The sequence below is a fragment of the Chenopodium quinoa genome, unplaced genomic scaffold (genome assembly GCF_001683475.1).
Source record: "Chenopodium quinoa cultivar QQ74 unplaced genomic scaffold, ASM168347v1, whole genome shotgun sequence".
Classification (NCBI taxonomy): domain Eukaryota; kingdom Viridiplantae; phylum Streptophyta; class Magnoliopsida; order Caryophyllales; family Amaranthaceae; genus Chenopodium; species Chenopodium quinoa.
Genome location: NW_018742318.1, coordinates 152,092 through 296,270, shown reverse-complemented (window position 1 = coordinate 296,270; position 144,179 = coordinate 152,092). Strand labels below are relative to the sequence as shown.

The 144,179-nt window shown below is 39.7% G+C and overlaps 2 protein-coding genes and 1 pseudogene across 2 annotated transcripts; all 3 read left to right on the top strand.

Moving 5' to 3' along the window:
* Positions 1-45,695: 45,695 nt before the first annotated feature.
* On the top strand, positions 45,696-50,440 carry LOC110688924. The gene is made up of 3 exons (XM_021865677.1): positions 45,696-46,035; positions 47,910-49,597; positions 49,706-50,440. Exons 1-3 carry the CDS (start codon positions 45,696-45,698, stop codon positions 50,438-50,440), a joined length of 2,763 nt encoding a protein of 920 aa, XP_021721369.1.
* Positions 50,441-67,347: 16,907 nt separating this feature from the next.
* On the top strand, positions 67,348-129,434 carry LOC110688908 (annotated as a pseudogene).
* On the top strand, positions 80,592-97,672 carry LOC110688980. The gene is made up of 5 exons (XM_021865725.1): positions 80,592-80,719; positions 80,989-82,102; positions 88,581-88,958; positions 97,030-97,141; positions 97,261-97,672. Coding segments are annotated over exons 2-4 (1,425 nt in total). The 5' UTR covers positions 80,592-80,719; positions 80,989-81,057; the 3' UTR covers positions 97,032-97,141; positions 97,261-97,672.
* Positions 129,435-144,179: the final 14,745 nt, after the last annotated feature.

Sequence of the window (144,179 nt, the reverse complement as noted above, 5' to 3'; positions counted from 1 at the left end):
TTTTCCAAAGCGTCAACAAAATATTTTGCGACGCTTTTAAACGTCGATAAAATAGCAAAAAAGCGTCTCAAAATCACGGGATTTATAGTAGTGTGTGTTCCATAATCAACAAACAAATTCGTTAAAACACGGAAAGAATCACATTCAAGGTAAGGATCAATAGTTGCAAATATATTTGAATGGCATGGTTGTCTAAACCATGAGTCAAGATTTCTTGATTATAAACAAACATTTCCCTAACATAAAAACTCACAAAGTTCAAATCATAGGCATGATTTGTGTTCCAGACATCTTTAGCAATGTCATATTAACAAGAACGTACTCAAGGTTATATAGGCTCTTAACAGTTGATCGATTCGGAATCATTCTAAGACAAGTAAGTCTTACTTGTTAAAAACCGAAAGTAAAGAGCTATTGTTCATGGTATAGACAATTGACTCCGAACGCTAAAGATGATTCAATTACTTCAACGCCTCAAGAAGAATTTGAAAGAATATGAATATATTCATCAAATGTGAACAAACTTGACCTTGAATAGTTCAAGAGTTCAATGAAATAAAGAATCAACTTGGCAAGATATCAAAACATCTAGATTAGATCGAGCGATGTTTTCTTGAGCCAAGCGTGACCATCACAAAGTTATGAAATTGAAATTTTCATAAATAACTCCAAGAAGAACATAGTGTGTCTTCACGGAGACCTCGATGCCATTTAAAAATGACTCGAACACTAATGGATCACACCCCTTCCTATAAAGTTCTTAAAGATTTGCACAAAGGACTAATGTTACACTAAAAAAATGTCAGATCTAAGAAAATACACCACATTCAGTTATGGATAGAATTAACTTCTAAATGTCTTTTCAAGTATATGTTTAAAAACACTTAGACAGTGGGAGTTTACTGGCTCAGTGGGAGCTAAGTGATTCAGTTGGAACTCACTGGCTTAGCAAGAGCTAGGTGGTTTAGTGGGAGCTTACTGGCTCATTAAAGGCTAAGATAGCTCAAGTGGGAGCTAATTTCACAACGAACTTTTACCCAAAGACAATATACATGTCTCTTTGAAAGCTTTCAAGTGAGACTACGGGCACTACCTCCACAACCTAAATGAGAACATAATGTTTGTTGTCTAAGTGGTGTCTTTTTAGAAAGTAACACATTTCCAAAACGACAAGTGGGAGGAAAATGAACTCGATGACCATCGAGATTAGAAACAAACTAGAACTGAGAATCTCAAAAGACCTTAAAAGGGCTTTGTAAGAATACTTGATCAATAATACTCAAAAGGACTTTACAAGTGCCTTAAAATAGAATTCATTACTCACAAAGCTTTTGAAAAGTTGGAGTAAGATCAAGATAATCAAAGGGCTTTGGAATAGCCTTGAAATTGATTGTTTGATTCAATAACCCTGTATAGGTATAGAATTCACCAAAGGCTTGGATTGAATCCTGTAAATTTTCTATTAAGTTAGAAATAAACCTAAGACTTACAAGTATGCTATTTACTATTAGATAGTAAGGGAATAATGTCTTGTAAGATAGCTATGACAAATCCAAATTCCAAATAATAATTAGAGGCCATAACATCCAAAATAGACTCCATGTTTGAAAATCAAGTTTAAAACTTGATTAATTTGCATGAAGAGTGAAAGACCCATCGATCGCAAATAACTTTTCAAGGAGAAAACTAAAAAATGTGGAAATGTATATGCATACATAGCTAGATTGGTTGAAAAGGATATAACTAAATTCACGGAGTTGATTTGAATAAAAACCTATTCACCAATCAGAATGCTTAAGTCTTTTCATGGTTATTCTAGAAAAATTGCACATATGAAATATGGAAAAATAGATACCAAAACCGCCTTCCTAAAATAGGATTTTGGAAGCGACTATGAAAATAGTCTAAGGGTTTTGAAAATCTAAATAATGTTAGATTTGAAAGCAAGCTCAAGAAATCCATTATGGGATTGAAGGAAGCATTGCATAAAGGAATTGAAACGTGTTTTATCGTAAATTTAATAAAAGGATTGACATATGAAAACACATAGAAAAATTCTTATGAATAAGAAGTTTAGTGGGAGCAAGAGTTAATCTCGTCAGGTCTAACAAGAAGTTTACGAACTCTGTTGTAAATTAACTGTCAAATGCTTAATGCTTAGATTTGAAAGTATTTTCGACAATTGACCAAGCAAAAGAGGATACTTAGTACATATTGGGTATTAAGATCTATTGTATAGACTTAATAAAATGTTTGAAAGTGTAAAGGAATTTACTGTGTTAAACATGAGTTGAAGGACTTTGAAAGACTTTCAACCCGTATGTGAAAACTAAGTAAATGTTTGAACTAAGTGTGAGCTAGGCTAAATACTAAGTCAAAAAAGAAAGACTCTAATAGAGACTTTCAACCATATCACATAGCAAACTGTTTAGCAAGACCTAGTGAAACTGAATGAGCTAAAATGCAACGTGGGTGGAAAAAGATTGAGAATCATTCTACAATTAAATCCATCATATACGCTACGATATGGAATCGTCACATGACTTACTTGCTTAGAGCATGTGAAGTATTTATATAGTACCAATCAACCTGAATCTATGTAATAGATCGTTAGATTATGGCAAAGAACATCCAAAGTACTTGGATAAGTAACAGGAGGAGTTCTAGGCATGTGGAAACAAATACAATTTGAGAATTGATGTTGCAAGCACAAATCTTAACAAGGATCAGATCCTTAACAAGGAATTCGTTTATAAGCACGAGCTAACAATGAGTCGTGGCTTGAGAATGGTAACATAGATGTGCATCCATGAGTAATGTGCAGGGATTTAAAGTAAATTTCCATGATCACACATGATTAGGGTATTGTAGACACCTAAAAATGTCTCCCCGAAACCAAACCCGATGATGAACAATCTTTCACTTCCATTATTGGTAGGGTTCAGTATTTAATCCCGAGAGTGTTTAAAAAATCGTATTTTGTTAAATTCAGTTTTAATAGTCCATGGATCAGTCTTGATGTTTAGTCAAAGCATAGTTTATTTTTAATTTTAGCCCAAACCTTATATAATTTATTTATTATTTTCGCCCAAACCTTTTTTATTTATTGTATTTATTAATTTGGCCCAAACCTTTTTACTTATTTTATTTAGCCCAATTAATAAATAATAAATCATAAATGGCCCGAAATTATCAATCGGCACTTTAAAAGGCTGAACAAAATTAGGGCAAAATGTATTTAAACGGAAAAATGGACGCAGATTTTCCCGCGTCACGGCAAAAAGCATCGCATCACGGGGCTCAATGCCGCGGCACGGTGTGCATTCCCGTGATACGGTGCTAGTGCTGTGACACGGGACATCTCTGTGTCCTTTCCGCGTGAACCCTTCACGCATTTTATCTCCCTGTAGGGAATATTTCAAGCATTACCCCAAACTAACCCCACTGTGATCATACAAGTATGGTGGCGTCCAAAGGGAAGGAAGCTAGAGCAAAAGAGTCGCCAATAAGTTTTAGGAACTTGTAAACCGTTCACAGGGTGAAGGTTACACCCCTTAACGATCCATGAGATCGTCAACTCCAGTAGGTCTGGAACCAAGACAGGAAGTTCGGGGATGAAGGTACAAATCCAATCTAAAAGAGAAAGAACCTGCTCTAATAATAGGCCTCTACTTTATTCTCCTCGTATTCATGTGCTCTTTCTAACTAACATGAAATCAATAGATTAACCCTAAACCTGTTTATCTATGTTGGTTGAATATTATGCACAAATAAAACTATTGGCGATCACTTGAATTATAATCAAATTAACCCTACACAAGATTATTACTTATCTTATTAAGCGTGATTACAAGTACCAATTCCCTTTAAACATGCCTAAAAGGTGTGATCAAGCAATAACAATAATAAGCATCAAGCAACATAATTATATTCATAATAAATAATCAAAATAATTATAATCATGTTAATAATAAAGCATAATAATAGCAAGATCCTAGGCATGATACTAACATGTTAAATAACAAATCCTACCATGTCACTAAACATCAAAAATTAAAGCTTTAACCCTAACATGATACTAACATGATATTAGGAAAGAAAATAAGAAGCATCATAGAAATCATAATTGACATTATATTCTTTACCTTAAACATGATACTAGGAAGGAATAAAAACATCCTAAACATGATACTAGGAATAACAATCTAAGCATGATTTCTATATCAAAATATCAATTAAACAAGTAAAGTACTTACTTAGATGCCTCGTTTCTCTTTCTAATAACAAAATACACACGTTAGTAACTTCAAGGAAAATAATAAAAAAAACAATTAAATTAAAATAATTGAAGTAAATGATTGGGACCAAACCCTCAGAAATATCAAACCTTTCACATCTAGGGCAAAGGAAACTTCGAATTTGGCTAGATGTGTCTAGATATTGTGAATGCGGAATTTTGTTTGTGAAAAGTTGGTTTTGAATAAGAGAGAGAAAGTATCAAGATTTTCTTGATGAGAGTTGGTGATTAAAAACGAAGGTCTAAGGACGCTATTTATAATAAAAATAGACAGGAATATGATAAAAAAAGAATCGGAGTTTTAAGAGGAATAAAACACGACGATGGTGCCGCAACTGCCTCTGTCGCCGCGTGACAGGCCTGTTGCTAGGCGATAGCCCGGCGACTGACGCTGCAGGCAATTTTCCACACGTTATCTATTTTTCTGATAAAATTAAGCGTAAAAGTCAGTACGAGGGATAAAATCGTAATTTCATTCAAAACACTTCTTTTATTCCAAATAAAACTCATAAAACTCAATTATCAATCCTAATCACATTAGGATTCAAAAGAACCTTTTAGAAGATTCTAGAAAACTATAATCAATCCTAATTGCATTAGGAATGATAATTCATAATCGGCCCTCCTCTAGATCATTGGGCCGCATATAAAGATCAAACCGGGCTAAGTTTAGTAATTTGGCCATAACTTCCTCATTATTCATCGGAATTGGGCTTATAATATATCGTTGGAAAGCACTTTTTGAGCCTCATCCAACTACATTATTATTGGACCCTTGTCATAGAACAAACTAAACTGGATTGACTATTTTTCGTAAAATAGGTTTTCAAAAACAGAGAGAAAGAAGAGAATTTAAATAAAAACTAACCACAACACTAGAATTTCCACACTTTAACTTTATTCGATCATGATTTGACATGAAAAGTATTCATCATCGGGTTTGGTTTTTGGGAGACACAAATGGGTGTCTACAGAAGCCCCCACTTTGACTGAGTTTGGAGAAAAGCAAGTTTCGAAAACAAAAGTTAAAGTATCGTTAGGGACGGCGAATAATTCAGAACGTTCTGCAATCCTAAATCATTCTTGTAATGCTGATACCTATAACTAGCATTAGTTTAAAATAGATAAGAGAGTTAAGAAACCCGTATCTTGCATCGTCAAGCACACCTCTCTAAAGTAACCGATTTGTCGTGTTTGCTGTTGTGACAACCTTCCACAAGCTAGGGAACGCCATCCTGCTGCTTTGATGTTCACTCGTCTCTGAAAAAAGAGCTTTAACGATCTTCCTCAAGCTAGGGGATACCGCCTGAAGACTGCTACGCCTGTAACTGTCTCTAATTTTTGTTGTGATAGTCTTCTGCAAGCCAAAGAATCCTATCGAAGATTGCTTCGCTTAAAACGATCTTCATTTGCCTTGTGACCATCTTCGAGAAGCCAGGGAACATGATCGAAGATTGCTTCGCCTGAAGCCATCCTCATTTGTTGCGATAATATTCCGAAGAATATCACCGAAGACCTACGCCTGTCGATCCTTTAAAGTTCGTTTGAACTTTGCTTTTGCTATGCCAGTGCGTCGGCGTTTTTGCTGCTAGTGAACCAGTAAGTTGGTGCTTCTGTTGTTTATGAACCATTATGTCGGTGCCTTTGCGATGAGCCAATGTTTAGGCGCTTTTAAGCTAAGTGAGACGATCATTTATCAGGTCAATCACTTAATGTGATTTTAACTGAACCGATTACTAAATCATGTCAAGTTTCTTAGAGGGGCTGAATAGCATACCAAGGAACCCAAACTGTCGTACGAGATCCAAATAATCATCTTGAGAGGCCTCAAATTCTGTCTCCACTGCAGCGGCTGCCAGAAACTGTTGTCGCCGCGATTTCTTCTTGTCGCCCGGTGACAGCCTCTATCGCGCAGCAATAATTTGTCACGCGGCGCTGCACTCGGGTTTTCCGAATAAAACCCCTCTCTTCCTCATTTCGCTGCTACTGTTGTTTTCGTTCGAAGTTTTACCATGAAACTTCAAATCATCCGTTTTCGCTCGTTTCTAAACCAAATTCGCTCAAACTTGTTGCAAATCGAAGCTTACTTCATCTAGTTTGCTGATCTATGTAAGTTTTCTCCGAACTCACTCAATTTTTGATGAATTTTGCACATGTTTATTCACAAATTTTCAGAAAATTTGAAACTTAGATTGCTTAATTTGCTTTGTTTGTCAAATTTTATGCCATGAAATTGCTTGATTATGCTTTTATATTGCCTTGGGATTATTTTGAGACTTTTTTGACTTAATTTGGTGAAGAAATGAGCGATTCACCATTGTTGAACCTCTTAAGGTCGTGAGAACAATGTGGCTTGTTCTTCATGTTTTTGCTAGCAATTCTTGTCCAATTTGTCACGATAATTATCATAATATTACAAGAAATTGTTTGGTTGCTTGAAAAATGCCATATATGCTTGGGTTGAAATCGTGCTCTGTTTTAGTACTACGTACTCTGTTTCTTGCGAACATAGTATCATGCGGCTAGGTGAACCTTAGATACTATAGAGCCTTAATTTTTGTCAATTTTGCATAATGTAGTATGGCTAAACAGCGAGGTTCTGGTTCTCGGTCCCGAGACACGGGACGGGAGCACGAGCCCATACAGGAGGACGCAGATCCGTCCACTTCTCTAGGTCCTATCCTTGAGTAGGATGAACGGACACTATTTTTTGCCCTTGAGCACCATATTTCTGAGAGGGTGCGTCGTGGGATCATTAGCGGTAGGACGCGTAGCCATGGTTCGGGCAACGAGTCCATCGGCCAACTGTACGACAAGTATTTTCGCGGCGATGTGGGGCTGCGACGACTTTGGGAGTCCTGTGGGCTTATTGTCCAGTTCCGGGATACTCGGGCCATGTATTCATTTGACGCGGGCCATCACATGGTTCGTGCTTTGGTGGAGTTCTTTTGGGACACCACCAACACTTTTCACTTTCCTAGGGGTGAGATGAATGTCACCTTAGCCGACTTTAGTCTCATCTCGGGACTGGAGTTTTACTCGACTGGGCTGCCATTTGACAGCACTATTAGTGCTTTCTCTTCTATAGTGGAGGAGCTGTTGGGTCGAATCGATGTTCGAGCCCGTGCCGAGGTGGAGCCAACACGACTTAGCTCGGGTCGAATCGCTGTTCGAGCCCGTGCCGAGGTGGAGCCAACACGACTTAGCTCTCAGTGCATTCGCCGGTCGACTCTAGCGATGGCTTTTGAGGACGATGCAACCACCAGAGAGCAGAGGGTGCGCATCTTTGTGCTTTTTTTTGCTGTTAGGGACCTTTTCCCCTGACAAGGGTATTTGACTGCTGCTCTGCTACCTTCTTGCTCTTTGCGATCTTCAGCTGATCGAGACTTATGATTGGGCCAGCTTGGCCTATGCTGACTTTTTGCGAGGATTGCAAGACTCCTGTCACCATAGAGCCTCCACAAGAAACATCGCTCTCTAGCTTCTGGAGAGTCGTAGAGGTATAGTGTATCTGTTTTAAAAATTAGCTCTAGACTCTTATTAGCACTTGCTAACATTAATTTGTCCTTGTAGATCTGGTTCCATGAGTACTTTCCATTGCTTGCGCCGGCGAAACCATCTCCTCGCGAGCTCCTAGTTGGCGCCTGTTGGGGAGGTTGCATCAGTGATCAGGCGACCACTACCCATGTTCGAGAGCTGATCCTCTTGGTATGTTCTTTGCGAACAGTTGTCATCTTTGCCTTTTGATTGAACTTTTATCTTACATACGTATTTTGCAGGAGCCCGACATAGTATACCGGCCATGGGACGGTCTATTTATTCCTGCGCTGGCTGCGTAGTACTCCACTGAGCGTTGCTACTTTCAGGGGACGTATGAGGCAACGGTGTACCTTGGTGAGAGAGTTGCTATTCAGCACTCTTCGTAGATCTTCGTTGTCCCTTCTCCTCTGCCTCGCTACATGTTCCATGACGCGATGTTGAACAACTTGGCGGAGAGGTCGCCTGCTGGTACCCCTTGGCGATCTTGATGTGAATTATTGATCCGAAAATCAACAAAACACAAGGGATATGTTTAAGTCTAATTCTATACAGGAAATCCACCAAGAATTAAACAAAAACTAAGATTAATCAATTAAGAATCCACCTAATTAATCAATCCAAACGAATGATTTAACTAAAACAAGCAAAACAGCAATTGATCACAATCAACAAAACTTAAGTGTGAAAACTTAAGAAATAAATCTGAATATTAATCTCTATAGTTCGTGTGTTTTATAGCCCTATTTGTAGACTTAGTTTACCTAGGAAGATTAGGACAAGTTCCTAATTCAATCCTAATTAAACTAGAATTCTAACTTGCTTGAAGAGCAAGCACCTTGGAGCAAAGGCATACGCCAATCTCCTTGGAGAACAAGCACACGCCTAAACTGATTTATTTTGCTAACTAACTGATTTTAAAGAAACTAAATAAAGATTAAGGATCCTAATGCTTGAACCAAGAAAAACCCTTTCAAGTGAAAGGTAAAAACTTGTAAGCAAAATCTAAGTAAAGAAAATTCAAGAAAGTTCAAGAAAGTGAACTAGACTACAAGAAAAGCCACTAAGCAAACCGTGGCTTTGCTTTGATATCCAAGAAAGTGTCCATGCAATGCTTGGCTTGAATCAATGTTTAGGGATAAACTATCTTGATGCATGATAAGCAAATCTTCGAAGTTCTCCATGCTTAGACTTGCATCAGATCTCATGTTAGCTCAAGGCGATGCTACGAGGAGGATCCCTTTGGCTCCTAAGGATTAACGCTTCGTGGAGTGATCCATCCCTCGTCACCAAACTCGGGTGAGTTATTTGCTTATAGCTTATTTGTTTATACTTGTCTTGTATTGTTACTGACCTTGTTTCTTGACAGTTCTCGCACGAGGTGGTGACAGCGATGGCGAGGTGCATAGACGCCGCCTTCCGGAGCCAGCTGGTGCTGATGAGGAACGTGGCTTCCTGTCGTTGCGAAGATACTGCTTAGGAGGTATTCCTTTTTCCTCTTTATTTTGCATTGTTTATTTTTCTATTTCATCTGACTTGATTTAATTTTGCAGGGACAACCTATTCCCTTCACGCACTCGGACGAGACCCGAGGCTAGGAGGGAGCCTGCTAGGTCTGGCTCGAGGCGTCGCCGCACTGCTTCTGGTGGCCGAGGTGGTCGATCTGATGCTGCTCGGACCGAGGCAGTGAAAGGCTCGGGTTCTTCATCTGAGGGTGCACGGACTGGGCCGGTGGGCCAAGGAGAGACTACATCGGCTCCAGTAGGTGGTGGGAGATACGAGGTCAACTCTTCATCACAGCAGCCTCAGCCTTTGCTGATTCATCATCAGGGTGACCCTAGGTGGACTGGTCGTGAGTTGAGATTTCCAACTCTTGGCGAGTCCGGGGCTGGTGAGGAGCATACTCCTCGGTGTGCGATGTTCTTCGACATGATGAACATCCCTCATCATCTGCGCCCTCCAGCACCGTAGTTGTACCTGTATTTATTTTATTTTGACTTTTGTAGGAATTTGCCGACAGACTTAATTATTAGATATATTTGTATATACAAACTATTATCTATTATGACTATTTTATCTTTGCATTTTATTTTTCATTTTATGTGCATATGTGTGAGTGCAAAAAAAAATTTGTGATTAATTTTGCGCAAAAATTTTCGTCACTTTTATTACTAATGGAGGGTATCCGACTTTCTCCCTCAAAAAGAAAAAATGAAAAATAAATCGGACTTAAAACAAACCTAAATTTAATTAAGCTTGAAAAAATCCAAAAAGAAAAAAGAAAGAAAATATAATAAATTAACATGTATGAGGATAATTGAACAAAGGGCAAAATTGTAAAGTCATTGTACGAATTTGAATCATAGCAAGAAAAACGCGGTTTGCATAGCATGCCGAGGGAGCGTTACAGCGCCACTTGTCGCCACGTGCTTTGTGTGCCGCCGAGCGTTGCTGCTATTTCCAGGCGATAGGCTCTTTCGCAAGGCGACAAGCTTGTCGTTTGTCGCTATAGTGCGCTGCCTTCGAATCCTTTTTGGAGTCAAACTGCATCAATGTTGTAAATAAATAGCCCCCTGATCTGCCGATTTTCTGTATAATTTGACCAGATTAATTATAACATTAGCTTCTCAACAAATAATCATGTCTTTAGTCACTAAGAGTTTTAGCAATTTTACTCGTGAATGGTGTCGGTCTTTAACTGCTAAAGAGAGAAAAGAACTCGACTTTTTTCACATGGGAGGTATTTATGGTATTAAGGGGGTAGATCTTGACATAGATTTTATTCATACTGCCTTAGAATATTAAGACACATATACACATTGCTTTAGACTTGGGTATGATGAAATTGGCCCTTTACCAGAAGAATTTGGTGTCATCCTAGGCTTCCCTTCTTTAGATCTTGCGGTAATCACTAGAGTGAATGAGTATTATTATAAAGATTTTGAGCGCTTCTTTAATTTAAAAGTCAAAGATCTAACAAATATTGTAGATGGTGGTGTAATTAATCTAAAAGAATTTGCACGCCACTACTTTGATAGACCTTATTCTGAGTCTTTTCATGTTTATAGAAGAAGGGATTTTCTCTTTTGCATGTTTAACCAATATCTTCTCACTAGTGGTAGAACTAATGAGGGTCAAGCAATTAGATTAATTGTCTTGGAGCAAATTAAATCTGGAAGGAATCCAATGCCATTAATTGTTGGAGAGAATATGCTTAGTCTCGATGAATTAAAGAAGAATCCAAAAGCACCTTTTCGGGGCTCTTCAATTTTATTACAGGTATAAAAATAATATTTTTAATTACAGAAATCAAAAATATATTTTTGTATAGTAATATTAATTATTTGCATTGAATTTTTTTGCAGATATGGCTAATGGAGAGACTATAATTAATTAGTCCTCCTGACAACATTGAAAAATACACTCCAAATTTCTTTGTGAGGCGAAAGAAGCGTTTCTCTAAGATGGGTCGCCATGAGTGGAATAAAGTTTTTTCCTCTTGCAACTTTGCTATCAAGTGGGTCGTCCCATGGTGGAAAATTGAGAAGATGGTTAGTGTTAACAAGCAACCTTTCTGCCTTCTTCCAAGATTAACCAAGATGACTTATTATTATTCCTGCAGGGTAAAAAGGCAGTACGGTCTACTTCAAATAATTCCTTCTGGGGATCTCAGTCGTCACTATGAATTCCATGTTTCACAAGAAGTAGAGAAATTTGACACATATTGGAGTGTTAGGCCTTTATGGGAGGTGATTACCCAAAAGGTTCCTCCTTCCTTGCCCAATGATGTGAAGAAATGACTTCTTAATAAGCCTACAAAGGACATGAAGAAAAATCAAAGTAGAACCAATGTGAAAAATCGTCTAGGTGACAAAATGATTCCTGTTAAGGAATGCTTGGGTGAAAAATTTGAATTTAAAACACCTGTGATGCCTAAAAAGAAAGACACTACAAATGATAAAGGGAAAAGAAAAGCTGACACTTCAGAAAAGAAGGTTTGGGTAGAAAAGAAGCATGGAGTCCTAGCTAAGGGAGAAACCATTTAATCTAAAATTGAATGTAGGTCCTCTAAAGGATGCCTACTAGCTAAAGTCATGGATGATGAAGAGGATGCAAATAAAAATTGGAAGAGGGCAAAGAAAGAGAAGAAAGAGTGAAGCATTGCTTAACTTCCAATTTATTAGACTAGTTTAAATTTTTAGTAAATTTATTTTATTAAGCTTTTATTTAAATTCCATCAATAATGTAATTTTTACTTTATTTTATTAATGCAATTTTAGCTTTTTTAATTAAATCAACTTTTAATTTATTAAAGCAATGGAAATAACTTTAATTATTTTCTAGAAATTTTCTCGAGTACGGAAGTCAAAAATTTTCCAAAATACACCGAAATTTGCCCAGATATTCGCAGAAAGTTGATGTCGTTGTTTTGCGTCTGTCACCAGACGTTGCTGTTTGTCACCGGGCAATAGGCTCTGTCGCCTTGCGCTGCAGTCTGACATCTGGTGACAGACTTCTTTCTGTGGCGCTGCTATTGCGTCAAATTATTATTGCTTCTAGGCTGCGATGTTTGCGAATATTAAAGTGGCCGCACCCTTTAAAGGGTTGCCTACGTATCCTTTCCTATTGAATCAGGCTAAATGTAGCTCTCTTGAGTGTCCTACTCAAGTAATTATGGGTAGTACTTTTTAAGTTGGTCAAGGTTCGTCATGTTTGAGAACTCATTGCCATCCATATTAGTTAGTTTTTTCGCACCTCCTGATAGAATGGTTTTAACGATATATGGTCCGGACCAATTAGGCCTAAATTTGCCTCTTGGATTCAAAACATTTTTCCTTAAAGCTTTTAACACCAAGTCTCCTACTTTGATGTTTCTTGTCTTGAAATTCTTATTAAAGTTCCTAGCCATACGGGTTTGATAGCATTGGGTATCATATAGAGCATCTAGTCGCTTTTCGTCGAGTAGAATTAGCTCTTCATATCCTTCTCTAGTCCATTCAACTTCATTGAGTTTACTTTCTAATGCAATGTGTAGAGACGGTATCTCTAGCTCTACAGGTTGTACGACATCCATTCCAAAAACAAAGGAGAATGGCGTATTTTCTGTTGATTTGCAAATTGACGTGCGATAAACCCAAAGTAGAAAAATGGAGTTTGTCAGGCCAATCCTTGTAATTTTCTGTCATTTTCTCGATTATAGTTTTTAGATTTTTGTTAGCTGCCTCAACTGCTCCATTTGCGTGAGGTCTATAAGGGGAAGAGTGATGGTGTTGAATACCATATTTTTGTAACAATTCTTCACATTCTGCTTGAAAGTGAGTTCCATTGTCACTTATCATCTCATGTGGGACTCCATATCGACAAATAATATTCCTTTCGATAAAGAGTGCTACATGTTTTGCAGTGAGTTTAGCATATGACTGTGCTTCAACCCACTTTGTGAAGTAGTCAATGGCTACTAGGATGTATTCGTGCCCTCCCGTCCCATGAGGGGTAATTTTACCGATAATATCAATTCCCCATGTAGAGAATGGCCATGGTGAAGTGTAGGTATAGAGTAGAGACGGAGGAACATGTTGCAAATTAGCGTAAATTTGGCACTTAGGGCATCTTTTTACATATTGATGACAATCCCTATTCATGGTAGTCCAATAATACCCTTCTTGCATTATCTTTTGGACTAGCATTTTGCCATTAACATGGGTTCCAAAAATTCCTTCATGGACTATCCTCATAGCTCTTATGGCTTCTTTTTCCCTACACATAGGAGAATTCGGCCTAAGAAACCTCTAGGGAATATTTCAAGCATTACCCCTAGCTTGAACCCCACTGTGATCATACAATAAAGTACGGTTGTGTCCAAAGGGAAAGAAGATAGAGCAAAAGAGTCGCCAACAAGTTTTAGGAACTTGTAAACCATTCACAGGGTGAAGGTTACACCCCTTAACGATCCAGGAGATCGTCAACTCCAATAGGTCTGGAACCATGACTGGTAGTTCGGGGATGAAGGTACAAATCCAACCTAAAAGAGATTGAACCTGCCCTAATAATAGGCATCTACTTTATTTTTATCGTATTCTTGTGTGCTTTCTAACTAACATGCAATCAATAGGATTAACCCAAAACTTGTTTATCTATTTTGGTTGAATATTAATGCACAAATAAAACTATTATTGGCGTTCACTTGAATTATAATCAAATTAACCCTAAACAAGATTATTAATTATCTTATTAAGCATGATTACAAGTATAAATTCCCTTTAAACATGCATAAAAGGCGTGATCAAGCAATAACAATAAATATCAAGCAACATAATAATAATCAAAATAATCAAAAATCATCATAATAATCATGATAATAATTATAATCAATAATCATAATGTTAAAGTATAATAATAATAGCAAGGTCCTAGGCATGATACTAACAAGATTAATAACAAACCATAGCATGTCACTAAGCATTAAAAACCAAATATATAGCCCTAACATGATACTATTAGGAAAGACAATAAAAGGCATCATAGAAATCATAATTGACATTATATTCTTTACCCTAAACATGATACTAGGAACTTATTGTTGTCACCCTAAACATCAAATTGAGAAAAACATCCTAACATGATACCAGGAATCACAATAACAACCTAGACATGATTTTTGTATCATAATATCAATTAAACAATTAAAGCACTTACTTGGATGTCTCGTACCTCTTTCTAATAACAAAATACACACGTTAGTAACTTCAAGGAAAATAATAAACAAACAATTATTAAATTAAATAATTGAAAGAGAGATTTGGGACCAAACCCTCAGAAATTAAAACCTTTCACGTCTAGGGCGAAGGCAACTTCGAATAATGCTAGGTGTGTCTAGATCTTATAAATGCGAAATTTTGTATGCAAAAGGGTTGGTTTAGAAAAGAGAGAAAAAGAAAGCTTTAGCTTAGAGAGAAAAGAGAATTAGAGAGTTGATGATTGTAGATTGTAGATTGTAGATGATTCAAAACGGAGTTTTTAGGAGGCTATTTATAGAGAAAATCAGCCAAAAAGATAGAAAAACAAACCAGAATTCTGACGTGAAAAAACGAAGTTAGCGCCAGACGCTGACATTAGCACTAGACACTAACGCTAGCGCCAGGCGCTAATCAAAATTTTTACACGTTTTCTAAATTCAGATAAAATATAACCGTGTAGGAGGATAAAAATGTATTTTCCTCAAAAACACTCTTTTATTCTGATTAATATTCTAAAAAGCTAACAAAAGTCAATTTATTAATGCTTATTGAATTAGGAATGAAAAGAACCTTCTAGAAGAATCTAGAAGATTAAAACCATTCCTATTTACATTAGGAATGATAAATCCGTACTAGGCCCTCCTCTAGATCATTAGGCCGCACAGAAAGCTCAAACTGGGCCCAGTTTAGTATCTTAGCCATAACTTCCTCATTATTCATCGGAATTGAGCTTATAATATATCGTTGGAAAGCTCTTTTCAAGCCCCATCCAACTATACTCTTATTGGACCCATATTATGGACCAATAAAACTTGATTGGTTGTTTTCTTAAAATAGGTTTTCAAAAATAGAAAGAAAAGAAAAGAAATTAAAACTATCCGCAACACTAGACTTTCCACACTTTCACTTCATTCGATTATGATTCGACGTGAAAGGTACTCATCACCAGGTTTGGTTTTGGGGAGACACAAATGGGTGTCTACAGAAGCCCCCACTTTGACTGAGTTTGGAGAAACGCAAGTTTCGAAAACAAAAGTCAATATATCGATAGGGACGGAGAATGATTCAGAACGTTCTGCGATCCTAAATCATTCTTGTAACACCGATACCTGCAAATTAGCGTTATTTAAATAGATGAAAGAGTTAAGAAACGCGTATCTTGCACCATCGAGCACACGTCTCTAAAGATAACCGATTTGTTGTGACGATCTTCTGTAAGCTAGAGAATACCGCCTGAAAACTGCTACGCCTGTAACTGCCTCTAATTTCCGCTGTGATAGACTTCTGCAAGATAGAGAACCTCATCGAAGATTTCTTTGCTTGAAACAACCTTCTAGAACTTTGTGATCATCTTCCGCAAGCCAGGGAACACGATCGAAGACAAGTTCGCTTGAAATCACCTGTAGTTGTTTGTGACAACTCTCCGCAAGCTAGGGAATGCTGCTGAAGATATCCTCGCTTGAAGCTATCCTCATTTGTTACGATAATATTCCAAGGAAAATTACTGAAGACCCACGCTTGTCGATCTTTAAAAGCTCGCTTTGAAATTTGCTTCCGTTATGCCAGTACGTCGGCGCTTCTACTGCTTTTAAACCTGTATGTCGGTGCCTTTCGCTGAATGAACCAGTATGTCAGTGCCTTGCTACATGAACCAATATGTCTGTGCTTTACTGAATGAACCATTATGTCGGTGCTTTGCAATGAGCCAATGCTTAGGCGCTTTAAGCTAAGTGAGCTGATCATTCATCAGGTCGATCACTTTATGTAATTGTAATCAAGTCGATTACTAAAATCAGGTCAAATTGCTTAGAGGCGCTAACTGGCGTACCAAGGAACCCAAAATATATTGCAAGAGGTTGGAATAACCGCATTGAGTGGCTAGACAGTCTGGCGCCACTGAAATATTTCTAGCGCCGCATATTTAGCTGTAGCGCCAGACGCTGGCACTAGCGCCAGGCGCTAAGCCTTATCGACTGGTGCTAAATCCTGTTGCTTGGTGCTAGAGTCAGGTTTTCCATAAATACCCTTCTCTTCTTTATTTCCGCTGCTACTGCTCGTCATTTGCTCGAGAATTCGCTCAGAACTTCAATTCACTCGTTCTTGCTCGTTTCTCGACCGAATTCGCTCAAATTTGTTGCAAATCGAAGCTTATTCCATCCATTTTCCCAATATATGTATGTTTTTTTCAATTTCACCTCGGTTTTAATGAATTTTGCACATGTTTGTTCACGAATTTCTTGAAAATTCAAAACTTAAATTGCTTAATTCTCTTTGTTTGTCAAATTTTATGCCATGAAATTGCTTGATTATGTTTATATATTGTCTTGGGATTAATTTAAGACTTGTTTGACTCAATTGGTGAAGAAACGAACAAATCACCATTGTTGGACCTCTTGAGATCGGGAAGACAATGTGGCTTGTTCTTGACGTTTTTGCTAGCAATTCTTGTCCAATTTGTAACAATAATTACTATAATATTGTAAGAAATTGTTTGAATGCTTTAAAAATGCCATATATGCTCAATTTCAATTTGTGCTCTGTTTTAGTACTACATACTCTGTTTTTTTTTTTTTTTTTTTTTTTTTTTTTTTTTTTGCGAACGTAGTATCATGCGGCTAGGCAAACCTTAGATACTATAGAACCTTAATTTATGATAATTTTGCACAATATAACATGGTTAGACAACAAGGTTTGGGTTCACGGTCCCGAGACGTTCGACGGGAGCACAAGCCCGTAGAGGACGATGTCGACCCGTCCACTTCACTCGGCCGACTCCCTTAGTGGGACGAGCAGACTCTGTACTTCTCTCCTGTTCACCACATTTCTTAGAGGGTGCGACAAGGTATCACTGTTGGTAGGACGCGCTGCCATGGTTCATGTTGCGATATCTTGAGCGACCTGTACAAGATGAACATCGGCAATGACGAAGAGGCGAGACTTCTATGGGAGTCTTGCGGACTGGCTGCGCTTTACGAGACCTCAGAGGCCATAATTTCCTTTAGCGGGGGTCACCATGTGGTTTGTGCCCTGGTGGAGTTCTTTTGGGACACCACTAACACTTTCCACTTTCCTTGGGGTGAGATGATGGTCACCCCGACCGACTTCAGTCTCATTGCGGGACTGGAGTTTAGCTTTGTTGCACTGCTATTTGACAATGAGATCATCCTCTTTTCTCCTGAGGTCGAGGAGCTGTTGGGTCCGATTGCTGTTCGGGCTCGTGCCGAGGTAGAGTCGACTCAGTTCAGTGCGAAGGGAATTCGCTGTTCGACTGTTGCAGCGGCCTTTGATGACGATGCGACCACCCGAGAGTAGCGGGTGCGCATCTTCGTACTTATATTGCTGTCAGGGATGTTCTCCCCTGACAAGGGTAGTAGAGTGCTGCTTTACTACCTGCCTACAGTCCGTGATCTACACATGATCGGGACTTATGATTGGGCCAGCTTGACCTATGCTGACTTCATCCGAGTGTTACGAGACTCGTGTCGACACCGGTCCTTCTCGGGGAACGTCGCTCTATCCGGCTTTTAGAGGGTCGTAAAGGTATACTTTATCTCCCATAAAGTTTAGCTCTAAGCTTTGATTAACACTTGCTGATAATTTTTGCCTTTTGTAGATCTGGTTCTACGAGTACTTTCCCTCGGTTGCGCCGGCGAGACCATCGCCGCGCAGGTTTCCAGTGAGTGCTTCCTGGGGAAGCCGCCATGATGGGATGTCCACTACTTACGTCCGAGATTGGATCATCTCGGTATGGTTCTTTGTATATTTGGATACTTTGCATTACCTTCGATAGATTCTTATCTAATATGCGTTCTTTGTAGGAGACTGACGTGTTGTACCAGCCGTGGGTCGGCTTGGTTGTCCCTGGGCTAACCGCGCAGTATACTGCTGAGCGTCGCTATTTCTTAGGGACATATGGAGTGATCGCGTATCTTGGAGAGAGGGTTGCTATTCAGCATTCCTCGGACACCTTTGTCGTTCCTGCTCCTCCACCACGTCACATGTTCAACGCCGCGAGGTTGGTGAGCATGTCAGAGAGAGTTGGTACCCCTTGGCGATCTTATACGATCCCTAGGCGGTGCTATGAGGAGGAGCTATTGTCGTTGTTAGCTCTAGTCCCTGTACTGGCTGAGGAGGTGGCGGTATGATGTTCAACTTTTACTTTTCGTCAAGTAGCCCCCAAGTAATGCTTTACTGAATTTGATTTGCTTTTGTCAGGCTGAACCTACTGAGTTCGTGCCACCTCGTATGTCTATTCATTATCAGGGGACATACGGGCCGATAGAGGAGATGATTCCTCCAGCTCCTGAGGGTGAGCGCTTCGTGGAGCGGTCGATCCCTTGCCATCAGTCTCATGCTGAGGGTACGCATGCTGCGCCGGTAGACCAGGGAGAGGCTACCTCGGCTCTTAGAGGTTGTGGGATGTACGAGGTTGGCTCGTCATCGCAGCAGCCTCCGCAGCCTCAGCCTCAGTTTGATCTTGGGTGGACGGGTCCTGTGCTGAGTTTTCCACCTCCCGAGGAGACCGGGGCTGGAGCTGGAGCTGGAGCTGGAGCCGGAGCTACTGGAGAGGTTACTCCTCGTACGGCGCAGTTTTATGAGATGATGGGTGTACGTCCCCCGACGTCGTAGTTTGTTCCTCTGCTTTTCATTTTATTTTGACTTTGTATAGAACTTTGCCTTTATTTAGACTCATTATTTAGACATGCTTGTATATACATATTACTTATGAGTTTATTCAGTATTTATTTATTATTTATTATTTTCATTTTTTAATGTGCATGTTTGCGTGTGCAAAGAATTGTGAAAATTATTTTTGCGCAAAAATTCCGTCATTTTTATTATTGATGGAGGGTATCCTACTTTCTCCCCCAAAAAGAAAAAATGAAAAAATAAAAGTCAAAAAAAATATTGGATTTATAAAAACTTGGAAGTGAAGTCAAAATAAAATCCGAAAAATGATATAATTAATGTAATTGTTATATTAATTAAGAAGAAGAATGAAATTTAGAAAAAGGTATAAAAAAAGAATTAAAAAAACCGTAAAGTCATTGGTTAGACTCGAATCAGGCCAAAAAACGCGGTTTTTGGAAAGCTCGTACAATAAGAAACGTTAGCGCCACATGGCACCACGCGTTTTGGTGTAGCGCCAGGCACTACGCGTAACGTTTGGCGCCAGGCTCTGGCGTCAGGCGCCAATGTTTGGCGTCTGGCACTGATGAGCACTGACTCCGAATCCTTCCCGGATTAAAACTGCGCCGATTTTGTGTATAAATAGCCCCCTGCACAGCCGATTTTCTTCATAATTTCAGCAGATTAAATATATTCTTAGCTTTTGAAAAAAATAATAATCATGTCTCTAGTCTCTAAAAGTTTTACCAACTTCACTCATGAATGGTGTCGGTCTCTTAATGCCAAGAGAGAAAGGAGTTAGATGTGTTTCACATGGGGGGTATTTATGGTGTCAAAGGGGTAGATCTTGATTTAGATTTTATTCATACCGCTCTAGAATATTGGGATATGGATACTCATTGTTTTAGACTAGAGTATAATGAAATCAGCCCTTTGCCGAAAGAGTTCGGTGCTATTTTAGGCTTCCCTACATTAGATCTTGTAGTAATCCCTAGAATAAACAAATACTATTATAAGGATTTTGAACGCTTCTTCAATTTAAAAGAAAAAGATCTAACAAAAATAGTAGATGGTAGCATAGTTAATTTGAAAGAATTTGCTCGCCATTATTTTGATAGACCTTATTCTAAGTCTTTTCATGTTTATAGAAGAATGGCTTTTCTTTTTTGCATGCTTAATCAATATCTTCTCACTAGTGGTAAAACTAATGAGGGTCAAGCAATCATATCAACTGTTTTGGAGCAGATAGAATATGGGAGAAATCCAATGCCATTAATAGTTGGAGAGACTATGCTTAGTCTTGATGAATTACAGAAGAATCCGAAAGCGCCTTTTCGAGGCTCTCCAATTTTATTACAGATAGAAAAATAATATATTTAATTACATAAATCAAAAACATATTTTTGTATAGTAATAATAATTTATTTGCATTGATTTTTTTTTTTACAGATGTGGGTAATGGAAAGACTAGAATTAATTAGTCCTCCAAACAATATCTAGAAGTACACTCCAAACTGCTTTGTGAGAAGGAAGAAACGCTTCTCTAAGATGGGGCGTCATGAATGGAAGAAGGTCTTCAGGTCTTGCAATTTTGCCATCAAGTGGGTCATCCCTTGGTGGAAAATAGAAAAGATGATTGGTGTCAACAAGCAACCTTTCTGCCGTCTTCCAAGCTTGTCCCGAATGACTTTTTATTACCCCTGCAGGGTAAAACGACAGTACAGCCTACTTCAAACAATTCCTTCCGGGGATCTTCGTCGTCCCTATGAGTTCCCTGTCTCTCAAGAAGTAGACAAATTTGATACTTATTGGAGCGCTAGACCTTTATGGGAAGTGATTACCCAAAAGGTTCCTCCTTCCTTGCCCAATGATGTGAAAAGGTGGCTTCTGAAGAAACCTTCAAAGGACATGAAGAAAAATCAGAGTAAAACTAATGTGAAGAGTCGTCCAGGTGATAAAGTGATTCCTGTTAAGAAACGTTTGGGTGAAAGAGTTGAGTTCAAAACACCTACAATGCCTAAAAAGAAAAGCTATGCGAAGGATAAAGGAAAAAGGAAAGCTGACACTACAGAGAAGAAGGCTTGGGTAGAAAAGAAACATGGGGTCCTAGCTAAAGGAGAAAACTATTTACTCCAAAATTGAATGTAGGTCCTCTAAAGGGTGCCTACTAGCCAAAGTTATGGATGAGGAAGAAGACGCGGATAAGAATTGAAAGAGGGCAAAGAAAGAGAAAAAAGATTGAAAGCGTTACTTAGCTTTCAATTATTAGACTTAGTATTAAATTCGAAGTTAATTTATTTAAGCTTTATTTAAATTTCATCAATAATGTAATTTATTTTATTAATGAGATTCCAGCTTTTTAATTAAATTATCTCCTTTAAATTTAATTTATTAAAGCAATGAAAACCGAAAATTTAATTTTCCAGAAATTTTTCCGAGTACGGAAGTCGAAAATTTTCCGAAAAACACCGAAATATTCCTAGATACTTTACAGTAAATTGGCGCCACAATTTTACGACTGGCGGCAGTTTGGCGACAGAGGCTGTCGTCTGGCGCTAAGGTTTATCGGCTGCGCCAAAAAATTTGCTGTGATGCCGATGTTTCGTCGATCTTCTGTTGAATTTTTTATTAAGTCTGAGATGCGAGGTTTAAAAAAAACATATAAAGTGGCCGCACCCGTAAAGGGTTGCCTACGTACCATTTCTTAAGGAATCAGGCAAAACGTAGCTCTCTTGAGTGTCCTACTCAAGTGGTTATGGGTAGTATTTTTTAAGTTGGTTAAGATTTGTCATGTTCGAGAACTCATTGCCATCCATGTCAGTTAATTTTGCTACACCTCCTGACAGGATCATTTTGACAATGTAGGGTCCAGACCAATTAGGTCTGAATTTTCCCCTTGGATCTAAAACATTTTTCCTTAATGCTTTTAACACCAAATCTCCTACTTTGATGTTTCTTGTCTTGACCTTCTTATTAAAATGCCTAGCCATGCGAGTTTGATAGCATTGAGTGTGATGTAGAGCTTCTAGTCGTTTCTCATCAAGTAGAATTAGCTCCTCATATCTTGCCCTAGTCCATTCAACTTCATCGAGTTTTCTTTCTAATGCGATGCGTAGAGATGGAATCTCTAGCTCTACAGGTTGTACGGAATCCATTCCATAAACCAAGGAAAATGGCGTATTTCCTGTTGACGTGCGAATTGACGTGCAATAACCCCACAATGCGAAGTGAAGTTTGTCAGGCCAATCCTTGTAATTTTCCGTCATTTTCTCGATGATAGTCTTTAAATTTTTATTAACTGCTTCGACTGCTCCATTTGCCTGATGTCTATAAGGAGAAGAATGATGATGTTGAATACCATATTTTTGAAGCAATTCTTCACACTCGGCTTGAAAGTGAGTTCCATTGTCACTTATCATTTCATGTGGGACTCCATATCGACAAATAATATTTCTTTCGATAAAGAGTGCTACATGTTTTGCAGTGAGTTTGGCGTATGATTGTGCTTCGACCCACTTTGTGAAGTTATCAATTGCCACTAAGTTATATATTCATGAGCTCCTGTTCCTGGGAAGTATTTTGCTGATGATATCAATTCCCCATGTAGAAAATGGCCATGGCGACGTGTAGGTGTAGAATAAAGATGGAGGAACATGTTGTAAATTAGCGTAGATTTGGCACTTAGGGCATCTTTTTACGTATTGATGGCAATCCCTATTCATTGTAGTCCAATAGTATCCTTCTCGCATTATCTTTTGGACTAACATTTTGCCATTTACGTGAGTTCCACAAATTCCTTCGTGGACTATCCTCATTGCTCTTTGAGCATCCTATTTCCTACACATAATAGAGCTCGACCGTTAGGTACCCTTTTGTGTAGCTCGTTGTTTATGAGTGCGTATTGGGAAGCCACTTAATGCTCGTTTTGCTCTTTTATCAGCATGGGGAGGGTATTCTCCTTTGGTTACATAGTTGAGTATATCCGTATACCATGGTTCTTCTTCTTCTTCTTCTTCTTCTTCTTCTTCTTCTTCTTCTTCTTCTTCTTCTTCTTCTTCTTCTTCTTCTTCTTCTTCTTCTTCTTCTTCTTCTTCTTCTTCTTCTTCTTCTTCTTCTTCTTCTTCTTCTTCTTCTTCTTCTTCTTCTTCTTCTTCTTCTTCTTCTTCTTCTTCTTCTTCTTCTTCTTCTTCTTCTTCTTCTTCTTCTTCTTCTTCTTCTTCTTCTTCTTCTTCTTCTTCTTCTTCTTCTTCTTCTTCTTCTTCTTCTTCTTCTTCTTCTTCTTCTTCTTCTTCTTTCTTCTTCTTCTTCTTCTTCTTCTTCATGGGTCACCTCATCATCTTCTATAGCTTGAATGTAAGCCGGTTTATGCCTTTTTTCTATAGCTAGAGGCATTTGCTCGATTTCTGTAGGAATCCTAACCATTGAGGCTAGTCTTGCCAAGGCATCGGCAAATTTGATTTTCTTCTCTAGGTAGATATGTCTATTCCACCTTCTCTAACTGATTAGTGAGAGTTTCTAAATAATTTTGGTAAGGGGCTAGGCTTTCGCTCCTTACTTTCCATCTTTTGGAGATTTGATTGATGATCAACGAAGAATCTCCGAATATCCGTAACTTTCTCACTCCCAATGCGAAAGCTGTTTTAAGGCCTACCACACATGCTTCGTATTCAGCAGCGTTGTTGGTAACGTCAAAATCAAGCTTTGTAGAGATTGGGACATGCTCTTCTTTGGGTGATACTAGTAATACTCCAACGCCACATCCCTTTTGGTTTGAGGCTCTATCGAAGTACAAGGTCCAAGTATCATCTTCAGTGACCATCAAGTCTTCGTCTGGAAATTCATTGTCGTGTATTGGCATCGAGTCTTCTATTGGAAAGTCCGCTAGAAAATCCGAAACCACAGATCCTTTGATAGCTTTTTGTGGCATGAACCTTACATCGAACTAGGCTAAGTTGACTATCCATCTTGATATGCGCCCTGTGCCCATTGAGTGTAGATTTCTAGAATAAATAGTTGAGTGGATCTAATCGGGAAACTACAATGACTGTATGCATGAGCATGTAATGTCTTAACTTGGTTGTGGCCCACACCAATGCGAGGCACAATTTCTCAAGTGGTGTATAGCGTGCTTCATACTCGAGCATCTTTTTGCTTAGATAGTAGATCGCATTTTCTTTGCCTTCTACTTCTTACGCTAGCATGGCTCCCATTGCCTTTTTGGTGACTGTTAAGTACAATCTAAGAGGTATCCCCAGAAGTGCTGGTGCTAATACGGGAGGATTTGCGAGATAGGCTTTGATCTTTTCAAAGGATTTTTGACACTCGTCATCCCATATCACTGGTACATTCTTTTTAAGCTTTTTGAAGATTAGTTCACATATTGTTGTCAACTTTGATATGAACCTGCTTATGTATTGCAACCGGCCAATAAATCCTCGGATTTTCTTCTCGGTTTTGGGCGGTGGCATTGACATGATTGCCTTGATCTTGGTTGGGTCTATCTCTATTCCTCTAGAGCTTATGACATAACCCAAAAGTTTTTCTTGAGGTGACTCCAAAAGAACACTTAGATGGATTTAGCCTCATGCTGTATTTTCTCAGCCTTTCGAAGAATTTTCTCAAGGCTATTTGATGTCCTGGGCGATCTTTTGATTTTACAATCATATCGTCCACATATACTTCGACTTCTTTATGCATCATGTCATGGAGCAAGACAATTGTTACTCGTTGGTAAGTAGCACCAGCGTTTTTCAACCCGAATGGCATTACCGTGTAGCAGTAAGTACCCCATGGTGTTATGAAGGTTGTTTTCTTTATGTCTTCTTCCGCCATTAGAATCTGATTATAGCCTGTGTATCCATCCATGAACGAGAGAAGTGCATGATTTGTGATGCTATCTACCAGAATATCGATGTGTGGTAAAGGGAAGTCGTCCTTTGGACTTTCCTTATTTAGATCTCGATAGTCGACACACTTTCTTACCCTTCCATCCTTTTTTTCGGAACTCGGACGATGTTGGCGACCTATTCGAGGTATTTGGATACTTTGATAAAACCTGCAGTTATTTGTTTTTGAACTTCTTTTATTTTAAGAGCTACGTCGGGTTTCATTCGACGTAACTTTTGTTTTACATGTTTCATTCCTGGAATTAATGGTATGGTGTGTTGAGCTATCTCTCTATTAATGCCTGGCGTATCTTCATATGACCAAGCGAATACATCAATGAATTCTTTAAGAAAGTTAATTAAATTGGTTCTTTCTTGTTCATTAAGTATTAATCCGAGTTTAACTTCTATTTTATTGGTTGAATCATTTGAGATATCAACCGTCTCAGTTTCCTCAATTATCGGTGTTTTCGTTTTCATTGTTAGTTAAGCAATGCTCATCATCTTCGGTTAAAGAAGAACACAAAGAGTAAGGAGAAGAAGACATATCATTAAATTCTGAGATCATTACATCAAAGAGAGATATGTCCTTAGGGACTTGATCACTAACTATCCTAGGGGAAGAGATAGCAGGAGGGGGTGCTACAACTAAAGACTTAGATGACTCTATAGGGAGAGACTCTGACTCTAACTCTGACTCAGACGACTCTTTGAACATCGGTCCTTGCCCCGTTGTGATGGAGATTTTCCTTCCGCTTAGAGAAGTCACCTTGAAGGTCTTGCGCCACCCTTGTAGTGATCCTTCCACTGGAGTGATGAGCTTTGAGGGATCAAAGCTTTCGCTTTGTAGGACTGTTTGGATGAGCGAGGAGTTATCCTCTTTGTATGTTGGCTCATCTTTTTCTAGCCCGAATAGTAGTCCCATGACATTAAAGTCAAAGCATGGGGATGCTTTCTCCTTGTGGACAGGAGTTGGGATTTCGTCTACGAAGTAGCAATCTAAGAAAATCTCCAATCCCGGTTGCCTTATGCCATTTACGGCAAACGGTTCATGAAATTCGTAACATGGATAGTCCTCTCCTTCTTTTATAAATTGTCCATTAAGGGTAAGAGGATATTGATCCATTTGGATTGCTTTCTATTGGATGCGAGCGTCCCTACGTGCCTTTGACTTTCCCTAGGCTCGCTTGAGATCTTCCCGAGTCAGTTCGAAACCAAGTCCGAAAGTCTCTAATTTAGGGAGGCCAGGTGATTCCAGCGGTTTTTCTATTCCTTTCTTCTTTCCTAGGGTCATCCCAAGAAAATGTCCTTGGTTCTTTAGAATAGCGTTCATGATTGTATTGGAGTGGGGGTCGTGGAAGAGAGGGGTCCTTTCATCCTCCTTGATTAAGGAGACCTCTTCATTAAAGCCCCACAAATCTTCATCGTCTTCATCGTGATCCACATTAATTATTGGATTCTCTATAGCTTTATTCCTCATGGGTGAAGCATCGATTGTAATGGGAATTCCTCCAACTATGGCTTTTACCTGTTGGTGGAGTGATGAAGGGACTACCTTTAGGTCATGAAGCCAAGGGCGTCCCAACAATAGATTGAATGAAGCCTTAATATCTACTACTTGGAACGTAGTAGCGTGTTCTATTGCTCCCGCCGTTATATTCATAGTAATTTTATCAAGAGCTTGACGACGAGTGTTATCGTAAGCTCTTATTCCTTGCGTTGACGGGGTTAGGTCTTCATCCCTTATGCCTAGCATTCTCGCAGTTCTAAGTGGAAAGACATTAATGGCCGATCCATTGTCTACAAGAGTCATAGGGACGTTCATTCTCTTGGAAACCACTGTGAGGTTTAACGCCTTGTAATGCTTGTCACCTTCCAGAGCTAAATCCTTGTCGGAAAAGGTGATCAACTTGATAGGACTAGGGAGATCACTCGTAAGGAAGTTAGCCAACCCCTCAGAAGTGGTGTCAGAATCTATCCCTATCTTATCCAAGGCATTCATTACAGTCAACCTATGCTCTCGATATGTTGCCAGAAGCTTCCATACGTTCATTTCAACTTTGGTTTTCTTGAACTGTTTGACAATGTCATTGTCTTCTTTGATAGGTATGGGAACTTGTTGTGTGTTTGGCATAGGTTATGTCGAAACAGGAGGTTGCATTCTCCTGGATCTTGTGAGGACATCTATGGATGAATCTTCTTCTACCTAGAAGTCATCCATGGAATATGACACCGAAGGTGGAGGTCCTACCATGTCTTTCAAGCAAACTTCTTCTTCATCACTGTCCCAAACTCCATTAATATTTACGTCTTCTTCTTGTGGAACTCGGACTACCTCTTATCATCAATCGTTTTCTGAATTAAATCCTTAAATTTAAAATAGTTTTCAATAGTGTGACACCCTGATTGATGATATTGACAATAAAATCTATCTGTTCTTTTTAACGATTCAAATGGTCTCGGTTCGAGAGGTTTGATCTCGCCACTCTCGGAGAGCATTTTGAACATTTGAGCATATGGAATCCCAATTGGAGTGTAGAGTCTATTTCTCTTCTTGGGTTTATCGATTAATTGCAAAGGAAAGTGTTTCGCATCATAGGCCATTCCCATGGGTGTGAACTCTTTCCTAGGTTTATTTTTTGAGGGTGGAACCTCGTCATACTTTTTCTGAAGTATCTTCACAACTTTGAGGGCTTCACGTAGCAAGTTTGATCCTTCCAACATGGACATTGTAAGCAATTGTATGTCCTCTTTACTTGCTAATTCTGTAAGGTTATCCATGGCATCGAAAAAGATCTCCTCCTCTTCTTCGATAGCATGGATTGCTTCGACAGGTTTGATGAGAGATGAGGGATCAACCTCGTTTTCCTCATCAGAGATGGCCAAGGAGTGAGCGAGAGGTGCATTATAAATACTTGGCTTCTTACTGGCAGGAGGCAATGGTAGCTTGTTATTGTCGATTAAGTCTTGGATAGCTTCTTTAACCTTCCAACAGTTCTCGGTAAGATGTCCCCTACCTTGGTGATACTTGCAATGTGCATTGGGGTTCCAATTAGCCGTCCTCTTCTCGACTGGTGGGTCCCCAAATGGTCCAATAGGAGTTATAAGACCTTTTGCATTTAATCGATCAATTGCGGTGTCATAACTCATACCAATAGGAGTAAAGTTCCTCCTAAATGGTTTCTTTTGTCCTTGATTATTCATAGCAAGGACTTCACTTAAGTTAAAGGTACCAACATTATTTGAGTGAGTGGTTTTGGAAGAAGAAGGATTGTCGTTCTTCTTGCCTTTCCAGCCACTGTTGGAGTTATTGTTAGCAGCTTTTAACTTAGCCAGGTCGTCTTCAATATTAATTCCAATGTCCTAGACGGCCTTGAAGGTGTGGAGATTATTCTGGTATTTGAGATGCTTGGAGTACTTCTCTTGAAGGTTTTTGATGAATAGCCTTACGGACTCTTTTTCACTTGGGACCTCAATCATCTTTGCTGAGGTTTCTCTCCATTTGTTAAAGAAAGAGGTGAAACCTTCATTCTCTTTCTGCTTGAGGATTTCAAGTTCCCTATAGTCAGTCTCAACTTGAATATTGCATTTGTATCTATCAATGAAAGCTTTTACTATGGACTCCCAAGTAGAGGTTCTTTCTTTCTCAAGAGAAGAACTATTGTTGGCAAACGGTTTCGAGAGATAGTGAGAACAAAGAGGGAAATACCTTCTTGTCGATACCCTTAATACTCATTATTGTTTCGAAGGCTCTTAAATGAAAGTAAGGGTTGTCAGTTGCTTTGAATTTCGGGATGTCGTTGACATTGAACTTCTGCGGAAGAAGATCCTTGTCCACCGAGACCCCTTATGAGCTGATCCCTTGAAACTTGTAGTCACTAGATAGTTTGCTCAAACTCTCTTGCATGAGGTCCATCTGTTGTTGTTTCACATGATCATCAATCTTGAGGGTTAGAACCTTTAACGCCTCAGTCACAGTAATCAGTTGGTTCCTGAGCACATTGACTTCCTCTTGAGTTGCCATTAATGTCTTAGCTTTCCTCTTACGAGCGATGGGTTTGTCGAAAAGTCGGACTTGGATAAAAAGATTGTCTTTGATCAAACACCCTTCCTTTCTTGACCACGCGCTGTAAATTAAACCATTTTTGTTTTAATTATTTGACTCAAATTGACCTTGACTTTACGGTTTGAAAGAGAAAAGGCAAAAAATAGGTGCATATTTTTGGCAAAAATAAGGTATATATTTTTGGGAGTTAAGTATGGGGTTTAAACAAGTTGATTTATTTGGAGGATTAATATCCGACTTACCCCCCAAAAAAATGAAAGAAAATATGCACATAAAGACTCCCTTAGACATGGTCAAAATGTACATTAGTGTGTGCTTTATATGGTGAGTGTAAGTGACATGCTTTGACTCTTGTGTAAGACCATGGGACTTAGTGCTTAGACTCGATTAATGACTTGACAAGGTATAATTACCGGTAAAAATTAACTGAATCGACTAGAAAAATGCTCAATTCGACATAAAGTGATGACTCGAGTGATAAACCGAACTGTCGCCAAAACGACAAGACTGGCGCCTCTCTTTGTAGTGTAGCGCCAGACGACAGGACTGTCGCCAGGCGCTACACTCCACAGAGTGGCGCTACAGTTCAAATTTTGGCGCCATTGCTGGAGCATCGATCTGAAACTGTTTTCGGTATTATTACTCTACAAGGTATGCCTAAAGTCGTACTAAGTCAACTCTGATTAAATATTAAACTTTATTTACTCAAATTAATTAATTAATTAATTAATTAGTTAGGCAAAGTTCTTTTTAGTCATAAATCAATTTATTTAATCTTAGCACAAGTCAAACAAACGGTAGGAAAAACACATAGAGTATGCACAACCAATAATGCACAATTAGTCGAGTAAGCACAACATGATACAATGAGTTTGCAACCTAACCATGGATGTAGTTCTCTAATGTTCGGGATATGGGTTAGTCAATAGAGGGTCCATGGTTAATTGTCCGGATGCACCATGCGGAAGCATAACCATGAAGGGTTGGCACAAGTGGATGGGACACCTCGAGTTTAGAAAAACTCGCTTCCATGGTTTGGTGAATTCAACATTCTCGGATGTACCCTTTGTTGCTTAGAGCGTTCAATCAGGCAGATGGAGCCTGAATTCCCAGAGGGTTATGTCCATATGTAGAACACATATGGGTTTCAGAAAAGTGAGAAAAACTCAATTAGGAAGTAGGATCGAGCAAACAATGCTAAAAACTGGTCAAAATTAGAACGCATATTTCTGGCTCGGTATTGGAAGAACTTGGCGCCAGCAAACAGAGTCCAGCGCCACTTTTTGGCTTTAGCGCCTGGCGACAGAAGCTGTCGCCTGGCGCTAACGTCAAAAAGTTGGCGCTAGTCTTTGTTCGTTGACGCTAGTTCCTACATGCCTCAACAGCTTTCTGTGCTCGATAAAATTTTCCAGTTTCGCGTAGCATTATTTCGATCCTAGTTGTGAAAGATATTCCTCAAATTTCCTACGTGTAAAAATTTGTTGTTTTAACTCATTACGGATGGTCTTTCTAATGAGATCTTTTTTATGCATATGACAATTATGTTAATCAAAATTACGCACATGAAATACTTATAACTTTTCGAGTCTCATCAACTCATTCTAAATCATTGCCGAAATAAATTTCAGGAATTAAAATAGAAATCGTCTCCAGTGGAGTCGCCAAAAACTGTAGGGAATATTTCAAGCATTACCCCTAGCTTGAACCCCAATGTGATCATACACTAAAGTACGGTGGTGTCCAAAGGGAAAGAAGATAGAGCAAAAGAGTCACCAACAAGTTTTAGGAACTTGTAAACCGTTCACAGGAAGAAGGTTACAACCCTTAACGATCTAGGAGATCGTCAACTCCAATAGGTCTGGAACCATGACTAGTAGTTCGGGGATGAAGGTACAAATCCAACCTAAAAGAGATTGAACCTGCCCTAATAATAGGCCTCTACTTTATTTTGATAGTATTCTTGTGCGCTTTCTGACTAACATGCAATCAATAGGATTAACCCAAAACCTGTTTATCTATTTTGGTTGAATATTAATGCACAAATAAAACTATTATTGGCGATCACTTGAATTATAATCAAATTAACCCTAAACAAGATTATTAATTATCTTATTAAGCATGATTACAAGTATAAATTCCCTTTAAACATGCATAAAAGGCGTGATCAAGCAATAACAATAAATATCAAGCAACATAATAATAATCAAAATAATAAAAAATTATCATAATAATCATGATAATAATTATAATCAATAATCATCATGTTAAAGCATAATAATAATAGCAAGATCTTAGGCATGATACTAACAAGATTAATAACAAACCCTAGCATGTCACTAAGCATTAAAAATCAAATATATATAGCCCTAACATGATACTATTAGGAAAGAAAATAAAAGGCATCATAGCAATCATAATTGACATTATATTCTTTACCTTAAACATGATACTAGGAACTTATTGTTGTCACCCTAAACATCAAATTGAGAAAAACATCCTAACATGATACCAGGAATCACAATAACAACCTAGACATGATTTCTATATCATAATATAAATTAAACAATTAAAGCACTTACATGGATGCCTCGTACCTCTTTCTAATAACAAAATACACACGTTAGTAACTTCAAGGAAAATAATAAACAAACAATTATTAAATTAAATAATTGAAAGAGAGATTTGGGACCAAACCCTCAGACTTTAAAACCTTTCACGTCTAGGGTGAAGGCAACTTCGGATAATGCTAGGTGTGTCTAGATCATGTGAATGCGGAATTTTGTATGCAAAAGGGTTGGTTTAGAAAAGAGAGAAAAAGAAAGCTTTAGCTTAGAGAGAAAAGAGAATTAGAGTTGATGATTGTAGATTATAGATGATTCAAAACGGAATTTTTAGGAGGCTATTTATAGAGAAAATCAGCCAAAAAGATAGAAAAACAAACCAGAATTCTGACGTGAAAAAACGAAGTTAGCGCCAGACGCTGACATTAGCGCCAGACGCTAACGCTAGCACCAGACGCTAATCAAAATTTTTACGCGTTTTCTAATTCAGATAAAATTTAACCGTACAAGAGGATAAAATCGTATTTTCCTCAAAAACACTCTTTTATTCTGATTAATATTCTAAAAAGTCAACAAAAGTAAATGTATCAATGCTAATTGAATTAGGAATGAAAAGAACTTTCTAGAAGAATCTAGAAGACTAAAACCATTCCTAATTACATTAGGAATGATAAATCCATACTAGGCCCTCCTCTAGATCATTGGGCCGCATATAAAGCTCAAACCGGACCCAGTTTAGTAACTTGGCCATAACTTCCTCATTATTCATCGGAATTGGGCTTAGAATATATCGTTGGAAAGCTCTTTTCAAGCCACTCTTATTAGACCCATATTATGGACCAATCAAACTGGATTGGCTGTTTTCTTAAAATAGGTTTTCAAAAACAGAGAGAAAAGAAAAGAAATCAAAATTATCCGCAACACTAGACTTTCCACACTTTCACTTCATTCGATTATGATTAGACGTGAAAGGTACTCATCACTGGGTTTAGTTTTGGGGAGACACAAATGGGTGTCTACAGTACCCTTATGTGTAACTCGTTGTCTGTGAGTACATATTGGGAAGCCTAGAGTCTTAGTGCTCGTTTTGCTCTTTTGTCAGCATGAGGAGGATATTCTCCTTTGGTGATGTAATTGAGTATATCCGTATACCATGGTTCTTCTTCTTCTTCTTCTTCTTCTTCTTCTTCTTCTTCTTCTTCTTCTTCTTCTTCTTCTTCTTCTTCATCTTGGACCACTTCATCATCTTCTATAGCTTGAATGTAAGCCGGCTTATGCCTTTTCTCTATGGTTAAAGGTATTTGCTCGATTTCCGTAGGAATCCTAACCATTGAGGCTAGTCTTTCCAAGGCATCAGCAAATTGGTTCTCCTCTCTAGGTAGATAGGTGTATTCTACCTTTTTTAACTGGTTGGTAAGGGTCTCTAGATAGGTTTGGTAAGAGTTTAAACTTTCACTCCTTACTTTCCATCTTTTGGAAATTTGGTTGATGATCAAAGAAGAGTCTCCGATGTCCGAATATTCGTAATTTCTTTACTTCCCAATGTCAAAGCTATTTCGAGGCCTACCACGCATGCTTCGCATTCAGAAGCGTTGTTGGTAACGTCAAAATCTAGCTTTATAGAGATTGGAACATGCTCTTCTTTAGGTGATACTAATAGTACTTCAACGCCACATCCCTTTTGGTTTGAGGCTCCATCGAATTATAAAGTCCAAGTATCATCTTCTGTGACCATCAAGTCTTCATTTGGAAACTCGTTGTCATGTATTGGCGTCGAATCTTCTATTGGAAAATCCGCTAGGAAGTCCGAGACCACAGATCCTTTGATAGCCTTTTGAGGCATGAATCTTACATTGAATTGGGATAAGTTGACTATCTAGCTTGATATGCGCCCATTGAGTGTAGACTTTTCGAAGAGATATTTAAGTGGATCCATTCGAGAAACTATAAAGACCATATGCATGAGCACGTAATGTCTTAACTTGGTTGTGGCCCACACTAATGCGAGGCACAATTTCTCAAGCGGTGTGTAGCGTACTTCATACCTGAGCATTTTCGTGCTTAGATAGTAGATTGTGTTTTCTTTTCCTTCTACTTCTTGTGCAAGCATATCCCCCATTATCTCCTTGGTGACTGTTAAGTACAACCTAAGTGGGATTCCTGGATGCGTTGGTGCTAATACGGGAGGATTTGCGAGATAAGCTTTGACCTTTTCAAAGGCTTTTTGACACTCATTGTCCCATATTACCGGCACATTCTTTTTTAGTTTCTTGAATATTGGTTCATATATCGTTGTTAGCTTTGATATGAACCTACTTATATATTGCAACCGACCAATAAATCCTCGAATTTGTTTCTTGGTTTTGGGTGGTGGCATTGACATGATTGCCTTGATCTTGGTTGGGTCTATCTCTATTCCTCTAGAGCTTATGACATATCCCAAGGGGCTTGCCTGAGGTGACTCCAAAAGCACACTTGGATGAATTCAACCTCATATTGTATTTTCTTAGCCTTTTGAAGAATTTTCTTAAGGCTACTTGATGTCCTGGGCGATTCTTTGATTTCACAATCATATCGTCCACATATACTTCGACCTCTTTGTGCATCATATCGTGGAGTAGGGCAGTTGTTGCTCGTTAGTAAGTAGCACCCGCGTTTTTCAACCCGAAAGGCATTACCGTGTAACATTAAGTACCCCAAGGTGTTATGAATGTTGTTTTCTCCATGTCTTCTTCCGCCATGAGAATCTGGTTGTACCCCGCGTATCCATCCATAAACAAGAGAAGCGTATGATTTTTTGTATTATCTACTAAAATATCGATGTGTGGTAAAGGGAAGTCGTCCTTTGGACTTGCCTTATTTAAATCTCGATAGTCGACACATATTCTTATCCTTCCATCCTTCTTCGGAACTGGGACCACATTTGCTACCCATTTGGGTATTTGGATACCCTGATAAAACCTGCAGTTATTTGCTTTTGAACTTCTTCTTTTATTTTAAGAGCTACGTCGGGTTTCATTCGATGTAGCTTTTTTTGTATTGGTTTCATTCCCAAAATTAGTGGTATGGTGTATTGAGCTATTTCTCTATTAATGCATGGCATATCTTCATATGACCAAACAAATACATCGATAAATTCTTTAAGTAGATTAATTAAATCGATTTTTTCTTCTTTATTAAGTGTTAGTCCGATTTTATCTTCTCTTTTAATGGTTGATCATTTGAGATATCAACCGTTTCTGTATCCTCAATTACCGGTGTTTTCTTTTCAAGTGTTTCCATTGCTTTAATAATTTCTTCGTGATTTTCATTATTAGTTAAGCAATACTCATCATCTTGGGTTAATGAATAACACGAGGAGTAAGAGGAAGAAGACATGTTATTAAATTCGAAAACCATTACATCGAATAAAGAAATTTCCTCAGGGACTTGATTGCTTCTTCTTCTCCTTGTTCTTTTTTAGCATCTACCTCCGGAAGGTGACAAGCATTACAAGGATTTAAACCTCACAGTAGTATGCAAGAGGATGAATGTCCTAATGACTCTTTTAGATAATAGATCGGCAATTAATGTCTGTCCACTTAGAACTGCGAGAATGTTAGGAATAAGGGATGAAGACTTAACCCCGTCAACACAAGGAATAAGAGCCTACGGCAACACTCGTCGCCAAGCTCTTGGAAAAATAACTATGAATGTAGCGGCGAGAGCAATAGAACATGCCACTACCTTCCAAGTGGTAGATATTAAAGCTTCATTCAATTTATTATTGGGACGTCCATGGCTTCATGACCTTAAGGCCGTCCCTTCGTCCCTTCATTAGCAAGTAAAGGCTATAGTTGGAGGGATCCCTATTATAATCGATGATTCACCTATGAGGATTAAATCAGTCGAAAATCCGATTATTAATGTGGAGCACGATGAGAACAATGAAGACTTGTGGGGCTTTAATGAAGAGGTCTCCTTAATCGAGGAGGATGAAAGGACCCCTCTTTGCCATGATCCCCACTCTATTATGACGGTAAATGTTATTCTCAAGAAATAGGGACACTTTCCCGGAATGACTCTAGGAAAGAAAAAGGAGATAACAAAGCAAATGAAATTACCTGGCCTCCCTAAGTTAGATACTTTCGGACTTGGTTTCGAACCGACTCTGGAAGATCTTAAGCGAGCCCAGGAAAATTCTAAAGCACGTAGGAACGCTCGCACCCAAAAGAAAGCAATCATAACGGACCAATACCCTCTTACTCTCAATGGAAAGTATATAAGAGATGGAAAGGACTATCTATGCTACGAATTTCCTAAACTTTTTGTTGTAAATGGCATAAGGCAACCTGGGTTCGAAATCTTTCTATATTGTTAATTTCTAAATGAGATCCCAACTCCTATTCACAAGGAGAAAGCACCCCCATGCTTTGACTTTAACATCATGGGACTCCTCTTTGGGCGCGATAAGGATGGGCCAAAGTATATAGAGGATAACTCCTCGCTCATTCAAACGGTCCTACAAAGCGAGAATTTTGACCGTTCGCAGCTCATCACTCCAGCAGAGGGTTTTGTGCAAGGATGGCGCAAGACAGTCAAGGTGACTACTCCGAGTGGAAGAAAAATATCAATAACAATAAGGCAAGGACCTATGTTTGAAGAGTAGTCAGAGTCAGAGTCTTTTCCTGTAGCTTGTCAGAAAAAGTGATTAGATTGGGACCGGGGAGGTCACTCGTAAGGAAGTTAGCCAACCCCTCAGAGTGGTTTCGGAGTCTATCCCTATATTATCCAAGGCGTTCATTATCGCCAACCTATGTTCTCGAGATGTAGCTAGAAGTTTCAATACATTCATTTTGACCTTGGTCTTCTTGCATTGCTTGAAAACATCGTTGTCCTCTATAATTGGTATGGGAACTTGTTGCACGGTAGGAATAGGTTGTGTAGAGATGGGAGGTTGCATTCTCCTAGATCTTGTGAGGACGTCTATGGGCGAATCTTCTTCATCCCAAAAATTGCTTATTGGATATATGACTGAAAGTGGAGGTTCTTCCATATCCTTAAGATAGACGTCTTCATCATCGCTATCCCAAACCCCATTGATGATAATATCTTGTTCTTATGGAATTTGGACTAGCTTCTTGTTATCAATCATCTTCTGAATTAAATCTTTGAATTTAAAACAGCTCTCAATGGTATATCCCAATAATTGATGATATTGACAGTAGAACCTATATGTCTTCTTTAATTAATCAAATGGTCTCGGTTCGAGAGGTTTGAGTTTACCACTCTCGAAGAGCATTTTGAACATATTAGCATAGGAAGTCCCAATTAGAGTGTAGGGCTTGCTACTCTTCTTGGGTGTGTCAATTACTTGGAGAGAAAATGACTTCTTCTCCATAGGTGGGACTTTAATATGCTTGCTTTGAACCACATGTTCTTGCTTCTTAGCGAATTCAATAGCTTTGCGTAACAAGTCTATTCCCTCCCACATCGATCGTATGAGAATCCATACTTCTTCCTTAGTTGCAAATTCTTGTCCGGAAGGGAAATCACTCATGGCATCGAAAAAGGTTTCCTCCTCTTCTTCGATACCATGAATTTCTTCAACAGGTTTTATGAGGGATGAAGGATCAACTTGGTTTTCCTCATCAGAGATAGCCAAAGAATCAGAGAGGGGTGCGTTGTTGATGCTTGGTTTCTTGCTTGCAGGGGGCAACGAAAGCTTATTGTTGTCAATCAAGTCTTGGATAGCTTCCTTAGGCTTCCAACAATTCTCATTGAGATGGGCCCTACCTTGGTGATACTTGGAATGTGCGTTGGGATTTCAATTAGCCGTACTCTTTTCAACAGGTGGATCCCCGAATGGTCCAATAGGAGTTATAAGACCTTTTGCACTCAGTCGGTCGAATGCGGTGCCATAACTCATACCAATAGGAGTAAATTTCCTCCTAAATGGTTTCTTTTGTCCTTGGTTGTTCATAGCAAGGACTTCACTCAAATTAAAGGTGCTAACATTATTTGAGTGGGTGGTTTTGGAAGAAGAAGGATTTTCGTTCTTCTTACCTTTCCAGCCACTGTTAGAGTTGTTTTTAGCAGCTTTTTGTTTAGCAAGGTCATCTTCAATGTTAATTCCAATATCATAAGCGGCCTTGAAAGTATGTAAATGTGTCATCCTCACAGATTTCTTTTCACTTGGTACTTTGATCATCCTAGCAGAGGTTTCTCTCCATTTATTGAAGAAAGAAGTGAAACCTTCACTCTCTTTTTGTTTAAGTATTTCAAGTTCCCTATGATCAGTTTTAACTTAAATATTGCATTTATACCTATCAATGAAAGTGTTTACAATTGATTCCCAAGTAAAGGTTTTTTTCTTTATCAAGGGAAAAGAACCATTATTGGCAAACGATTTCAAGAGATAGAGAAAATAAAGAATGAAATACTTTTCTATCAATCCCCTTGATATTCATTATAGTTTAAAAGGCTCTTAAATGAAAATAGGGGTTATCAGTTGCCTTGAACTTTGGGATGTCGTTGGCATTGAACTTCTGCGGAAGAAGCTCCTTGTCCACCGAGACCCCTTGCGAGATAATGCCTTGGAATCTATAGTCATTAGATATCTTGCTCAAGCTCACTTGCATGACTCCATTTGTTGTTGCTTCACAGGGTCATTGATTTGAAGGGTTAAGGTCTTTAGCAACTCGGTAACACCAGCCATTTGCTTCTTGAACTCATTAACTTCTTATTGAACTGCCATTATAATCTTAGCTTTTCTTTTCCGACCCACTGGTTTATCAAAAAGTTGTACTTGATCGAAAAGGATGTCTTTGATCAAACGCCCTTCCTTTCTCGACCACGCGCTGTAAATTAAACCATTTTTTTAATGACTTGACTCGATTTGACTTTGACTTTACGGGTTTATAAAGAAAAAGAAAAAAACAAAAATAGGGTGCATATTTTTGGGAATCAAGATATGGGTTCAAACAAGTGGTTTAATTGGAGGATTAATATCCGACTTACCCCCCTACAAAAAATAATGGAAAACATGCGCATACAAGACTCCCTAGACATGGTCAAAGTGTACATACATATTAGTGTGTGCTTTATTTGTGAGTGCAAGTGACATGCTTTGACTCTTGTGTAAGATCATGGGACTAAGTGATTAGACTCAATTAAGGACTAAATAAGGTTACTGCCATTAACAAAGTAACCAACTGATTAATAAACTATTTAATTAGACTCGTCGTGATGACTCGAGCAAAATTCTAAACTATCGCCAAAGCAACAGGACTGTCACCGCACACTGCAGTGCAGCGCCAGACGACAGAGTTGTCGCACGGCATTGCACAGCAACGTTTGGCGCTGCAGCCCAAATTTTTGCACCATTACTGGAATATTAATCTAGGACTGCTTTCAGTATTTTTACTCTACGAGACAGGCCTAAAGTCGTACTAAGTCAGTTCTGATTAATTTATTAAACTTTAATTATTCAAATTAATTAATTAATTTATTAGTTTAAGTATTTTTAGTCATTAATTAGTTTATTTACGCTTAAACACAAGTCCAACAAACGGTTTGGAAAAACACATAGAGTATGCACAACAAATAATGCACAAATAGTCAAGTATGCACAATATGATGCAATGAGTTTGCAACCTAACCATGGGACTAGTTCTCTAAAGTTCAGGATATGGGTTAGTCAAAGAGGATCCATGGTTATGAGTCCGAATGCACCACGCGGAAGCCTTACCTTTGGAAGGGTTGGTGCAAGTGGATGGGACCCCGCGAGTTAAACTCGCTTCCATGGTTTGGTGAATTCAACATTCTCGGATGTACCCTTTGTTGCTCATAGCGTTTAATCAGGTAGATGGAGCATGAATTCCTAGAGGGTTATTTCCATATGTAGAACACATATGGGTTTCAGAAAAGTAAAAAAAAAAAAACTCAATCAGGAAGTAGAATCGAGCTAACAGTGCTAGAACCGGTCGAAATAAGAACGCATATTTCTGGCTCGGTATTGGAAGAACGCAACGCCAGCCAACAGGGACTGTCGCCGAGATATGAGCCATGTCTCCTAGCGATAGAATTGTCGCTCGGCGACAGAGCCATGTCTTCAGCGTCAGGCTCTGTTTTTTAGACGCCAGTTCCTAAATGCCTCAGCAGCTGACTGTGTTCTTAAATTTTCCAGTTTTTCGCAGCATTATTTTGATTCTATTTGTGAAAGATATTCCTCAAATTTCCTACGTGTAAAAATCCTATGTTTTTTACTCATTACGGATGGTCTTTCCAATAAGAACTTTTTTTATGCATATAACAATAATGTTAATCAAAATTACGCACATGAAATACTTAAAACTTTTCAGTCTCATCCACTCATTCTAAATCATTGCCAAAATAAATTTCAGGAATTAAAATAGAAATCCTCCCTAGTGGAGTCGCCAAAAACTGTACAGAATATTTCAAGCATTACCCCAAACTTGAACCCCACTGTGATCATACACTAAAATATGGTGGCGTCCAAAGGGAAGGAAGCTAGAGCAAAAGAGTCGCCAACAAGTTTTAGGAACTTGTAAACCTTTCACAAGGTGAAGATAACACCCCTTAACGATCCATGAGATCGTCAACTCCGATAGGTCTGGAACCAAGACTAGGAGTTCGGGGATGAAGGTACAAATCCAATCTAAAAGAGAAAGAACTTGCCCTAATAATAGGCCTTTACTTTATTCTTCTCTTATTCATGTGTGCTTTCTGACTAAAATGCAATCAATAGATTAACCCTAAACCTATTTATCTATGTTGGTTGAATATTAATGCACAAATAAAACTATTATTGGCGATCACTTGAATTATAATCAAATTAACCCTAAATAAGATTATTAATTATCTTATTAAACGTGATTACAAGTACCAATTCCCTTTAAACATGCATAAAATGCGTGATCAAGCAATAACAATAATAAGCATCAAGCAACATAATAATATTCATAATAAATAATCAAAATAATTATAATCATGCTAAAAATAAAACATAATAATATCAAGATCTTAGGCATGATACTAACATGATTAATAACAAACCCTAGCATGTCACTAAACATCAAAAATTAAAGCTTTAACCCTAACATGATACTAACATGATATTAAGAAAGACAATAGGAAGCATCAAAGAAATCATAATTGACATTATATTCTTAACCCTAAACATAATACTAGGAAGCAATTAAAAACATCCTAAACATGATACTAGGAATAACAATCTAAGCATGATTTCCATATCAAAATATAAATTAAACAATTAAAGTACTTACTTGGATGCCTCGTATCTCTTTCTAATAACAAAATACACACGTTTGTAACTTCAAGGAAAATAATAAAAAAAATCAATTAAATTAAAATAATTGAAATAAAGAATTGGGACCAAACCCTCAGAAATATCAAACCTTTCACATCTAGGGCGAAGACAACTTCGAATTTGGCTAGATGTGTCTAGATCTTGTGAATGCGGAATTTTGTTTGTGAAAAGTTGGTTTTGAATAAGAGAGAGAGAGAGTATCAAGATTTTCTTGATGAGATTTGGTGAATAAAAACGGAGGTCTAAGGACGCTATTTATAATAAAAAATAGTACGAAATTTGATAAAAAATAATCGGAGTTTTTAGAGGAATAAAACACGACGCTAGCGCCGCAACTGCCTCTGTCGCCGCGCGACAAGGCCTGGCGTTCGGCGCTACAGGCAATTTTTCACACGTTTTGTATTTTTCTGATAAAATTAAGCGTAAAAGTCCGTACATGGGATAAAATCGTAATTTCATTCAAAACACTTCTTTTATTCCAAATAAAACTCATAAAACTCAATTATCAACCCTAATCAAATTAGGATTTAAAAGAGCCTTCTAGAAGATTCTAGAAAACTATAATCAATCCTAATTGCATTGGGAATGATACTTCATAATAGGCCCTCCTCTAGATCATTGGGCCGCATATAAAGTTCAAACCGGGCCTAGTTTAGTAATTTGGCCATAACTTCCTCATTATTCATTGGAATTGGGCTTATAATATATTGTTGGAAAGCTCTTTTCGAGCCCCATCCAAATACACCATTATTGGACCCTTGTCATGGACCAAACTAAACTGGATTGGCTATTTTACTAAAATAGGTTTTCGAAAACAGAGAGAAAGAAGAGAATTTAAATAAAAACTAACCACAACACTAGACTTTCCACACTTTCACTTCATTCAATCATTATTCGACGTGAAAAGTATTCATCACCGGGTTTGGTTTTGGGGAGACACAAATGGGTGTCTACACTCCCGTAACCTAATTCTTTCCCACATCACATTATATACCCCGTGTCACGGAAATTTCCCCCGTCTAACGGCATCTGACACCGTGTCGCAGCGTGCTCTACCGGTTTACGGCGTTATTTTTTAGGGTTTTTATCTTTTTAGGGTTCCGTGTGTTCCCTCTACTCATTTTCCTATAAATACCCCCACATTTATGATGTACGGGGCATCAATTAACTCTCTTTTTCTCTCTTCTATGCTCTAGCCTAAACACTAGCCTACCATTTTTCTTTCAAAATTCCCTCTTCAAGCACTCCAAGGAGTCCATATTTTACTCGAGGTTCTGTCCTTAAACCAAGGCGTGAAAGGTAGAACTGTTTGAGGGTTTGGCTCCAAATCCACTCAATTTAATTTAATTTAATTTAATTTAATTTAATTATTATTTTATTAATTTTTCCTTGACGTTACTAACTCGTTTATTATTTTATAGTTGCAAGCAAACATAATCAAAGTAAGAATTATGTTCCTTTTATTTCTATTATTTTTCTAACGATTTTAGATTGTTGGATTTATTGTTAAATTTCTTCCGATATTAATGCTTATTTTATTATATTTATTGATCACCATATTGCATGTTTAAAGGGAATATGTAATTGAAAATCACGCCTAATAAGATAATTTGGACGACCGATTTAGGTTCCTTTTTAATCTTGTTATTTAATCAAGTGATCACAAATATTTTAGAATTATTGTTGCACTAATATTAAACCAATTTAGCATAATATAGTTTGGAGCAAATTGAATATTTTGTTTGCATGCCTTTGAGATAGTACGAATTACTTTTCACTATAAGAATCGAGTAGAGGCCAATACGGGTGAATGTGACTCTATGACTCACTTCGTACCATCATCCCCGATCCTCTTTTCGTGGTTCAGAACCATATGGAGTTAGTAATCTCATGGATTATGAATGGGGTGTAACCTTCACGGGTCAATCGTTGTTGCCTATCGTTGTCCCTTTATTCGGGGTTACCTTTTATGATCCGTGAACGGTTTACAAGTTCCTTAAAAACTTGGTGGCGGCTCCCTACTTTCCTTGTCCCTAATCGTATATGTCAATTCCCACTTCCTAAGAGTTCCAAGCATGTTCACAACATGCTTTAACGTAGGTGCACTTTGAACGACGCCTATAGGTATCCCAAATCATTGTGAATCGTTTGAGTGAAACCCAAGCAAAGCATCATCAAAAAGTCTACCAAAATTGTTGAGAATATTGTTGCGTTAAAGGCAATAATGAAGAAGATGTTCTATGGAAAGTTCGTTGTTGAACGATAATGATTGTAGGTTGTCAAGTTAAAGATCTTAATCATGAAAATGAGTGGGAGCCATCACTTAGACAATAAATCCTAAATCACATATAATCCATGGCACTCTCAAATTTTATCATCTTATTATGAAAGTGGTCAGTAATGAAGATGCTAAGATTAGCAAAGTAATTATAACTAAACCTATGCAATAAGTGTCATACAACATTCACAATTGCACGAAAGAAATCAAGCATATTAGATATGGGTGTGATTTCTACAAATGTTTTATAAAGAGTGTTACTCTTAAAACATAAGGAAAAACCATATATGTTAAGATGAACCATTCAGTATTTGGAGTAATTTAAAATTTCATGCAATTTTATCGCTCCGTTTGCTATTTAATTATGGTTTAGGATTAAATAATGAGTCCATTCGATTCTGAAAATGTTCAAAATAGGGTATCAAGACCAGTCTTGATAAAGAAACACCTATTAAGTGAACTTTGAATATTATAATCAAAAATTATCCCTAATCGAGGTCACTTAAACAATGTACAATTAATGGCCACTTGAGATTAGTGTGTAGTTTGATTTATAGCACCGTTTCTTGTGCTCCAAGGACATGATTGTCATAAATCATTTGCACGGGTATTGGTTTAGAACCATACTGGATCGACCTATGAGAATACTTTGAGAGAATAAAAATTGTCATAAGTATACTTCTCATTACGGCTATCGGAACCTATTCCCTCGACAAAGAGTATTGTGAGTTCTCTTGTTTGAGTACTAGTCCACTTTGATGTTGTCAAACGTCTGTTGTAAAAGGGGATTATAACGGCAACACTCGGGTGGCTAGGTGCTCTTAGTAAGAGGAGCTACATTACAAGACTGGGAATGTCCCCCTACCAAAAAAAATAGGGAAGATGTCTTTGTTGTTTACAAGGCATCTCAAAGAGCGAGACTATGAAATCATGGCCGTGCTCAGATGGATTTTAGAAATCATCTATTTATTGACAGTTGGACTCGGGATTGAGAAACACTTCTTGACATAATAAGGATGACAAATAAATCTTACCCTACAGTTCATGAAGAGACATTAAGTGGCATAGGAAAAAGGCTATACACTAAAAGCTCACTTGTTTGGAAGGACAAGTGGGAGATTGAAAGGAATGGTGTCCTTCAAACAAGTGTATTATTCCGATAGAGGGTTCAGAATTATTAGAAATCTAATTATTTAGTAAGGTCAAGTAATCGGAATGCTTGGGTGGAGGCCGCTTCCGACAAGTAATATTAATGTATAATTAATGTTACAACTTAATCTTGAATAAACTCTTCTGTTTTGGGTGTTTTTGTCCCTCGGGAAAGTTACAGCTTGGAGACTAATCCGACTGCGCCTGTACATGCAAAAAAACGGAGACTCCGGGTTGTTGGAGCTCTGCCTCCGACAATCAAGTTAGAACGCGTAAGAGAATGTGAAAAAGGTGCGGAAAGTAAAGAGGATCTTCTCGGATTTCGAGATCAGGTGTTTCTCTGATGTGAGAGAATATAGGGTATGCTGTAATAGGTGTCCCCAAAATGGGGGTCATCTCCCTATTTATAGGGTCATTGGGAAATATGCCACTGATTAGGTCATTCGGACCTATTTTGTTGCATTGTATAGAGTTACGACTTCCCAGGATTTGGGCCCTCGAAGGCCGCCTTTTCTCCCAGATTTTGGGAATGATACGTGTTAAATGGGGATTCGTCTAATTTAGACAAATCGGGGTATGACACGTGTCATGATCTGGTCGGCCCATGTGGCATGGGTAAAATTACCCACAACATTTGCCCCTCACTGATGTGACGTGGCACGCCATGTGGCATTTGTGACATGTGTCACTCAGCCACCATTTTTTTCTATGAAAGTTTAATTTTTCAAATTCCAGGAGAAATTACAAGAATACCCCTGCTTTTACCCCTCTATAATTATATGTTTTACCCCTCCCTATTTTGGACGTTTTCAAAACTTTTAGAGAGAGAAAGTAAAGAGATTTCTAGAAAGAGAAACTCTAACCACCGTTTGTGTTCAACATAAACTTCTCTTCTTTTCCGCCTGCCCCAGCCGGTTAGATAACCGCCTGTGCCCCACACAAGCAAGGTCACCTTCAAACAGCGTATCGCAGCCGGTCATTGTCGCTTGCCTTCCTCCAGAGACAGATTAAGGTATTGCCTCTACCCCCTTCAGCTGATTCTTTAAATTTGTATACTTTCATTCAATAAATGGTCTCATCACCTACACACACGGCACGGCCTAGGTCAGTAGTCAGCCGTTCTCCTGTTACGGCTGAGTTTAGGACTGGGAGTGCCGGCTCTGGGTGTACGGAGCAATTTTTTACATATCCTCAACTAACCGTCTATGTGTATGTGCAAGTCACGATGGCTAGAACTAAACAGACAGCCACCAGACGGCGTCGAAGACACGGTCCATTGGAAGTGTCGTCTAATGAAATAACCCCAGTTGAGGGGGCACAGATGAATGAAGATTCAGGAGAATACTCCCAGTCTGGGATCCCTAGGACCCCTAACGATACGATTTTAGATGAAGTTGAGGGTAGAGACGATGAGGAAGCCGTCTCCCAAATGGAACTTGATAAGGCTAGCCCCGAAGACAAAGACGGGGAAGAGACTACGTCGGGCACGGGGTCAGCCGGCGAAGAGGTCTCCCAAGAAGGAGACGGGGAGAGCACCGCCTCAGGGTCTAGCACTAAGGATGACGGTGATGCTCCTCTTTCCCCGCTCGAGTTTTGAGAGGCTGAGGAAAGGAAAAAATGGAAGGTTAAGGATGACCCCTTTAATATCCACGTCTCTGCTATGGATAGAGAGATCATGATAAATGGGATTGAGAGCTTTGTACGCAAGCGACCCCTTGGAGAAGGATATACCATCCGGGTGCCGCTTGAGCTGGTGTAACACCCTAGAAATTCTTTTCCTTTAAATACCCATTCTGCTCTTTTAAAATACGATTTAGGAATAACTAAGACATTACCGCCACCGTGAAAACGGCTAAGGCAATTATCAAAGATACACAGCGGAAGACTCAAAATTAAAAACCGGTTAAACAAGTCAACCCAAAGTCAACCAAACGAAAATAAAGTTTAAAACCAAACGAACAAGTCAAATAAAATCAAACTACAACTTGGAACCATTAAAGGTCCTTCTTCAAAAACAGTTCCTAAAACCAAACCTTTGTGTTAGTCCACACATAATATATCATAAATAAATAAAGCATTAAACACCTTGTAACCTAATGAAAACTAGTAGGATTCACTCTTCACTCATGCCCCATCATGATCATGCTTCAATACCTGAAAAGTTTATCTCTACTTGTTTCCACTACTCTCCATTAAAAATGGGTCATCATAGGGCCAAGATAAAGACATGGCCAAATACACAAACAAACACAATCAGCAAAGCTGAGTACATAAGCGTAAATCAGCCACACTAACATGCTTTTACCTATCAACACACACTTACCTCATTGCACCTGTTCACAAGCACACACACCAATCATCAAAACACAATTACTAGACACTAATTAATTCATTTTGCATTGATTACGCATCGAACGGGTTTCCACCTCCTAACCTTGATGCAAGTCTAAGCACAGAGAACTTCGAAGATTTGCTTATCATGCATCAAGATAGCTTGTCCCTAAACATTGATTCAAGCCAAGCATTGCATGGACACTTTCTTGGATATCAAAGCAAAGCCACAGTTTGCTTAGTGGCTTTTCTTGGAGTCTAGTTCACTTTCTTGAACTTTCTTGAATTTTCTTTACTTAGATTTTGCTTACAAGTTTTTACCTTTCACTTGAAAGGGTTTTTCTTGGTTCAAGCATTAGGATCCTTAATCTTTATTTAGTTGCTTTTAAAATCAGTTAGTTAGCAAAATAAATCAGTTTAGGCGTGTGCTTGTTCTCCAAGGAGATTGGCATATGCTTGTGCTCCAAGGTGCTTGCTCTTCAAGCAAGTTAGAATTCTAGTTTAATTAGGATTGAATCAGGAACTTTTCCTAATCTTCCTAGGTAAACTAAGTCTATAAATAGGGCTGTAAAACACACGAATTATATAGAGAATGATATTCAGATTTATTTCTTAAGTTGCATACTTGAGTTTTTGTTGATTGTGATCAATTGTTGTTTTGCTTGTTTTAGTTAAAACATTCGTTTGGATTGATTAATTAGGTGGATTCTTAATTGATTAATCTTAGTTTTTGTTTAATTCTTGGTAGATTTCCTTTATAGAATTAGACTTAAACATATCCCTTGTGTTTTTTTGATTTTCGGATCAATAATTCACATCATCTTTGGTATCAGAGCCAGGTTTGCGCAACTTCGGTAAAAATTAAACTGGGAACAATTGGCTAGGAATTTTTACGTGATTATTTTTGAATTGAACTCTAAAAACGTCCAGCTATCACCATATAAAATTTCATAATTTTTAGTTGAGTAACGCGCTCTACACAGCCTCAAACGTGTGGTGTTTGTGCACTGATTTGCGGTTGGGAGTCCGGTTTTTGTGTTTCCTAGTTTTCCTTCAAGATTCGATCTTTAAATCAAGATTTTTGCATGAACTGACTTGGTTTGTGTAGGAATCATGAGTGACGAGGAGGTTCCACAGGTTCCAAGGGGATTAACCTTAGAACAGGCTCAAAATCTTAGAAGAGATAGGCGAATTGACGAGTTGGCAGCAAGGATGGATGAGTTATTAAAAAGGCTTCATACTTGTGCTGGAGATTCTTCAGGGAAAGGGAATTTTAACTCTAGTTCTGGTTCAAGTGAGGGAGAACAACCAAGGAGGAACCCAAGGAGGCCACGAAATAATTATTCCTCAAGTGATGAATCACCAAGGCCTAGGAGAAGAGATCGACCAAAGGATGATGATAGGAACCTTAGATTAGATCTTCCCGAATTCAATGGGAGTATGAATGAACCTGAAAAATACTTTGAGTGGATTAGAAGGGCCGAGACACTCTTTGATTACAAGGAGTATGATGAAAGGAAAAGATGCAAATTGGCTAAATTAAAACTGACCGGTTATGCTAGTCTTTGGTATGATAATCTAAAGAAAAAGAGTCATAAGGAGGGGCGTGCAAGAATCTCAACTTGGGAACAACTCAAGAAGCACATGAAAAAAAGGTTCGTACCTAGTGATTATATTCAAGATGTTTATCTTAAGATGCAACTTTTTAAACAAAATTCTATGACTGTTGAGAATTATATTGGTGAATTTGAAAAGTTATGCATGCTATGTGGCTTAGAAGAGATTGTTGAGCATAAGATTGCTAGATTTATTTCGGGGTTGAATGATAATATTGCTGAAAAAGTTGAATTGCAACAATATTGGTCCTTTGAGGATGTTTGCAAGGTAGCTTTGAAAGTTGAAAAACAGATAAAGGGGAAGAAAGGGACGTACACTAAGCCTTTTGTAAAAGGTTTCACTAAACCTTTTGAGAAGAACAGCTTGGAGAAAAGTGGTTCTAGTTCGAACTACAAGGAGACTAAATCAAAATTTGAAGCTCCTAAAAAGCTTGTTGAAGATAGGAAGTGCTTCAAGTGTGGTAGTGTTGGTCACATTGCAACTAATTGTCCATCAAAAAGAGTAATGACTGCTCAAGAGTGGGAACAAGAACAAGAACAAGCTAAGTGTGAGCAAGGTAGTGACTATGAAGAAAAGAACGAAGAGGAAAACTTTGAAGAAGAGGAGGGGCATATTGACGAAATTGATCCCGAGACTCATGGTCAAAGTTTGGTTCTAAGAAGGGCACTACATTCTAAAACCGTACCTATGGAAAACAATCAAAGGGAGAAAATATTTCTTACAAGGTGCAAGGTAGAAGATAGGTTGTGTGACATGATCATAGACACGGGGAGTTGCACTAATGTGGTATCTACTACTTTGGTAGACAAATTGAAGTGGCCAACTACTGAACATCCAAGCCCTTATAAGCTTCATTGGCTTAATAATTTGAGTGATGTTAAGGTAACTAAACAAGCCTTAATCTCCTTTTCAATTGGTAAATTTCATGATAAAGTTTTGTGTGATGTTTGTCCTATGGATGCTTGTCATATACTATTAGGCCGTCCTTGGCAATATGATAGATTTGTGAAGTTTGACGGAAGGACTACTGTGTATGTTGTGAGAAAAGGAGAAAAAGAGAGACCGGTTGCTTTAAAACCTTTGATAAGCAACAAGTCTTCTAATGTTACCTCTAATTCGAAGAGTTCTTATTTGATTAGTGAGAGGGAATTAGAAAAAGAGATTTGCAGCAGCAATGTGGTATATATACTTGTTTCTAATGAGATTCGAATTGATTAAAATAAACAAGCAAAGAGGCCGTATGAATTGGAATCTGTTTTAGAAGAATTCAAGGATGTCTTTCCTAAGGAATTACCTCTGGGACTACCTCCTATTTGTGGGATAGAGCATCAAATTGACTTGATTCCGGGAGCACCATTACCTAATAAGGCAGCTTATAGAAGTAATCCGGAAGAAACAAAGGAGATGCAAAGGCAAATTGAAGAGCTTATGACTAGAGGATACGTGAGGGAAAGTATGAGCCCTTGTGCCGTGCTTACCTTACTTGTCCCAAAGAAAGATGGGAGTTGGCGCATGTGTATTGATAGTAAGAGTGTGAATAACATCACTATCAAATACCGATTTCCTATTCCAAGATTAGATGATCTACTTGATGAACTACATGGTTCAAAGTTGTTTTCTAAGATTGATCTTATGAGTGGTTATCATCAAATTCGAATGAGAGAAGGAGATAAGTGGAAAACAGCATTCAAGACTAAGTTAGGGTTGTATGAATGGTTGGTGATGCCGTTTGGACTCACTAATGAACCTAGAACTTTCATGAGGTTGATGCATGAGGTACTTAAACCTTTCCTTGGCAAGTTTGTTGTTGTTTATTTAGATGATATTCTGATATACTCTAAAAATTTGCATGATCATCTAAATCATCTAACAAGTGTGTTTGAAGTGTTAAGAGTGAAGAAACTCTATGCTAAGCTTGAAAAATGCTACTTCTTAGTGCCTAGTGTTACTTTTCTTGGTTATGTTGTATCAAAAGATGGAGTTTCAGTTAATCATTCGAAAGTAGAGGCTATTAAAACTTAGCCTATTCCTACTAATATGAGTGAAGTAAGGTCTTTTCATGGTCTAGCTTCATTCTATAGAAGATTTGTCAAGAATTTCTCAAGTATTGTGGCGCCTATGACCGAATGTTTAAAGAAGGACAAGGGTAAATTCGAATGGACTAAAGAAGCTCAAAGTGTGTTTGAGTTGGTTAAAAAGAATCTATGTGAAGCACCTATACTTGCGTTACCAGATTTCTCAAGCCCTTTTGAAGTTGAAACCGATGCTAGTGGAGTTGGAATTGGAGCAGTTTTACTCCAAAAGAAGAGGCCTATTGCATATTTCAGTGAGAAATTGGGAGGAGCTCGATTGAACTATTCTACTTATGATAAAGAGTTCTATGCCATTGTTAGAGCTTTAGATCATTGGAGTCATTATCTCCGACCTAATCACTTTGTGTTGCATTCTGATCATGAAGCATTGAAGTACATACATGGACAACAAAAGCTCAATCCTAAACATGCTACGTGGGTTGAATTTTTACAATCATTTAATTTTTCTTCAAGGTACAAAGAAGGGAAATCGAATGTTGTGGCTGATGCATTATCTAGAAGATACACTTTGATTGGAATTCTAAATAGCAAGCTACTTGGTTTTGAATTGATCAAAGAATACTACAAAGGTGATGATGATTTTGCTACATTGATTGAAGAGTGTTCTAAAGGAGTCGTGGGTTCTTATTTGCTGCAAGATGGATTTCTTTTCAAGGGAAATCGACTTTGTCTTCCTAAGTGTTCTATTAGAGAGCTAGTTGTTAGAGAAGCTCATGGGGGAGGAATTGCTGGTCACTTTGGCATTACAAAGACCTTAAGTATGTTACAAGAACACTTCTATTGGCCTAAGATGCTCACGGATGTGCAACTAGTTATTTCTAGGTGTGCAACTTGTCAAAAAGCGAAGGCTACTTTTCATCAAGGTTTGTATACTCCTTTACCTGTTCCAGATTCACCTTGGAAAGATATTTCTATGGATTTTATTGTGGGATTGCCGAGAACACAACGGGGGAAAGACTCTATTATGGTTGTTGTGGATAGGTTTTCTAAGATGGCTCACTTTGTTCCTTGTCACAAAGTGGATGATGCTATGAAAGTGGCGGAATTATACTTCAAAGAGATTGTTAGATTGCATGGAATTCCGAAAACTATTGTGAGTGATCGAGATACAAAGTTCATGAGTTTCTTTTGGAAGTCTCTATGGAAGCTTGTGGGAACTAAATTGCTCTTTAGTGCATCTTACCATCCACAAACTGATGGACAAACCGAGGTTACTAATCGTACTCTTGGTACGCTTTTGCGTGGGTTAGTGAGTAAGACACAAAAGGATTGGGACATCAAGTTAGCTCATGCGGAATTTGCTTATAATAGATCACCTACATATGCTACCAAATATAGTCCTTTTGAGGTAGTTTATGGAGTCAATTCGAAACTTCCAATTGATCTTGTTCCATTGCCTAAGGGTGAGTTAATTCACAAAGATGCCGAGTCTAAGTTGAAGAGTATGCTGAAATTACATGCTCAAGTTCGAACAAGAATAGAGAAAGTAAATGACATGTACAAAGCTAGAGCAAACAAGCATAGAAAGCAACAAGGTTACAATGTTGGAGACTTGGTATGGTTACATTTGAGAAAGGAAAGATTTCCAGGAAAACGCAAGAATAAGTTGATGCCTAGAAGTGAAGGTCCTTTCAAGATTATTGAGAAGATCAATGACAATGCTTACAAGTTAGAACTTCTGGGAGAATATGGAGTTAGTGCTACATTCAATGTTGGCGATTTGGCTAAGTATATTCCTGATGAAGAACTTCGAGATTTGAGGACAAATTCTTTCGAAGAAGAGGAGGATGATGCAAGTCTAAGCATGGAGAACTTCGAAGATTTGCTTATCATGCATCAAGATAGCTTGTCCCTAAACATTGATTCAAGCCAAGCATTGCATGGACACTTTCTTGGATATCAAAGCAAAGCCACGGTTTGCTTAGTGGCTTTTCTTGGAGTCTAGTTCACTTTCTTGAACTTTCTTGAATTTTCTTTACTTAGATTTTGTTTACAAGATTTTACCTTTCACTTGAAAGGGTTTTTCTTGGTTCAAGCATTAGGATCCTTAATCTTTATTTAGTTGCTTTTAAAATCAGTTAGTTAGCAAAATAAATCAGTTTAGGCGTGTGCTTGTTCTCCAAGGAGATTGGCGTATGCTTGTGCTCCAAGGTGCTTGCTCTTCAAGCAAGTTAGAATTCTAGTTTAATTAGGATTGAATTAGGAACTTGTCCTAATCTTCCTAGGTAAACTAAGTCTATAAATAGGGCTGTAAAACACACGAATTATATAGAGATTAATATTCAGATTTATTTCTTAAGTTGCATACTTGAGTTTTTGTTGATTGTGATCAATTGTTGTTTTGCTTGTTTTAGTTAAAACATTCGTTTGGATTGATTAATTAGGTGGATTCTTAATTGATTAATCTTAGTTTTTGTTTAATTCTTGGTGGATTTCTTGTATAGAATTAGACTTAAACATATCCTTTGTGTTTTGTTGATTTTCGGATCAATAATTCACATCAAACCTCCCCCAAATAAATTTGAGGTGAACTGGCATGGGAGCTAACTGTGCCAGCGACAAAACCACACAAAGGTGGTGGAATTCCTGCGCATAATAATAAATAAAAAGAAAGGAATATACAACGTCATGTACTCCATTAGAAGTTATGGTTAAATATAAAACTCCATAACTCCCCCCATTGTTCATACTCAAGGTATATACGTTCCAAGAGTTTTGGTGATTAATCTCTTTCACTTTACGTTATTTACATATTATTAGACTTGGTGATGAATCTCAAAGAATAATAAGTCAATCAACAATAATTATTCAATCAAACAAACATACCAATTTAATTCTTGAATAATTAGTGACCACATATTATTTATTGTTGAACCCTTTTTAATTCTACCTCAGTGTCAAAGACACCTTAAACGCATAATGCGCCAAAAATCCTATCCCTCGGTGTTAAAAACACCTTAAGTGCACAAAGGCACCAACATACAATTTATTCCTTGCGTACATAGACACTTATATAGCTCCTTCCTCATGCTTAAAGCATCAATAAAAATTATTTGAACCATAATAAAATTCCTTTTCAATATTCCAAACATAATTAAACATGTAGTTTAATTAATCATGCCTTCTAACATGCCATAAATAAAAATGTGGTTCAAACACAACATGCCCAAAATATAATTTTCCAATCCATAATCAACACAAATAATTCATGCTTCACAATTCAATCACAAACACCATAAATTCACAATTTCATACATAAACCTTAGCATGATACTACTTGTAATTGTTTGAAATCAAACCTAACATGATTCTACATCATCAAAATATGCTAAGTATGCGTACATACCTTGAGTACGTTATTAAAACTGCCACGACTAGTAGAAATCGCTTACTTCAAAGTCTCCTACACATTAAATCCATAATAGAGTATCAATATCCACTATAAACAAATTTCCAGCAATATATACTATTTTAAAACCCTTCATAATTTAATTAGAATAAGCTGAAATTATATTTAAAACACCATAAATTAAGTCCCAATTAATGGGTAATTAAAATTTCTTCAAGAAACATAATATCAAGTGTTCTACATAAAATTCCAGCACTTTATTATAATTAAAACTTGTTGTAATTAGGTTTTAAAACACTTAAAACAAAGGCCTACCCTTTTATACATCATCATCTTTCAATAAATCATGAATCAAGAACCTAGGGTTTCAAAAATTGGGGCTTTTTAATTAAAAACCAAATCTGAAAATTAAGTAACACAATTACAATAACCAAACATCAAAATTAAATCTCCAAACTCATAATTTATAATTAGACTAAAGCATAGAATAGTTTTGGGTAATAAAGATTTTAGTTTTAAAAGAAAAAACCTTTTTTTTTTTCGAGAAACATGGCTGCCGACAGCAGGGGTCCGGCGCCACTACCGGTGGTCGCCGCTGCTGCCGGCTGGTTCTGGTGGTCGGCGGCCCACCGGTGGTGATGGTGGCTGCCGGTGGTGGCTGTGCGCGGCAAGAGGGGAAGGGAAGGAGAGAGAAAAAAGAAAAAAAAAGAAAGAGAAAAATAAAGAAAAAAGGGAAAGAAGTTTACCTTGGGTTTTCTCCACTCTAGGCAACATTGAATTGCCTCATAAGAGGAATATTTATACCCCTTCTCTATCTCCCCTTTTACCCTAAACTTTCCTCCTTTAGTTTTTCCTAATCCCTTCCCTACTAAAACTTGTTAAAAATCATAATTTCTTAAAATAAAACCCCAACTTCTATTAATTAATTAATTAGACAACCTTTCCTTTTGTAAAATATTCCCAATTTACATGGGATAAATAATTAAAACATCATAATTAAAATGCTAGAATTATTTAAATACCCTTCTAAAATTTATATATGTATTAAATAAAATACGTATAAAGTGTATATATATTAAATAAAATACGTATAAAAATACGGGGTATTACAACCGGGCACCATCTCTTGGAAGGACGATCAAAAGAAGGCCAATGCCTATTTTGGATGTTACAAGGCAACGTTTTTGGCTGGTCTCCGGTTCCCACTTCACGACGCTGTGAAGGCCATAATTAGGGGTTATGGCCTGGGCGTCTGGAAGTTAATCTCAAACTTATGGGCTAACATTCTTGGGTATGTCGCCGCCTACAAAATGCAGAATTTAAACCCCGGCTAGGAGGTGTTTTCTCATATGCGCTATCTCAGCCGCAACCCAGGCGGTTGGAAAGCGTGGTACACATTGAACACCCTCCCCCTAATATTAGATGACTTTGGACAAAGTTTCCAAATATGACGCTTGGAAACACCGTTTCTATTTACTGTCTGCCCCTCATCCATAGAGAAAACCAGGAGCTGTGCCGGTATAATAAAAAAACTGACCTTCTTGGTCGGAAATGTGCCCTTCCTTAGATCCCCGGGGATGATTACGACCAAATTATAAAGACAAAGTTCTTTGAGCTTCAGCCCGAGAATCTCTCAACCGAGGACGTAATAAAGGTTCCAAATAATTAGATTCCCATGTGCGCATGGTTTAGAGACGAGGCGTTCTTGTCCACCTGTGGGCTAAGCATAATGTTTTCAAAGCGTACGTTTCCTACACATCCGGCGAAATGTCGTTTGTAAAATTGCTCTATTAACCAGTTATGATTTTGTACTAAGTGTTTATTTATAATTTTCGCAGAAGAAGCTTTAAAAAGGGTCGCAGACGAGAAAACCCCCAAACAGTCCTCTGCTCAAATTCCCAAGGACCTGGCGGAGACTAGAGCCGCCAGGCTGAAGGCTGAGGTAAGAAACCTTCTAGCCTCTTAACCCGATTTTCACAAAGGTATTGTCGGTTACATGCTTAACACGATTTTTCTTGCAGGGTGGAGAGGCTCTTAGGTACTTTATCAAGAACCTTTTCAAGCGGGGACAGGACAACTCCGCCTCCACAAAGTCATCCAAGGCTGCTTCAGGTTAGAAAACCCTAGAAGGCTCTTCTGGAAAAACCCGTCTGCGCATCGGGGGAGAAATGTAACCGTTGGAGGCTTCGGAGTTGGCTTTGACATGGTTTCATCCGGCCTCTCCACGCCTGTGGGTGGTGCATACCCATAGGCTTTTGAAAGTATATATAATCCTTTCGAATCTCCGCCTGAGCATGGATGGCCCTTGCAAGTGAAATCTCACACCCAACAGACCTCTTTGTCATACAGCCGGCATCGAGCCGGTTCCGCCTATATAGCTTACTCACCCCCTTTCACATATGGTGCATATTAATCCCCCGATGGCTAGACATGCAGGCGCATGACAAGGCCATGTTGGCGGTCGTCCCTAAGAAGGAGAAGGATATCATCCCGGGTATTGAGACGTTCAATGTTGAACGGATCACTACACTCCTGTCTGAGGTATGATGAATTCCTTTTTGAGAAATAACATGTATAATTTTATCCCGCATGGTTCACACCATTTGCGTCTGCTGGCTGCTTAGGGTTGATGGGCTCAAGTGGCCGTACACCCGGAAAATAGAGGAGGTAAAAAAAGCCACTAGATCAGCTAGGGATTCTCAAGATGTTGCTGAATATCAATGTACAATAAATGAACTTGAACTAAAGCCGTCTTGATGAAACAGGCGGATCAAATCAGGGGCCTGAATACAGCTTTGAATGAGGCCAAGAAAAAGGCCATTACGACTAAGACCAACCTCAAGTAGGCCCAAGACGACCTCAAGACTTTGCAGGGTGTTACCCGGGAGAAAACTGATCTCAAGGCTGAGGTTGAGCGCCTGAAGTAGGATGCGGAGCAGGTCCAAAAGAACATCAAAGCGACAATTGAAGCGCAGCAAAATCGCACAGTTGCTGAGAATGAAGAGGACTCCAACACCCGGATGAAGATTGCCTGGAAGGCGCTCTATCCAAAGAAGGTTTATGGCATTTGGGCTCTAACTTTCCAATATGCTGAGGACGATGCGCATAGGAGAGAGAAGGGGCAGCCGAAATCTGATTCCTTTGAGGCCTGGGAAAACATCGAGCTTGAGGAGCCCGCCAAGGAGCTTCCTGCAGACGGAGAAGCAATTGATCTCCAATCTGATGGAGAGGATCCCAAGAAGCAAGACGAGGCAGGCCAGCCTTAGCTTTCAGCGGCAGTATGCCAACCCTAGTTTTTTCCAGCCTGCGTGCCGAGTATTTGAATGTTTAACTCAACAATTTCTATTTTTCTTCCCAGATGGTGATCCGGTTAAGCATTTCTCCCCGGCTCTCAGTAGCTGGGTTTATATATGAAAATACCGACTGAGTCGGTTTGTCTTGCATTTATGATTTTGAATTTTGCACTTTAAATTTTTCTTATATATCTCTGAATTTGCCTAACTTATTAAAAGCATGCGATAGTTAGTATATCGGCTACTCTTACCCCTGGCGGCTATGTGGTTGGTTTCAGTACTTCTCTAATTGATTGACTTGGGAACTTTTGATATTTTAAAGAGTATGAAATGTTCCTAAGTCAACCAATCACAGTAGTGAATTCCCCAAACCAAGTACAAAGCCGTCCACAAAACTAATAAGTAGCCATTTTAGCCAGCCAGGGAATTTGCTAGACCATAGCCCTATTCCTCCGTCTGGATTATATACAATCTAGTTAAAAATTTTCGATAAATCAGGTAGTAAAGTGCCACCTGGAAGTTGTTGAGGCAAGGGACAAATGGCTTGCCTGACTAATGGTCCCCATACAACTTTAGGGCCGTCTGGGGTACCTGCAATCCATTGCAGGCTTATGATCTTAGTCATTATAGATTATATTGTTCAAACAGCTATGAGGTGACCAATTTGGTCGTTTAATCTTTTTCGCCTGCATGCGTTTGTAGAGCAAACGATAGAATGCCCTCTGCTATGATAACACTCGGAGGGGCGTCGCCGGACGCCATACTCATGTTGGAGCAGACGAATTTATAAAATAAAATAGCATCCGGCCATTGGCCACTTGATTTGAACATTAATCTAGCCACTAAGTTTTTAACTTAGTTTAATTTATTCAATTGGAAGCACAGACGGTAAGTTATTGTTGCGCATGTATATATACGAGGTAATTAAAAGGATTCAAAACAAAAAGCAACTTTTTCCAATGATAGGCTTTTCATTTACAAAAATTTACAAGTCTCAGAAGTATTACTTTTTCAAGTTGTCTACGTTCCAAATTCTAGGCAGTCGCCTGCCATCTGGAATTTCCAGGCGGTAGGTGCCGTTTCTTACTTCCTCATAGATCCGGTAGGGGCCTTTGCAATTAGAAGTTTACATTCCCTACTCATTGGCCCTACCGGTTGCCTCCATTTTGTGTAACACAAAGTCCCCAACTTTTAAGGGCCGTTTGTGCACTCTCTTTTTGTAAGCACGAGTAATTCTCAGATGGTAAATCTCATGGCGCAGGGCAGCATTGCCCCATACACTCCGGGAGTGAGTCTAATGCTAGCCACATGGCCTCCTAGTTTGCCTCTTCATCGTATAGCGTGACTCGTAGAGTCGGCTCATAATGCTCGATGGGCAAGACGGCTTCAGCACCGTAGACCATGAGAAATGGGGTTTCACCGGTTGCCCCTTTTTCACTTGTCCGGATGGCCCATAAGATATGAATTAACTCTTCAGCACACAAGCAATCGACTCTTTCAATTTTCTTTTTGATACCGTATGAGATGAGCTTGTTGAAGGCTTCAACTTGGTCGTTTGCTTGGGGTCGACTGACTGATACGAAGCAATGTGAGCCCCCTTGATCTCCCAATCAAGTCTTAAGATGAGGCGTCTCAAACTGAGGACCATTATTAAACACCATAGACATAGGTACCCCAAACTAGGTGATAATGTTCTTCCAGATGAAGGAGATGACATCCTTTGTCTTGATGCCTTTGACAGCCTCTGCTTCCACCCACTTGGTGAAATAATCCATATCCACTAGAATATAGCGCTTTCCCCCTGGTGCAGGCGTATAAGGACCTAGAATGTCCATGCCCCATTTAGAAAACGAGACTAGGATGTGGATTGTCGTCAGATCAGTAGCCAACCGATGGATTAGCTTGCCAAATCTTTGACACTTGTCACATTTTTTAACAAACTCCATGGCGTCTGATTCAAGAGTGGGCCAAAAATAGTTGACAGGATAAAGTCGTATCACCTAATCAAAAGTAATTCCTAAAACCACTAACTAATAATAGATAGGGAAGTAGGGTCGAATCCACAGGGAAACGAGTCTTTCTATTCCTAATTAATTAATATAATCTAGATTACGAAGTAACCAAATTTGTTGTTGTGAAAGGAGTTAATCTAAGGTGAATAAAGGTAGTGAAGACTTAAAGTAGGGAAGAATAAAATTAAGGAGAAATCAATTAAAAAAAGCCTAGGGCATAGGTTCATCAATAAATAACATTCCAGGGTAAAATATAATAATCAATCATCAATGCATCAACTAATCAGATCATAAAGGGCTTTTGCTACGTATTACAATCACAGAATTAATCTACCGGTATTAAATCTCAACTCTTGAATCTCGACTTAACCATTTATAAATTAACATGCCTATTAAAACTAAGCTTAAATATCAATTCTCATCTCTCGAATCTCGAATCAATATTGCTAAACTCATACATAAAAGATCTGCGCAAATCTAGTTGCATAGCATAAAATCAATCAATAGGAAATTATCTAGCATTGACAATCAATAACAATAAATTACCCCTTTCATATTATTTATGGATCCCCATAAACCCTAGAAAGAAAACTACTCACATATAATTAAAACTAAACTAATCAAAGCAATTAAAGAAAGCATGATTAAAAGCAAGAACAAGAGATTAAAGAAAATAATAATAATAAAAATCAATATTAAAGAAAACTACCAAAATAGAATAAAAATAATAATCATAAAACAAACTAGAAGCAAAAGTAATTAGTGTTAAGACAAAATAGACGAAAAGCGAGATAAAACAAACACTTAAGAAAATCCTAACTAGCGAGTTACGGAAATCTAAAACTAAGAATAAAGAAAATTAGAAAAGTAAAAGAAAACTAACTACCTAACTGTCTAACCTATGGGAGGTTATATAAACGGAGGGTTGAGAGAGATGTAGAAGTGTCTCGTAGGGGTAAAAATTGGTCATTTCATGCGGGATTAAAATTTTGCCCTTTTAGATTCAGTGGTACAAAATACACTCTTAGTGGTACAAAATATAATTTTAGTGGTATTTAAAAAAAGGTTCAAATGTGTAATTAGACTGTCAAATAATACCATTAGAGCTCAGTGGTACAAAATACACTCCCAGTGGTACTCAATGCGGTTTTAGTGGTACTTATAAAAGTCCTCAGTGGTACAAAATATACTCTCAGTAGTTGTGGTCCCAATTTTTTTTTTTGTCGTTTTTGCATGTGAGACCATTTATGAAAAGTTTTAGTGGGGCACACACCACAGTTTTCACTCTTCCTATCTCTCTCCTACTTTCTCTCTCTTCTTTTCACTTTTATGTTATTTTAATGATTTTGAGACATTTACATTTGTCTCACAACACTCCATTTGTACTTCCTCAACCTATGGTACTACTACTCCTTATATAAACACAAATCACCGACACAACTATAATCAAGTGGGCCTAAACAACTAGCCCACTATGATGAAGTGAAAAGCTCGTAGCAACACTCTCGCCCGACCGGGCCAGCTACCGCCCGAACAGGCCCGGTCAGTTAGGGTTGCGAATTGGAATTCAATGGTCCATGATATGTCCAATTTATATAGTATTTTACCCCTGTCCCTTGGTCATAATTAGTAGTGTTTTTGGCTCTTTTGAGCCACTTTTATTACTAACTAGTGTTTTCGTAGTTTTGGTTGATTTTTGCATGAAATTCCACTTTTGGAGCATTTTCCCGGGTTTTCATGGATCAACTACGGAAATTAGAGGAGCACGACCATCTTTGAAACCTAAGGCCGGTTAGAGCCATTGAACGGTGAGTAATGGCTCGGTATACGTGATACCGGGGCATTTGGACCAAGTATTCAAGACCCGAAGAGGAAATCCAGATTGGCCCGAAAAATTGAAGCCCAATTGGAGTCCAAATAGTGGCCCAAGAGAGCCGCCCGGCCAAAGAGGCTGGCGCCCGGAGGCGCGCCCAGCCGGGCGAGGGAAGCAAAGGCTGGCGCCCGAACTCGCGCCCGGTCGTGCGCGAGATTTATACTTGAGAGGAAAAAGGCGCGCCCAATTGGGCAGTGCCTCGCCCGATCGGGCGCGTGTTATTGTTAGGAGACGATTAGCGTCGTTTAAGTTTGTTTTAGTTTAAGATTCTTGCTTAATATAAATATTTTTCCGTTAAGCGAGTTTATCACCTTTTACTTTATCTTAATTCTTTCTTAGATTTTTCTCTCTCTACTTAGCTTTTAGATTAGTTTCTCTCTCATATACTTTGTTCTTAACTCTATTCTTAATTCTAGATTCTTTTGGTAACGATTTCTCTTCTCTTAATCTTAGTTATTTATTTTATTCCTTTGATCATGTCTTGTTTTATTGCTTTGATTAGTTTAGTTTTTATTATGTGTTTCTAAGGTTTATGGGGATCCATAAATAATGTGAAAGGGTAATTTATTGTTGTTAATTGTCAATGCTAGATTAATTTCCTATTGATTGATTTAATTCTCTGTGACTAGATTTGCGCAGATCTTTTATGCATGACTTTAACAATATTGATTCGAGATTCGACATATGAGAATTGATGTTTAGGTCTAGTTTCAATAGCCAGGTTAATTTATAAATGGTTAAGTCGAGATTCGAGAGATGAGATTTAATACCGGTAAATTAATTGTGTGATTATAATACGTAGTGAAATCCCTTTATGATCTGATTAATGTATGCATTAATGATTGATTATTATGTTTTACCCTGGAATATTATTTATTGGTGAACCTATGCCCTAGATCCTTTTATATATTGTTTTCTCCTTATTCTTAATCTTCGTAGTTTAGTTTCCTTCGTTCATTATATTTGGTTACTTTATAATCTAGATTATATTAAATAATTAGGAATAAAAAGACTTGTTTCTCTGTGGATTCGACCGTACTTCCCTATCTGTATTAGTTAGAGGACTTAGGTAATACTTTTGATTAGGGGATACGACTTTACCCTGTCAGTCCATCTCCCTTTTGTTCCTAAACTTAGGCTTTTATAATTCATTATCCCTAGTTTCTTCGCTTCTTTGGTCTGTGAAATAATAGCTTGTAAAATCTTGGACCTCCTTTCATCTCGAGCCCTTAATTACTGAATTAAATTTCTCTAACTCGGCCTTGGGATTAAAATATACAGTCATACAATACGTTTTAACTCCAATATATTTGTAGTGGTTCAATAAGCTCGGAAATTGTCATAAATTTGCAAATTCCTACAAAATAATGCCAACTCTACAAAAACACTAGAAAACGTATATTAGTAATAAAAATAGTTTCGTTGAGCTCAAATAAGCACAAATATGACCATGGGATGGGGAATAAAAATATATATATATAATAGACTCATCAATAGTGTCGCCTCGCTCTAACGGCCAAAGATCAGCCGCCTGCATAAGTGGCGCAGTATCCTGCATGCAATTCTTCGAGAACTTCTTTCCCCTTTTCTGGGGTGACACACTTTAGTAGAGGCTTCAAAAACCCTGCTTTGAAGAGTTCTCCTTCCCTCATCTCGAAGTTTGTAGCACTCTTCTTTAGTACAGCCGCCTCCTGGGGTGAATTAACGAGCGTGTCGTCTGTCAGATATGCCCGGATGCCATCCATCAAGGTAGAGCTTCGGTCAAGTACTCTATCGGGCTCTTCATCAGATATACTCCTTTTTTCCATAACTTCCCAAAAGACTGACCGAGGCGTATCACAAGAGGCGGAGGATGCCAATTTTGACAAAGCATCCGCCTGGTTGTTTTCAGGGCACTTAACTTAGATGAAATTCTTCAAGTGTCCCAGCTTCAGCTTTGACCACCTGCAAGTATTTGATTGTAGTCGGATAGGTGGCTTCACACTCACCATGGTATTGGCTAACGAATAATTGAGAGTCTGAGCAGGCATGAATTTTTGTTGCCCCTACCGCCTTGCACATGCGGATGCAGGCTTACAGGGCTTCATATTCCGCCTCATTATTTAAGGCCTGAAACTTGAACCGTAGTGCATATTCATATTTATCTCCTTCCGGGGATTTACAGATTATGCCTGCACCACACCCGTTCATTGTAGAGCTCCCGTCTACATGAACCTTCCAAACCCGATCAAGGTTATCCAGAGCAACCGTCTTTCGACAATGAAGTCGGCAAACGCCTGACCTTTCTTGGTTCGTAGGTGATTTCAAGACTTTGCATTTCAATAGCCCATTTGAGCATTCTGTCGGATGACTCCAGGGTTGTCATTGGCCGCTTGAGGGCTGATGTGTATAGATCACCACCGGATGTGCCAAGAAGTATGGTTTCAACTTCTTAACAACCATGTAAAGAAGCAAGGCCAAATTGTTCAACCATGGTACCGGAGTTCGACATTTCTGAGAACATGGCTAATAAAATAAATTGGGAGCTGAATACTGTCTCTCTCAGCAAGGAGAACGGCGCTGAGATCATGATCTGAGACGGATAGGTACATGTAAAGCGTCTCCTTTGGCAGAGGGCTAACAAGCCTTAGTAGGGAGTGTAAATGTTCTTTCAATTTCTAAAAGGCTTCCTCAGCATCATCTCCCCATTCAAATCTAGTATTCTTCCTGATTGCTTGGAAGAACTAAAGGCATTTGTCACCAGATCGGCTAAGGAATCTCCCAAGCACAGCCAGACAACCGATAAGCCTCTAAGCTTCCTTGATAGTGTGGGGTGACTTCATGTCAATCACCGCCTGTATCTTCTCAAGGTTAGCCTCTATCCCCTTTTGATCAATCAAGAATCCAATAAACTTCCTAGACTCTCCACCAAAAACACATTTTTTGGGATTTAACATAACCTTATGCTGCCCGAGTGCGATGAACGTTTCTTGGAGATCAGCAAGGTGATCTGTCTGTTGCTTGGATTTTACTATCATGTCATCAATATACGCCTCTACATTCCTCCCAATTTGATTAATGAAGACTGTATTAATCATCCGTTGGAAAGTAGCCGGCGCATTCTTCAAGCCAAACGGCATCACTGTGTAACAGAATAACCCTTGATCAGTAACGAAAGTCGTCTTCTCTTGATCTTTTTTCCACAGGCGTATCTCATGGAAGCTGGAGTAGGCATCAATAAAACTCATGAGGCATGCCCGCCTATAGAATCAACCAGGTTGTCGATCTTTAGAAGCGGTAATTGTCCTTTGGGCAGGTCCTGTTCAAGTCAGTGTAGTCACACAAATGCGCCAAGTACCATTCGGCTTCTTTACAAGCATCACGTTCGAAACCCAATTAGGGAAGTTACATGGGTGAATGAACCTGGCGTCTAACAATTTTTTTTACCTTGGTAGCTGCCGCTTGACTTCTCTCCTCGCTGTGATTTCTTTTCTTTTGCCGAATGGGCTTCTCTTTAGGATCCACGGCGAGTTTGTGGACAGCAAGATCCGGGCTGATGTTTGGAATCCCTTCCACTTAAAAGGCAAATATGTCTATAAATTCTTTTAGCATGCAGGAGGTGCAAGTTTGCACCCAACCTTTCAAAGGTAGTCGTCCCCACCTTAACAGTTCGTTCTGGACGATTGTTGTCCAGAGGAATATCAATGTGCTCGCCAACCGGCTAGGGACGAAGATCATCTAACCGTTCCCCGGTCAATGATTGCTATTTTTTCTCCTTCTTCACCTCCGCTAGCTGATTAATTTTTCTTTTCATTACGGCTGCTGGAGGGGTGAATCAGGGTCCTTGACATCGTCAAGGTCTATTGTCTCCTTCGGTTGACCGGTTGCAGTAGTCGTTGATTTGACATTTTAGAGATAACACTCCCTTGTTGTCTTCTGATCCCCATTGAGGAAGCCAACAGAGCCATCATCCTTTTTATACTTGAGAAGCATGAGAGCTGGGATGATGACGGCCTTACACTCATTCAAAGTGGGCCGACCAAGAATAATGTTGTAGGCGGTCAACTCTTTAACCACCAGGAACTGGACGATCATATGTTTCCCTTTTCCCTTCTACCCCAGCCGGATGGGTAGATCAATCTTTCCGACTAAGTACACGACCCCTCCACCAAATCCAACTAGTGGGTAGGAGACGTCGCGCAAATTTTCCAGCTTGTAGTTAAGCTTGGACAGACACTTGTTGTTGTAGCCAAGCCTAACAACTTGGTTATGGACATTTCTTTGGTTCAAGACGTAGCATCATGTATTGGTGCTATGCATTCTATCCTTGGGCAGCAAGATATTCAACCCCTTGAATTTCTTGTTGTTCTTATTAACTAGTTTATTCTAGTTCTTTTTATGCTTTGAATAAATTGTAAACTTTAGTCATTTTAAGTTTGCAAATTAGTTATATTTTTTCTTAGTTCTTTTTAGCTGATTTTAGTTCGAAAAATATTGTCACATTCACACAAAAGTACAAGTGCAAAGATACATCAAAATGGCAGCCATTTAAGCTTGGAATCCGAAATTCTTTTACAAGGAATTTCAAAGCTTTAACTTGGGTGTTACAATCAGCATCAATGAGGAGTTACAAGCTTTCATTTGAGTCTTCAAGTGGCCGTTTATTTCAGCCAGCAACTGGTACATTCAAGAGGCGTCCAAGTACATCCTTGACCACATACATTCAAGCTTAATTCAAGGCTTGAAACAAGGAGGAGTTACACTTCACTTGCTGTTTGAATTGGGCGTGAAAAGGGGAGCTGTTTCATCTCCAAGCTGCTGCTTTGTGGGCGTGAATCAAGGGGGTGTTATACTCTCTTGTTTCTGATTTTATTTCACTCATAACTTGGAGGTTACAAACCGCCATTTGCTCTTGATGTATCTAGTTAAGTAAGGCTTCTTTTATTAATGTATCTAGACAACAAAAGCTGAAATGTACTTAGCTTTAGTTTAGGCGTGTAACAAGTGAGCTGAACAGCCACTTAAGTTAGCTTGTACTTAAGGATGCTTGTTTACTATAAATAGCAAGCAAATGTGAATGAAAAAAAGCAGATTATTGCAAACAAAAAAGACTTGTCTTACATTCGTTTCTTGGATTAGAAACAAAAACCTGAAATTCTTGGATTTGGAATTTCGTTTCCTTTGCTTAGTTAGCTAGTTTAGGCTACTAGTTGGCTTGTGATCTTAGGAATCCAAAACGTTTCTTAGTGGTGTGACTTTATCTAAGAAGCCTTTGGTTCTTTAGCCTTATCTATCCCTTGGTTTATCCCTTGTGTATTTCGAGTGTTACTCCAAATATACAACATTTGGCGCTAGAAGGAGGGGGGTCTAGCAAACAAATACCCAAACACAATACCCCAAACACATACCCAAACACAAACCATGGCCGACATCCCACCCCCTAATTGGCAAGAATATGTCAATAAGGTTGCACAAGAGAAAGAAGATATGGAGCAACGAATGCAATATTTGCAAGGTCAGTTAAGAGACCTTTCTATTAAGTTGCGCCATCAAAAAGAGGGTTTACCCAATCATAGTGATGAAGAAGTGAGTGAATCTAATTTCAATCACAATGATAGACCTTATCATGAAAGAGAAAGGTCACGGCCTAACAATGACATTAAGGCTGACATTCCGGAGTATGATGGAAAACTCGATGCTGATGAGTTTGTAGAATGGCTTAGAACGGTGGAGAGAGTGTTTGATTACAAGCAAACACCGGAAGAAAAGAAGGTGAAAATTGTAGCCTTGAAGTTGAGAAAATATGCCTCAACTTGGTGGGCTAGCGTGTGTGCCAAAAGGGAAAGGCAAGACAAAGAGAAAGTGAGATCGTGGATCAAGATGAAGAAGTTGCTGAAACAAAAGTTTCTTCCCACATACTATGTGCAAGAAAACTTTTCCAAGTTCCACAACCTCGAACAAGGTACAAAATCAGTAGAAGAATATGCTAGGGAGTTTGAAGGGTTTGTCATGAAATGTGGAGTAGAGGAAGATGAACCTCAAACATTGGTGCGCTTTTTGGGAGGGCTTGACCCAAAAATAGCCAATGTGGCCGAACTACATCCTTACTCTACCCTTGAAGAGCTCATTATCTTAGCACATAAGATTGAGCAGCAACAAAAAGCAAGAGGCAAAAGTGAATCATCACGTTTTGCATCTCAAACCTCATTTCCCCAAAAAAAGCAAACATCCAATTTCCCACCTTTAAACCCAACGTCCAATCAGCCTACTTCTAAACCACCTTCACAAAACACCCAAAATTCCAACCCAAAACCAGCCCCAAGAAGATGTTTTCGGTGTCAAGGCCTTGGACATTTGGCTAGTGATTGTCCAAATAAAAGGATTGTCACTTTGATTGAGCATGAAGAGGAGGATGAATTAGAAAATGAAGTGGACAGCAACCTTGAGGAGAATGATGAGTATGCGTGTCTTGGACCAGACGAAGGAGAATGCTTGGTGGTTCGACGCACACTAAGCAATATGGTTGGCAAAGAAGGAAGTTTGCAACGTGAGTCAATCTTTCACACTCGTTGCACCATTGGTGGAAAGGTATGTACATTGATTATTGATGGAGGTAGTTGTACCAATGTAGCTTCACAAGTAATGATAGACAAGCTGAAACTTAAAACCGTTCCTCACCCTAAACCTTATGTGATTCAATGGCTAAATCATGGTAAAGGGATTCAAGTAACACAACAAGTCTTGTTATCATTTAGCATTGGTAAAACTTATGAAGAAAAATTGTGGTGTGATGTTATACCTATGAGTGCATGTCATATTTTACTTGGTAGACCTTGGTTATTTGATAGGCGTGTGATGCATGATGGGTATAAAAACACATATTCCTTCACTAAGGATGGACGGAAAATACTTCTTACCCCCCTAAACCTCAAAAACGGTCACCCCATATCCACACCCCCTACTTCCCTTACCACTCTCATAAAATCAGAATTGCATGAGTATAAAGCTCACAAACAATTCATTTTAAGCCAACTTGATGCCCCTTCCAAACCGTCACAAGAAGAGCCACACCCACTCCTCACCCCTCTTCTCAAAACCTTTTCCTATGTTTTCCCCGAAGACATTCCCCTTGGCTTACCCCCAAAACGTGACACACAACACAAAATTGATCTTGTTCCCGGTTCAATGCTCCCAAACAAACCAGCCTATGCAACTTATGATGCTACTCCTGTTGCTAACTTGTTTTTCAATGAGATTGTTCGTTTACATGGTGTACCTAAATCCATGGTGAGTGATCGTGATCCAAAATTTCTAAGTCATTTTTGGCTTACATTATGGAGGAAGATGGGCACGAAATTGAACTTTAGCACTTCAAGTCATCCTCAAACGGATGGTCCAACCGAAGTGACTAATAGAACTTTGGGATCCTTGCTGCGGTCTTTGGCTACTAAACGTCCCAAGCAATGGGAAGAGATGCTTTACTATGATGAGTTTGAAGAGTTGCCGAGTTTGAGGGCAAACTCTTTTCAAGAAGGGGGGAATGTTGTAGCCAAGCCTAACAACTTGGTTATGGACATTTCTTTGGTTCAAGACGTAGCATCATGTATTGGTGCTATGCATTCTATCCTTGGGCAGCAAGATATTCAACCCCTTGAATTTCTTGTTGTTCTTATTAACTAGTTTATTCTAGTTCTTTTTATGCTTTGAATAAATTGTAAACTTTAGTCATTTTAAGTTTGCAAATTAGTTATATTTTTTCTTAGTTCTTTTTAGCTGATTTTAGTTCGAAAAATATTGTCACATTCACACAAAAGTACAAGTGCAAAGATACATCAAAATGGCAGCCATTTAAGCTTGGAATCCGAAATTCTTTTACAAGGAATTTCAAAGCTTTAACTTGGGTGTTACAATCAGCATCAATGAGGAGTTACAAGCTTTCATTTGAGTCTTCAAGTGGCCGTTTATTTCAGCCAGCAACTGGTACATTCAAGAGGCGTCCAAGTACATCCTTGACCACATACATTCAAGCTTAATTCAAGGCTTGAAACAAGGAGGAGTTACACTTCACTTGCTGTTTGAATTGGGCGTGAAAAGGGGAGCTGTTTCATCTCCAAGCTGCTGCTTTGTGGGCGTGAATCAAGGGGGTGTTATACTCTCTTGTTTCTGATTTTATTTCACTCATAACTTGGAGGTTACAAACCGCCATTTGCTCTTGATGTATCTAGTTAAGTAAGGCTTCTTTTATTAATGTATCTAGACAACAAAAGCTGAAATGTACTTAGCTTTAGTTTAGGCGTGTAACAAGTGAGCTGAACAGCCACTTAAGTTAGCTTGTACTTAAGGATGCTTGTTTACTATAAATAGCAAGCAAATGTGAATGAAAAAAAGCAGATTATTGCAAACAAAAAAGACTTGTCTTACATTCGTTTCTTGGATTAGAAACAAAAACCTGAAATTCTTGGATTTGGAATTTCGTTTCCTTTGCTTAGTTAGCTAGTTTAGGCTACTAGTTGGCTTGTGATCTTAGGAATCCAAAACGTTTCTTAGTGGTGTGACTTTATCTAAGAAGCCTTTGGTTCTTTAGCCTTATCTATCCCTTGGTTTATCCCTTGTGTATTTCGAGTGTTACTCCAAATATACAACACTTGTAGCTGATGAGATCAGAGGAGCTACCCGTGTCTATAAGGATCCGACCAACCAGCTGGTTGGCGACCTTACACTCAATGAAAACTGGGTCATCATGCGGCCGACAAACTTTGTCCCAGTCCTTCTTAGTGATGAGGACGTCTGGGAATGTTCCACCAGTAGACACCTTTCCATCATCAACTAAGTGGATCATCTTCTTTATATGATCCTTGGTGCCTCGGATTGTCGGCCCACCACATGCAAATACGCCTGCTATTGTGTAGACCGAATTCTTGTCGGTGTCCGAGCTACTAGTAGGCTGGACAGTCTTAGACAACTGCCCTAGATTTGTCTTGGAAGTCGATTTGGACTTCGAGAAATAGGACTTCAGCGAGCCCTTGTCTGTCAAACGATCCAACGTCCGCTTGAGACTGTAGCAGTCGTTAGTGTCATGGCCTACTTCCTCATGAAAGAGACAATATTAATTCTTGTTCCGCGACTAAATGAAACTCTTCATATGATTTGGCTTCTTAATGGTCAGCCGGTCCTTTCCCTCCATGAAGATGGAGTGGCAGTCTTTATTGAATTCGTACTGTGAGACATACGACTTGAATTCCTTCCTTTTTTTTTGGACGGCTGATCAGGCTCATTAACCGCCCAAACTTCTGTTCTCTTTTTGCTCTCTTCAGCTTTCTGAGCCGGCTTAGCAAACCGACTCTCTTTTTGTATGTCGAACTTCTTAGAAACCGACTGATGGCTGGATGAGCAGAGGTCACTAGCTTGAATAAAGCTCTTCGCCTCTATCAACGCCTCAAGAAGGGTGAAAACCGCTCTTGGACAAGGTCAAACTTAATGGTCGACCCATCCTTCAGACCCTTGAAGAAGTCTATATAGGCTACCTCGTCAGACATCCCCTGGATTTGAATTCTCACCAGGTTGAACCGCCTGACATAGGAGCGGAGCCCTTCTCTCTCTCCCTGACTTAGACTTATTTTCTTAGTAGGGATATCCATTGAGAAGTTGGAGGCAAACAGGAAGGCAAGCTTCCTAAAGCTGTCAATGCATCTGGCTGGCAGGTTGGCGAACCATTGTTGGGCTATGCCCTTTAATGTAGCCGGGAAGCATCAACACCACATAGCGTCCTCCAACCCTTGTATGTGCATATGGTTTGAGTAAGCCATGAGATGGTCCTTTGGGTGGGTGGTACTGTCATAAGCACCCACCAACACATTATAAACCTTGGTCAGCCGTGCCGCCTTGATTATCTCCTTGGTGAACGCAGAAGTTTGTTCACCAAGTTTGAGCAGATGGAGCTGGCAGTCCAAAGGTTGGACATTGTATGCCGCCTGACCTCCAGAGAGGATCGGCTACATGAAATGAGGAGAATACGGACCGTAGACCATAGGGGGTACATATGATGCATTCCCAATCATCTGAGGGCTAGAATGAACGGTATTACCGCATGTACGGATCTCATGAAAGTATTGGGTATCCTTGCAGATGTATTTTTGAAGCTGTCTGGAAAGCTTAAGGTCGAGGTTGACTCAGACAACTGCTGATTCTGATTCTACTTGATGACATGTCGAGCGTTGGTGTAAGTCTTCTTGATGCCATCCGGATGAACAACACGGATGAACTTCCTTGTGCCCGTTAGGGGCAGAAGGATCTTTGTCCAGTCAAAGGCAGGTGTGTAGTCTTCTCCTTGGGATGTGGAGTAAGCTGCATGTCCCTGACTGGCTTCTTCCTTGCAGTTCGAGGAGACTTTTTGGCCGACTGACCCTTGCAAGAGTCAGTTGTTTTCTTTTCGATCAGGTCCTTGATCTCACCCTTGAAACTTGTCATGAATTTCATGAGCTTGTCTCTAGTTACAGGAGCCTAACCTCTAGCCGACTGGGTTTCCCGTTCCGGCTAACCAGGGGGCCTACTGGTACTCGCCAGGCTATCACCTCTTTCCAGAGTATCTCTGGGACGGATGCGCCTAGAAATGAATGAGCCATCTTTGGCCACATATGTTTCAACATGAGGATGATCATCCTCCTGGTCCGTAAAGACCTTCGGCTGATGAGCCTTTGGGTCAGGAGGCAGTACAGACTCTAGAACCATCTTTGAGGTACTCTTCCCACAGACGACGCCAAATTTTTTGGGTGTTTTTGTCCCTCGGGAGAGTTACAGCTCAAAGACTAATCCGACTGCACCTGTACCTGCAAAACAACGGAGACTTCAGGTTGTTGGGCTCCGCCTCCGACGATCAAGTTAGAACGCATAGGAGAATGTTAAAAAGGTGCGGAAAGTAAAAAGGATCTTCTCGAATTCTGAGATCAGGTGTTTACTAATGTGAGAGAATGTAGGGTATGCTGTAATAAATTGTAGGTGTCCCCAAAATGGGGGTCATCTCCCTATTTATAGGGTCATTGGGAAATGTGCCCCTAATTAGGTCATTCTGACCTAATTTTGTTGGGTTGTGCCAAGTTATAGCTTTCTTGGGATTTGGGCCCTTGAAGGCCGCCTTTTCTCCCAGATTTTGGGAATGATACATGTCAAATGGGGATTGGTCCAATTTGGACAAATCGGGGTATGACACGTGTAAAGATTTGGTTGGCCCACGTGGCATGGGTAAAATTACCCAAAACACCTTCGGGTCACACCCAAGCAACTTACGAACTGAAGCGACGAATTAATTCGAAAGGAATTAATGAGTCGCCCGAGTAATTAATATTTAGTTGTCGGAAATTCGAGCTTGGAGCGTCGAAACCGAGCGTCGAAAGTCGAGTTGAAAATGATAAAAAGACGGTACGAAAAAACTAATAAGTCAACATAATGACCAAAATACCCATAGCATTAGAAAGCCGAGTGTTAAGGGCATGGCGAGCTAGAAGCCCGCACTTGATGAGATGGCTTGCTAGAAGCAGCCCACGGCTACAGCAGCTCGCACGCAGGTGCTGGGCCTACTTGGCGTGGGTGACAGCAAGCCGTGGCAGCCCACTTGAGTTGCCTTGGTACCCTAGTGAGGCTGCCGTATGGCACAATCCAAGAGGAGAATAAGGCGATGTGTTGACTGGTTTTTAAAAGGGGAGTGGGGAGCAAGTTTGGCGTTGGTGACAGCAAGTCGTGGCAGCTCACTTGAGTTACCTTGGTACCCAAGTGGGGCTGCCATATGGCGCAAGCCAAGAGGAGAATAAGGCGATATGTTGGCTGGTTTTTAAAAGGGGAGTGGGGAGCAAGTTTGGTCCCCCCCGTTCTCCAAATGGTCCTCACCTAACCTCTCATGTGAGCTTGACACTTGTTGATTTATTAGTAGCTTGATTATTTATTTTATTTTAGATTTAAAATAAAATGGAAAAAAATAAATCTCCCACATGGAAAGATGATGGGAATTTTTATGAGTCTATGCCTATAAATACCAACTTTAGGTGTTGGGATTCTTCACTTGAGTAAGTGTTGAAAAAGGCATCACAGTGTGAAAACCTTTAAACACAAATTACTCGGGTTCAGGTCGGGCCTTGCTAACTCCAAGGAAATAGATCGAGTTCGGTGCTCGCGTTGCGGGTGGACTTTGTTGGAGGTCCCCATGTGAGCAGGGCTAAGGGGCTTTTGAAGTAAGAGCTCAATTAAGTGAGCAAAGCACGCTACAAAGGTAATAATCTCTTACTTAGTCTTCTGTTTATGTTAATTATGCTCTATGGTTATAATTATTATGAGTTTGGTTTTGGGTCGGGTTTCTTTCTGTGGTGGGTCGGACTCACCGAAACCCAACACTTACATGGTTTGTATGGCGACATGATTGGGATGAAGTCACACTCCTCTTCAGTGTTCATAGAGTAATGGTTCCATGTTTCATGTCCTGTTTATGTCCCTATAGTTTCTTTTCTTGAAATACAGGGTACATATTTGACTTACCATGTGCTAAACTTGTGAGTTGTGCTCACTTCATAAATATGGACTTGCTGCTCACTCGCCCCTTGCATTGTTACATCCTTCAGACCATATGTCAAATGCTTTTCTTTTTGCTATTTACCTAGTAAACGGGGGTGTAGACAAAGTAGTAATCCATTAACTGCCAAGCCTGCAATGGGGATCTAAAATCTACATCAACTTAAGCTTTCTCTGACTGTTAAAAGTATCCAGCATTGTTAATCTTCTCTTACTTGTACGCCTTAGTCCCATTAGTGGGGTCGGCTATATGAGCCAACATGATCGAGGACTTTTTGTGGCTCAATCATTGTGGGTTTTGTCAAGTGATGTGACAAAGTTGTAAATGCATAGTTAATTTTGTAATTTAATTAGCTCAAGGATACATGTTACATTGCAATGTTCGTTGCTAGAATCATTTTAGTGATGAAGTACATGTAAACTAAGTGAAGGAGAAGATTAAAATTGATGATCCATTCTGTGGTGTAAGTGAAAAAAATTCCCTCCAGAATTGTTACGCACGCCCCCATAACAACAATAACCCTTCAAGTTGATGTGAACTCTGGTAGAGAACATGTTTGATAAACACATTCCATATGAATTGTGCCATAATACGTACTCCAGCTATTAGAAATGGTACACCAAATCTAATGCGGAGTCAAGCTTTATTCCTGTCTGAAAAGTAGGTAAAACATGTAGGCTAACATGATGTGTACATTTGCGATAACACATACATACAAGAGTTTACCATGAACTCTTCACTGACATATTCACTTAACTTAATTGATTAAACAGCATTATAATCCTGTTTCAATTCCTTGTAGCTCTTTCTTGTGTGATTATCTGCTTGTATGTAGATTTATTGTGATTCCTGGTTTTTTTTTTTTATGTTCCACTTAGGGGTAGATTTGTTTTTTTGGTTTGTAGACAAACCACCTGCCTTGATAACTGTGAGAAGTAATATATAGTAAGGTAACTACCACGTAGTTTTATAGATAGATCCTGCATGATGTTTGTTTGGAAAATACCTTGAACGAAGTAAGACATGTCCAAATAATTTAATACCCAAAAAAAGAGAATTTTTTTTATCAATTCTTAGTGAGAATTGAACCCTACACCAAATAGGCATGTTAAGACTAGGACTTCAGTGCCAATGGGACAGTTCTTCGACCGTGTTATGTCTTGTTATTTAATATTTAATATACCCTAAATTGTAGGGTGTTGGTATTGTCCTAGTCCGAAGGTGGAAGTTTCCGTCAACTATGTCTCGTTCCAACTGAGGAACTGTTATTGTTCATAGTCTCCCTCAGGTCATTCGACCACCATTAATGAAACTTTTGAAAACGCATAAATTTCTAAAATCGCACATAAAACGCCATAATTACTCAAATTCACTTTTCGACAATGACTAATAATTTGATTGAACAACATATCAAATCGTGACGTAAAAGTATGTTTGTCGAGATTTATCACACACCTAAAACACAAGGAATACGATTGATGGGTGTCATAAATGGCACCCATTTAATGAGCATTTAGGTTGTTTTACCTTCTTTTCATGGCTTTAATGCTTAATAAATGCTTAGCTTTATGTTTTTGGTCTTAGTCTTACCTTTCCTCTCTTATTTTGTAGCTTTTGTGTTTTTCTATGATTGATTGTGCTTAATTTGGGGGTTCTGTTGATTAATTGTTGAGATTAAAGTGATTAATGGAAGTTTGCATGTGTGTAATTCGATTAGGCCTTGAGAATTATGCTAGATTGCATTGTAGTTTCTAATGATACAGACCATTGATTTAGGAATTGCAATTGTCGATTGAGCTTGATTAGTGATGCTCCTAATTAGAGTCTCTCGTAGTTGGCGCTAGTTTGACCTCTAGGAGATAGCTTGTTGACTCTTTTGATTGAGCTTGCCATTAGTCTTCGCAACCATTGATTTGCATATTGTTCCCGAGTTGCTTCAATTGTCATGATTACTTGTAGATCCCCGTTCCTAGTGCTTTATTTGTTTGGTTCTTCATTTTGTTAGTTGTTATAGCGTTTACCTTTTATCCTTAGACTTCGACCTAGCTTAGGCGCATAATTGAGAGCGCTTGAACATTACCGTTCCTTTGGGTTCGACCCTTGACTTGCCTCTATACTTGTATATAGGTTTGTTAAGTGTGTACAAATTTAGTTTGACCGAGGGAGGATTAGTTTCAACGACCCAGTTCCACCCCTCGTCAACAATGAACTCCATCGAAGTCCATACAAGGGCTATCCGTTTCCAAAAATCGATTAGCAAAGATTTAAAGCGGTTTCCAGAGAACGAATCCCGGTAGTATAGAGGAGAGAGAAAGGGGGTAAAATTATTAGTAAATCTAACACAAGACACCTGGATAAATGATAGCCTCCACGAGTACGAGCTCCATTCCAGGCGTTTATAAAGACTATGTAATGTTCGAAGGAGATTAGTCGTCTTTGACCGTCGTCGGATGCCGGAGATGACCGGGAGAAAAGAGATAGAAAGGGATTAAGCAAACCCTAAGAGAGAGTAATTAGCATCAATAATCTTAAGATCAAATTATTTTTTTTAAGTTTCTAATTATTTCATTTTCTAATATATGTAAATAACAAAATCTAATTTGAAAGTGATTTTCAATATTTTGGAAAATTATACAAATAAATTTTGGAAAATAAAAAAAGAAGGGATTTTTTTTTGTGGCCATGAAGATGACACCTCATTAAGCCCACTTTTGCCTTATGATGATCAAACTTTTTTTTTATCACTATAAAATCATGGAAATTTTATGTAGAACTACCCTAAAGATAGAGTTATTTGTGAACAACTACCCATTTTTTTATTTGTTTAGAATTACCCGCAAATTTGGAAAAGTTTGGGTAGCACTACCCACTAACATTTTTCGTCCAATTAAAACGTTATATTTGTAATCCCCCGTATTTTTAAATATATTATAACTGAAAATTTATTTTATTTATAATATTTATTTGTTATTTTTCATAATTTAATTTCAAAAGTTTCAAATTATAAATTTGGGTCGAAATTTATTTGAACAAATTATTTTATGCACCTTTATTCTACAATTTATGTCCAATCACACAAGCCTAACCCATTTGTTTACTTAATCGACCCATTATTTTTATGATGCCCAATCTTCTTATTTACCCTACAATTCTCTCCTATAAATACCCCATGAATCTCCAAAAATTTCCCACACAAAAAGGTTAGTCTTATTTTCTTTCTCCTTAGTTTGATTAATTTGTGTAATTATAATTATTGATTTATGGGTTTTGATTTTATTGTTTGAAATTAATTTAATTAGTATCAAATTGTATTTTGATGATTAAACTTTATAATTTCAGATTTTATAAGTGTCATAATTTTCAGATTTTGTAAATTTTATAACCTAGGGTTTTTAATTATTGAAAATCATGATTTTAGGGTTTTTATGAACAATTGATTTAGGGATTTTATAGTAATGATGTTTTGAAATTTTGGTGATTATAAGTACTAATTAGTTTAACTTAATTCCAGATTGTTTTGAACACTTAAATTCGTGTTTTAATTTTAAGATTTCCGTTCATTAATATTAATCCCGTTTTAATCCCGATCAGGTTCTGAACTCATCCGATTTTGACAAAAAAGTAGTGTTTTCCATGTGGAAACAACGTTTTAAGAAAGAATCATTACCTTTGGTAATGTGCACCACGCTTTCGTGGCCAAATTCAGCCTCTAAATATGATTTTCGGACAGTTTTTGATTTTAACGAAGTTTTTTATACTTAAAATATTATCCTTGAGTTTGATTAATAAAATTAATTATGTTTAAAGTTAATTAAGCATAAATATATTTTTTTTATTGAAGTTTTAAGTGCTGGAAATAGTTCCTAAGTACTAATTTTGATGTTTTATAAAGAGGGTTTAATCACCCATTAAAAAGGGAGATTATTAGAGGTTTTTAAATAATTTTAAGATTTTTATTAAACTTTAAAATTTCTGTAATTTCATGTATAATGATGTATTTTAAGGTTTTTATGAAGAAAATTTAAAGAACTATATATAAGCCTTTAATTTTAACGAAAGGGAGGGTTTTAAAGTGTTGTTTGATTTGGATTTTGAAGGTTTTAAAGTAAGTTAGTGTTGCTGTAAATTTGATTGATTGGGTATTGATTGAGATGTTATTGTTTGGTTTGGGAGAGGATTTTATTGAAGGTGATTTCTAGTTTTTAAGTGGCCAACCGAATTGTTTACACGAGGTACGTACATGTCTACTTCGTTGTAAGTAGTATCATGTTTAGGTACCAAAGAAAAGAACTTAGTTTCATGATTAGAGAACACTTGGATGAAAATTGTTTGGTTATACATTTAATTAATTCATGTGCTTATGTTTATGAGACATGTTTTGGTGAATTGATTATGTTTGTATGGAATTGCAAACATGTTGAATTATATTGGATTAATTGTTTGTATGGAATGTTGATACAAGCATAATTTTATTGGATTGGTTTGTTAACCACATTTGGATTATTAAAGGATTGGAATTGAATGGTTTAATTGGAATGAATTTATTAATTATTCCACAAGGTTATTATTATTTTATTTATTACTCGAGCATGACTTGTTAGTATGTTGAGTAAAAGTGGATTAAGCCGAAATGGCTAGGTGTGTTGACTATGTTCAACAATTTGGATAATTTGGAAGTTTAATGAAATTAAAGGTCAAATTGTGATGTGATCACCATTGTCCTAAATAAGATTAAAAGTAAATTGATGTATGATTTTTATGTATGGTGTATCTGATTGAGTCGGCTATTAATTAAAATTAATCACGTAAAGTGAAACATGGATGAGCAATAAAACTCTAGAAAGCGTGCACTTCTAGAGTATTGACAATTATGCGTTGGAGTACACGGTGGTAGCCCGTGGCTTTCCGAGGCTTGTTTGATCAACATGTCCTCTTTTCTTTTGGAATTTACATTTTATTTTACAATGAAAGTTAGATGGGATCCTAGACTAACTTTGTGAGAATGGAGTCGCGCCCATTCTTGCATCGCGCTAAACTTTTATTTTAAATGGTCATTTGGGACCAAAATGATTTGGTGGATTGGACAACCTCGTCTATTGCTTACTCCAAACTAAATTAATTAAATTAAATATAAAGAGTCGAGTGTTTAGAATTGGTTAGAAAGTATGTTGAGTCAATTGAATTGTTTAAGTGTGGAGTCTTGATTAATGAATTCAAGTTGTATGTTTATTTACTTTAATTAGTTGAGCATGTCAGGTTTTGTGCGTTGTAGCTTGTATGTACTCAGCTTTGCTGATTGCGTGCTTTTGTGTGTTTTCTTTTGGTCATGGCCTTCGCCTTTCAATGACCATGTGATGATCCAATTATTACACTTGTATTATTGGGGAGCAGTATTGCACAGGTTAGTTTGATGATGTGAAGTTCGGTGATTTGACATACGCATTGTCAAGGGATTGGTGTGATTGAGAGTATTCGTCCTTTGTGTTGAACTTATTTATGTTTTACTACTTTAATTATGTTTTGGGACTTTGATTATTGGTTTGGTTTTAAATAAGGGCCTTTATGGTTCCAATTTGTAAGCTTTGACGTATTGGTTTTCTAAATTATATTATTTTAAGATTTAGTTGGATTTCCGTTGCAATACTTTGATAATGCCTTAACGTTTTAACACGTGGCGGTAACATGCCAATGGTTCTCCTCTATTTTTATTTAAAGTAAGTGGTTTGGAAATGAGAGAATTATTGGGGTGTTACAATATTGTCCCAAATTTTCACTTTTTTCAATTACAATGGCCAATTAATGCTAAAATAAGCAAAAACCCCAATTCAATTAAACCCCCAAACCTTAGAAATCAAAATCCCCGAATAATACTAAACTCATGAACCCTAAAATGAATTATAATTCAAAACCTAATTAGGTTAATTAAGGTAAATTAAAACCTTTATATAAATTGGGAGAGTTAATTGGGTGAAAAAGAGAAAAAAGTGGGCTCTGATAACGTCTTAATTGAACGGAACATGTTAATGGGTAGTGCTACCCAAACGTTTTCAAACTTGTTGGTAATTCTATACAAATTAAAAAAAAAATGGATAGTTGTTTACAAATGACCCTGTCTTTAGCATAGTTTTACACAAAATTCCCTAAAATCATCCTTTTTCATTTTAAAAAAAAATCATTTCTATAGTAAAAAACCAAAAAAAAAAATCTAATATAAAATTGTAGAGTAAGTGAATGAGGAGCCTCCAAAACCTCATTCCACAACTCATGCATTTAGAGTTTTTTTTTTTTTTTTTTTTTTTTTTTTTTTTTTTTTTTTTGTTTGTGTACGTAATATAACATATCACATGCATTAGCACGAGTATACAATTCCTTTATCAACAATTCACTATATCACTCAAGATCCCCAATATTTCACTTTTTTTTAAACACTACGCACTAACATTTCACTTTGTTTTACGAGTATATTTTTTGGTACATAGTATAGTATATGTCATGCATTAGCACGAGTATACAGTTCCTTTATCAACATTTCACTAAAATACTCTAAATCTCCAACCCATCAATTATATGCTTTTTGTAGGGAGTACCCTTCAAACATTTTCCTCCTCTTTGATCAACAAAAAAAAAAAAAAAAAAAAAAAGAAGTACAACACGTTTTTGTGTAACTGGCCTCAGCGAATAACTACTTGCAATAGAACAAAGTACGTAACTCCTAGAGTAGGACACTAACCCATATGACACTAATTGAGTAACACGAGTAACCCCTATAACACTGAACGGGTAACCTATATGACTTTGAAAAAGTAAACCCATAATAGCATTGTGTGGCCACCGACATAAAAGAGTAAGACCCTTTTTTTTTGAGCTTCTAAGCAAAGTTTGAAATATCATATTTCAACATAGCACATCAGATGTCAGCACATGATTAATACAATTATTATTAATAATCAGTCCAAAACCGACCATTACAGCTAAGTCTAAATTACAACATCAAAATCAACTTTCAATATTTAAAATACGAAATATATTATTTCCATATTGGAGCCTTTCACGCACCCCTCCCTGCCTCTTTTTTCCACTGAAGAAATTACACTGAATATTCCATTGAAGCGGCATGTGAGATTTCTCTGCTTCACCGAACCACAGGTAAGATGTTTTTCCATTCATCGAATAACATTTTCACAATCTAGGGTTCTTACAAGGTTATGGAACTATTGGTTATATTTTAATCACTAAAATGCTAGAATTTTGGTAATTGTATTTTTGTATTCATAAACAACAATAATTTAGCTGGATTAATTTGTGCTAATTTGTTGCAAAACCCTTGAGTGTTAGAACTGAACTATGATTATGGGCCTGTTTGATGAATTTAGTCTGATGCTTTTTTTTTTTTAAAATTATTTTTATTGTTGCAGTGTTTGTTACGAAGAAATTTCTTTGAATTTATCATATCCCTGCTGAATTTGGTATTTGGCATCTGGTTAATGGCAGGCAATGGCCTGCCAACATTGGGCCGCGTAAAGCTTTCTGATCTTGTAGCCAAGGAAGGCATCCCTTCTGATTCCTACAAAGTATCGGTATCGACTTTATGTCAGTCACTAGCCCAGTATTCTGCTGCCATTGTTCAGCTTCCTGTTAGGGATGGTGCTCTATTACGATCATGTATGGAATCTGCGCATCTTTACTTTCACCATAGACCATCATATCCCTCTGAAGATATGATTCATACCAATGAGTCTAGAGAATGGTGCAAAACATCTGGTTATTATGCAGATCCTCAGCTCTGGCAAGAAAGTTATGACTTTCGACCTGGGTTGACACCGACAGAATTAGGAAACGAAATTGATTTTTCTCCAGCTGGTTTGGTTGATATTTTTGCGCTGCTAGGAAAAATGGCTAGAGAAATATTAGATGCCATAAGCTTCAATTTGAGCTTGCGCAGCTCACCTTTTACTGAGATTCTTGATAATGTACCTCTGAGAAGCAGAGAAGTATCCTCCTCCGTCCTGTCTGTCTGCTGTCAAGCTAGGCCTACATTCCACGGAGCACAACATCATAATTTGACAAGCCAAGAAGATGGTAGTTTGATCATGTTTTCTGAGCATGAACATCCCGCAGATAAGAGTTTAATATCTATTGTGAAGTCAGATAAGGCAGGTTTGCATATAAGGGATTTCCAGGGTCAATGGGTTCTTGTGGATGGAGATCTTGGTCCACAAGAGGCAGTGATTTATCCTGGACTAGCATTGTATCAGGCAACTGCTGGTTACATCAACCCTGCACTTCATAGGATTGAGATCAATAATCCCCAGAGTAACATTCATGGGCGATGCTCTGTAACATTTAAACTTATGCCAAAATCAATGACCAATCTTAGTTGTTCAGAGATGAGAGCTGCTGGTCATGGAGTTGAAGCACAGTTCCAGCTTCCAATACCAGTAGATGATTTTATGCAAAGACCACACCCTACCGATAATCATGTGAACCGACAAAGTGTGCCAAGTTTTAATTTCCCACATGCCCATGACGGTAATTATTCTGATTTAATATCCAGTATATTGCATTCATGATTTCTAGTATATTCGCTTTTCCGAAAGTTTGACTCAATTACTATATAGACTTATTTCCAGCAAAGTTTGAAAAAGTGGTTAATTGAATAAAAAACGTAGTAAATAAGTTAAGAGAAATAGAATAAAAAGTAAGTGGATGTAAGAAATAAAGCCAAATTTTTATTTTGGTAATAGATGGGAGTATGTGATGTTTAATCCATGAACAATTAAAACAATATATGTTGAAATTGCACACTTTTAAAGAGTCTATTTTAGGGTTTTTGTGCTACGAGGGGGAAATAAAAAAGTAGAAAATGGGTAAATCTTGCCTCAATTACCACAAAGTTTGAGAGAACAAGGTTAAAATCTCAATAATTATAAATATCACCCAAAATTCAAACCTGATTATAGATTGATTAATCATATTAGGATCTGCTTAGCTCACCTTATTCTTGCTTAATTATTTTTCTATCTGATTTGACCGTTTGACCTTATATATGTTGATCCTTAAGGACAAAAAATATATCAAATGGGGTCTTATTGAATTTTTAATAATGTGTATTATCCAAAGATGTTCTTGTAGAAAACAATTCATTACATAATTAAAGATATTTAGTAATAAAATGTCACACATAAAACGATAAAGTATGACTTGAACTTATATCACTAAGTATCTTTCTTAAATGGAATTGACCTCATTAAGTGACAACTAAACCGTTACACAACATGTCGAATTTGACATAGTTACTGTGAATCATAAAACTTTAATTAACAACTTATATTCATTTAACATATCCACCCACCAAGTTAAATGTCCTAACCACAAACTTGATGAGTGTATCAACCTAGCCACAGTCACCTAGGGAAAGAGACTTCATTGTATAATCCAAGTAACAAGGACCAATACCATATTCGACTAGATCATAACCAACTTTACATGCATGGGACCGGTTAAACACTACTTGTTTCCATTCTCTCCATAAGAAGTATAAGGACTACTAATGCAACCAAACAAAGAAAGCTACGTAGCATTCAATTTTTTTTTTTTTTTTTATTTGTTATTTGTTTTTTGTTTTTGCGTCACTATCATGCTTTGTTTGGAGCCTAAACACGTTTAAGATCATTGATTGAGGCAAGGGAATTAATGATACCTAGTTTATGGCATACAATCAAAGAAGCTTTGATATTGTCATATGAAACAACAATCAAGTGATTGTTCCCGTGATTGATCACAAACTTCCTTGTTACATTCTTTTCTACCCATTGATGTTGTGTCTACAAACAAGGTTTCCTTACTCTTCTTCCTCGACATACTTATGAAAATGAAGAGTAACAGACCCACATTAGCTTAAATGACCGACTCTTCAAAGGGTTCCGGTTTAACCTCTTTCTTAATATCTCGTTGAATACTATATTTTTTGGCATTAGGGATTTTTGTAGCATTATAATTTCATGGAATCATTTCCTTTGAGACTTAGAGCTATTAAACCCTTTTGTACAACAACTGTGTTAGTCTTATTCTCATATGATGAAGATTCTCCATTCGAAATGGATTTCTAAGGGGTTTTGATCTTATCATGCTTCAAAATTTAACACATTTTTGCATAATAGGATTAAAAATTTCATGAGCATGAATTTCCACCTTTTGGCTAAGTTTCATCTTATTCCGACCAATATATCTAGTAGTGATCTTTTGGGGTCTCATCAATGTCACATTTAATAGAAAGCCTTTCAATCTTCCTATTGTAGCTCATAATTAATTGACCCTTGCAAGGGCATTCAATCTGTTTTGGGTGTTTTTGTCCCTCGGGAGAGTTACGTCACAAAGTCTGGTCCGGCGTGAGCTGTACCTGCAAAACAACGGAGACTTCGGGTGGTTGGAGCTCCACCTCCGACGATTAAGTTAGTAACTTGAATAGGAGTAAAAAGGAACGGAAATTTAGGTGGGTACTGCTCGGATTCCAAGCTCGAGATGTGAATGTGTAATAAATGGTAAAACGTGCTTCCAAATGAAGGAAATCTCCCGATTTATAGGGTCCTTGGGAATTGTGCCCCTGATTAGGTCATCAAGCCCTAATCATTGGTGGGCTGCGCCGCATTGCGGCTTTCTCGGGATTTGGGCCATGAAGGCCGCCTTTTTCCCATTTCTTTGGAATGATATGTGTCAAACAGGTTGGTCCATTTTGGACTAACCCTAGGGTGACACGTGTCACTTTCTGGTTGGACCATGTGGCAGGGTAAAATTACCCCAAACACAATCTATGCAAATAGTATATAGGCACAATTGCACAATAGCCTTATGCTTATGTTTGTCTAAGTTCTTAATAGTCGTGGTCTTTCTTTCATCCTAGGATTTCTTAGGTTATAATAGCATAGAGAAAGTTTTTTATTTATTTATTTTTTATTTTTTTTCCAATGATGGCTATTATCTAGACTCCTAACTCAATGAAGAAATTGATTAAGATCGAGATTACCTTTAAATTTTGGTTGCTTGAACTTGATGTTTTATAATAATGATCACTATGAGGAATCCTTGAAGGGCTTATGGATTGAGGAGAGTAATGGCCTTACTTATCATAGTGTTCACCTTTACTTTGGCTCCCACTTCTTCTAGAGCTTTCCCATAAGCTTTTGTTCTCTATTTCTGTAAGAATTTTATCAGCCTTCCTTTCTATGTTTTGCGCCTTAGGTGGTTCTTTAAGTCATATTGATACACATATCTATCTCTTATATTACTATGGAATTTAGAAATTACAGCTTGGTAGAAAAAGATGAAAGTTGTAAACTTAATGGAACTAAAGGTAAAATCATTAGGTAAATTTAAGAGGAGAGAAAGAAAAAGAGAAAGAGAAATGAGATAAAGAGAAAACTAAAGAGTGAAATTCAAAGATTTAACAATTAACAAAGGATCTTTTTCTATGTCAATAATCTACTATTTTGATTTGAAATCATCAACAAATTAATTAACATATTACAAAGTGGTTTGGCTTTTGTTTTTAAGTATAAAAGTCATAAAATGATAACATGAACGAGCAAAATTAGGTAAATCTTGACTCATTAATCACAAAGTTTGAAGATAACTAGGTTTCTATAGCTAATCTCACACAAAGTTTGGTTATAAATTGTTTAATTACAAGGGTAAAGTTTGGCTAGGAATCACATAGAATTTTAAGCAAAGCAGAAACAAAATGACACCCCAAATTGATAGATTGTATTGCAGATGAGAGTAATCAACAATACAACTCCTTTCATTCGAGAGGAAAGGATTCCCTCCCAAGGAATGACTCCTCTATATTTTTTTATGCCTTTCCCTCCCTACAACTTCTCTATTTATTACAAAAAACAAACCAACAAACTTCTTGCTAAGAAACTCAGCACATAAAACAAGTAATAACAAACCAAATAACAAACTAGCCCCTGAATTACTCATTTTCCCCTCCACAGCTAACTTCCAGCTCATTATCAGTTTCCAGACTTCATTTTGGGCCTTCTTTGAGCATATGTGAAACGCACCGGGCTGATATCTTGCAATACCCCCCACCCAAAGAAGAACCTTGTCCTCAAGGTGGATGAGGGGAAATCTGCCGTCAATCTCATCATATTCCTCCAATGTAGACTCAAAATCTTGCAGTTACTCCTCTCTCCCGGTGTTAACAGAAGTGAGCTAATTAGGCAGATGGGTGGGTTGCAGCCCAGTTTCCACTGCCTTTTTCTGTTGAGAAATGTGAAAAACTGGGTGGATTTTAGCATGTGGGGGTAATTGCTTCTTATATCATATTTTCCCAATGAGTTGTAGCTGTGGGTATGGACCTAGAATTGAGGGGACAGCTTCTCACCTGCCTCCTAGCTAGGGATTGCTGCCTATAAGGCTGGAACTTGAGGTGGACCAAGTCACCTACCTCAAGTAGCCCATCTCTTCTTGCCTTATTCTCATATTGTTGCATGTACACCTGAGGTTGCAGATGATACTTTAGGTCATCCAAAATAGCATCCCGTTCCTGTAACTAATCCTCTAGAGATGAAAGGAAAGTGCTGTCAGCAGTAAACCTGATCAAGTGTGGAGGGTCCCTCCCATAGAGAGCCTTGAATGGAGTGCAGTGTGTTGCCCATGGGTCCAACAAGCCCAGCTGTTGGGTTTTCCATTCACAATACATTGCAAACATGACTCCACCCCTTTGTTAACAACCTCATTTGCCCTTTTGTCTGCGGATGTTAAGCTTTGCTTCTCATGGGTTCCCTGACGTCTGAATAACTTTTTCTAGAAAATGCAAGAAAAAATTTATTTGTATCATAGACAATGGAAAAAGGATCCCGCTTTTAGAAAACATTGAGTTACGGTCTAAACTTTCATACATATATTATTATTTTTCTTTCCTACTAACCCCATTGATAAAACTAAAATTAAAATTGAATATTTGCCTTAAATAAATCCTCGCTAACTATACTTCATATTATAAAATTCATCCGATAATCCCTACCCTATACATTTCCTAAAGCTTTGTGCAAGGCCTACTATTGCGATTATTACGAAATAGGGAGAGTATAAAACTAAGTTACAAGGAGATAACCTCTTTGATTTCTAGAACACTATGCGTAGTATATACAATTCCTTTATAGGTAATTAGATAAAAAAAAAGTCAAAGTTCTTCCCCTATTGAGAAAATTGTTGCACCATATTCCTTGTTGGGAATATCATAGTAGTTTCATCATTTCTTAAGGAAGTATTTCTTGACAAAAGACCATAATGCCCATAAGCGAACTTAACTAAACTATCACAACCATGGAAAAAAATCGCGGTCGCGTTCGCGGTGACGGACGCGTTGTCGCGGAAGCGGCTGGTAACGGTCAAATAGAATGGATCACGGAATTCGCAACGTGATTTTTTTCAAAAACTTCACATAAGTCATTTTTTGAGCTTTTAAATTCTTTTTTATTTATTTATACGATATTATTGCCAAAACTACCTTACGTAAAGACCCCAATATATGAGATATGGCATTTATAAATTATTTTAACATTATTTTTGCTTTATTTTTTGTCACACTCAAATAAAATAAGGGCTACAGGCACCATAGTACAGTGTATAGTACTCCAAAGTCCAAACAGTAAGAAAAAGCTAACCTTCAAACCACAAATAAAACTTAAAAATAAAAGAAAAGAAAAGAAAGAATTGAGATAAGGCCACGTGATAAGAAAGAAAAAGGTAGAAAAGAGAGAACAAGCAAGGAAGCTAGCTGCATTAGTGAGGAGAGAAAATAGGACCTGCGACTGCAAATAGTCTTCGTCGGGAAAGAAATTTGGCCGAAGTGCAAACTGCTTTCACCTTGTTTCATTCCCACGACTTAAAGCCCTAATATCTTTCTTCCTTTTATGACTAGTCTAATTGTTAATCAATATATCTAGGGTTTTATTTTCAAACCTTAGATCTGGAAATTGGGCTTAATATGGTTCGATTTTCTACATTTAACGGCCGCTACAATTATAGAACGAGTATATAACGCCGTTCTACCGTAACGTAACGGCCGTCGTGGCGAGTTTGGTGTGATTTTTAATGCTTTTTGCGGAACGGTAAGTCCCAAACCCATTACAAAGCGGCCATTATAGAACGGAACAACCGCTTTTTAATTCCATGATCACAACGTTCAAAGAGAATGAGGTTACAATCACTAATCTCACACAAAGCTTGATTACAGGTTGATTAATCACAAATATTTAGTTATTTCATAAAGAAATGCTCACAATGACGTTGTAAAAGAGAGAAAATCTCATCAATTCATAATATATCAAAAAATATACTTAGAGAATCTTATATGAAGAGGTACTAGTGAATAAAGTAAAACCCTAGATAATAAACCCTTGGATTACAAATTAGTGGTCAAGATCAAGTAATTAATACTAGGAAAAGCCGAGAATTCGTAGCTGAACTATATCCGAGCAAAATTGCTTTATTTAGGGGAACAAGTCCCAAATCTTTGCAAGTAAATATCCCTTGAGCCTTCCCAATATTTCATCACATACTTCCTCTTATGCCTCAATCATACTACTCGTTAGGCTTCATCCATTATCCTTGATTTTCTAAAGACCCCTTTTTCACCAACTTCCTCCCGAAATCCCTTATTACCACAAGTTACTAGCGCCAACCTTGTTGCAGCGGTAATGGGGTTGCCAGCCTGGAATCTGCAGTATTGCTCTATTAGTCTACAATGAATATTAATTTGTCTGATCTGCTTAAAAATATTAGACATCTCCATACGATTTTAACAAAAGAAACAGAAGGTATCATGTTAAACTTGAGATGTTCGTCGGAAAATAGCATTCCTCTATATATTCTTTAATGTTATTGCTTCTTGCTTCATGAGAACTTAAACCCCACCCTTCCCCTCCCCTAACACTCCAGATTACCTTTTAGTGAGCAGTTTATAACAGCAGGTTCTTGGATGGATGACATGCTGGTGCAGGATCAATGAAGCCTTTAATTAAGAGAAGGAAGAATGACACAAAGTGCAAACCATTGCCACCTTCTAAGAGGTTAAGGCTTGAGGCACAAAGAGTTCTCAAAGAGAGAGTTCAAGACATTGCAGATAAAAAGGGCATCAAGATGAGATTCTGTAGCCTGAAAGAGTGTGAAAGTCATATTCATTCACTCGACAGTCCTTGTGCTAATATAAGAATGGAGATTGGGTGGCCTCCAGGGGTTCCATTTGTTCATCCTCATGATCTGCCTAACAAAGCAAAGATAGGTTTTCTTGAAGCTTATGAACCTGGTTGGACAATAACGCATGACATGGAGTCGAGTCTCATAGATCCTGGGCAGTCAACTCAACATTCTGGTCACTGTAAGTGTAGCAATTATCTCACTTTGACGAGTTCACTGCTTTTGAACAATTTGAATTTTGTTTATATTAAATGCATACGAGTAAAAATAAAATTAGTATATTTAACTTAAGTTATTTTCTTCATACAACAGTCATGTCTAGGGGAGAGCATGGGACGGGTACCCGTTCCAATAACGTTATTGGTTCGGTTACCCGATAATCGCTAAGGATAAAACCGATACCCGAAACCGTTCCGATAAGGTTCGGGTACCTGTTAATTCGGGTACCCAAAAATAGGGGTACCTGAACCAAATATCCGAACTGAACCAATAAGCTTATTTTTTATTTTTTTGGTCTTTTTTATTTATTTAACACCTGCTCTACAATTGTATTTTAGATGCTTTTTACTATTTTTTTTTACTAGCTTTTTTGAACTATAAATATTCAACCTAATACCTGAACAATACCTAAAAAAATCCATAATAATAAATATAACCACCTGATGGCTGATACATCACGACCCTCCTCAAGCGATCTAGCTCTTCATTCACAACATCAACTCTATAGCATTTTTCAACCATGGGGGTCTTAAGCAACTTAGAAAATTCAAAGACAATCTTTTCATCGGCCACTTCACATGTGATGGTGTTGTTCTTGCAATTGATGACCGCCCCCAAAGTTTTAAGAGCTTCACGTCCCAAAATCAAAGGAGTGTTAACATCTTCCTCCATATCCATCACTACAAAGTCACAAGGCACGTAGATGTGTCCCACTTGAATTGGAACATCCTCAAGCTCTCCACAAGGTAATTTCACTGATCGATCGGCCAATTGAATTGTCTTCCTTGTAGGGATCATCTCTATATTGAGTTTTTAAGCAATGGATAGAGGGATTAAACTAACACTTGCTCCAAGATCGGCTAAGGCGCCCCTAGCTTCCATGTTCCCAATTTTCACCGGCAAAGTGAAACTTCTCGGGTCTTTTTCCTTCTTGGGCATCTTATGTTGGACAAGAGCACTCACTTGATGTGGAAGGGTGATAAGCTCATCATTGAGCTTCCTCTTGTTGGTGAGAATATCTTTGAGGAACTTGGAGTAAGATGGCATTTGTGTCACAACTTCAAGAAAAGGGAGGTTGATATGCAAATTCTTCATGACGCTAAGAAATTTTGTGAACTTGTCATTCAACTTCCTCTCCGCAAGCCGACCGGGAAAAGGAACCGGTCCATCAAGATAGCCTCACTAGGAATTGAAGTTGTCTTCTCATTGTCAAGCTTCTTCTTCTCCGGACCTACTTCTATCTCATCACCCTTTTCTTTCTCACCTCCCTTGTTTTCATTCACACTCTCCTCTCCTCCCTTCTTTTCCTCACTATCCCCTTCATTTGGCCCTTCATAGGAAGTTCCCGACCTCAATGTGATCGCCTTGCATGTATCGGGTTTCGGATTGCGAGATAGGTTAGGTTGTGGTTGTCCGGGTAGAGTGGATGGTGAATTGAAAGGAGTTCTCTCGGCCAATTGAGCTAGTTGTGAATCAACCATCTTGTTGTGAGCTCTTATCTCTTGCATTTGTTGCCCAAAAGATTGCATTTGCGCATGCATGGCTTGGAGGAGTTGAGTTTGAGTTAGCTCCGCTTGAGATGCTTGTTCTTGATGATTTCTTTGAGGTGCTTGGGTTTGATTGTTGTATTGGTTGTTCCTTGGATAGCTTCCTCTTGGGTTTTGGTGTTGAGATGGTGGTGGATTTTGATATTGAGGGTTCGAGTTATAGGAAGGTTGAGCTTGTTGGTTCCATTGTTGAGGTTGAGGTACAAACCCGGGTGGTGGTTGTCTCCAAGCTACTCCACCACCGCTTCCTCTAAATCCCTCTTGCCTTGTGTTGTATGCCGCTACATGTTAGGGGCTTAAACCTCCACAATAAGATGTATCATGGTTCGTTCCTCCACAACTTGGGAAGAGCTTGCTCCACCACTTGAACTTGCATTCACACTCGTGTTCAACTTGGAAAGCCCTTTTGTAATTGATTAATTTGATGTTGTAATTGATCAACTTTCTCCAATTCGTAAATACCACCTCTCTTTGGAGCGTTTCTTCTTCGGCTCCCCCAAGAGTAATTCTTTGCTACCTCTTCTATTGTGGTTTCAACTTGATTTTGAGGGATCTTGATTAATTGACCACCCGCCCCTGCATCCAAATTGGCTCTTGACATGGGCTCCAATCAGTCGTAGAAAAACCGCATGAGCAACCCTTGATTGTACTCATGGTGGGGACATGCTTGTACCAACTCCTTGAATCTCTCCCATGCTTCACCAAGACTTTCATCGGCATCTTGCTCAAATGATGCAATTTTCCTTCTCATTTCGGCGGTCTTCTCCTCGGAGATAAAGTGCTTCAAGAACGCCTTTACCACCTCCCTCCATGTTGTGAGAGTGTAAGGATTTACTTGCTTTAGCCATTTCTTTGCTCATCCGGTGAGAGATTGCCGGAAAAGGTGCATACGAATGTAGTCTTGACTCACTTCATTGGTTTGCATCATTGCGCACAATTCAAGGAATCGGTCCAAATGTTCAATAGGGTCCTCACTTGCACTTCCGGAAAATTGCTCCGATTGGACCATCCGAGTATATTGTAGATGGATTGAGAAGTTGGTTTCCGTGACGGGTAGCAAAATCCCTCCCGTGAGCTCATAATCCTTCGGATTTCCGAACTCACGAAACAAAACATCATTCTCTTGTCCCGCCATTGATCCGCGTGGTGAACTTGAAGAGTAAGTATCACTCTCACTATCAACTATATCACCAAAACCTCTTCCCTCGTCTTGATAAAGCCTACGGTTGATTTCATGGTCAATTTGATGTGAAGGTGCTCCGTGAGACCTCCTAAGCATTCACCAAAGCTAAGCAAACAATTAGCAATGACAAGGATGATAAAACAAAAAAACAAAAAGAAAAGAAAGCAAAATGACTCTAACAAAAGCAATAATAGACGCTAAACAAGCCGCTTCCCCGGCAACGGCGCCAAAATTTGATCACGGGTTAGATAGGTCGTTAAGCTATTACCCTAACCAAATTAATCATTTATAATACCTAAACCTACACTAAACTAGTTAGTGGCAAGTAAAGGGTCGAACCACTAGGAAAGCACGCTAGTTCAACATCAAATATCACTAATGCAAGAGTGAAAAGGGGATTGTTTTTGTTGGTTTTGTTGAGTAAGAACACTAAAACTACAAGTGAGCAAGAAAATGACGATTAAAATCAATAGAAAATGACGCTAGGGATACGGGGGTGTCCAATATGATTAGAAAGAGGAGAATAATGGTGATTATCATGAAACATATGCCAAAGAACACAAGATTCTACCTAAACAATTCATTCTCATGCAATAGTCTAGGCAAATCAATGAACGAGGTCCACACTAATAAGGATCATTCTCATGCATCCTATTAGTTACAATCAAATCAAGAGAATAAAGAAGCACAATCCATAAAAACTCCACTTTAATAACTCATTCTCATGCAATCATTAAAATAGAGATGATCCTAATCTAGTTCAAATCACTTTCATGCATTTAAACTAGAAAACATCAAATAGAGTGTAACAATAATCCCAAGCTAATAGAAATCATGTCTTTCATCAATATATGGCATAAGTTCAATCCAACCATCATCATTCATCCAATATCAAATCATATCTTCCACCCCCTTCCCCTAGCTAAAAGTTTAGCCTAGAGAAGGGAGATTAAACATAATATCAAAACTAGAAATAAACTCAAGAAACTCAAAACAAAACATGATTAAAATCAATGAAATCAATAACAACTAGATAAGCTAATAAGATTGACAAGAATAAGTAACAATAAAACAAATAAATAATATTAAAGGAAAGGAGAAGAGATTACTAAAGAAAGGATTAATGAAAGATGAAAACTTGGATTCTTGCTTGATTGATAGAAGATTAAAACTTGAGCAAAGTTGAATACAATAAAGGATGCTTGAATAACAATCTATATTCTCTCTCTAGATTAGGCTAATGTTCTATGGAATTAGTACTAAGTTAATCCAAAAATTACATCAAAACGTTCTAAGATGGGACTTATATAGTCCGTACAGAGCCAGCTGAAAAAGAGGAGTGGTCCGACTGAACAATGGGAAGGTTCGGCCGGACTACAGGGTAGGTTCGGCCGAACCATGGGTAGGTTCGGTCGAACCTCCCTGATCCTGGTTTGGTCGAACTTCTGTGGTTCGACCACTCCTGCAAAATTGCCAAATTGCTTCTTGACCCTGCCTCGACGTTCGACCGAACCACTGAGCAGGTTCGGCCACACCTTCAGGAGGTTCGGCCGAACCTCTTCTGAATCTTGCTTCCTTCAGCTTCCCTTGAGCTTAGCTTCCTCCTCTTGAAAACCCCGATGGTTCCTACAAAGCATAAGTATGGAAATCACAATAAAAACAAAGCGAGAAGACTAAGAAAAGGGAAGATAAAGGAGAAAAGAAAAGAGGAAGCAAAACTAAGTAAAAATGCTTAGAAAAAGGGCCAAATAAGTGCAAATGAGGGGAGAATCCTTAGAGAAAAAGGATAAAAGAGTGGCGTAAATGCCACTCATCACAAACAACTAGAAAACTGAATGAATTAGAAAATGAGGATGTGGGTAGTGGCAGCAATCTTAGGCAATTTGATGAAGATAGGGGGCTTAAAATTGACCTACCAGAATTTGATGGGGGGCATGATAGTGAGGCCTTTCTAGATTGGGTGAGGCAAATTGAAACTGTTTTTAGTATAAGGGGTTTGATGATAAAAAAAGGTTCAAATTGTCTGTTCTAAAACTCACTAAACTCGCTGCCCTATGGTATGAAAACCTCAAGGCAAATAGAAGGAGAGAGGGAAAAGAAAAAATTGACTCATGGGAGAAGTTGAAAAAGAAGATGAGGGATAAATGGGTAAATAGGGAGTATGAACAAGAACAAGACCTAAAACTAACCCATCTTTCCCAAGAAAACATGAGTGTAGAAGATTACATTAAGGAGTTTGAGAAGTTGTGTTTGGTGTGTGACTTGCAAGAGAAAGAGACCTTCAAAAATCGCTCGTTTTATAAAAGGTCTTGCGAAGAGTATTAGCCAAAAGTGGAAGTGACTCACTATACCACTTTTAGTGATGTTTGTAAATTGGCTATTCGTTATGAAGTCCAATTGAAGGAAGAAAAGCCCAAAACTTCTTCTTTCAAGAGTCCAATGAAGTTCAGTCCATCTTACTCTAAGGGGGGTACAGTACAAAATGAGTCAGGGGGAACTTTTCAAAACAAATCTTTCTCTTCTAGTTCTAATTTTGATAAAGGGAAGGAAAAGGCTGTGAACTTGCTACTACGAGAAAATGTTTCAAGTCTCATGGAAGAGGACATATCGCTTCCGAATTCCCTCGCAAAAATGTGTTGACTACCTCACAATGTGCAATGTTTGACGAGGAAGAAAAACACTGTAGTTTTGTTACACAAGATGAGAATAAAGAAATTGATGAAGAGTATGATGAGGAAATACCTCCGGAGAGCGAAGTGAATATGATGGTGGTTCGCAAGATTTTGTTTGGTGAACCTAAAATTGATGAGAGTCAAAGAAACAACTTGTTCCACACTAGATGCAAGATAGGTGAAAAGACTTGTAATGTAATTGTGGATAGTGGAGCTCAAATTGATGTGATTTCGTCCGAGGCCGTGAGTAAACTGAAGTTGCCTACTAGGGTTCATAGTGAGCCTTATAAGCTCAATTGGTTGAATAATGGTACCAACATGAGGGTGAAGATGCAAGCTTTGGTGACTTATTCCATTGGAGGATTCGAAGATGAGCGTTGGTGTGACATTCTCCCTATGGATGCGTGTCATTTGTTGCTTGGAAGACCGTGGCAATTTGATCATGATTCGAAACACCAATGTAAATCTAATGTGTTTATTGTAACTACCAAAGATGGTAGGAAAGTTAGATTGTTGCCTTTACCTCCAACATTGCTAAAAAAAGAAAAAGAGAAAAGCAACTGTCTTGTAATTTGTAATGAACTTGGAAAAAAAATGAGAGATGGGGGAAGGGTATGCTTTGGTTGGGAAGGCCAAAGATGAGTTTTGTATTCCTCATAATAACTCATCACCTTTAAATGAGTTGTTAGGAGAGTACAAATTTGTTTTTCCTAATGACTTGCCCAAAGGCTTACCTTCAAATAGGGGTATTGCACATGCCATTCCAAGAGTCCCTTTACTTAACGATGTTATCTACTGCCAAATGAAATTTAGAGAAGGCAACAAGTGGAAACCGACTTTCAAAACCAAGCAAGGGATGTATGAGTGGTTGAAAAAAGTGTTTAAAAAAGGGTATGTGCAAGTGAATCATAAAACTGATTTAACAAGTGCTACTTGTAATATAAGAAAATTCTTTCCTTTCATGGGGGATCCGAGTTTGAGGTCAAACTCTTTTCAAGAAAGGGAGAATGATCAAAGATCAAGAAGCCCACTTAGAAACTCTATGGATCAAGAACCAGATGCTCTAGTCTTGGAAACACTTGGGTTTTATCCATTTTCTACAAGGGCCGAATTCAAGTGTTGCATCTCAAGGGTTGATTGACGGTCCAAAGTACAAGTCTAAAAGAAGCTACACGTTTGGCCCATTAAGCTGCTGATTTGGGCGTGTAGATTTCTATCTTATTCCTAGTTTTATTTTTGGTTGTAATAATGCCAAGAGTTACTCTTAAAGTTGCTCTTAATGGCTGGTTATGTAGGAGGTTTTTTAGGCCTTATTTTTAGCTGATCATCACTAGCTAATTAAGGAATTCAGTGCTAGCTTAAATTAAGGAGAACTGTTGGCTGTTTGCTTCCCTTTAGGGACGGTTCTCCCTTTGACTTTTGGTGGGTTTTGTCTTTTCATTTGCTGCTCCTTATTACTATATATTGGAGAGCAAACCAGAAATAAAAATCAGTTTTTGGAGTTATTCATAAAAACCGTGAGGTTGCCTAACATTCTTCTTTGTGTTTGTCCAAAGTGTGAGTGTTGTTCCTTGTTGCTTTGAGTTAGTTCTTGAGTGACAAGATTAGGGAGAGATTGAGTGTGTCTTGTCTCTAGCCTAAGAACCCAGAACTTTGAGTGTGTTCTTGAGTTTTGGTTAATTTCACAATTTTAAGTTGTTTCAGGGTGAGTTGTTTTTCATTCGAGTCTAAATACCATTACAACTTGTTGGAGGGGTATATTAGACTTGCATCATGTTTTTAATATATTCCATTCTAAATTGTAGGAGATTAGTTATGTTCAGACCCTATCAATTGTTTCAATGTTCACATATCTGACTCTAATGTAATATTAATCATGTACTTGTATCACATTCTTTTTAGGAGTAACAAGTATTTGCAATTATTCTTTGTTAAAGCTATTCTGAAAAGTTTTGCTACCTTATGACTTCAACTGCATTCCATATCCTATAAAACTATGTTGGCTTTCCTACCTTCGATAGTATTTTCCAGTCATCAGATGCATGTTGTGCATGCCTATCATATGTCTAAAATACCTATTCTCTTATACTAAACCTGTTAATTACGTAGTAATTAAAATTCGTCCATAGGCTTAGAGACTTTAAATAACTTGAAGAAATTAGCTTGCTAGCTCAGTTTGAGTTCTGCCTAACACTAGATGCTTCAGGATATAGATCGCAGACCAATACTTGGTGTGGCCTGGCTTGGTTTGTTTACTTAAATTTTTTTTGTAATCCTTATTATTTAGAGGTGGCTACTTGATTGGTTCAGCTTGAGTTCAGGCCAGTCCTGTCCACCCCAGAACAGCCTAGCTGTGTTCCAAAGGTGGAATCAGTACAGAAACTGGCATGGGCCTGACACAGATCCTACAAGTGTTTTTTCTTCCTTTTCCTTTTTTTTTTATTCTCTTTTTTGTTTTTAATTTTTTTTTGAAATAGGCTTGGTTTTAGTCCATGAGTATGGACTGGGCCATGATCAAGTCCTAAATGGTCTACAGGTGACTTGTACCAGCTTGACTTTAAGCCTGTCTCAGACTTAACCATGTTTTCAGTGTAATTTTTGGGCACCAATAAGTGTCTTTATGATTTGCAGGATACTCAAAAGGTAGCCTGGTTTGGTCATAGATCATCTCTTTGCATGGATAAACATCTTCATGTTGTCTACCATGATGTGGCAGCTTATCTTCTTGGCCACTGTTTAACTGGTAAGTGCCTGCTCTGCATCCTCATTCGAATATTTCATTTTTACTTATTTGTGGCAAGTTGTCTGTTGTATTGAGTCTTGGTGACTGAATGGAGTATTCTTCACATGTGTTTTTTGTAGCAAATCTTGGTGGCACTGAATTTGATTAAATCTTCTGATATCTGGCAAATAGCAGCCAACTTCAGATCCCAGCAGATCTCATGCCAGTTTTAGTAGTATCATATCATGCTCCTACTTGCCCTACTCCTGCCTGCTTCAGCGGGATGTAAATGTACAATTATCTGTAAAAGTTGGTAATAGTTTTAAGTTAGCTATTGCTCTCTCACTTGTTCATGATGCAGTGTGTGTGATGGGGATTCTATTGCTATTTCGTTGCATTAGGTATCGAAATGCCTGGTTGTGATAGTTGAATGTAAATTGTATATACAATGTTCCCATTTTGTTACTCCGTATTAAAATGTTATTTCTAGTAAAAGAAGCTAAACTAACTCTTTTGATGACGAAGAATATAGCAATTGCCATAATTGAATCCTATCCTATCTATATATAAGAGGAAGTTTACATGTTTGATGTTAGTGAGTGTCTGTATGACGCGTGCTACTTAGAAAAAGGTGAAAATTCCATGTATTTCTGAATCATAAGTGAGGGTATTTTACTTTCCTATATATATATATATATATATATATATATATATATATATATATATATAGAGTGAGCGTGTTCTACTTTCTCGCAAAAGAAAAAAAAAATGTGTTTAGATTTCAATAAATTTGGCTAAAAGAAGTTGAGAAATAAAAACTACCCCTACCCCAAGAAAAAGGAAATAAGAATGGGATCCCCCCTTCCCCTTCCCCTTCCTCCTGCCCCTCAGGTTTTTTTTAATTTTTTTAAAATTAAATAAAGAATAGATAAAGAAAGGATCATCCAACGTAATATAGGGGTGAGCAAAAATTCTGGATACCGGAATTAGAATCGGCGGGTTCAGAACCGGAATTGGACTCGATGGTTCCAATTTCTGGTAATAAATTAAGGACCCGGTTATAACCAATTTCAATTCCAATTCTAAACTTTTTGGAACCGGAACCGGTTCGGTATCCGGTTACCTAATATATGCTAAACTAAATAAATTTTAAATAATAAAAATATGTTATATGTATTTAATTTGTAAATTAAAAAAATATTATTAATACCTAACATAAATACAAATAGCTTAATGCATAAATATAAGTATTAAACGCTAAAAATGAACCTAACTAAAATAAGAATTATTATTTGTATTATATTATAACAGTTACATACATAAGTGGGTACCCGAAACCGGTACCCGGTGATTCCAATACTAATTCCTAAATTTTAGGACCCGGTTGAACCAATTCCAATTCCTGGTCCGAATTTTAGGACCTGGTTCCAACCAATTCCAAGTCCGGGTCCTAAAATTTTTACCAGGTACCCGATTTGCTCACCCCTGCTACGTATATCTACCAAAAGTGAAAAAATCAAGTAAAAGAAAACTATACCATATAACTTTGTGTTTCATATGATTTTTCTTTGTAATTTTACCCTACTTTCTTAGCTAAACCTAAATATAAGGGTGAAAATTCATAATTCAAATTGGATTATTGGTGAAATTTCGGATTTTAGGAATCGAGTCCCAACCGAGTTGGTTTGGATCCAATCCAATCCAAACCGAAACAATTCGGTTTCAGAAACAAATCCAATCCAATCTGAAATTTTGTTGGGCTAACATTTTGGGCCTAAAAAATTGGGCTTATTATTGGACCTATTGTTTAGGCCCTTAAAATATCCTAATATTTTCCAAATTTAGGAGATACATAATAAATAAATAAAAAGTCCAGCCATTAGAATAAAATTTCACATTACAAAAGTCTTAAAAATGCAATAAAAGTCCTCAATCAAGATTCAACTAATAAATTCAACATGGCTGCTTCAACATGGCAACAAATTCAACATGATGGCAACACTCTTCAACTCTTTAACCTTTAGATTTCATACTGCATAGTACATACACTAAGCCATTAATAATTGAAAGATTTACCATGCTTAACAATAAATATAGAAGTAAAAGAGCTTGAATACATACTACCTCCTGTTTTGGGATTGTTTGTGTCCTGTGGGATAGTTACAACACCAAGACTGGTCCGGGACTGTATGTACCTGCAAACCCACGAAAGCTCCGGTCAGCCAGAGTTTCGCCTCCGACTGTCAAGTTAGTGTATACGTTCGGAGTAAAATGGTGCAGAAAGTCTATATCTTCTCGAATTCCGAGATTAGGTGTTTTCTTTATTTTCAGGAGTAATAAATGATGTAATGATTGTAAGGTCCTCCAATAATGGAGTGAATCTCTCTATTTATAGGGTCCTAAGAGTTTGTGCCCTTGTCTTAGGGTTTGATGACCTAGGATCATGGGCTGCGTCGTTTTACGATGGCCTCGGGAATCGGGACTCGAAGACCGCTAATTCCTAAAGCGGTATTTGCCTGCCACGTGTCGTACCCTGGTTGGTCCATTTGGAGACCTTCCTAGGGTGACACGTGTCACGCTATGAGAAGTTCACGTGGCAAGGTAAAAATAACCAAAACATTTGCCCCTCACAAGGGTGACGTGGCATGCCATGTGGCGCCTATGACAAGTGTCAGGCAGACATTGGTGCGTAATTTTACTCTTTATCCGAAGTACAAATTAGGGTTTTACCCTAGAATTTTCACCCCTCTATAAATAGAAGTTGACCCCCCCCTCATTTCACACAGTAAAAACTTTTGAGAGAGAATGTTTGACTTTTGAGAGCATTTGTCTTTTTTTGAGAAGAACCTTCCTGACAGACTGTAATTTGTGTGCCTGTTTTATAAACGACTAAGAATTTTTTAAGCATCTTTTCTACAACCGGCTACAAGATAACCGCGTGCTTTCATCTCTCTTTTTATTTTTTCTTTTTTATTTTTTCTTTTCGAAAATAGTTTCCCAAACGCGCACGGCACGACCTAGGTTAGTAATTAGTCGGCCACCGAGGACGGTTGAATCTAAAACTAGGAGTGCCGACTTGCTCCTTATTAGAATTCTCTTTGAGAACTTCCCCAAGTTCGATCGTCTCGGTTGTTGTGAAGGACACAATGGCCAGAAAAAAAAAGAACAGTCAGTTGGAGGAGTCTGGGGAGGAGTTAGAAGAGAATGTTTCCGGGCCGTTTGATCAGGCTTCGGAAGAGGAGGTTAGGGAGGATGCTTCTGGCCCTAGCCATCGGGCCCCTTATTCGGACTCAGGGTCCGAGAGCTCTAAGGACGATTCTAAGCCGTTTACTTCTGATTGAGCTTCCATGGTTTTAGAGGAAGAGCGCTCCCAGCTGGAAACAACGAGGGAGTCCCTGTCAATTGACAGGGGCGAGGGTTGGGCCGAGCCTTCGGCCACTCGCCGAATGGAATATGTGGCCTATCACCAGTACATTATTGAGGGCAGGCGGAAGACCATGGCCGAGAAGATAGGGGAATTTAGGTATAAGCATGTCATAGGCCAAGGCATTATTCTCAGCGTCCCAAATGCTATAGACACGATGGTCTAGCAAGAAGGGTCCAGTTACCGAGACAAATGTTTTGGCTGCTATGAGGCGGCTATTCAAGCTGGTTTTCGTTTTCCTTTCCACCCGGTTGTGGAGAGGATTCTTGATGGATACCAACTTAGTATCAGGCAACTAGCCCCAAACTCTTGGTCAACATCATGGGCTTCATTGCTGCATGTGAGATGCTTAAGGTAGAGCCTAGCTTAAAGGCCATTGCTCATATGCACTACCTCAGTTGGACCCTAAAGTTGAACGGAAGTGGATGGTTCACCCTAACAAGCCATAAGGGCTATATGATGTCTATTGGGAAGGAGTCTAAATAGAAGGACTAGAGGAGGAAGTTTTACACTATCACCTCCCCTGACCGGATGAGAAACAAAAAATACAACCAGTGGAATCGGAACCCTCCTTTGCTGTATGGAGGTGTTGCCTTGTCGCCTGTCCCAAGGAAGGCACAGAAGCAGATATTGGATCAGGGTCTTTTCAGGGTGACTCTTCGGTCCAATGAAGAGACGAAGAAAGAGGAGGTTGTTTAGGGTAAAAATACCCTAGACACGTGGACCAATGAGAGGAGGCCACGTGTCGAGCTCAGGATGGCCCATATGGCTTAACATACTCTTGACACTTGGCGCCCTCAGAAACTTCTCTAAAATGGCGGCCTTCAAGGGCCCAAATCCCTAGAAGCGCCGTTTTACGGCGCAACCCACTGAAATTTAGGTCAAGTGACCTAGATAGGGGCACATTCTCCAAGGACCCTATAAATAGGGAGATATTTCCCCACTTTGGGTACACATCAATCATTTATTACACCTGCATTCTCTCACATCAGAGAAATACCTGAGCTTGGAATCCAGGCAGATCCCCACCTAAATTTCCGTACTCTTTATTCCCTTTCAAGTTACTAACTTGATCGTCGGAGGCGGAGCTCCAACCACCCGGAGTCTCCGTTATTTTGCAAGTACAACTCAGCCGGATCAGACTTCGTGACGTAACTCTCCCGAGGGACAAAAATACCCAAAACATTTGACGCCATTATTAATAAAGACGGACTTCGTCACTGATCAGGGGTTATTCTGTTACACTGTGATGCCGTTTGGCTTGAAAAATGCGTCGGCTACGTTCCAACGGATGATTAATACGGTCTTTATTAATCAAATTGGGAGGAATGTAGAGGCATACATTGATGACATGATAGTCAAATCCAAGCAGCAGGCGGATCACCTTGCTGATCTCCGAGAAACCTTCACCATACTCAGGCGGCATAAGGTTATGTTAAATCCTAAGAAATGCGTCTTTGGTGTTGAGTCTGGGAAGTTTCTCGGATTCCTGATTGATCAAAGGGGGATAGAGGCTAACCCTGAGAAGATACAGGCGGTGATTGACATGAAGTCACCCCGCACTGTCAAGGAAGCACAAAGACTAACCGGTTGCCTGGCGGCCTTGGGGAGATTCCTCAGCCGGTCAGGTGACAAATGCCTTTACTTCTTCCAAGCAATCCGGAAGAAGACCAGATTTGAATGGGGGGATGATGCTGAGGCGACCTTTCAACGGCTAAAAGAACACTTGCACTCTTTGCCAAGGCTTGTTAGTCCACTGCCTAGAGAGGTGTTATACATGTACCTAGCCGTCTCAGACCATGCTCTCAGTGCCGTTCTCCTTGATGAGAGAGACGGTGTTCAGCTTCCGGTCTATTTCATTAGCCATGTTCTAAAAAATGCTGAGCTCCGGTACCCTATGGTAGAAAAATTTGGCCTTGCCTTGTATATGGCTTTCAAGAAATTGAAACCATATTTTCTGGCTCATCCGGTGGTAATCTACACCGACCAGCCCCTCAAGCGGCCAATGTCTACTTTGGAGTCATCCGGCAGAATGCTGAAATGGGCTATTGAAATGCAAAGTCTTGAAATCACTTTTGAACCTAGAAAGGCAGTGAAAGGTCAGGCGTTTGCCGACTTCATTGTTGAAATGACACGACCGGTGCAACCAGATAACATTGACCAGGTTTGGAAAGTGTACGTAGACGGAAGCTCAACGAAGAACGGCTGCGGTGCAGGAATTATATATGAGTCCCCTGAGGGGGACAAATTTGAATATGCACCGCGGTTTAAGTTTCAAGCCTCAAATAACGAGGTGGAATATGAAGCCCTGCTAGCCGGAATCCGCATGTGTAAGGCACCAGGGGCAACTAAAGTTGACGCCTATTCTGATTCACATTTGGTCGTCAGCAAGTATGAGGGAAAATATGAGGCAACTCATCCGGCTATGATCAAATATCTTCAGGCAGTCAAAGAAGAGGCTGGGGCACTTGAGGAATTCCGTCTGAATCAAGTGCCTAGGTCAGATAACAACCAGGCGGATGCGTTGTCCAAATTGGCTTCATCCGCCTGCTGTGACACTCCTCGGTCGGTCTTTTGGGAAGTTCTTGAAAAGAGAAGCATACATGAAGAGCCCATTGGAATCTTGGACCGAAGCTCTACCTGGATGGATGGCATCCGGGCATACTTAGCAGACGACAAACTTCCTGATTCACCACAGGAGGCAGCCGTCATGAAAAAGCGAGCACCAAACTTCGAGTTAAGAAACGGAGAGCTCTTCAAGGCGGGTTTCCTCAAACCTCTATTGAAGTGTGTTACTCCGGAAAAGGGGAAAGAAGTTCTCGAAGAATTGCATGCTGGGTACTGTGCCTCTCATATAGGCGGCAGGTCCCTAGCCGTCAGAGCCAGGCGGCATTACTTCTGGCCTACTCTTGAAGCAGACGCCAAAGATTTAGTCAAAAGATGTGACAAATGCCAACGGTTTGGCCCACTTATCCACCGCCCGACTACTGATCTGACGTCAATCCACAGCCCAGTCCCATTTGCTTAATGGGGCATGGATATCTTGGGTCCTTATACGCCTGCTCCAGGCGAAAAGCGCTACATTTTGGTGGCTGTGGATTATTTCACCAAATGGGTAGAAGCTGAGCCGGTTAAGAACATTAAGACAAAGGATGTCATCTCTTTCATCTGGAAGAATATCATCACCCGGTTTGGGGTACCTCCTTCTATGGTGTTTGATAATGGCCCTTAGTTTGAGACCCCCAGCTCACACTGTTTTGCATCAGTCGGCCGACCCCAAGGAAACGGCCAGGTTGAAGCCTTCAACAAACTCATCTCAGATGGCATAAAAAAAAAATCGAAAGAGCCGGTGGTTTATGGGCAGAAGAATTAATTCATGTCCTATGGGCCATCCGGACTACTGCTAAAGGGGCAACCGGAGAAACCCCATTTCTTATGGTATACGTGTTGAAGCCGTCTTGCCCATTGAGCACTACGAGCCGACTCTCAGAGTTATGCTCTATGATGAAGAGGCAAATTGGGAGGCCATGAGATATACCGTCTGAGAATGACCAGAGCTTATAACAAGAAAGTGCACAAGCGCCCTCTGAAAGTGGATGACTTTGTGTTATGAAAAATGGAGGCAACCGGTAGGGCCAATGAGGCTGGGAAGCTAACCCCTAATTGGGAAGGCCCCTACCGGATCTATGAAGAAGTCAGGAATGGCACCTATCGTCTGAAAACCCCAGACGGTCGCCGCCTGCCTAAAACTTGGAATGTAGATAATCTAAAAAAGTACTACTTCTTAGAATGTATATTTTTTGTAAACAGTAAGTCAATTAATGAAAATTCAGGCTTTGTTTGCAGATTTATTTTGCCACTTTTATTGTTCGTCCGCCTAGGCAATACCTAGACGGACCCTGTGTTTAACTTACTAAGTTTGATACTTAGTTTAGTTGAATATTATAATTTCTAGTCCGCCTGGGTAAAGCTCAGACAGACTCTTTGTTTAATTAATTACGTTTGATACTTGGGGTAAATTATCAATTGCTTGTCCGTCTGGGTAATACTCAGACGGATTATTCGTTCAACCAACTAAGTTCGCGTAAAAAACTAGGCACAAAAACGCTTAGTGGCTATACAACCGGTCTCAAACAAGACCAAAGGCCAATATGGGCGGATGGTTGCTTATTTTACAAAACCGGCTGTCCCAACATGGACAAAGGCGTCCGGTGACAACCCTCCGGGTGCAATCATCGCAGAGAACAACCTATTCATCGGTTCTATTTACCAACGCAGATGGTGAAAATTGAACGAACAAATTGGTCAGCTCATAGCCGTCTGACCAGAATAATCTAAAGAACGATTAAGTTACCGAATACCGGATGCCCTGAGGCATTAGTCGGTCATCGGCTGAAGTTCTCATTTAGGTTATTTATTCCAATGTTGCACTCACTCCTCCTATTGGGGCAGAAGGTTATGTGTAATGGCTATGTGTTAACCCCAGACGGAATATAACCGCCTGGGTAAGAAGCTTAAAGCACCCGCTCTAATGGCCAGTTGTGCACTTGGTTTGGGGAAATAACCATTGTGATTGATTGGCCCAAAAATACTCCATACTTCTCTTAGTATCAAGTGTTTTCAAGCCAATCAATCAATTTGAAATAAAACCAACCACACAACCGCCCAGGGGCAAGAGCACCCGGATTGCAAATTGCCGCATGCTTTTTTAAGTTAGGCAAAATTTTAAAGAATTGCAAACATATGCAAAATTCAAATTGAAAAACTCCAACGCAAATATTTATAAACACCGACTGAGTCGGAATACTTCATTAATATTTAAAATGGCACAAAGGCCAGAATAAATGTTAACCGGATACCTCTGGTGAAGAGAGAAAGAAATAAAATGTGAACCCAACTTCTTAGTTGGTAAAGATACAACAATACAGGACATACAAGCCGGTAAAGAAACAAAATGGCATACTGCCGCAGAAAGTAGAGAGGCCCGCCTAAGGCTGAGGTGGTTGCTGCTGCTCCGGCTGAGTTTGGATGGTTTGGCCCTCGTTATGCTCATCCGCCGGCTCCTCATTGTCAGAGACTTCATATCCCTGCTCAGCAGCCCAATCTTTGAAGCAAGGCGGTGGAGCATCACCCAATAGCTGGGCATCATACACCTCAGTGGCGTAATCATACCTCAGCTTATAGACCTCAAAGTCTATTTCTGGGTAAAGGAGGCTCCAGGTGATCTTCAGCCGGGCCAGGTTGTTGCGTTCATTCTCCTCCGTCAGCCGTTTTTGCTCTTGGGCAAGCTCGTCCGACTACTTGTTTCGCAGATTGACAAGCTCAACTCCCAGGCGGGTAACGTCTGCTCGGAGTTAGGCGTTTTCCTTACCAGCATCTTCTAATGCCTTGAGATCTGATTTGGCATCCTTCAGTTGCTTATCAAGGTCATCAGCCCGGCTATTAGCTTCGTCGTTCGTAGCCGTCAAACTCCGGATCAGCTCCTCCTGTTTCAACTCTACTGCTTTAATCTTTAAATTTTAAATATAATTAGCATGTTCAGCAGAGTTGAGGTTTTCAAGGGCCCTCCGTTTGGCGTCATTTACCTCTTCCTGTTTCCGCCTGAAGGGGCCCCGGAGGCCGTCCACTCTCACCATCACCTGAGACAAGAGCAACCGGATTATGAGTTACTAAGCAGAATTAAAGATAAAAGATATCAAGGCGGTGGGATTCATTACCTTAGCCAGTTGACCCATTATCCAGTCAAAGTCCACGACCTGCAGATCAGGTATGGAGTTTTTCTCAGACCGGGTGAGGGTCCTCACCATCCGTTTTGCAAAACCAGCAGAGGCATCCGGCGCTTTCTGCTGCGAGCGTTCTGAGCTTTTGCTCAGAATTTTCATCGCAGCAAGCGATTTTCCCCTAGTTGTTGGACGACCGGTGTTTTGGGGTTTTTTGTACGTACCCAAATGGAGGGTGTGTACGTCCCTCGGGAGACAGATCTGCAATGCAACACTCGAACGGCCCGATCACCTGCAAAACAACGGACCCCGGGGGGGCCGGAGGTCCGCCTCCAACGATCAAGTTAGTGACTGGAATAATGTATTTTAGAGAGAGAAAGTAGAGAGAAGGGAGAGTAAATGTGGGGGGGCATTGCCCCTTGGAGAGAGAATTTGATCCCTTGAAACTGATGTAAAGATCAGTATTTATAGAGCATTGGGATATGTGCCTATTAGGTTATTTAACCTAGGTAGATTGGCTTCCACCGTTTTACGGTTTTTAGGGTTGTGGGCTCAGAGCCCATTTTCACCCTTCTATCATTGAGTGACACGTGTCATGCTCTAATTGGCTCAGTGAGCGCTAAGCTTGCGGACAGGTGTCGCGGTGGCATTGGTCCACATATAGGGGGTATTTTTACCCCCAAACATTAGCCCCTCGGAAGGGGTAATTTCTCTTTTAAGAGGAATTACTCCTTTCGAAATCAAGGCTTTATTTCCGCTTGTTCAAAAGCTCTATGGGCGGCATATGTCTGGTTCAATAAAAGAGGGATTTGATTAAATTGGAAAATCTGATACCTTAAATGGTATGATATTTTCTAAGTTAATCAATCATAATAACGATTGCCTCCTGAACTAGACAGATGACGACTTTTATTTCTTTTAGCCCCACTATGGTGGTCATATGACCTTTGGGAGACTTAGAATATTTTTGAGACGTTTGAAATCCCATAAGGCAGGAGGCAAATGGCCGCCTGACTCTTCACAGGGCAGGAGGCGAATGGCCGCCTGGGGGCAGGAGGCAAATGGCCGCCTGACTCTTCATGGGGCAGGAAGCAAATGGCCGTCTGGGGTGCTTGTAATCCAATTATACTCTCAATGCCCTTCTACCCCATTGGGAGGACTTGTATAATTTCGGAAGGTAATCTAGGTTAGAATTTGGACGATCACCGGCTGATGTCTTTTGGACATCCAGTTCCCGAAGAGTTGGTCGTTCTTTAGATTACCCAGGTCAGGCGGCTATGAGTTGACCAATGAGGTCGTTCAATTTTTGCCGCCTGCATGCGTACGTAAAGCAAACGATAGATTGCTTTCTACGACGATTGCACCCGGAGGGGTGTCGCCGGACGCCATTGTCCATGTAGGGACAAACGATTTTATGAAAAAAGCAACCATTCGGCCATTGGCCTCTGGTCTAGGTTGAGACCGGCTGTATAGCCACTAAGACGTTTTGTGCCTAGTTTAGTTATCTGGCCATTGGCCGCATTTCACTCAGACGTTGAAATCGCTACTAAGTTTCAAACTTAGTTTATTATCCGGCCATTGGCCTCACGTCACTTGGACGTTGAATTTGCTACTAAGTTTCAAACTTAGTTTATTGAATTAATAAATCAATATTCAATAATAATAATAATAATAATAATAATAATAATAATAATAATAATAATAATAATAATAATGATTATAATGAAAACTCATTATAATTATTATTATAAGAGAATAAATCAGTAATTTATTATACTGTTACCTCAAACATTCAATGCTTGGCGCGGAGATATCACAAGCTCCTTGATGTAGTACCATGCGGCATTTGTCATTTCATGCCGCTTGCCTTGAACTTAATTTGCTGCCTGTGCTAGCTTATACATGTTTGAACACAAGTTCTCGAAGGTTGGTCGGCTTTGAGATGTCAAGCAACTAAGCTTGAAGAATGATTTTTATCACTGATTACACAGACGGTTATTTTGCATAATAATGATGAACAAAGCAGCCCCTACTCACATAAGAGAACGCATCCAAATTGGCTTTAGAGCCGTTTGAGTGCAGTCGGGCTTAATTGGGACAAGAAGCAGCCCACAGCCGAGATGGATAAATGAGCAAAGCAGCCTCTACATTCGGTAGGTGCGGCTGCTCTCTCAAGGTGACCTTCTTTGCATCAGATTGGAGGTCGAGCGGCTCCATGATTACCGACTGAGTGAGCTCAACCAATGAGATATGGAGTTGAAGTTCACTACTAGAACAATTAGAGATTGCTTGCTCATTACTTAGACGGCATGTCGTCATATGTATAGCAACAGTCACTTGACCAAGCTTGCACATTAATAACCACAACCGTATAAATAAGAGTAATATGTAATGTCAGCAGGCTCTTTCTCTTTTATGATGAACAAAGCTGCCACGCAGCCGGACATAATTGATTGGTCAGGCTCAACGAGCCAATGCCATAGCCGGGCTAGGTTGATTACAATCTAATGGCACGGCCGCTTATATACCTCGCGTAATAGGTAGTGTCAGCCGCTTGATCCAAGCAGCCAGTTCAGTCGGGCAGACTTTAACAACCCCTAGCAGCCAATACATCCGGCCTTGGTAAATGAACAAAGCAGAACAGCTTAATTGATGAGCAACAATGCCACTGCAGGCAGGCTTGAGGATGCACAAGGCAGCCCGACATTAATGTTGTCTGTCCGTCTCAAGAAAACTCCAAGCAAGCTTTTTTGAGTGAGTTGTATATTATTCTCGTGCATGAGAATAACAAATGAGAAGTATTAGCAGATTGCCACCTAATAACAAGCTTTGTCATATGACAACAAGTTTGTTGTCAAGGTGTTGTATGTGGCTAGCAATATTTTAATATGCTACATGCATGGTTTTCTTTTTCCACCAATATGATCATGCTTTTTTTTTTTTTTTTAATCATAATAATGATAAGTAATATATCAACCATTGCAACCGGCTTTGATAAAAGAACAGAGCAGACATGGCAAGCACTTGATTGAGACATGAAATAGCCATGCTTAAGTGATGCATACAGCAGCCACCACAGACGGCTTGATTGATAAACAAAACAGCCCTGCGGCCAGCCTCAACTTGGGAGCAAAGTAGTCCTGCAGCCGGACTTAATTGAAGAACAAATAAGCCCCTTCAGCCGAGTTTATTTTACGAGCATTGGAAATGAACAAAGCATCCCACAGCCGGGTATATTTGACGAGCAATTGAGCCTTGGAAAGTGGGATAAATTGACGAGAAGAGCTGCACCTACAGTCGGCTTTCGTGACGAGCAAAACTGTCACTACAGCCGGGGTATATTGGTGGGACAAGCCGCTCACACACAGCCGGATTTAATTAATGAGGAAAGCTGCTCGAGAAATGGGTTTGCTCTGATTACACATGCGGGTTTCTATGCGTCTGACCCTTGCTTAGGTGGGCTGCTGCTTGAACAAGTTTACAATCGAGCTCTTGCTAGCTCACTTCACAGCCGGCTTTGAGGATGAGCAAAGCATCTCCTACAGCCGGAGTAGAGGTTTGAACAAAAAAAAAACTATGCCGCCTGACTAGAATATGATGGCAGCCGGCTGAACATAATCAAGCTCATCATCAACTCATCATCATACTCTTGAGCGTTGCTGCCTATATAAATTTCTTGTTTAAGAATTCTCGCAAGCTTTTTGCCGAATGTATATCAGTGTCACTTATGAGTAACAAAGGACAAACTCACTATAATAATAGTGGAGTACATACGGCTGCTATGTAAGTTGCTTGGTATTATTTTTTTTTATTTTTTTTTTGAAATCATAATAATGATCTGCAATTTATCTACCATTGCAAGCTTACATGACAGCCGTTAAGCCGTTTGAGGCCAAGCAAACACCAAATGCTTCCTGCCACTTGTACAAGATTTAAATTAAACCCAGGCGGGCTGACATTTTTAATAGCACTGACCGGCTCCATCTGAGTCCGACTTGTTAAGGCAAGAAGAAGAAATGGAGCAGCTATATCATAATATAATATAGCCGCAACTGGTTTTGAGGTTGAACAAAGCAACTCCGGCAGCCGACTTTTGATTAAAGAACAGAGCAACCATCACAGCCGGGTTTAATTGAGTACTACCCAGGCGGTATGGAGTGCAAAATTTACAAATGGATTGATTACGACCCAGACGGCTTGGAGAAGTGCGAGCTCAAAGAGCCAATGCTGCAGCCGGAATAGATTGGTTACAATCCAATGTTACAACCGCCACGCATCCGGACTTAACGAAGAACAAAGCACCCATACGGCTGGTCTTTGAGAAGTAACAAAGCATCAGACAGCCGGGTACAATTAATGCACAAGGAAGCCCTACAGGCGGACTTAATTGGTGAGCAAAGCTGCCCTTGCAGCCGGCCTAACTGACGAGAAAAACTACCCATACAGCCGGGATAAATTGATGAGAAGTTGAACCATGGCAGCCGCTTAATTGAGGCACCATTCATAGCTCTGATCTGACTGGCTGCCACCGTTGCTAGCTCTGACCGGCTGCTATAATAAGAGTTGGCATACTCCCCGTTTGTGTATGCTAACGCAAGAAAAAGACTTGGCCGCTTGTGTATGTTAACACAAGAAAATAGCTTGGCCGCCTAGGTAGCTCAACGGCTGATCCTAGAAGCTATATGTCATCCATACACTTGATATTTTGAAGCTCAACCTGGTTGCCGGCTTGCCATATGTATCAATAGCATGTAGCATTGGGTGCACTGAGAAATGTTGAATGAATATGCCGCATGACACTCATAGGCAGCTTTGAATGATACACGACCGGGGAGCTTACTTTCTACACATGGTGAATATACAAGCTCTCATGAAAATATGTATCATAACTTTGCCGCCTATGCTATTCTCTTGATTCAATGCAAGAGTGGAATATGGAGTTTAATAAATCAAACTTGCTAGCTATCAAAAGCTTTTGAGTCTGGAAATGAACTTTACTTGCCGCACGTAAATGCCGCATGTAGCCCACTAATTACAAGAGTTTCTCTTGAAAAGCAATTGTATAATATTATAAAAATAATATTACAATTGGTGTGATGTTGATAGTATCAAACTATCAATCAAAGATAGCATGAAGGCCGGTTGGGTGGCCTGAGCATGCGGCCGACTCATTAAATAAGTCGGATTAAAATATTGAACTTGGCCAATTTAGCCGTCTCTCCCCTAATAAAATTTAGATTAAACGGCATTGCCCTTTAAACTTCAAATTTGCATGACTTAGTCTGACAGGCCTTTTTGGCCGCCTGACTCAAGACATTCAGCCTCATGACGCCTGCAGTACTTGACATCCGACCTCATGACGCCTGTTGCCCCCCAAAGGAGGCTCCCCTCTTGAGATGGTGATCCACTACCGTTGTGCCATTACAGATGTGTCTCCCCACAGACGACGCCAAATGTTTTGGGGTTTTTTGTACGTACCCAAATGGAGGGTGTGTACGTCCCTCAGGAGACAGATCTGCAATGCAACACTCGAACGGCCTGATCACCTGCAAAACAACAGACCCCGGGGGGGCCAGAGGTCCGCCTCCAACGATCAAGTCAGTGACCGGAATAATGTATTTTAGAGAGAGAAAGTAGAGAGAAGGGAGAGTCAATGTGGGGGGGCATTGCCCCTTGGAGAGAGAATTCGATCCCTTAAAACTGATGTAAAGATCAGTATTTATAGAGCATTGGGATATGTGCCTATTAGGTTATTTAACCTAGGTAGATTGACTTCCCACCGTTTTACGGTTTTTAGGGTTGTGGGCTTAGAGCCCATTTTCACCCTTCTATCATTGAGTGACACGTGTCATGCTCTAATTGGCTCATTGAGCGCTAAGCTTGCGGACAGGTGTCGCGGTGGCATTGGTCCACATATAGGGGGTATTTTACCCCTAAACAACCGGATTGGGCAAAAGATTGTTTTTGGGGGAGGAGGGTCTTTCCTGGCGGCTTTCGCAGCCGGAGTTTTCTCCAGATCGTCCCCTTGCCTTTTGTGCAGCTTGGAGAAAGATCGTGGAATTTTCTTGACGGAATCCTGAGAAATAAGCAAAGGGTAAGTATACCCAACCGTGAAAAAAAATGCAAACACATCAAGTCAGGCGGTCTTACCCCGCCTTTTTTGGAGTCTTTGGCTTCAACGGCTGCCTTCTTGGCAAGCGCAACCTCTTTGCGCAGCAGCGCCGCAGACTTGGCCAGAGTCTTCGCCGGGTCGACCATTCTTAAGGCGTCGTCTACAAGAAACCGAATTTGTGGTTAGAAGAAATTATGGCAAGTTTGCAATAAAAATGAAATAACAATCATTCTAGATGAGAAGTATTCTACCCCTGGGAAACATTGTACTCAGCCCGCAGGCAGACAAGAAGCGCTCGTCCTTGAAGAAGTCCGGATAGGGAATCCATATCTTGTGAACTATGATGTGAGTCCCATCCCCCATGGGCTCAGTTGTTGTTTCAAAAAATCCTGGCTCTATTATTTGCTCCCGGGCCTTAGTGGATAGCACCGAGAGAGGGCATTTCTTGCCTAGAAGAGCCGGCTCTGTATTGTACTGGCGTAGTGTCCGGTTGTGTCTTAAGGTGGGGGAAGAAATCAAGTAAAACTTGTCCTTCCACCCGGACCATTTGGACACTTTGTCCAAAGTCGTCAAGTATTGGGGCAAGGTAGTCAGAGTATACCATGCCCCATGGCCGCTTGGAGCCTTGCTCAAGTAATGCATATGAGCGAAGGCGGAAAAGCTGGGGTTTATATTTTGAAACTCGCAGGCGGCGATGTAACTAAGAATGTTCACCTTAGAATTGGGGGTGAGCTGCCAAACCCCTACATCGTACCCCTTAAGGATTTTCTTAATCCCGGGGTGTAGGGGGAACCGGAGACCGGCTTCGATAACCGCCTCGTAGCAGACGAAGTAGATGTCTGCATTGTCAATATCATCGCCCCAGGCCATTACAGCGTCAGCCGGAGGAAGGATGATGTCCCAGCCCCTTCCAAAGGGGTGCTTTTCCTTGAAGGCCCTAAATCCGCTCTTGAGGAGGGCGATGTTACCCGGCAGCATCCAGGTCCTTTTAGGGTTGGGGTTGTCAGCGACCTTAGGTGGCTGCTGATAGTCAGCCGCAAAATTGTCTTGGTCAGAGCCGGAAGATTCGGCCCTTGACCCTTCGCCGACCTCAGCGTTGCCGGCTTCATTAGAGGAGGCGATTCCCTCGCCGCCTACCTCTCATACCTCGGAGCTCCCGGAAGTAGAAGGAGCCTCTTCGTCAGACCTGCTCTCCTCCAAATCCCTCTTTTCCCCGTCTAGGAAAACCTCATCGGCTGGCACTTTCATAGTGCGCCGGCTCCTAGATCGTCTGGCCGTTTGTTTCGTTCGGGCCATAGTGTCTTGCACAGACACAGAGAGAGAGGAATTCGGATATGAGCATATCGGTTCCGACAGTCCAGCAAAGGCACCCCCTGTTCTAGACTCAGCCGTTCCGGGGGATCGGCTGAGTGTCCTAGGCAGTGCCGAGTGAGTGGATTGAGAACTCATTTATATTCTCTAAAAAACTAGGTATATAGGCGGAGAAAAAATGGTATACAAATTGAAAGGAAGGAAAGCTAAAATGGTACAGGCGATTACCTCGCTTTTACTCTGAAAAATCTGAAAACCTCTACAGCCGGTAAACCGGGTGTTGAACTGCTAGCACACGGAAGCTTGAAACTTGTTTTGATGCAGACGGAAGCAGAGAATCTCTCTCTAGAAGCTCTCTTTTTCTCTCTCTAAAAAGTCAAATGTGAATAAGGTGAAGAAAGGGGGGGGGGGGGGGTAAACTTCTATTTATAGAAGGTGAAAACGGGGGAAATCTTTGATTTGAAATTCAAATTTTTACCCGTTACTGTTCACCTTTGAGAGGTGGACACGTGTCAAAGGCCCCACGTGTTATGCACGTGCGACCTATAAGGGGAAAATGTTTAAGGCAAAAATATCCTAGACACGTGGACCAATGAGAGGAGGCCACGTGTCGAGCTCAGGATGGCCCATGTGGCTTAACATACTCTTGACACTTGGCACCCTCAGAAACTTCTTTGAAATGGCGGCCTTCAAGGGCCCAAATCCCTAGAAGCGCCGTTTTACGGCGCATCCCACTGAAATTTAGGTCAAGTTACCTAGATAGGGGCACGTTCTCCAAGGACCCTATAAATAGAGAGATATTTCCCCACTTTGGGGACACATTCAATCATTTATTACACCTGCATTCTCTAACATTAGAGAAATACCTAAGGTTGGAATCCAGGCAGATCCCCACCTAAATTTCCGTACTCTTTATTCCCTTTCAAGTTACTAACTTGATCGTCGGAGGCGGAGCTCCAACCACCCAGAGTCTCCGTTATTTTACAGGTACAACTCAGCCGGATCAGACTTCTTGATGTAACTCTCCTGAGGGACAAAAACACCCAAAACAGAGGTGACCCCCCAAAGTTACATTCCCCGCCATGAAAGACTTTCAGATGAGAATTACTTGGCCACTTGCGGCCTCAATATTGAGAGGTCGAGAGGTAACTAGCCGAATGTTCTTTAATAGTTTGCTAAAATAAACATCATTTATTCATTTCTAATAACTTGTTTTCTTTTGTGCAGACAAAGCAATGGAGAATCTTTCGAAATTTAGAAGCCGACGACCCACTTAACCACATATTACCATTTGTCTCTTGGAAAACAGAAGAATGAAGATTCTGAGTCAAGCAGAACTCCAAAGGTAAGTGAATGGAGATTTTCTCATTTCCGCCGGCTTTCCGATTCATTTATTTTGTGCAGGGCGGCTCATCTAAACCATCTCCCTCTTCTCAGCTAGACTCGAAGCTTCAGAAGAAGTCGGGTAGTGATGTAGGAATTTCTAGGATGGTTAGAAAACATATTGCTTACAAGTCTGGCCGGACTAAGGCTGGGGACGACTCCCACCCTCCTTCTAGAAAATCACCTTCAGGTTTCGAAGCCTTCTAGAATCTGGAGTCCATGGGGTATCGAAGAGTGGCAAGCCACTCTATGCTGATGGCGACTTAACAATAGGTAGGAGCATACCTCCTGGAGAGGAGGCAGACGTTCAAGGTATAACTTCTTTTAACCCTTTCCCCTATCCTTGTAGGGTAAAGTTCAATCAGCAGTGGTCCAGTACCTTAGAAGATACTCTATCATTTATCCGGATTTACAACATCTATATACAAAGTGTAGAATGGGAAGATGTCCCCAAAGGCTGGACATCTAGCAGCTTGCAAAGATGATGCTGAGGGCGATTGCCCCTAAGGAAAAGGGATCCATCAGAGGAGTTGGATCCCTCAACCTAGATGCCATCTTGGAACTTCCTGCTGAGATACAACACTTGTAATTTTAATTTTTTACCTTATGCAAGTTATGTGATCGTTTAGTTCACGATTTCCACTTTTTTGCCGAATGCATGCTATGATGTGAGTAAATAACCTAAAGGAGCCGAATACTAAGAAGTCAAAGAGGTAAAGGCTGCGAAAGCTCGGGTCGCCTCTTCTCTAGGTATGACCAATTGTTAGACTGCCCAAAACGAACTTCTAACACTGGATATGATGTATTCCCTGACTTTGGCCAACCTATAGGTCAAGTCTGATCTGCTGGATGCAGTGAAGAGGCGGATAACCGAGCTTCAGAATGAGGCTAAGGATCTCAAGGCCAAGCTTGAGCCCCTTTAGAAGGCTAACAAGACGACAGATGGGCTCAAGATTAGGTACCGCAAGCTGAAGAGGCGGCTGGAAAACCAGGAGACCCAACTCAGAAAGAAGTATAAGTCCTAGGACGAGGAAGAGAAGGAAGCCTTGGTCAAGCAGATGGTCGAGGACTATGATTCCATCATGTGGTCCACAATCCCTCTGCCCCGATACCAACTACAATCACTGGAACAGTGAATTTGACTCGGCCTCAAATGAGTTCAATGCCTAGTGTTCCGGGTACATATCCAAGGGTTTTGACTGGCACGGGCTGAGTCTAGTTAATTACCTGCGTAAGTCGACACACGTAAGCTGCCTAAGTTAGAATGTGTTTAGAGAGAGAAAGTGTACTTAGAGAGATAGATGATGTAATAAAATTAATGTCTAACCTCTTTTCAGTTGTACTTTATCCCATATTTATAGGCGTGTGGTCTCCTTTACGTGGAGTCCCACTAGGTCAGCATGCGAGCTGATTATTGTCAGGTTGGTGAGCCTCTTTGGGTGCTCCTCCAGCGGTGACTACGCACCTCGAGAGTAAAGCTAAGATCTTGGTGATAGCTTAGCAGGAGTTATCCCGTACAATTAGCCCCTCAAGAGGTGGTATGAGGTTACTCATGCCATCTCTTGTTTGGATGTTGATGTCCTCTCCAAATGGGTTCAACTGAGAAGGAATAGATCAACAGGAGCTATTGAATATAACCAGCAGTTTTAAACATACGTTTCTGTCAGTGCTGCTTAATAGGTCGTATGACTGAGTCCTTTTACATACCTCTAGCCGCTCAATTATCAGGAATGATCACACAAATTTGAGGCTTAAGGTGATGTTGAAAGTGCTGAGTAGGAGTGTGCTTCTGTGTGATGACGATGCTTGACTTTGCTTGTGGGAGTGTCCATTACTCTCGTTGAAGTCTAAGAAGTGACAAGCTTACAGGGAGGAATTTCGATTACTCTTGCTGAAGTCTAAGAAATGACGAGCTTTTAGGGAGGAATTTTGATTACTCCTGCTGAAGTTTGAGAAATAACGAGCTTATAGGGAGGAATTTCGATCACTCTCACTGAAGTCTCAGAAATGACGAGCTTACAGGAAGGAATTTTAATCACTCTCGCTGAAGTTTTAAAAACGGTGAGTTTATAGGGAGGAATTTTGATCAATCCCATAGAAGTTTTAGAAATGACGAGCTTATAAGGAGGAATTTTGATCACTCTCGCTGAAGTGTGAGAAATGGTGAGCTTGTAGGGAGGAATTTTGATCACTCCCACTAAAGTTTGAGAAATGACAAGTTTTTTTTGGGCAGAAATAGTTTTTTGCATGAGTAGGACGCGTGTCAGCCATTTGAGGGTCAATTTGTATTTACTGAAGTGACATGACGGTTTGGCCTTATTGTTTGGTTGAACCGCTCATTAACTCTTTCATTTATTTCACTGTCCCCCTTTTTTACTTCCTTATTTTTCATTTCTCACTTTTCACCTTCCTCCCTTGTTTTTTTAACTTTTTGTTTTCGCCATTTCTTTGTTGAAGATCGTCGCTCCTCCATTTTGTTGTAAGTTTTTTTTATCTTCTTTATTCCTTTTTTCTCTGTTTTTGTGCTTTGTGTACTTATTTTCTACCATTCTTTGTTCTACATTACATTTTTTTTTTTGCTTTTTTGGTTGTATTTCGTAACACTGTCTTCTGATTGGCTTCCTGGTGTCGCCATTGTTTTCTTGCCTTTTTAGTTCTGCTGCTTTTGTCACAAAGGTACTTTCTTTGTACCTTTTCTTGTACTTATGTGCCCAATTTCTTTTCTTTTTGAGCTTTTTGTTCATAAAATGGCGTCTTTTAATCAAATTTGACTATTTCTTTCCAGTTCTTCCCTTTTTGTTGTTGTATCCATACTCACAATTCTTTTTCCCTTTTTGTTGGGGTTTAACTAATTTTTGATTTTTTAGCACCCAATTTTCTTCGTTTTCTTTGAGGGGATTTTTTTTTTTTCTTTGTAGATCTTAGGATGTCTGATGCTACTGAATGCCAAATGTGAATGACCCTCTTGTGGGTACCGAGTCAGATTCTTCTCCTGAATCATCTCACTCAAGTGAATGCTCTGCGCACACTTCCTTTACTTCCCCTACTTCTCCCCCTATTCCTTTGCAAGTAGTTATGCTAGGCAATCACGCTCTTGCTGATAGCAGGGCGAGTACTGCTGCGACTCCACTCGGTGCATCTAGATCAGGAAGTAGTAGTCGTCCTGCTGACGGCAGAGCTTTTAGCCGTTTTCGACTTAAGCTTCATCCTGATTTCTTTGATCCTTATTGTGAATAGGTACTTACCCATGTTGGGGTTCCCATGCCTCATCTTATCCGTTTCAGAATGCTCGCAATGCGCCATAAATAATTAGTTGACTAAGTCAAGGCTAATCCTCCTAATGTGTCTCTTGTTAGCCCCATTCCCCATGTTCAAAATTTAAATAATTTTTACTGGCTTTTTTATATGGCTGATGTGAATCAGTTTGATCACTATTTAGTGCGAGGTGGTGACAGGCTAAAGTTGTATCACCTAATCAAAAGTAATTCCTAAATTCTCTAACTAATGCTGATAGGGAAGTTGATGTGGATTTAAACCCCTTAACTTAATAAAGAATCTAAAATCACACAAGTAACACAAGCCCTTCGAATTTCCTAAGAAAATCGAACAACTTAAGAATAACGAACCGGATATGACTTTGAAAACGACCACTCCTGGAACGAATTCAACGCCTCTCAAATTACCTAGACCACTCCTGGAACTAAGTACTTTGATGAACAAAACTTAGACTACTCCTAGAACTAAGAATTGAACGTTCTAATTATCAAAACAACTCCTTGAATTGAAAACTAGCAAAAGAATTTGTAAGCAATTAAGCAAAACAAACAATAAACTTGTATTGAATTTTCTGGTTTTTGGTTGTGTATACAAAGCCACGAAAAATCCCTTATTTATAGACTAAACTAACTATTCCTAAGTCTATTCGAACTAGGAAAAAAACCCTAGCCTTGATCCCCAAGTATCCTAGATAGAATAGGAAAACCAATTCTAATGGAACTAGGAAACTAGTAATAAGACTAGTTCTAATTAAACTAAAACTTCTTAAAACAATTCCTAATTGACTTAGAAATTATTTTAAACTAAAATAACAGAAATTAAGAAGATTCCTAATTGCTTAAACCAAGAAAAACCCTTTCAAGTGAAAGGTAAAAACTTGCAAGCAAAAACTCTAGAAAAAACTAAGTATGGAAAATCTTTCTTTTCGTACTGCCGCCGAACCACCACCTCACGCGCTGCCATCATCGACACGCGCCCCACCAACGTGTAGCTGGACTCAGGCCGGAGCTAGGGAGCCGGCGCGTGGCACCCAGATCGGCGCGTCGCCGCCGCTGCCGTCGTCGGAACCCAACTGGACCTTGACTTCTTCTTCAATGGCTGCGCATGTTAACCATTCTTGATTCTTTACTCCAAGCTCAAACCCTATTGGCCTTAAAACCAATATGATTGGCTATTCAAAAGAATTTCCCTCTTGATCCACATCATTCTCCCCCTCTTCAAAAGAATTTGTCCTCAAATTCGCATCATCCATGTAAGGAGAACAATTCCATGAAACCATCCAAATTCGACGAATACAAGCCAAAAGAACTATTACCTCAACGCTAGCAATTTTAAGCAATGTAACAACATCACCACGAGCAAGGCAATATTTTAGAAACAACCAATTCTCAATTTGGTCCTTGGTCTTCGAAGTTGACCATAAGAACACTTTAGGCTTCATGATATTTTTCTCATGTATGACTAACAATTTCTTCTCTTTATGCATGCCTAATGAATCCACCACTTCTAAAGAAACCATTAAATTATTATCTTGATTCACGAATGGCTCCTCAATAGTATCAAAAACCTTTTCCGACACCACCATTGTTAGATCATTATGAATAATCTGATCTTGAACAACGTCACACACAATTGGAACATCAATTGTTTCACTCACCTTTTCTTCGAGCTCTTTAGCACCTACATGTTCCTCTTCCTTATCCTTTTGACAATCTTCCTCCATCTCTTTAACTTTAACGCGGCATGGAATAATAGTTAAAGGAATAAGTTTGAACCTCTTGTTTCCCACCTTGACCGAATATGTGTTGGCCACACCATCATGTTTAACATGTCGATCAAATTGCCATGGTCTTCCTAAAAGAACGTGACAAGCACTCATAGGAATCACATCGCACCATAATTCTTCCTTGTAATTGCCAATGGAGAAATTCACCAAAGCTTGTTGTTCTACATGAAAACCCATAGAATTATCTAGCCAACCCAACTTATATGGTTTTTCATGATCTCTTGTAGGAAGTTGGAGTTTAGTAACCATCTCTGTAGACGCTACATTGGTACACGAACCACTATCAATGATCACCCTACAAGTTCTATCAACAACTTTGCATCGAGTATGAAACAAACTATCTTGTTGACCTTGAAAAATAATTTCTTCATGTAAATTCAGTCGCTCCATAAGCATATGTTTGTTACCAAAGCCAAAATCTACGTTATCATCTTCATGTTTTTTCTTCTTTTTATGATCTTGAAGTAACTTTGCAAATTCATCCATAGATTTGCTCAAAGCTTCCTCCATAATTATAAGACAAAAACAGACTTAAAAGACCCCAAAACACACAGGAATAACCCTCAAAAATCGCAACACAACTTGGAAGAAAATCGCACACAAAGAGCAGTAAGTATTAAATCGGACCAAAACTGACACAGTTGCGGAAAACAGTCCAGTTTAATAGCACACGAACTCGAAAAATTCCGAAATTTCACAGGCAGAAAGTAGACAAAATTTCACCCAAAATCAAAAAAAGAATCACCTGAAAAGACCTTGTAACGAAGGATAACGAGCCTTCTGAAGTTGACAGAAAAACTGGTTATCCGAGAACAAGTGCGATTTGATGAACGAATTGTTGAACGATCAAAACCCCTGAAATCTGATACCAGTTTGATGTGGTATCACACAAGCTCTGATACCAATTTGATGTGGATTTTAAACCCCTTAACTTAATAAAGAATCTAAAATCACACAAGTAACACAAGCCCTTCGAATTTCCTAAGAAAATCGAACAACTTAAGAATAACGAACCGGATATGACTTTGAAAACGACCACTCCTGGAACGAATTCAACGCCTCTCAAATTACCTAGACCACTCCTGGAACTAAGTACTTTGATGAACAAAACTTAGACTACTCCTAGAACTAAGAATTGAACGTTCTAATTATCAAAACAACTCCTTGAATTGAAAACTAGCAAAAGAATTTGTAAGCAATTAAGCAAAACAAACAATAAACTTGTATTGAATTTTCTGGTTTTTGGTTGTGTATACAAAGCCACGAAAAATCCCTTATTTATAGACTAAACTAACTATTCCTAAGTCTATTCGAACTAGGAAAAAAACCCTAGCCTTGATCCCCAAGTATCCTAGATAGAATAGGAAAACCAATTCTAATGGAACTAGGAAACTAGTAATAAGACTAGTTCTAATTAAACTAAAACTTCTTAAAACAATTCCTAATTGACTTAGAAATTATTTTAAACTAAAATAACAGAAATTAAGAAGATTCCTAATTGCTTAAACCAAGAAAAACCCTTTCAAGTGAAAGGTAAAAACTTGCAAGCAAAAACTCTAGAAAAAACTAAGTATGGAAAATCTTTCTTTTCGTACTGCCGCCGAACCACCACCTCACGCGCTGCCATCATCGACACGCGCCCCACCAACGTGTAGCTGGACTCAGGCCGGAGCTAGGGAGCCGGCGCGTGGCACCCAGATCGGCGCGTCGCCGCCGCTGCCGTCGTCGGAACCCAACTGGACCTTGACTTCTTCTTCAATGGCTGCGCATGTTAACCATTCTTGATTCTTTACTCCAAGCTCAAACCCTATTGGCCTTAAAACCAATATGATTGGCTCTTCAAAAGAATTTCCCTCTTGATCCACATCAGAAGTAGGGTCGAATCCACAGAAAACTGGTCTTTCTATTCCTAATTAATTAAGAGTAATCTAAATTATTAAGTAACCAAGTTGTTGTTAAATAAAAGAACTATACTACGAAGAATAAAAGTAGGGAGAAATAAAAGTAGGGGGAAATTAATGAATAAAAGACCTAGGGCATAGGTTCACCAATAAATAATATTCCAGGGTAAAACATAACAATGAATCATCAATGCATCGATTAATCAGATCATAAAGGGCTTTCGCTACGTATTATAATAACAGAACTAATTTACTAGTATTAAATCTCATCTCTCGAATCTCGACTTAACCATTTATAAATCAGTCCGCCTATAGAAACTAAGCCTAAATATCAATTCTCATCTCTCGAATCTCGAATCAATATCGCTAAAATCATATGTAAAATATCTGTGCAAATCAAGTTGAATAGATATTAAATCAATCAATAGGAAATTAATCAAGTATTGGAAATCAACAACAATAAATTATCCCTTCATATTATTTATGGATCCCCATAAACCCTAAAAAGAAAACTACTTACGCATAATTAAATCTAAACTAATCAAAGCAATTAAACAAAACATGATGGAATAGAGAAATAGAATTACTAATATTAATCGAGAAGAAATTGTTACCAAAGTTAACGGAAATAATAAGTTGAATCAAGAAAAAGTGTAAAGTTGTATAAAGGGAAAATAAGAGAGAAAATAAAACTAAGTAGAGAGAGAAAGTCTAAGAGAAGAGGTAACTAGTACCAAAAACACTAAATCGTACTTGTGCAAAAACTCCTAACAAATCCTAATAAGAATTAAGTAAATCGCCGAAAACACCATATCAGAAACACGCGCCCGATCAGGCCCGCCTTTTTCTCCGTTTTCTGATTCTAGGTTGTCGCCAAATCGAGACAAAGGTTGCCCGATCGGGCCCGGCTTTACTTGGACTTGAATCGGGCTTCACTTCTTAGCCCATTCCAAATTTCCACTTTATGGCTTGAATACTCGGTGTCTAATGCTCAGTATTTCATATGTCGAGCCCTTAATCACTGGCTCGATGAATCTAACCGGCCCAGGGCTATGAAAAGTGGTCGTTCTCCTCCAATGCTCGTAGTCGTTCCATAAAATCCCGGGAAAATGCTCTAAAAGTGCAATTCCCTACAAAACTCAACCAAAACTACGAAAACACTAGAAAACACCAATTAGTAATACAAGTGGCTCTAAAGAGCCAAAAACACTATCAATTATGACCAAGGGACAGGGGTAAAATACTATATAAAATAGACACATCAAACTCCCCCAACCCAAACTCTTGCTTGTTCCTAAGCAAAGCAATGAATCAAAACAAACCATAAATTCACCCAAATCAAATCAAAAATCCACAACACAACTCAAGGCCAATCCAACAAATATGCATCAAAATCAATCACTCATATCCATCTGACTTCCTATCTTCCCTAACAATTGTCAAGTAGAGCATACCACAAAAGCATATAGAATTCAAGACTAGTGCTCACACACTCAACTCTCATTTATGTGGCGAGTAAAGAATGTACTCGATCTCTCTCCAAACACCCCTTTACTGTGAACAATGCCCTCCCAAACTCACAACACTCTTGTGTTTAAAGAGAATATCACTCAACCTAGATAGTCGATTCGGAATACATCAAGTCATCCTTCGCATTGATAAACAACTACTTTCACATCTACACAATTCTGTGCACAAAGGTAGGAAGGTCTTTGAAGCTTGTAATGTAAGGCTAGGATAAAAGGTAGGAAATATTTGGGAAAATGTAAGAGAAAATCCATTCTTAAGGGAGCCATATCCTAATAAAACCCAAGGTAAAAAACAAGTAATGACCAAATCATCTCCAATCATAACTTAACTCTACAAAATTTCACCAAACAACCAAATTGTTATCTCACATAATCACCATCACTTACAAATTCACTCATAAAAATATGATATTAAAGAATTAGAGTGAATAAAACTTTGAACTCATTCGTTTTTTTTTTTCAAACATAACTTTTTTCTTTCTTGATTTTTTTTTCCTCTTTTGAGCAACCTTCACATAGAACATTTGAACATTGAAATAATTTTTTTCTTTTTCTCTTTTTTTTTTTTGTTTTTTATCTCACATTGGAATTTTTTCAAATTTGAAACATAAATTGTCAACATTTTTTTCCAATCACAATATCAAAAGAACAATCACTCTTCTATTTTTTTCACATTATGCATATTATGTGAACACCACAACTCCCTCACCTCACTAACTAATAGCTCCCTGATAGAGGAATAATCGCGTCATTAGACGACTACACCTAAATTAAATACAATTTATAACACTCGACTTATCCTAATACAAGTATATGGCAAGAAGAGGGATTGAACCACAGGGAGAAGCACATAAACACCACATTCATTACTAGACTTTAAGCTATCTCGGGACAAAGAACATGAATGACTAAGAGATTAAACTAAAGGTAAAACGAGTTAAAATCAATATAACTAAACACCAAGGAAAATGGGTAGATGTAGATGCCGCTTGATCATGCAATAACATAAAAGCAAATCAATAGTGAACTAAACATGCATGAATATCGAAATAAGGTCCAATCTAACCGCCTTCCGGGGTTAATCGGTTTCTCCTAACATAGACTCTATGTTTCCACACTAGAACCATATATTGGGAGGTGCAATAAAAGAACAATTGATAGTAATGAATCTTAACTAAGTCAACTTCCGTTCCTTGTTAGCAAAGATTCACCTTTAATCAACCAACAATGTGCACTTGCAAGAAGATCAAAGAATATCAAGCATGCAAAGATTTTAATCACAATTAACTTAATCCCAATATTAAAAGCATGAACAATTAGCAAATACACCATCCCCACACTGATGCAAGTCTAAGCATGGAGAACTTCGAAGATTTGCTTATCATGCATCAAGATAGCTTGTCCCTAAACATTAATTCAAGCCAAGCATTGCATGGACTATTTCTTGGATATCAAAGCAAAGCCACGGTTTGCTTAGTGGTTTTTCTTGGAGTCTAGTTCACTTTCTTGAACTTTCTTGAATTTTCTTTACTTAGATTTTGCTTACAAGTTTTAACTTTCACTTGAAAGGGTTTTTCTTGGTTCAAGCATTAGGATCTTTAATCTTTATTTAGTTCTTTAATTTTTATTTATTTATTTAGTTGCTTTAAAATTCAGTTAGTTAGCAAAATAAATCAGTTTAGGCGTGTGCTTGTTCTCCAAGGAGTTTGTTGTATGCTTGTGCGCCAAGGTGCTTGCTCTTCAAGCAAGTTAGAATTCTAGTTTAATTAGGATTGAATTAGGAACTTATCCTAATCTTCCTAGGTAAACTAAGTCTTATAAATAAGGCTGTAAAACACACGAATATACAGAGAGATTAATATTCAGATTTATTTCTTAAGTTGCATACTTGAGTTTTTGTTGATTGCGATCAATTGCTGTTTTGCTTGTTTTAGTTAAAACATTCGTTTGGATTGATTAATTAGGTGGATTCTTAATTGATTAATCTTAGTTTTTGTTTAATTCTTGGTGGATTTCCTGTATAGAATTAGACTTAAACATATCCCTTGTGTTTTGTTGATTTTCGGATCAATAATTCACATCATCTTGGTATCAGAGCAGGTTTACGCAACTTCGGAAAAAATTAAACTGGGAACAATTAACTGGAAATTTTTACGTGATTCTTTTTGCATTGAACTCTAAAAACGTCCAGCTATCACCATATAAAATTTCATAATTTTTAGTTGAGTAACGCGCTCTACACAGCCTCAAACGTGTGGTGTTTGTGCACTGATTTGCGGTTGGGAGTCCGGTTTTTGTGTTGCCTAGTTTTCCTTCAAGATTCGATCTTTTAATCAAGATTTTTGCATGAACTGACTTGGTTTGTGTAGGAATCATGAGTGACGAGGAGGTTCCACAGGTTCCAAGGGGATTAACCTTAGAACAGGCTCAAAATCTTAGAAGAGATAGGCATATTGACGAAATTGATCCCGAGACTCATGGTCAAAGTTTGGTTCTAAGAAGGGCACTACACTCTAAAACCGTACCTATGGAAAACAATCAAAGGGAGAAAATATTTCTTACAAGGTGCAAGGTAGAAGATAGGTTGTGTGACATAATCATAGACACGGGGAGTTGCACTAATGTGGTATCTACTACTTTGGTAGACAAATTGAAGTGGCCAACTACTGAACATCCAAGCCCTTATAAGCTTCATTGGCTTAATAATTCGAGTGATGTTAAGGTAACTAAACAAGCCTTAATCTCCTTTTCAATTGGTAAGTTTCATGATAAAGTTTTGTGTGATGTTTGTCCTATGGATGCTTGTCATATACTATTAGGCCGTCCTTGGCAATATGATAGATTTGTGAAGTTTGATGGAAGGACTAATGTGTATGTTGTGAGAAAAGGAGAAAAAGAGAGACCGGTTGCTTTAAAACCTTTGATAAGAAACAAGTCTTCTAATGTTACCTCTAATTAGAAGAGTTCTTATTTGATTAGTGAGAGGGAATTAGAAATAGAGATTTGCAACAACAATGTGGTATATATACTTGTTTCTAATGAGATTCGAATTGATCAAAATAAACAAGCAAGAGGCCGTATGAATTGGAATCTGTTTTAGAAGAATTCAAGGATGTCTTTCCTAAGGAATTACCTCCGGGACTACCTCCTATTCGTGGGATAGAGCATCAAATTGACTTGATTCCGGGAGCACCATGGTAATAAGGCAGCCTATAGAAGTAATCTAGAAGAAACAAAGGAGATGCAAAGGCAAATTGAAGAGCTTATGGCTAGAGGATATGTGAGGGAAAGTATGAGCCCTTGTGTCGTGCCTACTTTACTTGTCCCAAAGAAAGATGGGAGTTGGCGCATGTGTATTGATAGTAGGAGTGTGAATAACATCACTATCAAATACCGATTTCCTATTCCAAGGTTAGATGATCTACTTGATGAACTACATGGTTCAAAGTTATTTTCTAAGATTGATCTTATGAGTGGTTATCATCAAATTCGAATGAGAGAAGGAGATGAGTGGAAGACAACATTCAAGACTAAGTTAGGGTTGTATGAATGGTTGGTGATACCGTTTGGACTCACTAATGCACCTAGAACTTTCATGAGGTTGATGCATGAGGTACTTAAACCTTTCCTTGGCAAGTTTGTTGTTGTTTATTTAGATGATATTTGATATACTCTAAAAATTTGCATGATCATCTAAATCATCTAACAAGTGTGTTTGAAGTGTTAAGAGAGAAGAAACTCTATGCTAAGCTTGAAAAATGCTACTTCTTAGTGCCTAGTGTTACTTTTCTTGGTTATGTTATATCAAAAGATGGAGTTTCAGTTGATCATTCAAAAGTAGAGGCTATTAAAACTTGGCCTATTCCTACTAATATGAGTGAAGTAAGGTCTTTTCATGGTTTAGCTTCGTTCTATAGAAGATTTGTCAAGAATTTCTCAAGTATTGTGGCGCCTATGACCGAATGTTTGAAGAAGGACAAGGGTAAATTCGAATGGACTAAAGAAGCTCAAAGTGAGTTTGAGTTGGTTAAAAAGAAGCTATGTGAAGCACCTATACTTGCGTTACTAGATTTCTCAAGTCCTTTTGAAGTTGAAACCGATGCTAGTGGAGTTGGAATTGGAGCAGTTTTACTCCAAAAGAAGAGGCCTATTGCATATTTCAGTGAGAAATTAGGAGGAGCTCGATTGAACTATTCTACTTATGATAAAGAGTTCTATGCCATTGTTACAGCTTTAGATCAGTGGAGTCATTATCTCCGACCTAATCACTTTGTGTTGCATTCTGATCATGAAGCATAGAAGTTCATACATGGACAACAAAAGCTCAATCCTAGACATGCTACGTGGATTGAATTTTTACAATCATTTAATTTTTCTTCAAGGTACAAAGAAGGGAAATCGAATGTTGTGGCTGATGCATTATCTAGAAGATACACTTTGATTGGAATTCTAAATAGCAAGCTACTTGGTTTTGAATTGATCAAATAATACTACAAAGGTGATGATGATTTTGCTACATTGATTGAAGAGTGTTCTAAAGGAGCCGTGGGTTCTTATTTGCTGCAAGATGGTTTTCTTTTCAAAGGAAATCGACTTTGTCTTCCTAAGTGTTCTATTAGAGAGCTAGTTGTTAGAGAAGCTCATGGGGGAGGAATTGCTGGTCACTTTGGCATTACAAAGACCTTGAGTATGTTACAAGAACACTTCTATTGGCCTAAGATGCTCACGGATGTGCAACTAGTTATTTCTAGGTGTGCAACTTGTCAAAAAGCGAAGGCTACTTTTCATCAAGGCTTGTATACTCCTTTACCTGTTCCAGATTCACCTTGGGAAGATATTTCTATGGATTTTATTGTGGGATTGCCGAGAACACAACGGGGGAAAGACTCTATTATGGTTGTTGTGGATAGGTTCTCTAAGATGGCTCATTTTGTTCCTTGTCACAAAGTGGATGATGCTATGAAAGTGGCGGAATTATACTTCAAGGAGTTATTTAGATTGCATGGAATTCCGAAAACTATTGTGAGTGATCGAGATACAAAGTTCATGAGTTTTTTTTGGAAGTCTTTATGGAAGTTTGTGGGAACTAAATTACTCTTTAGTACATCTTACCATCCACAAACCGATGGACAAACCGAGGTAACTAATCGTACTCTTGGTGCGCTTTTGCGTGGGTTAGTGAGTAAGACACAAAAGGATTGGGACATCAAGTTAGCTCATGCGGAGTTTGCTTATAATAGATCACCTACATATGCTACCAAACATAGTCCTTTTGAGGTAGTCTATGGAGTCAATCTGAAACTTCCAATTGATCTTGTTCCATTGCCTAAGGGTGAGTTAATTCACAAAGATGCCGAGTCTAAGTTGAAGAGTATGCTGAAATTACATGCTCAAGTTCGAACAAGAATAGAGAAAGTAAATGACATGTACAAAGCTAGAGCAAACAAGCATATAAAGCAACAAGGTTACAATGTTGGAGATTGTATGGTTACATTTGAGAAAGGAAAGATTTCCAGGAAAACGCAAGAATAAGTTGATGCTTAGAAGTGAAGGTCCTTTCAATATTATTGAGAAGATCAATGACAATGCTTATAAGTTAGAACTTCCGGGAGAATATGGAGTTAGTGTTACATTCAATGTCGGCAATTTGGCTAAGTATATTCCTGATGAAGAACTTCGAGATTTGAGGACAAATTCTTTCGAAGAAGAGGAGGATGATGCAAGTCTAAGCATGGAGAACTTCAAAGATTTGCTTATCATGCATCAAGATAGCTTGTCCCAAAACATTGATTCAAGCCAAGCATTGCATGGACACTTTCTTGGATATCAAAGCAAAGCCACGGTTTGCTTAGTGGTTTTTCTTGGAGTCTAGTTCACTTTCTTGAACTTTCTTGAATTTTCTTTACTTAGATTTTGCTTACAAGTTTTTACCTTTCCCTTGAAAGGGTTTTTCTTGGTTCAAGCATTAGGATCTTTAATCTTTATTTAGTTCTTTAATTTTTATTTATTTATTTATTTAGTTGCTTTAAAATTCAGTTAGTTAGCAAAATAAATCAATTTAGGCGTGTGCTTGTTCTCCAAGGAGTTTGGTGTATGCTTGTGCGCCAAGGTGCTTGATCTTCAAGCAAGTTAGAATTCTAGTTTAATTAGGATTGAATTAGGAACTTGTCCTAATCTTCCTAGGTAAACTAAGTCTTATAAATAGGGCTGTAAAACACACGAATATACAGAGAGATTAATATTCAGATTTATTTCTTAAGTTGCGTACTTGAGTTTTTGTTGATTGCGATCAATTGTTGTTTTGCTTGTTTTAGTTAAAACATTCGTTTGGATTGATTAATTAGGTGGATTCTTAATTGATTAATCTTAGTTTTTGTTTAATTCTTGGTGGATTTCCTGTATAGAATTAGACTTAACATATCCCTTGTGTTTTGTGGATTTTCGGATCAATAATTCACATCACACACCCTTGGCTAAGTGACTACTCACACATCATGTTGAAAACAATATCAATCACCAAATCAATAAGCATCAACATGATCAATAAGCAAAGAAGGAAAATCAAAGTAAACAAACAAAATTAAATGTAAAGGTAAAGAGAAAGAGTAAGAGATTGCTCATTAATTGAAGTTGAAGATCTACAAAAGATTAAACAAGCTTCTTCTTCAAAATCCAAGTTCATTAATGAAGAAATCCACACTTTCTCTCTCTACCAAATGAAGACTAATAGTGTTTCTCTCTCTAGATTAAGCTAAAAATGCAGAAAAAATAAAACTAAGTTAATCTAATTACATCAAAACGTTCTCAAATGGGACTTATATAATCCGTACACAGCTAGCTGAAGTAAGGGAGTGGTCCGACCGAACACTGGGAATCTTCAACCGGGCTACAGGGTAGGTTCGGCCGAACCATGGATAGGTTCGGTCGAACTCCCCTAATCCTGGTCTGGTCGAACTTCTGAGGTTTGACCACTCCTGCAAAATCACCAAAATGCAACTTTACTCTGCCTCGACGTTCGGCCGAACAATGGAGCAGGTTCGGCCACACCCTGGTTCGACCGCACCTTAAGGGGGTTCGACCGAACCTCTCCTAAACCTTGCTTATCTTTAGCTTTCCTTGAACTTTGGCTTCCTCCTCTTGAAGATCCCGGTTCCTATAAAGTATAATCATGGAAATCAAAGTAAAGAGTAGGAAAAAGGGCAAAATCTAGGAAAGAAGATGCATAAAGGGAAAGGGAACTAAGTGCAAAGAAAAGGATGCAAACAAGCCGCAAATGTGGGAAAATGACCATCAAAATGAACCTTAATCGTGGCATAAATGCCACTCATCACTCCCCCAAGCCAAGCTTGGGACTAGTAACCAATGGAGCTTAATTAGGCTTGTAATGTGGCTAAATAAACAATGAAAGGGCACAAGAAACAACATGGGTAGCAAGAAGGGATCAAATGTATCTAAATCGTCTGAAGGCTACCTAAAAGAATGAAAGCCTTCGTCCTCCACATTGTGCATAATAGTGAATCATATAAACATTACTCATAGTCACAAATCAATACTCAGATTCATTGATATACCTGGAAATAACACACATTCCTTACCAAATCAACTGGTCAAGCACTATATTCACAAGTAGTTGGACAAAATTGACGCATGTTAAGGTTCCAAGTCAATCAAACATCAAATTATGACCAACTAATCCGCAATATGCGTTATCAACAACCAAGAGTCAAAACAATTTTTTTAAAGGGGCACAGGGAAGCATGATTTATTTTCCTCATTGGAACGTATTTTTTGTATTTTTTTTATTTTGTCAAATTTTTTGTATTTTTTTTCTTTTCTCAAAAGCAATAAAACTACACTACAAAGCAATGAAAGGAAGAAAAGAGAGAGTAATACCATATATATAAGATCATCTCCCCCAAACCAAATCAAGCAATGTCCTCATTGACTTGGGAGTGTAACTAGGACTAGCTACTCCTCATCATCATCCTCATCCTCCTCCATCCTAACATAACCACCACCATGGCTACAACCGACACCTCCATGGCTCGAACCAACACCTCCATGACCCGAACCACTTGAAAAATAGTTAGGATCCACATTCCCCCAAGCTCACTAAAAGGGACATAGGCCCCATAACCATGGACCGAAGAATAGTCCACATAAATACTAAAAGCACCGGGGGTTGAATATCCTCCTTGAGGATACTTAAACCAATTGCGAACAAGAGCCTTGGTTGGGATAGCCCCTCGGCGAGCATAATCATCATACATGGGGTATAAAACCCTCCCTAGGGTTCTCTCTGACAGGGTAAAGTCGTATCCCCTAATCAAAAGTAATTACCTAAGTCCTCTAACTAAAGTAGATAGGGAAGTAGGGTCGAACTCCACATAGAAACAAGTCTTTCTATTCCTAATTAACTAATATAATCTAGATTATGAAGTAACCAATATATAAGTTGAATATGAAACTAAACTACGAAGATTGAGAATAGGGAGAAAACAATATAAAAAAGGATCTAGGGCATAGGTTCACCAATAAATAATATTTCAGGGTAGAATATAATTGATTAGGGGATTTTTATCCACCAATCACCGTCTGACAGGTGGACCAACCAGGTTCCGCCACGTGTCCTTCACGAAGGCCAATAGGAGCCTGCCACGTGTCAATCACAGATACGTCCTCTACGGACCAATTGAGACACGCCACGTGTCCACCCATGCCAAATGGGAAAACCGGCCAACAAGGCCTAATCCTGCCTAGAGGCCCGGTCAGCCCTAGGTTTACCCTAAACCTAGAGAGTGGCACGCTTCTCAAGGCTATAAATACTTAATTAATCCTCATTAATTATGCGGTCAAGAAAATATAGGGCAATCAAGCAATTGAGAGGCAATTGATCAAGCAATTAATCTCACCTGAAGAACAGAGAAGAACAGAAACATTACGGAACACTAATAACCGGCTAATCTCGCTAACAAAGCAGATTACCAACATTAAACACTCTCACCTAGAGAGGTCTTATTACTTTAATTTCCGTATTAATTACTCCTTAATCAGGTACTAACTTGACCGTTGGAGGCGGAGCTCTCAGGAGTCTCCGTTATTTTGCAGGTACAGGCGTCCGGTTCCAGTCTCAGAATTGTAACTCTCCCGCAGGACATCAGAAAACCCCGAAACATTTGGCGCCGTCTGTGGGGAGAGTACTTCAGAGATGGCATCCAAGTCTGTACCGACTCCTGAAGAGAGGCGTCCCCTAAACGACCCTCAAGTTCAGTCGGACCATGACACCGAAAGTGAATTTGAAGTGGAAACTCATACAGCTCCAGACGGGACCCTAAGGGCCCGACGTACCCGTCATACCGAAAGGAGGGAACGGGAGCATCTTCAAACAGGAAGCGAGCCAGCAGGCGCACCGCCTGCTCGGCAACAGCCGACTGATGGGTCTGCTCCCATCACAAGGAACGAACTCATGACCTTCATGAGGGACTTCAAGGGAGAGATTCAAGAGTTGATCAACAAAAAGCCGCCTGCTTCAGTCAAAGAGTAGTCGGCCAAAAAACCTTCCACTTCACTGAAGAGGAAGCCAGTTCAAGGGCGAGAGGCGACTCCTCATCCTAAATCCAAGAAGCGGGAGCCACCTGCTCTTGATTTCACAAAATTCCGTTATCCTACGGGAAATAGGAAACCGGTTCGTCATATTCAGGCGGACGGGTCAAAGCAAACGTTCACAGATGCTCGGCTACTGCTAGAGCAGAAGAAGAGTGACCGATTGTCAGAGTCGGCTTCTACTTCAAATTTTCAAGACAGTTTGCGAAATGCCTCGATGAGGCATACTCAGTCGTACCATGAGAGTCAGTCAGGCGGTACCTCCCGTCAGTCCGGCTTTCATAGTGCCCAGGCGGTACCAAACTTACCATTTGTGTCGCAACAATAGTATTTTATGCAGCCACCTCCATTTGGTGGACCTGCAGCAAAAAACGTCCAACCTATGGACTGGCAGCTACGGTTGCTTAGACTTGGTGAACAGCCGTCGGCCTTCTCCAAGGAAATTACTGAAGCCGCTCAGCCGGCCAAAGTAAAAAATGTACTAGTAGGCGCCTATGACGGCACTACTAACCCAGAAGACCATCTGATGGCATTCACCAACCTGATGTACCTTCAAGGGTTGGATGATCCCACTTGGTGCAAGTGTTTCCCAGCGACTCTCAAGGGAATCGCACAGCAATGGTTCGGCAACCTGCCGACTGGTTGTGTAAACAGCTTCAGGACGCTTGCTTACTTATTTGCCTCCAACTTCGCCATAAACATCCCTGCGAAGAAAACGACCCTTGATTTGGGAACAATTCAGCAGGGCGAGAAGGAGGGGCTTCGTTCTTACATCAGGCGGTTCAACCTGATGAGAATACAGATTCAAGGGTTACCGGATGAGGTAGCTTATACTGACTTTTTTAGAGGTCTCAAAGACGGGTCTACCTTCAAATTTGATTTAGTTCGAAAAAGGGTGGCAACTCTTCAAGAGGCCTTGATTGAAGCAGAAGCCTATATACAGGCGACTGATCAGTGTACGATAAAACAGTCGGACGGGAAAAGGTTCGACAAAAGAGAAGGACGACAGAAACAGTCGTCTAAGAAAGATGAGAAAAGAAAAGAGGTCTGGGCGGTTGATTCCTCTAAACAGTCGGCCCAGAAAAAGAAAAAAGAATTCAAACCATACTCCCCAAAGTATGTGTTTAACAAGGATAACCAGTTTATCCTAAAAGAAATAAAGGGACGGTTCTCAATTGAGAAGCCGGTCCCCATGAAGGGTTCTGCAAACAACCGGAACCAAGACAAAATCTGTGCTTATCATGATGACGTTGGTCATCACACCAATGACTGCATCAGTCTCATGCGGTACCTAGACCGCTTGGCTGAGCAAGGTGATCTTGACACTTATGTCAAGAAATCTACGGGGAACACTTCCTCAAAAAAGCAGTCGGCCAAAAAGAATCAACAGGCCGACAGTTCCGATACAGATGATGCAGTCGTCTACACCATTGCAGGCGGCTTCTCAGGAGGCGGCCCCACTATTAGGGGCAACAAAGATAATATCAGGCGGTTAGATGTAAATTCCGTTCACCAAGAACGACCGTCCAAATATACATTTCCTGAGATTGTCATCACTGAAGAGGATCTAGGAGGGGTAAGGGGGCCGCATGACGACCCTCTCGTTATTGAATGTAAAGTGGCCAACCAGAGAGTTGGCCGAATCCTCATAGATACCGGGAGCTCCTCAGATCTCATCAGCAGCAAATGTCTGTCAAAACTGAAATATCAGACGGACTGCAAACATCCGGCCTCCCACCCTTTAATAGGGTTTGGAGGAGGAGTCGTCCACCCACTGGGACGAGTAGATTTACCCATTCGCCTGGGCGAAAAAGGGGAAGGACGACACATGGTAGTCCGGTTCCTAGTAGTAGAGGAACTCTCGGCCTACAACATGATTCTGGGTCGACCAACCCTGAATAATTCCAAGGCTGTTATAATCCCGTCTCTTATGCTGCTTAAGTTTGAGAGGGATAATGGAACAGTCGGCTCCCTAAGGGGAGATCAGAGGATGGCCCGAGAGTGCTATCTCTCGGATGTCAAGCCCACTGTTATGGCCACTGGGTCAAGTGGAGAAAAAACAGACCTTGACAATGTCAAGGAGAGTGCGCCTGTTCAAGAAACAGGCGACAAAAAGAGAAAGGCGTCCCAGACAGAGTCCGCAAGAAAAGCAAGAAAATAGCAATCATTGGCAGAGGAGCGGCTGGATGAGTTCCGCCCTCAGCCGGCTGGTGAGCATGCGGACCTGATCTTAGACGACTCACGTCCTGACCGAACAGTCAAAGTTGGGACGACTGCTCTGAGAAACCTTGGTGACGACTTTCACAACCTATTGAAAGAATACAAGGACATCTTTGCATTTGAAGTCCATGAAATGCCAGGCATTAGTCCTGATCTGGCAGTACATAAACTCGCTGTGGATCCGAAAAAGAAGCCGGTACGGCAAAAGAAGCGGAACCATGGCGAAGAAAGAAGTCAGGCGGCAGCCGCCGAAGTTAAAAAATTACTTGATGCAGGGTTCATTCGGCAATGTTACTTCCCAGACTGGGTTGCAAATGTGGTGCTTGTTAAAAAGCCGAATGGCACCTGGCGAATGTGTGTAGACTACACAGACTTAAACAAGGCGTGCCCCAAAGACAGTTACCCTCTGCCTAAAATTGATAACCTGGTCGACTCAACAGCGGGTCATGCCTTGATGAGTTTTATGGACGCCTATTCTGGTTTCCATCAAATTCCCTTATGGAAGAAAGATCAGGAGAAGACGGCCTTCGTCACTGATCAGGGGTTATACTGTTACACGATCATGCCGTTTGGTCTTAAGAATGCCCCGGCTACCTTCCAACGAATGATAAACACAGTGTTCTTTGATCAGATTGGGAGAAACGTCGAGGCATATATTGATGATATGATTGTCAAGACTAAACTTCAGAAAGATCATCTGACGGACCTCCGAGAAACTTTCGCCACACTCAGGCGGCACCATGTCATGCTCAATCCCAAGAAATGTGTATTTGGAGTTGAGTCTGGGAAATTTCTCGGATTCCTTATCAATCAGAGAGGAATAGAGACGAACCCTGAGAAGGTGCAGGCGGTCATTGACATGCAGTCGCCTCGTACCATCCGAGAGGTTCAGAAGTTAACAGGTTGTCTGGCGGCCTTGGGGAGATTCCTAAGCCGATCAGGCGACAAATGCCTATACTTTTTCCAGGCAATTAAGAAAAAGGCAAGGTTTGAATGGGGGCCGGATGCTGAGGCCGCCTTCCAGAAATTAAAAGTTCACTTGCATTCCTTGCCGAGGCTGGTCAGCCCTTTGCCCAAAGAGGATCTCTACATGTACCTGGCCGTCTCTGATCATGCGTTAAGCGCTGTGCTCCTTGCTGAAAGGGACGGCTGTCAGCTCTCGGTCTACTTTGTCAGTCACGTACTGAAAAATGCCGAGTTGAGGTATCCCCTAGTGGAGAAATTTGGTCTTGCACTCTTCATGGCTGTTAAAAAATTGAAGCCCTACTTTTTGGCACATGCAGTCGTCGTGTATACCGGCCAACCAATCAAGCGGCCCCTTACCATCATGGAGTCGTCAGGACGAATGATCAAATGGGCCATAGAAATACAGAGCCTTGAAGTTACTTTCGAGCCTAGAAAAGCAGTGAAGGGGCAAGCCTTTGCTGACTTTATTGTAGAGATGACTCGTCCTCCTGACTCTCAAGTTCCAGACCAAGTCTGGAAGGTATATGTGGACGGAAGCTCTACTTCAAATGGTTGTGGAGCAGGCGTCGTATGTCAATCTCCAGAGGGCGACAGGTTCGAGTATGCTCTACGCTTCAGTTTTCAGGCTTCAAACAATGAGGCAGAATATGAAGCTTTACTAGCCGGGATCCGCATGTGCAAGGCGGCAGGGGCAAGAAAAATAGACGCCTGTTCTGATTCACAATTGATAGTGAGTCAGTACAATGGCGAATACGAAGCAACCCATCCGGCCATGATCAAGTATTTACAGGCGGTCCGACAAGCAGTCGGCTCCCTTGAGGATTTCCATCTGATCCAAGTGCCGAGATCAGAAAACAACCAGGCAGATGCACTGTCAAAATTAGCATCATCCGCCTCCTCCGATACTCCTCGAACTGTTTTTTGGGAAGTAATGGAGAAGAGAAGCATCGAGGAAAACCCTATTGGAATCCTAGACAGAAGCTCAACCTGGATGGATTCAATCAGGGCATATCTGACAAACGGTACACTGCCGGATGATCCTCAACAGGCGGCAGCACTGAAAAAACGAGCCTCCTGTTTTGAAATGATACAGGGAGAACTTCACAAGAGGGGGTACCTTCAACCCTTCTTAAAGTGTGTTACTCCTGAAAAGGGACGAGAGATACTAGATGATCTTCACTCTGGTTACTGTGCTTCTCATATAGGTGGTAGGATGCTTGCTCAAAGGGCAAGGCGGCAGGGCTACTTTTGGCCTACTTTGGAAGCAGATGCAATGGAGATGGTGAAAAAATGTGACAAGTGCCAAAGGTTTGGCAAATTAATTCACCGTCCGGCTACTGACCCCACTACCATTCACAGCCCACTACCGTTTGCTAAGTGGGGCATGGACATTCTGGGTCCATATACGCCTGCTACAGGCGGCAGAAGGTATATACTTGTTGCCGTTGACTACTTCACTAAATGGGTAGAGGCGGAGGCTGTAAAGGGAATCAAGACGAAAGATGTAATTTCATTCATTTGGAAAAACGTCATCACTCGGTTCGGGGTTCCCATGTCTATGGTTTTTGATAATGGTCCCCAATTTGAGACGCCTGTTCTCAAAAGCTGGTTGGGAGACCAAGGAATTGCACACTACTTTGCATCTGTCGGCCGTCCACAAGCAAACGGCCAGGTAGAAGCCTTTAATAAAATCATCTCAGACGGTCTCAAGAAAAAGATTGAACGAGCAGGCAGCCTATGGGCGGATGAACTACCACATGTTCTCTGGGCCATTAGGACGACTGAAAAAGGGGCGACTGGAGAAACTCCATTCCTCCTAACTTATGGTGCGGAAGCTGTTCTTCCAATAGAACACTACGAGCCGACTCTTCGAGTAATGCTATATGACGAAGAGGCAAACTGGGAAGCCATGCGCCTGGCATTAGACTCACTTCCTGAAAAGAGGGGCAATGCTGTTTTGCGCCATGAGATCTATCGCCTGAGAATGACTAGATCATACAACAAAAAAGTACACAGGCGTCCACTCAAAGTAGGGGACTTTGTACTTAGAAAAATGGAAGCAGTTGGTAGGGCTAATGAGTCTGGCAAACTAACTCCCAACTGGGAAGGACCCTACCGAATCTATGAGGAAGTCAGGGACGGTACCTACCGTCTGGAAACACCAGACGGACAACCGTTGCCTCGAACTTGGAATGTAGATAACCTTAAAAAATATTTCTTCTGAATGATGTAAAGTAAAGAGCTACTTAATAAAGTTTGCACTTACTATTCAATTTTTGTATTACGAGGGGCATGCCGTCTGTACCTTTACAGTCGGCTACTCTCCATTGAGTTTTTTCACTCTATCTTCAGAGGGGCATGCCGTCTGTACCTTTACAGTCGGCTACTCTCCATTGAGTTTTTCACTCTATCTTCAGAGGGGCATGCCGTTTGTTCCTTTACAGTCGGCTACTCTCCATTGAGTATTTTACTCACAATACTTAGCTAAAAAGATTAGGGCCTGGCCGACCCTGTGCCTAACAGGCGGCTACCCTTCTTTTACTTAGCACCTACGTTCACCAAGAACTTACCAAGGCCACCGGCCGAATGATCAGACCAGGCGCCAAGCCACCTGATCAAATCTACAAAACTAATACGACCTGTCCCAACATCATAGCAGGCGTCCGACGGCATCCCTCCGGATGAAATTCGTCGCAGAGAGCAGCTCCCTTTTGGGTGGAACATTGTTCTATAAACTAATTACACGGCACCTATACGACTGTCCCCAAGGGCAACCACGCAGCCGTTTTTGAGACAAGGATAACTCTATCACTAACCAAACTAGTGGTAGCAGTTGACATCTGAGTCAGATGACCGCCTGTATTACTTGGGATAAATGCAGGGGGTACCTATTGAGTTAATAGCCAACAAACATTGGCGAATCAAGGGGTATAGCCGGCCTACGCCGCCTGGTACCTCTACTTCTCAAACAAAAGTGACGGCGACTGAGTAACTCCAACGTTAACTCATAGTCACTCCTTCAAACTTAGTATGGAGCCTAAAAGGTATGAGTCGTCCGCCTGTTTTTAACAAACAGGGACTCTCAACCACTACTCTTGCTAGGTTAACAAATTACGAGTTAAAAGCCAACATTGGCAATAAAGGGAAACAACCGATACCCGCCGCTTGTTATCCTACTTAAATTCCTTGGCGACTAGGTAATACTATTTACTTGGTCAGACCGATTGAATAAATAGTTCGAATACCGATTGAATAAATGGCCGACTGATCGTCTATCCTGGAAACAGACAACCAGTCGTCCAGGGGCATAGGCGGCGCACTTACTATTTGTACCTGTCTGCAACGTTCGGCCATGTACAACAGTCGGTCTAGTGAACAATGGGATATTAGATATGGAATACTTAGACAAATTTGAATCAAAACAAAAATTTGATTAAAAATAAGCCGGTCATTAAAGACCAGCAGAATATTCAAAGCCCCGGCCCCCTGGCCGGGTAAATACAAAGCAAACGGCACGCAGGCCGTGGAAAAAATACATTAAGCTTAAGAAGGGGGCAGTTCAGTATTAGCAGCTGCCGCCTGGTCATCACTCTTCTTGCTGGACTCGGCTTCAGCTGCACCCTCTTTTGATGCCTTACCCCCAAGTGGCACAAGCGCCACAACCGGCTCTTCCTCCTACTCCAACGCACCTCCCAACGCCTCTTCTTCAGCAGCCGCCAGGATCTCTTGATTATATGTTTCCGAACACTGGCGGTACGTTCTTTCCCAAGAGGCAAAGTCGGCATTGGGGAACAGGCGGCCCCAGGTCATGCGCTGGATTTGAGCGGAGTCTTCCACCATCTCCCGGACGAGCTCTTTCTTCTCTTGCTCGGCCTTTTCCGAGAGCTCTTGGGTAAGACTCTTCTCTTGGCTCACCAGGCGTTCTTTTACGTTGGCCAAAGATTTCTCCATGGCTTCGTAAGAGTGCATTTTTTGGCGAAGAGGTTTCAGCTCGGCCTTAAGATTTGTGACGGTCGCCTCCAGCTCGTCATTCTTCTTCTGGGCCGCCTCTAACTGAGCCCGAACAGCGGCGGTAGCCTGCGCCTGATAATAAAGAATATCAATGGTCAGTACTTCATTTTGGGCAATTTGAAACATTGCCTTATCACAGTTGGACGCGGCCATAGCTTTTGCGGCCTTTACCTCTTTGTTTTTCCGATCAATCGGCTTGCGAAGGCTGTTAACTCGGAGCAGGGCCTAAGTACAAAAAAAAACAGGCGTCAGTTTCCAAACAAAAAAGATAACAGGCGTCCTGGAACTCAAATACTCAAAAATATGCTAAGTATACCTCAGCAAGGACCCCTGCAATCCCATCAAGGTCAAGGGTGCCGGCACCCCTGACCGCCTCCCTTTCAGATGGAGGAACTGCTTTGATCATGGACTTGGCTACCTCAACCAAGTCAAGCCCCTGAGGGCCGGCTGCATCAAGCGTAAAAAAAGCAAGTTAGACCTAGTCAAGAAGGAAGCAAGTGTGAAAGTTTTTACAAGTGATTGTCCATACTTCTAGGCGGCCCCGCCGGGGTTTTAGAAGAAGTGGCCGGCTGCTTCTCAGCCGCCACTGTTTTCCTGGAAGACCCAGGAGAGCTTGCAACAGTCGTCCTCCGGGCCTTGGGGTCCGGCTGTTGCGAGGAAGAAGCTCTTGGAGTGCCAGACTGAAAACAAAAAGAGTTAGTATATGCATAAGACAACTCCTAAAAAAGGAAGAGTTTTCGAAGCCTACCAAGGGTGCCCCCTTGTTGGGGGAGTCGGCACAAGACTGTTGCATGAGAGAGGCCCGCAACATGGCCGCCGCAGTCTTGGATGCTGTTATTTTACTCATGGCGTCAGCTGCAAAAAATAAACAGCAAAGTTAGTAAAGATCCCAAGTAAACAAGGAGTGAAAAAAAAAACAGAGTATTTGTCAGGCCGGCTACCTCTAGAGCACCGACTGCTGAGGCCACAGGCGGCCAAAAAGTACTCGTCATAGAGCCACTTGAAGCTCGGGACGCAGTTTAGGGGTACTTGCTCTCGTACCCCTGAATTAGAGTTCACCCTAGTCTCTACTTTGAAGAGTCCTTTGTCTAGGATCTCTCTTTTAGCCTTTGGGGGAACAGGCGGCATGCTGCGGCCGCCTGCGAGAAGAGGCGGATCCCTATTCCACTTGTTAAAACGTTGGTTCAGCTCCGTGTCTGAACCCTCAATGATAAGGAAGGTGTTCCGCCAATCCTTCCATTTGTTCGCTTTACCTCTCGTCATGAGGTAACCCCTATGGCTTGTTAATTGATACCAGCCGGTACCTCCCGACTTAGGGGTCCGGCTGAGATAGTTCATGTGGGCGAAAGCCTCAAAGCTTGGCTCCACCCCGTACATTTCGCACCCGGCCACATAGCCGAGTACGTTTACCCAAGAGTTGGGGGCTAACTGCCATAACCCCAAATCATACCCATCTAAAATCCGCTGAACAGCCGGATGTAATGGGAAGCGCAGTCCAGCTTTGATGGCTGCCACATAGCAGCCAAAGCAGCCGTCATCATAGCTGGTACCAGGCGGCCAGACGACAGTGTCTTCTGGATTCGACACGAACAGTAAAAATTCCGGGCCCATTCTGTGGTTAGCAATAAAGCTCTCCACTTTGTCTTGCATGGTTGCGATCCGGCCCCGGGGTACCATGCAGTAGTAGGGGGCGTTTTCCTCTCTGTAAGAGGCGGACGGCTCCGCCCAATTGTCCCCCTTCTCAACTGCATGAGAAAGTCTCGCCTCTTGTAGGCGGCTATGTCTTTCTTCTGAGCCTGGAGAACTGTGGCCAGAAGAGCTGGACTCGGACTCGTCCTCTGACGAGTCCGAAGAGGACGACTCCTCCCCTCTCCCAGAGGGGCCCGCCTCCTATCCCTTAGAAGGAGCAGGAGGAAAATTAGACATATCAACGGTAAGATGGGAAGGGACCACCTTGGCCCCTCTCTCAGAACTGTCGGCTTGGCAGCCGCCTCGTTTCAATTCTACATCTGGCGCCTGGTCAGATGTTTCACTAATGAGCACCCTTTGGGAGGAGCCGTCTGAGTTTGATATCATAGCAGTCTTTTTTGTTCTGGCCATCACGTTCTGCATAGACACAGATACAGTCGGACTTTGTATAAAGGGCAAAGATGGGTCCAGAAAAGGGCAGGCGACACTCCTAGTCCTAGATTCAGCCGTCCCCGGTGACCGGCTGATCACTAACTTAGGTCGTGTCATGTGCTTCCGTGGTGCCATTTCAAAAAATAAAAAGAAAATTAAGAGTAAGAGAACTGAGTTACCTGAACGAGTGACGGTTGATGAAGTTCTGGAAATCCGGTGCAGTCGGCTTGTCAGAACAGGCGGTAGGCAGAAAAGGTCCGAAATGTCAGAGCAAGTTCAGGGGTCCGAATGTTCTCGCAAAGTTCTCAAATGTGAAAATGACCGAAGTCAGCACTTCCTTATATAGGCAAAGTGAGAAGGCGAAGGGTCGCTTCCAAATTCAAAATTTGGGCGGGAAAATCTCTCGGCCGTTTGCAAGGTGACACCTGTAGCAGGCCGTCGCCTGTCACCGTGCGACACCTGTCACAGGCGACACGTGACCAGTCACGTGCCACCTGTGAGGGGCAAATGATTAGGGGATTTTTATCCACCAATCACCGTCTGACAAGTGGACCAACCAGGTTCCGCCACGTGTCCTTCACGAAGGCCAATAGGAGCCTGCCACGTGTCAATCACAGATACGTCCTCTACGGACCAATTGAGACACGCCACGTGTCCACCCATGCCAAATGGGAAAACCGGCCAACAAGGCCCAATCCTGTCTAGAGGCCCGGTCAGCCCTAGGTTTACCCTAAACCTAGAGAGTGGCACGCTTCTCAAGGCTATAAATACTTAATTAATCCTCATTAATTAAGCGGTCAAGAAAATATAGGGCAATCAAGCAATTGAGAGGCAATTGATCAAGCAATTAATCTCACCTGAAGAACAGAGAAGAACAGAAACATTACGGAACACTAATAACCGGCTAATCTCGCTAACAAAGCAGATTACCAACATTAAACACTCTCACCTAGAGAGGTCTTATTACTTTAATTTCCGTATTAATTACTCCTTAATCAGGTACTAACTTGACCGTTGGAGGCGGAGCTCTCAGGAGTCTCCGTTATTTTGCAGGTACAGGCGTCCGGTTCCAGTCTCGGAATTGTAACTCTCCCGCAGGACATCAGAAAACCCCGAAACAATAATAATCATTCATCAATGCATATATTAATCAGATTATAAAGGGCTTTCGCTACGTATTATAATCACACAATTAATTTACCGGTATTAAATCTCATCTTTCGAATCTCGACCTAACCATTTATAAATTAACCTGCCTATTGAAACTAGACCTAAACATCAATTCTCATATGTCGAATCTCGAATCAATATTTCCAAACTCATGCATAAAAAATCTACGCAAATCTAGTCACAGAGCATTAAATCAATCAATAGGAAATTAATCTAACATTGACAATTAACAATAATAAATTACCCCTTCATATTATTTATGGATCCCCATAAACCCTAGAAATAAAACTACTCACACATAATTAAAACTAAACTAATTAAGACAATTAGAGGAGACATGATCAAAGAAAGAGAATAAATTACTGAAATTAAATCAAGAGTTATATAAAGAGAAAATAATACTAAGAGTTTAAGAGGAGAGAGAAAAGAATTAGAGAGAGAAAGTCTCAGAAAAATTAAGAAAGAGTAAAAAGAAGATAAAGAAAGTACTAGATTCGTTTTACGGAGAAGTATTTATACTCCGTAA

Excerpts from the sequence above, each read along its gene's own strand:
- LOC110688980 (XM_021865725.1), top strand. The coding sequence starts at position 81,058 with ATGGCAGGCAATGGCCTGCCAACATTGGGCCGCGTAAAGCTTTCTGAT. Across the intron at positions 82,103-88,580 it reads TTTCCCACATGCCCATGACG|GATCAATGAAGCCTTTAATT; the intron begins GTAATTATTCTG and ends ATGCTGGTGCAG.
- LOC110688924 (XM_021865677.1), top strand. The coding sequence starts at position 45,696 with ATGGCTAGAACTAAACAGACAGCCACCAGACGGCGTCGAAGACACGGT. Across the intron at positions 46,036-47,909 it reads GTCTAGCACTAAGGATGACG|GAATCATGAGTGACGAGGAG; the intron begins GTGATGCTCCTC and ends TGGTTTGTGTAG. Across the intron at positions 49,598-49,705 it reads AGATTTGCAGCAGCAATGTG|GAATTACCTCTGGGACTACC; the intron begins GTATATATACTT and ends GTCTTTCCTAAG.